Source organism: Leguminivora glycinivorella, chromosome 20, assembly GCF_023078275.1.
Source record: "Leguminivora glycinivorella isolate SPB_JAAS2020 chromosome 20, LegGlyc_1.1, whole genome shotgun sequence".
NCBI classification, from domain to species: domain Eukaryota; kingdom Metazoa; phylum Arthropoda; class Insecta; order Lepidoptera; family Tortricidae; genus Leguminivora; species Leguminivora glycinivorella.
This window is the reverse complement of record NC_062990.1, coordinates 7,055,287-7,199,465: the sequence shown is the minus strand read 5'-3', so window position 1 is coordinate 7,199,465 and position 144,179 is coordinate 7,055,287. Positions and strand designations below refer to the sequence as shown.

General features: G+C 38.5%; 1 protein-coding gene across 1 annotated transcript in view; it reads left to right on the top strand.

The window, feature by feature from the left end:
* Nucleotides 1-9,025, top strand: part of LOC125237222 — a 15,104-nt gene extending 6,079 nt beyond the window's left edge. The window contains exon 2 of the mRNA XM_048144223.1: nt 8,712-9,025. Coding sequence (XP_048000180.1) covers nt 8,712-8,725 — 14 coding nt within the window. The 3' untranslated portion in view covers nt 8,726-9,025. The remainder of the gene's footprint in view (nt 1-8,711) is intronic.
* The last annotated feature ends 135,154 nt before the right edge of the window (nt 9,026-144,179 follow it).

Here is a 144,179-nt window from a genome sequence, read left to right as displayed (position 1 = left end):
ATCTTAATTACTATGTTGGTAAAAATTCAGAAGTGACATAAGTTCTCAAACCCACAGAATTGTGTTTTGTAAGTAAAGGATCAAGGACAACTTGGTAAGTAAGAATTGTTTTTCTTTTCAAGCTGAGCCGGCTTGCTACTCATACGATTTCGTACTTAATTATCGATCGTAGTTATCAGGGTTACTGATATACTGAACAATTAACATAAATAACATGTTTTGTGCCCTGAAAGCAAACAGAAAATGTCGTAATATTTGAGGTTATTTGCAAGAAAATAGTTATGTTCTACTACTAGCTCGGACAAACTCGAGCCTCGATTCAACATAAGGTCGATCAAGTAACTTGTGTTATTGTTTACGGGTTAAGATATTCTCGTAGCATAGTAACTAAATTACGAAATCCGGTTATTCAACGGGCCAATTTTTGCTAATGAAATTTTGCTTGCAATTGCTACCTCAAGATGCTAGTGTACAATTTTTCAAATCCTAAATAGTATTTGAGATGAAGGAATATAATTTAATCGTCAACGCAAGACGATCCGTTACAAACAGTAGCATAGCGGGAAAGTGGTCTTACTCGTTGGTTATTGATTTGGTTTTGTTAATGGTGGCTTCACACAGTTTCAATTAAGTGATTCTGCCAAAAGCTTATGACATTATCATGTAATATATACGGATCAGTTTGACAGTCCAGCGAGGTAATGTAGCCAGCGCCTGCGACACCTTACCGCAGGGACTTTTAGTTTTTATTTATTTATTTATTTCTATATATAGGACTTTTTACATTTAACGTATATATAGAACTAAAATAAAAGTGACTAGTTATACTTACGAATTATTCATCAGAATATTTTAGTGGATTAAACTGATTAAGTACTTATTATACTAACTACATTCAATAACTAGTGCTTATTGGGTTTTATCATCCTCGTCAACTCAAAGCAATAACAAAAATAATATATTTTACATTCTGACATTAAGATTCTAATAAAAAAATGTATAATGATAAACAAACTATTGCATGCGGTACCTAAGGGGTAAATTGATTTAACATCAAGTAGTTTAAAATAAATCTATACCCGTCAAATAATATTTTAGTACAACCAAACAATCTGATACAAATTGTTAATCACACATATACAGGATGGGTCATAATGCGTTTATACATGGTGACCTATATAGTTCCCATGACTATAATAAATAAGGTTTTTTTTGATCACACAAACAGGGTGGGCCATAATTCATTTATACATGGTGACCCATATAGTTCCCATGACTATAATAAATAAGGTTTTTCTTTAATCACGTATATACAGGGTGGGCCATGATGCGTTTGCACATGGTGACCCACATAGTGCCATGTTTATACCTGATACGAATTTTTTTTTATCGCACGTATACAGGGTGGGCCATAATGCGTTCATACATGGTGACCTACACAGTGCAAATGGTTATACTGAATACAATTCTTTTTATCGCACGTATACAGGGTGGGCCATAATAATACGTGAAAACAAGTAGAGATCGTTCAAGTTCGTCTGAGCGCTATAGTCGAAGGAGAAGTAGTTCTCGAAAGCATTTATCTAGTAGTAGTGAGAGTAGTAGTGACTTTCATGATAAACGTCATAAATATCGACACCGTCATATAGTTCACAATGTGTTTTAATTTGAGGAAATTGATTGTTTTTTTTTATATTGTTATATTGTTTTGAATATCGAACTGCTTAAGTTTTGTGAAACTGTGAAGTTGTTATGTTTGTGTCTACTTATAATTGTTGAAATTTATCTCAGATAACACCACTACAATTGTACTGGACGAGGCCGAAGCCCTTTTGTGGCAAGCGGTAGCCAGTCATTTCATCATAACGCTGGACGAGGCCGGAGCCCTTGTGTGGCAAACGGTAGCCAGTCATTTCATCATAAAACTGGACGAGGCCGAAGCACCTGGTGTGTGCAAGCGGTAGCCAGATTATTTAGCTTATACTGGACGAGGCCGAAGCACCTGGTGTGTGCAAGCGGTAGCCAGATTATTTAGTTTATACTGGACGAGGCCGAAGCACCCGGTGTGTGCAAGCGGTAGCCAGATTATTTAGCTTATACTGGACGAGGCCGAAGCACCTGGTGTGTGCAAGCGGTAGCCAGATCATTTATCTTGTACTGGATGATGCTGAAGCATGCGCAAAACGGTAGCCAGTCATTTCATCATAACCCAGGACTGAGGCCACAGCACCGGTTGTGTAAGTGGTAGCCTGACATTCTATCGTTACGTTGAACGGCACCTAAAGGTTTATGTATGTGAGATGAGGGTAAGCGGTAAGCAGACTAATCAGTATTATATTCAAGAATGAAATTTCAGAATTTTATTCTATCGTTGAAGAACTTAACATCTTTATGGATAACTTGATGATGGTTCTTTTATTTTAGAGCTTGATCTGAATCAAGTGACATATTCGCGCTTAATTAGGTATTCATCTTGTTTGATTTTCGGACATTTTGACATTATATACCACGAATATGTTACTATTTTATTTATTATGTATTGAATAATTACTACATTGATTAAATGTGTGTATGAAATTCTATTTTGCAACATTTGTTATTCGATCTTTAAATGGACACGCAAGACTACCCATACAGGATACAAGATATTTCTTTAAACAAGCGGATACGATGGGCTTTCAGCGTTCAGTTGTATAAATTGCTGGCTGAAGGGGGTGAAAAAAAAAAAAAAACATTTGGTCGTAAACGCTGACACTGTATGTTGGCTTAGCGCAGGACCTTTTCGTACAATTTTATGTATGATAATCTACAATTTCAGTTTCGCGTCCATAACAAGATTAAATTGACACATTGACATTGAAATATCGACTAATAATACAATATTTAGGAATATCGACTGAGTTGCAGCTCTAGTAATTCTAAGTCTTTCCCTTATAATTCAAATGCTGCATATTGTATGGTCATTTTTTCACTGTAAGTTAGCAAATGAAACAAACTACTTTCAGAGTTATTTGGAGGTACACCTCCTAAAGTAAATTTAATTCTGTGTCAAATTGAGATACTCAATTTGCTGTTTTTTTTTGTCTGATATTTTATTAGGTTAATTTTAAATTCTGGTTTTCGTATTTGGGATTCCCTTTAAAAACCTCGTATTACTAGTAAATTTAAAGAACGAAGATAAAACACTTTTACGTAGTCATGAAGTAGTGACGATTATTAAATGATATTTGAAATGATAATATTTTATATGAGATGCGAAATGCAAAGACTTATAATGTTATTTAGCTTTAGGATATTCGATTGCAAAAAAAAAAAAATCTACAACGGAAATAAAGTTTCGCGCATTATAACGAGGCGAGTTAGATTTATATTTATATACTATCGGAAATGTGAATTTTGGTTGCAATTTACAGGACATTTGTTATTCACTTTATCTTTATTCTTGACGAACATTACAAAACCATTACTTAGAATAGCTTCTGTCTCCTTGTAATTAAGTGATTGAAGAAAAGTATATGTGAGCTTTTTGGGCTCGTTGATTGATTCGCCTTTCGACAATTCTTTAGCATTGCATTGTAGATTGTAGGTTGATGCTTTAAGTTGTTCTTCAAAGCGTTTTGCAATTCACAGCGTGATTCACATAGAAGTAAGCATAAAACTGCTCTAGTATCAGCCAGCTCGTATTTTTATACAAATTACCTATGATTAAGCGATAATGTGGTACCTTTTGCTTGAGAGTGGCACATAAGCAAAATTTGAACCACACTTGAAGAACCACATCTACGGGACATACTGGTGTTACCGCATTAACCTTACATAAATATATTAAATTAATACTAGTATTACCTATGACCATTTTAATTAACTCCATAGTTATTATAATTTACAATGATTTTGCGTATCTGCACGTAATTTTATGGCACTGATGTAGTTTTAGCTTCTCTATAGTGTTTTCATAAAATACAAGTGACTTGAGTCATATATAATATAACATCTTAAACAATTACTATTTTATATTGATTATTGATACGATTCTGGCTGCCACGTGACAGGGTTAGCCAAGTGTGGAGCCGTAGGATATTGATATCATGGTTTTTCAAAATATTTCCTATTAATAAACTATTCTTATTTTTACAATAATATTTCACAAAAAAAAGTCCCTAATTCACCCATCTATAAAGATCTTGAACTAGAATCTATTTTGTATAAAGGGCTAAACTGTTTGAGAATACTCTGAGGTTCCCGTGCAATATTTTAGTTGTTGCATTATTTATTACCTGAAACTAATCAAAATTTAGCAGTTGATTCAGATGAGCTGTAGCCTGTTATAGAATTAAAATGTATTTATTTACTTACAATTATGATTTTGTTTACACTAGTACTCTTTCTCCACACTTGCATAGCGTTTGATAAAACTTGCTATTTATTAAAGAAAAAAAGGGTACAAGCTACGTAGATTCTAATGAAAAAACGGGTCTTAAGGTCAATCTATGTTGTGTTTATGCTACGAATGGCTGTACTAGGTACGGTTCTAACTCGTGACAACCTCGTTGAAACAAGTGGAATCTGTTTTAGTTATAGGTTAAGCGTAAAGACTTCATTCCCATTATAGTCATTAAAATTAGGAACAACATCTTATAGACTGATTCCGTATGTTGTAATATTCTAATTTTCAATAATAATATCTACACAATTTTACATCCTACTAGGATCACTGAATCGGAATGAAGACAGGCTATGATACTTGAGCTATGGCAGATATTAACGACCCATGTCTGTAATTATTCACTATGGATGTAAATACACACAGCTTGTTCTGTATAAATAATACTCTAGCACGTTGGAAGACGTCAAGAAAGATACCGATTTTAATATGCTTATTGCACATGTGAAAACCATTTATGGAGCGGTAATCCCCATCGGCATCGCGGCACATTTGACGTACAGCGATCGTACTTTATCATCATATTTATTCAAAACTGTAGACAGACGCCTATCCGTTAGACTACTTCTCTTATTGTATTTTTTTTGTAATCGAGGTGACAGCAAAATGTAAATTGGATGCATATTTCACGATATTGTAGTACATTTATGAGACTAAATGCACATTTCTTTAACTGCGAAGCGCAAGATTAATTAGAAATTATATTAAATAGGCTATAATGAAACTAAAATGAGATCACATACTTAAATGAGTATGTGATAGATTTAAATGCACGGCTTCTAAATTTATTACAACTTAAATAAGAGTGTCCACATCATTACAAAACTTATTGTGAAAAAAAAAGTAAATACTTACGCGAGTTAGCTGGGCTGTAAAACACACTCGAAGTAGCAGGAACCTAGGAACTAAAAGGTTACGACATGGTTTAGGACACGCTAGAAATCGTTAGTAAAGAGATCTTCTATAATTAATACGAGATGTATGATCGATATTTAACATACGTCAAAAGTGAAGACAGATGAGGTTCTAGATTGGGTTCCCGTGGCACACCAGAAGTGGCCGGGGATGGATGGGAATAGTAGCCGTTGCCGGGACGTTAACGAGTTTTAAAGTAGCATTTTAGCTGTCAAAGTAATGGTCCGTGCAATATAATTCGTTTGCTTATTATGATTATTATATATTTTGTTGAGTGTTCTTTGTAAATTGAGTCTATTTAGTTTTAGTAATAATTATAGAAGAAACATTGTTTTTGGCACAAAATTATATAGGAATATAACGTCTGGAAATGAACAGTTGCGACTAGAATTTATTTTAAAGTTATAATAGGTTTATATTATATGCACAATGAGGAATTCCAATGAGTGATTAATTTAATATTATGCAATAACCTACTTAAAGATTTGGATATGTAAATCTGATGTTATATATGCAATATAAATATCTGTGGTTGTAAAACAAGATGTAGACTATAAGAAATTTAAAATAAGTTAGCTGTTACCATGGCGGGCGTAAGAAACTATGAGATTCATTTAGCAAGAAATTGTGTATCGTCAAAATGATTTCATATTCAATTTAATGTTGTTCCATTGTTTCAATGTATGTTATTAAATGTAGTTCCAACTCTATCTAGCAAGAGAGAAAAAGTGAAATAGTCGTGTATTCATGATCTGCTAAATTAGATGGAATACTGAGTGCTCTTTCTCGTTTTAGAATAAATTTACCTAATATGTCCCAAATAAGTTTATAAGATATGTCTGCGGATTCACTGCAGCTCAGCAAAAGAAGGTCGTTATACTGCTATCGCGCAGGTATAATACGCTATAGGCTACGAAACGTCCATCGAATGAGGGCATTCTAGCAAAGCAGGATGGCCGAGAGGGCCAGAGGTATTTACAGTTGAGTGGCACTGGATGTACAGATATATACATATATATACAAATATTTTTTTTTTCTCTTTCTATTCACTGTATTGTCGTTTATTTATTTATTTAAACTTTATTGCACAAATTATCAATAAAAAGTACAAATGGCGGACTTAACGCCTTAAGGCATTCTTTACCAGTCAACCATTGGGCAAAACAGAGATAGTTTGGTGCACAAGATTATAAAGCCAGTATGAGATTGTGATGATTAAATACAAATCGATACCTACTATTATAAAATAAACATACACAAATATAATAAATAAACCTACATATATATTAGTATAATACACATATATAAACATAATACACATATACATAAATAAATACATGTACCTAGTGCGAGACATCAAGTAGACTTCAATTTCGAATGTTTGCAAATAAGTGCTTACGCAACTCGCTTTTAAAAGAGAGCTTGCCTGATAGGCAGAGGAGGGCATTCCATAGACGAATTGCCTGACAGCTAAACGAGTTGGACAATTAGGTAGTGGTTCGTCGCTACCTACTAACATCATCCTGATTGAATTACTATGACACCTGACAAAATGGCTTGATTTGTGAATAACTGATACTAGACTGATTGTAGAACATTTTAATCCAGCTGGGTTCGAGTGATGTAAACTAGTTTTTTTTAAATATCAGTATGGTTCAAGGGTACGTTCATTCCAAGTTTTTGGGTAGATTACTTACAAGCTAATTTTAAAACCAATTGTTAAAGCTTGTTTGATTCCCTTTATCTATGTTTTGTGCCTGGGACAGGCACTGGGTCAGGATGGTCGACTGTTAAGAATCTCGTAACTTCACAAATTATTTATATAATATTTGCAAGACAATGTTAAATATCTCATAATTTTACCCAAACATTGATATAATTTTTGTATGTTGGCAACCCCAAGGGCGTTGTCAGTCAGTTCGCGCGCGAAGGCGAGCTGTCAGTTAGTTATTTTCGGCGTAAAGAAGTGAACTTTGTTTTCTGTGACGATTCGTAAAATAATAATAAATAGCACGAAGGACCCTTTTTGGAATCTTAATTACTATGTTGGTAAAAATAGTAACCGCTAAGATTAAGATTGTAAAGATAATTTTTATTTTTTTGGCATTACAAGAAGCTTCTTGTTAATAGAATTATCGTAACCTTTATTCTATTAGTTGTAAATAAAACTAGAGTTCTCGTATATGTAATTCAAACAGAACTGTTTAGTGCATATTAATGTTTGCTTAGTTCTATTGAATTCAAGATATAGTAAACGTAACAATACAGTTGTTTTTATTACGAGATTGTAGTATCAGTAACGATAAATCTATTTTACTAAACGTTCTGGTAGTATTGTTAAAATATTTTTTTTCCGTGTGATAAGGCCGCGTATGTTTGTTTCCTTGCGGACGCGGACGGGGCCAAACCGTTAACTTTATCTGAGTTACAGGCATGTACTAAAACAGATGTTATATTAAATATCGTAAGTAGGTATATCCTCAACGGTTGGCCGAATAAAATAAACGATGTGCGTCTAAAGCCTTACCATTTATGTAGAACTCAGTTAGCCGTAGAAAATGGTATTATTATGAGAGGGCACAAAGCGGTTATTCCACAATCCTTACGTGCTAAAATTTTAGCAGAATTACATACGTCACATCTGGGGATAGTTAAAACCAAAGCAGAGGCCCGGGCTCGGTTCTGGTTTCCTGGGATTGACAAGGCTCTGGAGACGTATTTGGGTTCCTGTGAAGTGTGCCTACAGCTGCGGCCGTCCCCGCCCCGCGCGCCGCCCGCGCCGTGGCCGCAGACTGCGCGTTGTTTTGAAAGATTACACTTAGATTTTCTCGGCCCGCTATATGGCCATACGTATCTAGTAATAGTGGATACCTACAGTAAATGGCTCGAGGTATATCCCATGACTAGTATCAGTTCTACGGCTGTAGTAGACAAATTATGTGATTTTATTTCCAGATTCGGATTACCTAAAACAATTGTAAGTGACAATGGTACTGCCTTCTGCTCGGTAGAATTTACTAGATTTTGTGACCTGAACGACATAAAACATGTCACGTCACCGGTATACCATCCGGCCAGCAACGGCCAGGCAGAATCGTTCATTAAGATCTCCAAGAAGGGTATTAAGTCGAGCATGCTAACGGGTAAGAATGATAGACAAAGGCGGTTACTGTTATTAAGATATTTAATGGATTATCGTAATTCTATACATTCAGCCACAGGTTGCGCTCCATCGCAGTTAGTGTTCGGTCATAAAATAAGATGTAGACTAGACGTGTCGAATCCCTCCTCGGAGTTGTCGCCCTTGCCATCCGCCGAGCCCGTGAGTAATAAACCTGTAAAAACTCAACAGTGTTCACCATGTAAAGAATATGAGTCACGTAATTTTAAAAAGGAGATATAATATTGTATAAAAACTACGTAAACAAGTCCCAATTTAAATGGCATAAAGGGACAATCGATAAAAGAATAGGAAAAGTATTGTATTTAATCAAAGACTATTACACCGGCAGTATTGTTAAAAGACATAAAAATCAAATAATTAAATATAACGGTACCATAACGGTTGACAGCCCGGGAGACCTAAGCTTAACAGATGTGGACGAGTACTTACCACTTGTAGACTCTTCCCCGCCGTCGTCGCCGCCACCGTCGCCGCCGCCACCGCCGCCGCCGCCGCCGCCGCCGCCGCCGCCTCCGCCATACAATCCGTCTGTGCCGCCGCCGCAGTCGCCTCCGTCTCCTTCGCCGCCGCCGCCGCAGTCGCCTCCGTCTCCACCGCCGCCGACGACCTATGGAGGCAACGTCCTGCCTCCGGTTCCGTCGTCTCCGTCTGATGACACTCCAGAGCTCTCGCAAGAGGGGAAAGGGTCAGTGACGAGTGACGCCGAGTTTCAAGAAGCGGAATCTTTTACGGATAGCTCTGAAGACACAGACACAGGAATGGTCCCCACTGAGGCTGAACAACCGAGTAACCAAGAGGTCCGCTCAGATATGAGAGACAGGTTACGACGTCGGTCAAAATTAAATATAGACTTTAAGAAATATTTTTAGGATGTTATGTAGTTACTAAGTAGTACGTAATATAGCGGGAGGAGTGTTGCGTTTGTACGCAACGAGTTATGCATGTGTGCGTGGCTGCGCCCACGGTTCATATACGTAATACCATACTTGAATAAACCAGTGTGCTACAAACCAGCGTTCGTGTTACTTGTCCCCTCGGCCCTATACTTACCAACAACTAGCATAGTGGGGACTCATCTTTCTAAAGAAAGAGGTTTTCAAGCATATTGAAATACCGAATAGAAATTATGAAATACTTATCCATATTTCCATACGGGAAAGTGTGTGTCTGTTTGTTTGTCCGTCTTTCACGGCAAAACGGAGCTACGAATTGACGTGATTTTTTAACTGGAGATAGTTGAAGGGATAGAGAGTGATGTAGGCTATTTTGTGTCTCTTTTTAACGCCAGCGAAGACGCGGGAAAAATCTAGTAAAATAATACAACTACAATTTAACCCACCTAAAAAATGCGTATTTTCTATGTAAACCGCTGGCCGGGTAAGCTTCTATAGCTGTTAAGATTATGTGTAATAAACTCTCGAGGATATCAGCTGCCGCTCCATTGTGGGCTGAGAAATCGCAGCTACTCTAACAACAAACTAACCAACAGAACGCCAGCTGGCGTCCATGAGGTTTCATTACATTATCACTCATTCAAAAATTAATACTTTAATTCATTACAATTATCTACCAGTCCTTCTTAAAAAAATATAATACGCCTCGAAGTTCGACGACCGGTCTGGCCTAGACGGCAGTAACTGCCTGCTAAGCCGCGGTCCTGGGTTCAAATCCCGGTAAGTGCATTAACTTGTGCGATGAGCTATTTTTTTTCATGGATGTTTTCTATGTATATAAGCAGCATGTATTTATCTATATAGGTATGTATATCGTCGCCTGGCACGTGTAATCTTTGCTTAGTTTGGGGCTAGGTTGATCTGTAAGGTGTCCCCTATATATAGGTATTTATTCATTTATTTCAAAAAAGGCATTTTAACCAAGCTATCACGGCGACTGTGGGATATGGGTTAAATTGTGGCGTAGGCGAGGCTGGCAACCTGTCACTGCAATGTCACAGTTTCGTTTCCTTTCAACCCCTTATTTGCCAAGAGTGGCACTGAAACGTGAGTAGTTTCATGTGCTCGGCTTACCCCTTCATGGGATACAGGCGTGATTATATGTATGTATGTATCACGCCGACCTCGCTCGCGCCTCGCATCTCAACGATAAGAATATCGCTCCTGCTACGGACATACGAGTATCTAATAGGACTTAATACTTTGACTTCTGTCAAAGACATATGTAACTCCGTATAGACGGATAAAGTCTAAAAAAACGCACCTCAAAGTTCTAGAGAAAAAGGTACGTTGGCCTAGACGGCGTTACACCTGTGGGGAACGCTCGGATAGATGGCGCTAATATTAATATTGACATTTTAACACAAATATCAAGCTAACAATATGGGCCAAATTGTCGAAACTGGGGTTCAAAAGTTTTAAGCTTGTGTCGAGAGATGGCAGCCTTATGCACTGTGATTACACATTTTACTTTGACAGTAACTCTCTATAATACTCGATCCTCTTTTCTTCTGCTTAGCTGTCTTTTGAAGTCGAGTCTTGTCTGTGATCACATAAGGGTCTATTATGAAGGTAGTAAGTAGTAATTGATCGTTGGCCTCTTTGAGACACTTCTGGTTAAACCGGAGGCTGTCAATTTCATGGTAACATGGAGCCATACGCCGTGTCTTGCGTGGGCGACGGTCGCGCGACCGTTGCGCGACCGTCGCCGTCGCGTCCCATACTTCCATATCGATAAGGTTTGATTTCGTAAGCGTCGCATCGCCGTCGCGCGACCATCGCGCGACCGTCGTCCAGGCAAGCCACGGCGATAGTGTTACAAGACATATCATATTTCGTTTTATATAATCATGTCAAGTTATATTTTTTTTATAAAAACTTGGCAATTAATGCGTTTAAAAACGAATAAAAAAACATTTTGTATGAGGAATTAAACTTTTTCTACTCGTCGACGGTAATTTGTCAATTAGGACACCACAGACTAAACTATAAGTGCTAACTTTTCAGTGTTGGATACGTACTCTATGGCAGTTCCGACTCAACTATAATAATATATGTAATTTCATTATAGTTGACTTTAAGTTAACTGTAATAATTTCAAAAATAGAACATCATTCAATTTCTATACTAATTTGCGATACCTGGCAAATTTGTCGGCATCTGAAACACATTTTTTTTTATCTGTCGCGTTATCGGCCAATCAGAGACGGTTATTATAAACAATTGGTTGCTAGGAATGCTAGGTAATTCGATGTTGATACAACGGTGAACGACGCTATTAACATTAATTTTAACTTGCATGAAAGATGATATTTCCGTCCATTGATGATGAAGATGATGACTCGTAGAAAAAGTATTGTATACAATAGTGATATAATTAAGCTTTTCACTCTCGTACCGTACTATTAGGCCACTCAGCAAAGCTTCGTGGCCTAAACATGGTACTCGACTGAAAAGCTTTGTATTATAATCACGATTGTATAAAATACTATTTCAGCGTCTGCTAGCGCCCATAAAAAGTAATATCATGCTCCTTGCGTTATCCCGGCATTTGCCACGGCTCATGGGAGCCTGGGGTCCGCTTTGACAACTAATCCCAAGATTTGGCGTAGGCACTAGTTTTTACGAAAGCGATTGCCATCTGACCTTCCAACCCGAAGGGTAAACTAGACCTTATTGGAATTAGTCCGGTTTCCTCACGATGTTTTCCTTCACCGGAAAGCGACTGGCAAATATTAAATGACATTTCGCACATAAATTCCGAAAAACTCATTGGTGCAAGCCGAGGTTCAAACCCGCGACCTCCGGAACGAAAGTCGCACGTACTTACCGCTAGGCTACCTGTGCCCATAAAAGTAACGATAAATAAAAAAAATACAGACGTTTTAAAGTGGCAGAGAACAATTTAAGACGATACGGTAGGGGTCAATTCTCCATACAAACGCTCTCGACTATTTCCTCCCTGGTTTTTGAAGATAGAGCAATGATTTTTTCAACACAGATTGTTATTATTTTTATCTGTGTCGGACCGTTTTGATTTTTTTGATATTCTGCTTTTTAAAGACTCTAGAGCCAATCAAAAATTTCCAAAAACGGCCTTTTTCATTGTGACGCAAAAAAAGGCGTCAGACACTCAAGATTGGTAACAATTAACCAAAAAAGCTAAACGGTCCGACATATATTATTTCATTGTTATTCAGATTCTCAAATTTCGTTCCGATTGATTAAGTTTTGAAGGAGGAAGAGATTTTAAAGATTTTTTTGAAATACCTTTTGACTGAGTTGTTCTTAATGGACAATTTTTTTTTGATAAATCTAGTTAATAACACTTGTGTATATTTAACTAAAATTCCCAAGTTGAAAGGGGGGCTCCTTTCCATTTTAGCATTTTCGCTACCGTATCCTCTTAAGGGGATAAAAATAGAACATTTTAAATTTGATGAAATACGAACACCCTAAAATATGTATAAGGTACAGCGGGGCAAATCTCGAGCTTCACTGGGGGTCAATTGTAACTATAATTTTTTTTTCCATTATTACACTATGATGTAGAGTTCTACATGTATCCACTGAACACGCCTACCACATATAACCGGTGGACACTCCATTTAATAATGCAAACATTGTAAAACCTAGAAAAAATGGACCAGTTACATTTTCCCCCAGTCGAGATTTGCCCCGCTGTACCTTACCTACTAAATATACATGGAGGCAATTGAGAATTCATATTCGAATAGATCACTCAACAGCCTGAAAGGCTACAGACATACCTCATTATTACAACAGACATACCTCATTATTACTACGCAATACAATATATATCCCAAATTATCATACTCCACTGATTAGTGAGCAACCCGATTCGCTAATTATGTAATGCCACAATTTTCTAATTGGCTTTGTTTTGCTAACGCTACACGGCGCATGTGTGCCACGGATTTTGCTGACGGTACGTTATTCGATAATTGAGTTTGCAATGTTGTTCGTATTGTTGGTTTGTATGGTGGAAATTGCAAGATTCATGCATCATTTGGCGACCGGTCTGGCGTAGTTCCGGGTTGTAAGGGCATTTATTTGTGTGATGAACACAGATATTTGTCCCTGAGTCATTGATGTTTTCTATATGTAAGTATGTATTTATCTATTTAAGTAAGCACATCGTCGCCTAGCACCCATAGTACAAGCTTTGCTTAGTTTGGGGCTAGGTAGATCTGTGTAAGGTGTCCCCCAATATTTATTTATTTAATATTTATTTATCACTTATATGGCTGGCAGTTGGCAGTCCACTGCTGTGCGTTTCTCCAGAAACTTCCAGGCAGGGCAGGAGCCCCGCATAGCTAAACTGTGGAATCATGACATATAAATGCAATACAGGTCTCCCGCGGTACAGGCCTAGCCTAGTGCGGGGACCCCTGGAAACTTGTGTTAACAATAATTAGGATATGCACAAATGGATGTAAATTTTACCTATCTTTTGCAACAAATGACTTTATGTTTATGTGCAACAATAAACGATTTTTTACTTTTTTTTTACTTTTAATTGTCGCCTGCGGTACTTCCGGACCGATACGACCTTCAAACCTTCAAGAAAAGAGCGTAAGGTGCATTAAGGTAGTTCCGAAAGTCGCATAAAAATCACCATTATTTCCATGACATCAAGATTCCCCTTTCGGAATTACCAGAGCATTTCTGACATTCGGAACAACCTAATGCAACTTACATCTATCTGAAAGGCCGGCAACGCACCCCCAACACTTCTGGTGTTTCGGGTGTGCAATAATCGCTTACCATCAGGCGACCTGTCTGCTTGTGTGTCACCTAATTCATAAAAAAAAAACATTCAAATGACATAGAAACGAGCGGTTTGGCCTAGTACCTATAGAATGTATGTAAATAGTATGGACACGACGCACTATGTAAGATTTGATAGAGTAACCGTACTGGCGCGAGAAAAGTTCTTCGTTCAGCGGAAAATACGGGAAGCTATAGAAATTAGTCGTCATCCCAATTTCAATCGTGACAGTGGTTGGTCGGTGCCACCTAGTTGGAAAACAGTTCTAGGCACTACGTCGGTCCCCAGTGTAAACGCACCCTTAACAAGTGACGTAATAAGTGTTGTGTGCAATCCTGCTTTTGACAAAAGTAACATAGTGGGTAGCTCCGATCTCGCCACGGTGACGTCGCCCGCGCCGTCGACCCCCCCTGCGCCCGTCCTCAGCAGCCGCGCGCACCGAGCAAGCGCCCGCAGTATGCGTCGCGCTCTCGACATGTAAAGGCGGGGTCGCTACTCTTGAGAAAGGTTCTCGAAATTGAACCGAAACATGTCGAACGCTATATCGACTTAATACGTGAGTAACCCGCTTAAAATATTTTTAAATATGTATGAGTCTCACGGGAGTTTTATAGTTAAATTTTTTTTAAATATGTATGTAAATAGGTTAAGATATACAATTTAAGATTGTTTAAAAAACTGAGCGCATCATCAGTTTGGCAAGTTTTTTAATGTACAAAATTAGTTTACGTCGTTTTTTTTCAAAATAAATACTTAAATAAAAAGAAAGTGCTTATCGAGTTTATTTTTCATTATAGCCAACCCTTTTTAGACGCAACTTCTTCAAAGCGACATTTTAATTAAAACAAATTCCTGAACAGCCACTGTGCCATCAATCTTCAAAGCAGGTGAATTGTTATTCCACAGATTACATCCAATAGACGGCCCATGGATAAATTCATGTTTTTTTTTTCTTTCAAGGAGAAAAGTAAGTACCTACCTACCTATACTTAATATATGTCAACATGGCACGACTGTACATGAAATCACAATTCTCAAAAAAACCTCTAACTTGGAAAGTTCTGAATTATGTATAGTAAGCTGCAGAGTTAAGGGACCTCCTCTATAGTCATTTGTTCACAGAAGAGTACAATGCTGAAGTTTACTTAGAATACTGACAGATAAGCTACTTTTCCATGTTGTTTTAACCCCTTATTTATAAACGTATACGAAAGTTAGTCCCTTGTCGAGGTACTGTAATGATGGAAAAGGACAAACGATTTTATCGGCTTGTCTACTTTTTTAAAACGCTTATGAATCCATATTAAAAAAAAAAAAAATCTGCATAGTGTTGCCCCATGGCAACACTATACAGATTATTCTCTAACATTTTTATAATACAAGCTTTTTAGTTTTACGCCATGACTTGCCGTCGCGTCGCATCGCAGCGCCTTAGAAGTTTCTCACAGACAAGGCAACCTTATATGCAGTATATTATGCACTTGCTGACTCGATACTTTCTTATGGTCTTAGCACATATGGCAGAACATTTAAAACATACCTTGATAAAATCAAACTACTGCAGATTAGGTTTATGAAAGCTTTAGTGGATAAGAAAACAAAACTACTTTGTAGAGGAAGGAGATTATAATAAATTATTTATTAAATGTAATATGTTGCCGGTCCTTGAGAGAGTGTCTTTTCAGATCGCAGTGGAACAATATGAACCCTGTGAGTTTAAAGTCCCTGTTACTAAACCACTATTGCGTAGAAAATTGGCTAAGGAAGCATTGATTGTACCCAGGAAAGTTAATTATTATGGACAAAGGACTAGATCTTATCTTGTACCTAAGATTTATAACAATATACCATTAAGCATTAGAAAAAGCACCAGCAAAAATGTATTTAAATCAAAATTAAAAAAGTTTATGTTGAAACAATTTGAAACTGATAGCAACTTTAGTTAATGAAATTACGTAATTAAAATAAAATAAAATAATTTAGTAATTAGTATTAAGTAACTAACTATGTTTGTAACTTGTACTAACACTTTAGCACCTAAGGTTAAGAAACAACAGTAAATGTGATGAAAGGGAGCCTATTCCTGCCAACAAACTGTTCTACAGTTTGGCGGGAAGTTTAATGTAAACTGTTCACTTTATTGAATAAATAATTTAAAATTTAAAAGATCAGCGCGACCGTCGTCCACGCAAACCACGGCGTAATATAGCGCTCACCGATTCAGTAGTAGCTTTAGAATGCTGAATCTAGACGAGGTATTCAAGCCAGACACAGGCATCCAGGAAATCCCAGGGCGCGACATCTATTAGCCTAGACGCCTAAATAATTGGGCTGAGTTGGCGAAGTAATTGAAATCCCGCTTTTGAAGTATCGAAACGTTTTGCCGATTCAAAGAAAATCAACTCTTGGAGTGTTTAACCTTCGCTAGTTTATTATACGTACAGTCAACCAAACTGAATCCTAGGTATGTTGCAAGATGTAGTTTGTATACCTATGTATAAGACTAGCAACATTAATATTCATGGTTTCCATGGTTACATTTGTAATATTTCTTCTTGGACAATACATGATTTAGTAACATCCCTAGTGCGCAAACAGTTCAAGTTGATAATCAAAACCAAGTTCGGGTAGTTCGAAAAACTCGCGCGGCTGTCAGAAGGTGTTGATGTCATTTCAAGCCAGTCTTCTCCGAGACCACGGGGACAACGCCGTCCTTGAAACGTTGGAGGTCAGTTTAATATGTAAAAATAATTATGTGTAATAATCGTGAAAGTTTAAATCAGGATATTATTAGGTTCCAAAATATTATTACGCCCAAAAAAAGTACATACCTATATAAAAAACGTCTTAGCACAGAAAAGTGTAATTTGTTTCCTGCTAGCGGGGGAAAAAGTTCCCTTTCTCTGGGCCGATTTTTCAATCTCGGCCATTCGATTTCGGGAAATTCGTTAAATAATATCTCCACTACCAGCGATTTAAATTCTACTAACAGCATCGAAAACGAGTGGTCACCACTAGTTTTAAATTTAGAATAGAATAGAATTCATTTATTTAACGTCACAACATAGTACACAGAAAAAGAAGGCATGCAAACACACTCCCCCTTACGACACACTTATCAGTATTGACCTTAATACATTATCTAGCAGAAAACAAAAACCGTCATAAAAATACCTATCACAACTTCACACTCTTCCAAAATGGCGATATCATTTGGATGTTTAGATTACTGCAATCCGATAAGAAATCTGAATTCAAAGGTTTATTATTTTTTGTTTTTAAGTGTCTCCGTGTTTTGTAATGCGCTTATTTTTAAGGCGGTTTTATGTTTTTTTTTAAAGTTTTTTTCTGAGAAAATATTTCCTATCACCGAACGTTATTGCTATTAGGAAAATTAGTAATACTAGTAAATGCGATCGTTTTACTAATCACGAAGCCCCCTAACCCTCTTCTCCGAAATAAGTTATTTCATAAGGGTCTTGAGTATGTTTGCTTATAGACCGAGAGTTAAAGGAATGTTGTTTGAGTTGTCGACTATGAATTCGGCCTGTTGAAAGTAATACTTATGTTACTTAAATGACGTTTTTTGATTTTTTTTTATGTAATTATTCCTTTTTTTTCAGGTAAGCAAAGACTCGTCAACATCAAGCAATGTTATGTTTAGAGTAAGTTAAACTTCCTATTTATGTAATTATAAATTGAAATAGATATCATACACGAAAGAAAAAACGGCAAGGCCCAATGGCTCCGATGGCATACATATCAAAAACGGGAAAACTGGGACCTGTGGAGGCATTACACGTTTCATATGAAAAACTTTATTAAAGGCTGACTTTGTTCGGACATCGGTTTTGTAGACTAGACTAGACTTTGTAGACTCCGCAAGTAAGATTATTTATACATATACATACATACAATCACGCCTGTATCCCATAAAGGGCCAGGCAGAGCACATTAAACTACTCAAGTTTCAGTGCCACTCTTGGCAAATAAGGGGTTGAAAGAAAACGAAACTGTGACATTGCAGTGACAGGTTGCCAGCCTCTCGCCTACGCCACAATTTAACCCATATGCCACAGTCAACTTCTACGACTTCCAAGTTATTTATAATAATAAGTAATAACCTTCACGATTTTGCTTACAGGGGATGGTGGTTATCAATATTACCATGTACGATTACTACGACTGATCTGTTTGAGTACAAAAAGCAAAATATTTAGCTTTGCGCAATTTTCACTGTCAAAAAATGTTTGACAGAAAACCGTATTTACTCGTCCTAATATACAAGTTTATTTTTTTATATATATTTTTCTATACTACGTCGGTGGAAAACAATCATACGGCCCGCCTGATGTAAAGCGGTCACCGTAACCTATGGACGCCTGCAACTCAAACAGTGTCACATGCGCGTTGCCACCCTATTAGAAACTTGTACATTCCCTTTTGCTGTGTTAAGTACGCAGCAAAAAGGAGTGCACAAGTTCTAAGGAGGGTTCGGGTTGCCGACGACTCAAAAGACAATAGACGGAAAAAGTTAGTTCCGTAAGTCCTCCCGTCATCAGCACACCGCACCCTCGTTGAGCTCTGGCAGCCTTACTCACCGGCAGGAACACAACACTATGAGTAGGGTCTAGTGCTATTTGGCTGCGGTCTTCTGTAAGGTGGAGGTACTACCCCAGTTGGGCTCTGCTCTAGATTCGAGCGAGACGATATCCGCTGTGCTGTGCCCTACCACACGAAGCCGAAACCTGATACACCTTTTTTTTTTTTTAGTTTATTCAGAAACCAAACAGTCACATAAACACATTACATATTGGCAATACAAAAATGTACTGCAAAAAAAAGAAAAACAATAACAAAAGACCTGGAGGTTCATAATTGTAAACCAAATAAAGTTCACTAAATGAATATAAGAAAACAACATAACGCAACGTAATACAAGAAAATTAAACTGCATACAACATAAACATAAACCTAAAGTAATTATGTTATTAAAACAACTTACGTTTAACAATAGTTTTTAGAATAGCCAACGAATTTTGGAAACAATCAACATCAGAAAGGTGTTTATTATAGTAGCTAGGAGCTCGTCTGAAAAAGGTATGTCTAGAATAGTTCTTGACACAAAAACTGATGTGAAACAGCGATCGAGGGCGCAAGGGCTGACGCGGACAACTAAAAGTAACTCGATTCGATTATTACGTACATATATTCAAATACAAAGTAGTAAGAGTACTAGTAGGCATACTGATTGAATAACCAGTAGCCACTCGGACGTAGCACCCGGTAGCTTGGCAAAAAATTAAAAAAAAAAAAAAAAAAAAAAATTAAATATGATTAATTCGAGTGACAGAGCGAAAATTGTGGACGTAAAAAGCGGTTTTAGTTCCAGCTGAATTTGTTCCAGAATTTGGCGGTCGTTCGAACGCATGACCCCGTAAATAATCTGAGATTCAATTATTTCATACGAGCTGTGCTGGTACTATGCCATTTAGATTTAGGTCACATATGAACAGAAAGCAAGTTTGACCTGAATGCTGAGGCTGTTCTTATGCCTGGTTTAATTTAGAGGTCGCAAATCGGTTTCTGAATGAAATGTATGTCAATAAACGGTTTTCAACCGGTATTTTCAAAAAAACCCCTCCCCGTGACCGTGTGGTGACGGGTTAAGAATTTCACCACCCCCTTTCTTCCCGTGGGTGTCGTAAAAGGCGACTGTGGGATATGGGTTAAATTGTGGCGTAGGCGAGAGGCTGGCAACCTGTCACTGCAATGTCACAGTTTCGTTTTCTGTCAACCCCTTATTTGCCAAGAGTGGCACTGATACTTTAGTAGTTTCATGTGCTCTGCCTAGCCCTTCATGGGATACAGGCGTGATTGTATGTATGTTTGTATATGTATATATTTTCAAAAAAATTAAAACCGTTTGAATCTCGTATTTCTTCCTGCAAGGGATCAGATAAACGTTGGTATTATGCTTTTATTTGCTGAGAATTCGATCACGAAGCTGGAAGAACTTCTTAAAAGAAGAAGCAAATAACTTCGTCCGAATTTTCGTTCAAATAGCTTCGTTCTTCTTCGTTCTTCGTTCATTTGAGAGAATGCAAACAGTTTATAAAAAGTAGTTTTTATATTGCATAGTTAATTTCCTAAGTGATCGGTGATACAAAATCATTAGATTTTAACTACGTTAGTACTGCGCCGTTCAGACAGTCTTATGCATAGTTCATGTTAACGAATGTAAACCGGTTTTTCGTAAGAAATTTTGGTTCGTTACCAGTTTTACTTTATAAAAACCGGTTATTATATATTATCTCGTAAGTAATCAGAGATCCAAATTCCTTTGATTGCACTAGTACTATGCCATTCAAAATTAGGTCACGTTTGACCGGAAAGCAAGTTGAAATTGAACTCGGCCACGGAATATGGCATCCTGGACATTGACATGCAAATATGGACACACAGTGACAATATAGAGCTTGACCTGTGTTGACTTTGGCGTTATTAATAAAGTTTGTAGGTTGCTGCACCGGCTCGTACTTTCGAAAGTTACCTAATACGTGTTTTGTATGTTTTTTTTTTATTTATTTAACAAATAAGTTACATCATATTATTACACACTTATGTTTCTCACTGTATTGCAGTTTGTTGGCAAGATAGCGCTCATGTCATGTTGGTAAAAATTATAAGTATGCAGGAGCAATACAGTTCAACAAATATAGGTTATCAAAAAGAAGAATACTTGATACAGTCTGTGTCACAAGTATGGGATGAGAGTACTAGTTCTTATGAATATAACATAAAAAAGTATTGTACATGTACAAACTATGGGGTAGCTTTTCAATGATCCAAGGTTAGTTTCACAAAAACTATGATTATTAAAGACTGGCGTATATGAATATGTCATCTTTGTTTTTTGTCAAGCTAGAAGACGCTGACAGCACCCAATGACCTTGACGCTAGCGTACACTGTCTATTCGGATGGGAGTAAGTGAGAGCGCGATGTCACTAAAACAGGGCGGCTAGGTAGGAAAAGTACGGAAAAATATTAAGATAAAATAGAAAGATGCATTATTTGTGCAATACGTTTCGTTAGTGTTTTGGATATGTATATTTTTGCTATTGTAATTTTAATTATGGACAACTAAGTGAACAATTGAACGACATAGAACCGTTATATGGCGAACTCGAGACCAATCTTTGCAATTTTTTTCTATCGAGCCGATTTCGTTAAATCGTGTATCGAGTACGGCTATGTCCGTTGAAATATAATAAATAATAACATAAAATTTACTTGCTTTACTAAAACTGTTAGTTTGTCTAAAAAAAAATAAAAAAAAAAACTGCGCAAGTAACATCAATTTTGCTCAGTTGGGTGTTTTAGCCCCGTTTTTAGGCACTGGTACCACCAGAAGCGAGTAAGCTATGAGCTGTCGGCTATAGAAATGAACAAAAGATAATCACTCCCGTGTAAATAAAAGAGAGATCGAGCGTTTTATATTTATAGTTCATAGTCATAGCTCGAATACGAACTACGAGTATAACTCGCTCGCGCTATCATTCGCGTCTCTTTTATTTACACGGGAGCGACTATATGGGACCAGTGCCTTATACTGGAAAAAAGTCGTGATAGGATTTAAAAACATAATTGTTTTGCGCGTCAACATAATAAATCATTTTTTCCCCTCACTAGCTCGGAAACACGTGTTTTGTCCTTTAATACCAGCGGGTAAAAACGCATTTTATCCACTAGTGGGTAAAGTAATTTGACCTTGAATAAAGTCAAATTAACTGCTTTAAAATTGATAAAAGTAGGTGAATCTAGTAATAAAGATTATTTACTACCCGTGGAACTACTGGAAGCAGTGATAAACGCATTTTTTGCGTTGTAGTTTCCTCGCTATAGTGAGGGGAAAAGTTTTGTGTTACACTCGGGTGCAAATACTTCTCGTGTGTTAAAAAACTCGCAAGTTCAGGATTCTATTCTCGAACCACTCGCTTCGCGTGTGGTTCAACTATAGAATCCTTTCACTTGCTCGTTTTTCAATTCCACACTCGGCGTTAAAATACAACTTTGCCCCCTTGTATAACAAATAACTATGTTTTTCTGTTTTCATAGAAACTTAAAATGCCCAGTCCATATGCTAGACGTCAATGTCAGCAAATATTAATTAAACGAAAGCCTTTCCCGATACCGATTGCAGGCCCAATTTACCGGCCGGGAAATAAGGCTCTGTAATTTTGCCGGACTATTATTTTATCTTTAACCTGAGAAAAATTGGGACAAAGAGAAATTACAGCCCAGGGGTTGATTGGTGATTGGTGATTTGAAAGTATTTTCATTTGTTATTGTAGTATTTTTGTAACAGCATGTAAAACTATGGAAACGGATTAAATCCCACGAATCGGACGAAGACTGTGATTTGTGTTGTATGGTGTTGGACATTTGCAGTTTGTTTTTGTCAATTTTGTGTAGATTGATTAATTAATTGTTTTTTTAACATAGTAATATAATAATTGACGACCGGTCTGGCGCAGTCGATAGTGACCCTGCCTGCTACGCCGCGGTCCCGGGTTCGAATCCCGGTAAGGGCATTTATTTGTGTGATGAGCACAGATATTTGTTCCTGAGTCATGGATGTTTCCTATGTATATAAGTATGTATATATTATATATATCGTTGTCTGAGTACCCACAACACAAGCCTTCTTGAGCTTACCGTGGGCCTCAGTCAATCTGTGTAAGAATGTCCTATAAAAAAAAAAAAAAAAGAAAAAAAAAGTAATGGTATTTTTTTCAATATTGAATAGCTAGCCTTATTTGTAGTGTTTGAACCTGCTTTAAAAATCTATATTTTTTATGGTCATGGTTCGTTAATATTTCTTGTATGTGGGTAGCTTTTGCACATTGTAATTTTTCCTCAGTTACCCGTTGACCACGAACGCTGTAAAGTGTGTGGATGAATTGTAAATTCATTATACGCGATTTAATCCGTTTCCATAGTTTTATTTCATTAACTTAAGAATTACACCCTGTAATTTTGATAACCGTAATATTTGAGGAGCTGATCAATTGATCGCATAACGGATACAAAACCGAAAAAAAATACATTTTACATAAAATTATCCTAAATTTCCAAGCGCGGAATTCTTTTTATAGAAAACGAAATATCGGATGCCCCGGCCCGGTCTTCCATCTTACATGCCTTTAAGGTACAAATGTCCGTTTTATTTTCCTGATCATGTTCTGGTATATACTTGTAAAGCGCTGGTGGCCTATCGGTAAGAGCGTGCAACTTTCGACCCGGAGGTCGCGGGTTTGAACCCCGGCTCGTATCAATTATAGTTTTTCGGAACTCATGTGTGAAATGTCATTTGATATTTGCCAGTCGCTTTTCGGTGAAGGAAAACATCGTGAGGAAACCAGACTAATTCCAATAAGGCCGAGCCGGGGTTCGACCTCTGGATTAAAAGTCGCACGCTCTTACCGCTAGGCCACCAGTGCTTCAACCCCACTTCATGCTCTCTATACGAAGTAGGTATACACCCTGTTTTTATTGAATGCCGTAAACTATTCTTTAGTTCAAAAACAAGCTATTTATCCAAGAAACTAGCTTCTTAACTGTTACGGTTATAGAATTATAAAAAAAAAATACTGAACACGTGGGTGGCATCCCTTATTACTTCCTAATGTTATTTGTTTTGACATGTACCGTCAAACACTTGACAATGGCTTTAATGTAATGATTAAGGTCCTATCACACTAATTAATCCATTTATTATGTATGGAAACAAAAAAAATCGAATTTTACAAAAAGCGAAATACAGGATGGTTCCTGGTGATGAACTTAACTGCGTGTCGAATTTAACGGAAAAAAAAACACAGTGTTTATGCCAAAAATGTGTATAGCAATTAATGCTTACACGTAAAGGTTGTGGATACATATTTTTGCCACTTTGTCTGCATCCATATTTTTGAATTGGTCACTCATCGTTAATTCGCTTCTACTCATTTCCTCAAAGGTTGACTGGAAGAGATCCCATTAAGGGATAAGTCCGCCTACATTGTATATTACTGACTCTGTAACTGTGTCTCTTTTGTTTCCTTTATGTACAATAAAGCTTATACATACATACATAATACCTTGAAATGAAATGAAATATTTTTTTATTTTGCTTGAAATATGGTACAATATTATAAATAGGTAACACATATTTCACCATCATTGGGCATGCAAAAATATCTTAACCTACAATTAAAACTAAGTCCATACAATTATAGTCAAGGCCAACTTCAGTCAAAAGATGACATGTATTCCTCTATGAAATAAAAAGCTTGTTGTACAAGCCAAGCTTTTAGTTTGCTTTAAACATTTTCAAAGACTTGACTGTCCAACTCTAAAACTGTTCCTGTAACCAGTTTTCTCTATTACGACTGTCAGCTGAAATTTAGCTACACTTATAATATAGTCGCAACTCCTGGTGTATTCCCTAGTTTAGGCTGATCTAGATTAGTCTATACTGGCAACTCATTAATTATTAGTGTCTCAAGCTAAAGCTTATTATAGTCTAGCGAGCTTATTTTGGCACTAGCAATATTAGTATATTATTATATTGCTAGTGGCAATTCTTAAGTATCCTTTTATAGTATATTATATAACGGTAACGTTATGAAGGCTATAAAAGGTGAGTACCGCGGTTAGGCCGCGAAGGCTTGCCGAGTGGCCTAAGTAAGGTACGAGACTTTTATAGCCTTCATAATGTTACGATTGTATACTATACTTTTTCTACGACAGCCACATACATACCTATTCGAGAATAATAAAATGGGTTAGTTACTTACTTCATGTAATGAATGGGAATATTAATGTGTGGATCGTCGTAGCATTGAGTATTCTGTCCACAATGTTGATGGCGAGAACTTGTTGCACAATTCTTCAAAATATGCCAACAACGCCGTTTCAGAGAAAGTTGAAACATTTTTTTGCAATTTCCATGTCAAAACAATCATAACATTTTTGGTACGCTTTATCTGACTTTTCATGTAACAAATTGTCAGTCACTTTGAGCGCCCATAGCCTTGATTTCTTCGGAAGTGCATTTTTCACCAGAATCACTCATAATTACTTATGTTTTTGCACAATAACGTCGAATTAAAACAAACTACACACCACCGAAATAGTTCAAATAGTTTCGTGATAAGTTTACAAATGTCAAACATACCATAGACAAGAGAAATAGAAAATAAGCCGGTTTTCAATTACGAAAAATGTGGTTGCGTTCAAGAATATTTAAATGTCGAATGTAAAATTATTGGATAAACTTATGATTTTTACCTTTGTTTTGCAATATCTAATATGTAAAACGCATTTAAGTTTATTTTTTCATCTTGATTTAAATTATGAACCTAAATATTATATTATTTATTAAAAGTTACTTATTACTGTAAATGAAAACATACCTGATAAATGGAAGTTGTGCTTTTAAAAAAAAATTAACAGAACTCCTATATTCATATGATTACTGCTAGCAGTAATCCTATGAACCTATAGACAAATAGACTTTCTCATCGTTACTCAAATGAACTTAATTTGGATACCGCTGACAATAATCTAATTGACAGATTTAAGTGCTGGAGTAGAAAAAATCCTTTTGTAAGTAATATAAAGGCATGATCCTATCATAATTGTATTTAAAAACATAACACACAACTCAGTGTTCGGTTCCTGCCGGTGAGTAAGGCTGCCAGAGCTCAACGAGGGTGCAGTGTGCTGGTGACGGAAGGACCTACGGAACTAATTTGTTCCGTCTATCAAATATACATGTACATGTACATTCCTAACGCCGTGGCTTGCGTGGGCGACGGTCGCGCGAAGGTCGCGCGACGGCGATGCGACGCATACGAAATCAAACCTTATCGATATGGAAGTATGAGACGCGACGGCGACGGTCGCGCGACGGTCGCGCGACCGTCGCCCACGCAAGACACGGCGTTATGCACAATAATACCTACTCTACTCCTTAAAATTTTCTACAAGTATGCCTGAGAAATGATAATATGCTTGGCATTTACCATGTCTATTTCATGGCCTTCTACTGAGAAGCTACTATTGGGACATTTTTACATACTGTACGAGGTCTTCCGCGTCCCCGTTTTTTTCGGGAGGGACTGGCAATTCTAGCCGCGAGTTTTATAGTTGATGTTTTTTGGAATTTCAGATGAAAAGGTTTTGCATATTGTACCATAAGGTACCAGCTATGGAAAATCATAAATGGTTTACCTATCTAAATCAGGATTATGTACACAATATTTGTATAATAATATTATGTACATTTCAGAACGTTTACACTTGCAGGTATGTTAACGAACACTCGCACTGTTGAAGCATTATTACAGCTGGAATAGTACAGCAGTGCTCAGATTTAGTTCAGTACGTATACGTACGAAGTTTTATATAGTTTAGGTTTGGAGATGATCAGATAGAGAGTTGCCAGTTGTTTTGTAGCAAACTCAAAAAGTCAAAGAGACTGTTTCTTTAAGACTCGGTCTTTTAGAGTTATTTTATTCTTTTAGAACAGTTCTTGTGCGATTAACCGGTTCAATACGTTAAAAAACTGGTTGGTCTTCTGGCTGGCTGGTCTTCTTATGTCAGTACTGTTGGTTTACAAGGCACACCACCGTGCCGGTTGGCCATCTTGCCACGAATCGAATAAACCCGTTTACAATACAGTTCTTACTTTCTTGAGATTTTTGATTTGAGAAACTAAAAATTCACCCGAGCCTAGAAATCCATTAAGTTTTTCATCTGAGGATTCAGCAACACTACTATAAGAAAATAACGCCTTTTCTAGACGTTTTTGTTTCCCTTTTGACAGAGAGGCCATGCCATCCGTCAGAAACTCGCTTTACAACACATGACCATTCTGATAAATGATAGATAAAAGATAAATAACTTTATTCGTATGCTTAGTCCTACTGTTTTTACTCAGTCTACTGCAGTACGGCACATCTGACTGCATCTTCAGCCGCTGTAATTGCTCGCTGCATCTGGGATGTTCCGGATGCATTGTCAAGGCACACCTGCTACGGAAGCTTGTTGGAGCTACCAATTCGAACCTACATCTTCTTCTCTTTCTTCCGTTTACAAAAGGTGTTCGTTTTTAAGGTCAGCAACTAAAATGTTATAGCACTGTAATGTCTGGATTATTTTTTGGGTGCGGTGTCTACTTCACTTCATTATCATCATCATGTCATTAATTTATCGCTCACTTCTGAACATAGAACTCTTACCCAACGAGCCAAAGGACGCCAGGCACGGCCTTCGTCTGATATCGGCGAGTTTCGTTAAAATTTTGGCTACCTCATTTGACACACTTATTTACACGTATTTATGTAAGTATCTACAAAGTTCTTTAATTTATTCTTAAATGGGATTCTTAATTGCGACGTGTAGAGAACAATATTCCGACACAGAAAATCCTCAGTCAAATCGAGGACCTATCCTAACGCTCCAACCAATCAAGATCAAGTCATTGACCAAGTGACCAATAGGGTCAGGGATGTTTGGTAATAACCCAGCTTTCGTCAAACTCCTTCCAGCACTCCCTACTTAATTTCATGACTTACTTAATGAGACGGAGGACAGAGCAAAGTTCACGCTTCCTTGATTTACTACCCCACTTTAAGAGACAGAAATGCGCAACGATACTCTAGTTAATAGAAATGTTGTGGTGCAAGTTAAAGTCGTCGTGCGAGATTTTACTATTGTATTTTTAAACAAAAGACAAAGAGTTCAGGTTGCCAGTTAGTACAATATCAGCCAGTGAGTTAATCGCAAAAAGTAATACAAAAGAGCTGATATGAAAAATGAAAATGAAAATGAAAATGAAATATTTATTTTTCAAGTAGGCATATTACAATGCGCATATGAACGTCAAATAAAGCTACGCCGGCTCTAACCCTACGCCTCAGCCTCGAGAAGATTTCAGTCCCCCCTCAGTTGGGAGGGGGGTATCCACTATGGGACCGGCAAGAAACTCGGCGGGCAACTTCTTTTCAAAACATTACATCTTATAATTAACATGCAATAAATAACAAGATACAATTTAACATTCAAAAGTATTCATCAAAGAATATGAACAGACTAGGTACTCTATGGAAATTAATTTCAATAAATTATATTATTGCTTAATAATACGTCGTTCTTCTTCAGAGAAAACATATCAAATTGTCACAGAAGAAAAAGATAATATGAATCTCAATATCATTAAATATGTAAATTACCTACACAACATAAAATATAAAATATTTGATGTGCTTTCTTATCTGAACTGTGTCCTCTATACATAATACAATTATTTTAATTGCTATTCGTTTTTTGTAGTTTCTGGTTCGGGCCATGCATGTTTGTCTGTCAAATAGTCCTCGACTCTGTAATAAGCCTTTAACATCAATGATTTTTTTAAGTAGTTCTTAAGAGCTGGGAGGGGTAATCTCAAAGCAGTGTCAGGTAACTTGTTATAAAAATGATAGCTTGATATCATCCAGCGAACTGGTAAGCAGTTACTAAATCTCGAAGGATATTTCTTGTAACGTATTCGTGTTTATTTCTGACACTTCTGACCGTGATACGAGAATCGGCGCTAAAACGTCTCTTTAATTTCTTTCAGCCTGCGTTGAGTCCAGTATAGGTCCAAAAGGCGTCAAAAATATCAACGAGAGGAATTAAAAACCTTAAGACATATCTTCCGCCTATTATCATCAATAACACTTGAAGTAGTAACAGTATTTTCTTACTCATCGTCACACTCTTAGCAGAGAAGGCGTGGTCGTCTCATCAGGTGTGGTAGCAAGCTTAACAATCCATCGCCAACCCTCCCGTAATGTAGCTATTACATTCTAATAATATTTTGAATTTGGAATTCGTACCGGGTGCGACTTCAAAATGAGGTTTTCCATCTCTCCGTCATTCTACAACTTGTACCACAAATATAAGTTGGTCAACGCTCCATTTTAGCCGTCCAGTCCCAACTCCGTTTTATTGAATATGCGATAGCATATCTCTTTCACCATCTAGCTCTTTCTCCATTGAAATGAGCGAGACAGACCTATATCGATTAGAGGGATAGCTACTTTCGCAAGCTTCGGTCACGCTTGTATCAAATGGTTTGGAAAAAACAGTCTGTTCACTTTTAGTTGATATTTTTGGATGTTTGGCAGTTTACGTATCTGGAAGTTTTAATGGCATTCTGCTGTCGTTTTTGTATAATGTGATGTTGATGACAGATGTACCAAGAATCTTAAAATGGAGTAAGTTTTTGAAGTTAGAATTTATTTATCAACTTTTATCTATGTTAAAAGTTGATAAGTAAAAAACGACTCATGTAATGAAACGTTGATTATGACAGATGTACTTTCATAAGTAGATATGCTTAATAAATAATAATAGAATAGAATAGAATAGAAGAATAGAAGAAATTTATTCAGAAAACGCTTAAATTAGTGTTGTGTTCCTGCCGGTGAGTAAGGCTGCCAGAGCTCAACGAGGGTGCGGTGTGCTGATGACGGGAGGACTTACGGAACTAACTTGTTCCGTCTATTGTCCTTTGAGTCGTCGGCAACCCGAACCCTCCTTAGAACTTGTACATTCCTTTTTGCTGTGTACTTAAAATGCACAGCAAAAGGGAGTGTACAAGTTTCTAATAGGGTGGTAACGCGCTTGTGACACTGTTTGAGTTGCAGGCGTCCATAGGTTACGGTGACCGCTTTACATCAGGCGGGCCGTATGCTTGTTTGCCACCGACGTAGTATAAAACAAAAAATTTAGGAATTACATAGACAGTACTAATTTATTATTAAGCGTCACTGAAAGGGTCTCCACTCAGCTTAATTTTAAGATACCACTTAAGAATCTCGACGCTCGATAATAATAAGCAAGTTGGCGAGTCACCGCCTGTTATTTACAATCCTAAGACTAGTATTCATGTCAGGTGTTCGATAGTCTCCCCCCATAGAGCATTACCCAGTCCATCCAATATGCACAACAATAGCCTATGACCTTAGTTCCTGACCTATCGCAGCACAAAAGTGCTGCACTGAAATAGTCTTTACACCTGACGGGGACCATCTCTGGATGTATCATATTGTGCGCTCGGGGATTGTACCCGCCACGTGTATCCCTTGCCTTTAGATTAAAGTCTCTAAAAGGTCCTCTGTGCTGTTGGCTTCGGCCCCACATATGCCTCTCAAAAAGTCCGGGACCCCATGGTCCCGAGAACTGGAAAAGACAAACAAATAATAGTGGGGGACGTCTTTCACAGATCAACCTCGCCCCAAACTAAGCAAAGCTTGCACTATGGGTGCTAGGTGACGATATACCTATATATACGTATAGATAAATACATACTTATATACACAGAAAACATCCATGACTCAGGAGCAAATAAATTTGTTCATCACAAAAATAAATGCCCTTACCGGGATTCGAACCCGAGACTAGAGCGTCTTTTGCTGCAGGTTTGAAAAAACAGTAGACTGAGCAAAGACCACTTATGCGATGGAGTAACCAGATAAAAACTGACACAAAAACCTACTGGGAGACATCTTGCTCAGATCGACCTCTCAAACTAACTAAAGCTTGCAATATGAGTACTAGAACTAGACGTCGATGTACACACTTATACGTAGAAAACACCCCATAAACCCATACGGGGATTCAAACCCAGGAACATTGGATTCTCATCTTCGGCAGGGTCACTACCTACATTACACTGTGGTCCTTTCCCACTAGTCCACAGCTGTCATAAGCGATAGTAAAATGATTGCAGTTATAGAACAAAGACCGGCAGCTATGATGAAAAGTTTGATTATGACATTCATACCCTTAAACAAATTTGGCAATTTCTAAAGATATACCTGACCAGACCAAATAGAACCAACCTTTGTCCCATCTCCTCGATGCCAACAATTTATTACTAATTCTTTCAAACTGATTCAGTCGTTCTCTCTGGCTGTAATCGAATCACATTTTTTTCGCTGCCTCTGTTTTTCTCCTTGATATTTCCGTTATTCCTACTTTCTGCTCCAATTTACGTTTTTTTTTTTTCATGTTACATACGTTAATCTTATGACGAAGTTGATCTGAAAATGGAGGATAGAGGTACCTGTGGTACATGTGGATATAAACTATGTGCTGACTGATGAAACAACAAAAATGTTGTGTTTGATGTTATTCAAATTGTCTTGATCAGAAATTTCTACTCCATAGAAAGAAGGGTACACAAGTCAGTGACAAAAGCTGGTACCAAGAATATTTTTGCCAAACACATTTTGATTGAAAAAAACGTTTTTCTTTCCTCAACCATTTATCGAAAACACCTCACAATTCAATAAGGCACACTCAATCCAATTTTCTTAATAAATCGCCTTGTTTCCTCATTCTACGATGATATTTAACGCTCTCCGAGGACCCATTGAAGTTTTATGTTGACGACATAAATCACATTTTTCCTTGTCAAGCTCAGGGTCTCAGCTTACAAAGGTTTAGGATTGTGATGTTTGGAACACGAATTCCAAATATCAAGAAAATATTGTGACTAGAAGTGGTAGACCCACTTTTTAGTAGTAGTTGTTTGTGTGTAAGGACGACGCCTGTTGCTGATTTATGGCTGTAACCTCATGACGAAGCCTGCGTTGCGGATACTCGGTTGTAAAATATTTAGTGTTATTTTTGTCCAATAAATGCATGTAGGAGTAGTAGTTCGTCTGTGTCTAGCAGTGGCGGAGCGTCGATACAACTCGATTCCCAACGGGTTCCCTAAAATTCTCTAGAATCTGTAGAAGCCCATACAAAACAGATTCCAAAAACCCCTCCGGCTTTACCAACGAAAATTTTCACGCCCCGCCACTGGTGTCTAGCTAAAATATCTGTATCTGTATATGTGTCAGATATTATTTGAGCATTTCTTTTTTTCTGCCATTAAAAAAATGTTGATTGTTTTAATGTTTTAGGGAATTTTAGGTCAATTGTACTCAGAATCACGAGTACTTTCAATCTCACTGGGAGACAAAAAGTGTCCCAGAATTTCCATACATTTTTGTTATTTTCCTCTTTTGTTACCCCATACAACATGTACGGAAAATGGTAACAAAATAAGAAAAAATCGTATGGGACATTTTTTTTAACTACTAGGATTGAAAAAGCTAGTAATTCTGAGTAGAAATAGCATCTATTTTTCAAAAATATGACATTTCATAAAAGTGGCAAAAAAAAGAAATGCTAATTTGCTGAATTTTCCCTCAAAATACATTTGATTGCTTTTGATATTCTTCCTCGATTATCTTATAATGACCTATTGTTAAATTGGAAATTTTATCTTATACACCCATGACATTGTTTAATTTATTTTTAGTTTAAGTTAAGTCAATAATTGACTCTCGATTATTATATTTTAATAATTATTTTGACATGACTTTGTAAATATTAATTAGGTAACTGTTTTCTAAATATTTGCACACCTTCATGCAAATTGAATGCACGGATTTATTTATTTTGTAACACTTTATAACTCTGTTCTGATGCAAAAAAAATATTTTCGAACTGAATTGGAGATCCCCTGTGGTGACGGGTTAAGAATTTCACCACCCCCTTTCTTCCCGTGAGTGTCGTAGAAGTCGACTGTGGGATATGGGTTTAATTGTGGCATAGGCGAGAGGCTGGCAACCTGTCACTGCAATGTCACAATTTCGTTTTCTTTCAACCCCTTTTTGCCATGAGTGGCTCTGAAACTTGAGTAGTTCATGTGCTCTGCCTACCCCTTTATGGGATACAGGCGTGATTGTATGTATGTATGTATTGTATGTAAATTGGAGTACTGTAGTTCTTCTATTCATTACATTTCAGGCTTAATATCCTTACTGTTTATTTGCAAATAACCCATTTCAATAGCTCCATCTATACCATACGTGGAAAGTTTCTAAACAACTACAACTGTACGGCTCTCAGACGAAGGATACTATAGACTTGACGCAAGCGTACACCCGTAAGGGACAGATATAGAATAATGGAGCGAATTTAAGAATCACTTTAAAAATGGCTGACAGTTTACCATAAACAACCTACGTAATTTGGGCGGATAATAAGCTTGACAAGTCACGTCCTTATTGTTTGCCACAAACTCGTTTGTGGCAGCGGCGGAAAAGTGAAACTATGACAAAGACAAAAAATAACATTTTGCTCTCTGTCACTCTTATTATAATTTGTATGTGACCATCTCGTTCGGTAGTGGTATTATTATTAGGCTGTCTAGTCTATAGTATACTTTGTTTAAGGTACGGCTGAATGAATAATTAATTTCAAAAGGGATAATATCAGCATTGAAAACTCACTAACATAGAAACTAAAACTATCGGAAGTTTGTTTCGTATTTTAGTTCAGAATGCTGTATAGATTTAAATAGTAGACTTTTATACATAACTAGCTTTTGCCCGCGGCTTCGCTCGCGTAAGAAAGAGACAATTGAAATTTTGAAAAAAAACGCGACATAGTAGACGAATTTTTATGAAACATGGCTAAGAACACTCCCGACTAACTCAGCTTTCAGACAAAAAAAACTGAATCCAAATCGGCAGCTACGATGCCACAGACAGACACACATACAGACAGACAGACAAACAGACAGACTTGTCTAACTTATAACACCCCGTCGTTTCACTTGTCATGTCACTTTCCATCCCTTCAACTATATCCACTTAAACAATCACGTCAATTCGTCGCTCCGTTTTGCCGTGAAAGACGGACAAACAAACAGACACACACACTTTCCCATTTATAATGTTAGTATGGATTAGTATGGACTAGCGACCATCCACGGCTTTGTACGGGCAGTAAAACATGAAAATGATCATACACGGTGTAATATGAGGAACCCGAAAGATTTTAACTACGCACTTCTGAGGGTAAAATAAAAATAAAAATGTTATATGACGTCAAGCTAATTTCGGCAAAAAAAATTCTTTTGTGAATTTTTTTGGATGTATTGTCACATAAAAAGTAAATGTTATTCGTAAAACTGGCACTTAAAATAATAATTTACGATTTTTTTCTAAAAAAATACTTTTTGCAACGAGTCACTAGTTATTTTTTGATATCTATTAACGAGGATAGTTAAATTATGTCCGATAACGGTATCATCGCCATCAAAAAAGCGTTTTGTTCTGAGAAATAATAAGTAATTGTTTTTTTTTTCAGACTTCGCTGGTTCGGTCACTTACTAAGAATGGGAAACGATCGGGCTGTCAAGAAAGCGTTCTTGGGTCTGGTGGCTGGTGGCCGTCCGGCGGGTCGACCCAGGTATCTCTGGGAGGACAGTGTGGTGGCGGATCTGCGTCGGCTTCAACTCTGTGACTGGCAAGAGGCTAGTAACGTCATATTTTAGGAATCAGGAATTATTCTATTCAGAGGTTCAGTTGTTTTAAAGTTTATCGCGAGCATACAAACAGACAGAGAGACGAGCCGAGGGTGAGATAAAGTAGCACAAACTATCAGTTTGCGTCATGGCATGGCCTGTCTGCTAGAAAAAATTGAAAAAACCGCCGACCGCGACATATTGGATCGATTTTCATGAAACATGGCTAAGAACACTCTCGATTAATTCAGCTTTTAAACAAAAAAAAACTAGATCTAAATCGGTTCATCCGTTCGGGAGCTACTACAGACACACAAACAGACAGACAGACACGTCAAAATTATAACACTCCGTCTTTTTTGCGTCGGGGGTTAAAAATAAAAAGTAACAGGGCCGTATAACCCACATTCCGGTACCATCCGGCAAACCGACAGTGGGCCCTTTTAAAGATTCCTTCAGTAGCGTATATTCTCTTTGCGGTACACTTCAGGACGAAAAACACGTGTATACCAGTATTGCAAGTTCTAAAAGCGAACTGTAAAGCTAAATTAACCGGCCGCGTAGCCACTATGCCTTTCATTTATGCTTAGTAGCGAACAAAATGCAAGTTACTGTCGAGTCGAAGTAATTCTGAAAACAGGATTGAGAAACAGCAATGCTTTAGGTATTATATAGTAGACCAAGCGATCGTCAGCTTGACTATGCCGACAGGTAGGAATGCTGCAAATCTTAATTGAGATCTACAGAGCAACAGTTGTCAGTTGCTTTTGACAATTGATTAATATTATGGAATAGAATAGAATAGAAACAGTTTTATTCGTAAGCACAGAAATAATAAGAATAAATAATAGCATAGAAGGTAAATTGGTTGAGGAAAGGTGAGGAGTTAAGAGTGAATATTATTAGTACATAATACGTTAATAAAATTGACATGTTGGTTTAAAGTTAATGGGTTTTTAATTAATCTTACTAAGACATATATTATGCATTTCTGGCTAAGGGGACTTTACCCGACGCCTCTTGACATTACAATAAATGATATTAGACTTGCACAGGTTCATGACATTCGTTTTCTCGGTTTTATTTTTGACTGTGGATTGAAGTGGGATAAGCAAATCGATACACTGACCGGTCGGCTTTCCAAAGCGTCATTTGCATTGCCCCGACTTGCTCCGGACTTTCATGTGAAAACCTTCGTGCGGCATATTACGCGTACGTAAATTCAATCCTTGCTTATGGCATTGACCTGTGGGGGCTAGCGGCCGATATGGACAGGGTCTTCTTACTGCAGAAAAGGTGTTTACTCCGATTAAAGGGCTTTTTCGTGAATTAAAAATTTTGACGGTACCATGTTCATACATATTTGAGTTAGCGCGCGCGATAAGGGCGTTTTGAGAGCGCGATGAGGGCGTGTTGAGAGTGCGAGGCCGGCGTGATCCGCGCGCGCCCTGTTCGAACAGACATCGCGTCGGTCACGCGGCCCGGACGGCACGCTGCGTCGCGCCATGTGTTTGGCGAAGCCTTAAGTCCGATGGTAGAATGAGGACGGTGGAATAAGCGCGTGTAGCTTTTGAGCAAAAATATGTCAACCGTTTTTAAGAAACATGCCAATATTACAATACAATACAATACAAATATTCTTTATTGTTCACCAATATAACAAGATTACATCACATAACTTTAATTAACTATGGTAGACAACAGGCGGTCTTATCGCTAAAGAGCGATCTCTTCCAGACAACCTTTGGGTAGTGGAGACAAGACACAAAAAACAACTGATTTGAGTAGGTGATGCAGTGAGTGATAGAAAACGTCAAATAATCTTAATACTAATAAACATACATAAATAGGAATTAAAATAAACCTAAATATACCGTACATATATAAATACTATAACAACACAGCTACGAATGTACATAGATCAAAAACAATGCGGCCAATAGCGATAAAGGAAAATGAAACAGGACCATCAATAAATATTGTATTATGGAATAGATAAATAATGCTCTTTTACTTGACTTTTAAAAATGTGAAGAGACTTAGCATGCCTTATGTCAATAGGTAATGAGTTCCACAACCGAACTGCCTGGAAAGTAAAGGAATCGTATATTAATTAATTGAATAAAGTTTATTTGCCACTATTTCTACGTCTGAAATTATTTATGCAGTATTTAAATTCACTTTGTAATGACATAAAAACAATAGGCTAGTTTCCTACTAGTCAAATCAGCTTCTTTTTAAGAACTGTCAAATGATTTGCTAGTATGGAATTAATATGAAATACTGAGGAGTGACGTCACGGTCAATTCATTTACTTTCCATATATTTCTTAAAATTTTGTGGAGCTTTATTTCGTGCAGTGCATAAAATATTTTATTTTAAGTATAGGAAACTAGCCTATAATACTAATCTTAAACTAAACCTTAATCTAAAAATAAATACCTAAAGTAAACAAAAAATATTAAAAACTAAGTAACCTCCTTAGGCACGGTGCCGTAGACACTGGCAGCATTTCCTCGTTGTATCGCAAGGCTTATTCTTTGGGCGAGGAATCTGCCAGCCCTATGGTCAGTAGTAATAGTAGTCGAATGTCCAAAGCCTCTATTGAAATTCCTAGAACCGTGTTACCAGAGTAGTTCTGTTAGCATTCTCTTTCACTTTGCAATACCATGTCCTAAAAGCAAGTTGCTAAAAGCAATGTATGTATTCCTCGCAATCCTAAAATACGTATTGAATTCAACGATGACCATTTGGGTGTCCGTTCTACATACGATGAATGACATTCTCTTTGGCGTTTACTGTTGGAATTAACAAAACTAAATCTATCTTATTCTAACAAGTATATTGTTATACTTTCTCTCTCATACATGTAAACTATTGAATAAAAAAACAACAGGCCACAGTTCCTAATCTTAAGGACTTCGTTTGTACTTTAGTCCCTTGGTAGCTATTCATAGGAGCACACCTTGCCTTACTATATTGCGATAATATATTTCAACTCTTATAAATCGCCATGTGTCTTTTAATTAATTGCCCTAAATCTAATATTTACGCCATCGAGTAGGTACTGTGTTAAAAACTCATATTTAGGAGCCAAAAGTATGTACAGTGGGTTGTAAAAGTGCATGGCGATTTCATCAATGAATTAATTCATAATTTCGCCATGCGATTTTGCAGCTCACTGTACGTAGGTGCACAATTTTGTTGCTCAAACTAAATATTACAAACATAGTGTAACACCATACTTTCTGAACTTAATTTTTATCATGCTGAAAAGCTGCCTATAGTTTCCCGAGGGTCTAAAGTAGAGATGGGCCGAATATTCGGTAAATATTCGGTATCCGGCATATTCGGCAAGGTTTTCAATGTTCGTATTCGGCCGAATAATTCGGTTGCATTGCCGAATACTTACCGAATAAAAAAAGTAAATAACTAACGAAGATCTTACGTATTCCATTGGATAATAAGCTCCTATTATAGTAGCTTTCTAAGGAACTACTAAAAAGAGATAATTACCTATGCTATACGACCTAATACAAATACAGTTGTTTTGTAAAAAAAATAAAAACAGTAGTTTAAGAGTTGAGAAGAGTTGTTCAGAGTTGTTTTCTCTTATTACATGCATCGTCAATAAACTAAACCTAAAAGTACATACTAAAAAAAAAAAAAAAAACACACACACACACACACACACACACACACACCTACAACTCAAAAACACCCTGCAAGTCGCCACCAACAGGCAGCGTGCCCAAAAGGCTGGCCGCATTGCCTCGCTGAATGGCGATGCTTATTCTCTGAGCAAAATACTGGCCAGCCCTTTTGTCACCCGTCACATCTACCAAACGAGACGCCAAATCTTTATAGAGGCGCCGAGCCCCGGGCCCCCAAGGTCCCATCGTTTCGACCGCAAACGCCTCAAAAATATACCCACTGCCCAGCGTATTGTACTTGCGACGTTTACGGTCTTCGGCAGTAGACGCCGCATGACCAGCAAGAGCGCCAGTGCCCGGCAAATGGGAAACGGCGAAAGTGTCCACGCACGTCGCATCCCAAACCAGAGGCCTCCCCATGGACCACGGCACCAACGTCATGCCGTCGGGCCTCTTGCCATCATCTCTTGCCAGACCAACAGGTTCCAGAATGGCCGGTACCTTCACACTGACAAGAGCCCTTCGGATGATGTCATTTTAACTAAGATATAGTAGTTATCCAATAAGAACATAGTTGTATTATTAGTATGCATAACCATTATCGATCTTTTCATAGTTTTAATCTTAACATCCGCTTTAAAAATATGGCTTAACCGAATATTCGGCCGAATGTTCGGTTCGGGAAGAGCTGAGCTGAATGTTCGGCCGAATATTCGTATTCGGCAAAGTCCATATTCGGCCCATCTCTAGTCTAAAGTATGGATTTGTTCAATATAGGAATTTACAGGTTTCTAAACAGTAGGCAACGCTCATGTGCAGTGAGCTGCAAAATGCATGGAGAAATTATGAATGAATTCATTGATAAATTCGCCATGCATTTTTGCAGCTGATAGTACCATATCAGCACCTCTGGAGTTGCAGCCAATAGCCATCCATAGACTACAGTGATTACTTAAGATCATTTTTTTTTCACCATAAAGTAACTGACTTCTAACGGCCCAGCCACGACATTGGTCTAAGCGCGACAGCGGTGAGCGGCAGCCATACGTGTGAATGAAAAGTCCCATCGCTGTGTCTCGCTCCAATGTATGGCCACCGCTCACCGCTGCCGCGCTTAGCCCAATGTCGTGGCTGAGCCGTAAAAGATATCCGAAGTTTTGAAGTAGATCCATTTCTAAGTAATGATTGATTTAATCAATACAATTAGGTTTTGAATTAAAACAAAAAACGAATGAAATATTATCAAGTAACCTGCACTTGATAATATTATGACGGCCGGTTTGGCTCAGTCGGTAGTGACCCTGCCTGCTCGGCTGCCCTAAGCAGAAATCAAGTATCTGGGTTTTGTCAAATTTTACAGTAGAGCGAAAAAACGATTTTTTTTTATTTTTCCTGATTACATGCTTATTAATTAATTGATAGCCTTTAAAACAGACGAACTTTATTATACTAGACATCATTAATAGTGTACTATAATTATTTTTTCAAAATTATTAGCACAATCATTTTAAAATACAAAAACAGCTTTCTGCGTAGAATGCGATAAGAAAATTTAAAAGCTTTTCTACAAGAAAGCAAGTATCTTGAACTGTTTTCATTTAGCTTTGGTAGGCTTGTTATTTTTAACTGTACCTAAAACAAAAACTACAGAACGGATTTTCATGCGGTTTTCACTAGTGAATAGAATGATTCTTAGGAAAGGTTTTGGTATATAATTTGTTGAGATTTTGTTTGAATTGGTTGAAATATGTCAATTTTTGCTAATCAAGTCGGACTAAATTCTGCTGGCTGAGAGCTTTAATCGAAAACGCTGCCCAAACTGTTTGAGCTACTTATATCAAAACAATGTGTGGCAAAATTGTGTATCTTTCATAGACATACAAAAAAGTCCGTAATAGCAGATGTCTATCTTTTAAGGATTTTAAATTACTATATAACCATAATAACCATTTTTATGATAGCCCCGTGCGCAGCCGGGGCGGGCCGCTAGTATATGTATACAATGTATACATTTTAGATAGATGCCTTTAATGTAGTGTATGTCATGCTTGTGTAAATTAGGTTTTAATATAGATGCAAAATTGGGGTAATCCACGGAAAAGAAGCTCTGGTTGTGTTTGAATGCAAGTTGTCTTAAGATTATAGGTTTAAGAGGTTTTTCTATCACGAAGAGTTCAAAAATACTCATTAAACTTGATTAATTGATTAATTGATTACTTGACTTGAGTAATTGATTAATTACTTACGTTGTAGGAGACTATTTAAATAACGAAAAAAAAACCTCGAAAGCGATTTCCCGTGGAACGCACAGTATTAATTAAGTAGGTAGGTGCCTAAATACTCGAAGACCGAAAAAATAACGTAAGTTATAGTCTCCTTAATAATAATAATAGGGAACTGTAGTTAAAATAAAATATTTTATACCATGCACGAAATAAAGCATCAGACAATTATGAGAAAACATGGACAGCAGTTATTTTTAAATCCAATTTCTACTTAATAAGTCAGGTAGAAATATATAAAGTAACTGAGTTGACCGTGACGTCACTCAATTAAATTTCATATAAATTCCATATTAGCAAGTCGTTCAAATTCGTTTTAACAGTTCTTAAATAGAAGCTGATTTGACTAGGAGGCAAGTAGCCTAATGATCAACTAACCAACATGCAATAATTATTAAGTGTGTTCGTTATATGTATTTTCGTATTTTGTATAAAAGAAGTTACATATTAAATAAGACAAGTTCCTCGTGCTTTTACTGTTTACATCTGGTTGTTTTTAATACTAAGAATTAATACATGTATAAGTAATTACAAGCTTTTGACATCATCACAAAATGATAGACGCCGAAGTCAAGTAACTTCGCAATCAATATCAATAGTTCTACGCTGAAGTCAAGTAACTTATCAATAAATATCAATATTTCTACGCTGAAGTCAAGTAACTTCGCAATCAATATCAATATTTCAACTCTGAAGTCAAGTAACTTAGCCATCTAATATGAATAGCAAGTATCTTTCGCAAGATACTCGATTTCAAGATAGAAATAGGGTAGATACTTGACTTTAGCGTAGAATACCCCGTTAAAAAAAGATACTTGAATTTTTTAAAGTTCTGTATTTTGAAAAATATACTTTATAAAAATTTCAAAAAAATACTGAAAGATGTATTTTGAAAAAATGAATCGAATGATGTAAAAAAACATTTTTTGGAAAAAATTGAGATACTTGATTTCTGCGTAGGGCAGCCGTGCTGAGCCGCGGTCCTGGGTTCAAATCCCGGTAAGGGCATTTATTTGTGTGATGAACACAGATATTTGTTCCTGAGTCATGGATCTATTTAAGTATGTATATCGTCGCTTAGCACCCATAGTACAAACTTTGCTTAGTTTGGGGCTAAGTTGATCTGTGTAAGGTGTCCCCAATATTTATTTTATTTTATTATTATTTACTTACTCGCAGAAACAAAAATGTCACGTATGTAACTTACAACCTGGCTCCCGCCACATTTAATTTTTCTGTATGCATATTTTTACTATATTTTCGTTTTTAACTATATTTTTGATTTTACTATATTTTCGTTTTTACTATTAACAAGAATGCAGCCGTAAGCTTTTACGGACTTAAAAGTATTTTCATTTCGTAAATCCGTTCTGTCTGGTTTTGAGAAATGTTTTAATTTTTTTTAGACAACGAAAAATGCATATTAAATTTTTTACGTTTATTTATGAATATTTTTTATTAATAAAAAAAAAACATTAAATTTAATTTTACTATAACTAGTAAACCACATACAAAGAAAACGAAATTGATATTGCAGTGACAGATCAGTACGTAGAATATTATCGCCTACATCATAATATTCACCATACAATTAATTTATCTAAGAAACTAGCGTCTTAACTCTTACGGTTATCGAGTTATAAAAAAAAATAAAAACAATTACTGAACACGTGTGTGACAACCTTTAACACTTCCCAATGTTATTTGTTTTGACATGTGCCGTCAAACAAGTTTCCAGAAACAAGTCCTTGATACTTTGGCACAGACATCTTGATACTTTATTTGTACAATTTAATTAGTATTAGTAGTATTTATCACTTTATTGTGTTTAAATACAAGCTGTAGGAATAGAAATACCTCATTAGTTCCATCATTACCAGACATCGGATTTTTGTGCGTCATCTCATACTAAAAGTCATTAAAATGACGTAAGTCACTAAGAATGTCGCAAATCCGTCCGATCTCTGATCATTACTTAGCCGTTAAGTGCGTTAAGCTTAATTTACTGTAGTAATATAAGTGTCTTATGTATATTTTGAATAGTTCTCAGTGAGAGCGTCTTAGGAAGTAGGTGCACATCTCTTGAACTCACACATACACAATGTGTATGTGTGAGTTCAAGAGATGTGCACCTACTAGATACGATACGATATATGTGTATTACACATATATCGTATCTAATGTAATTTTGTTTGTGCTTACTTCTGTTGTTTCTCCAATAAAGAAAATAAATAAATAAATAAATCACTTGACACTAACTTGAATGTTATTCTTAAAGGTCTCTCACACTAGTTAATTCATTTATAATGTATGAAAATGATAAAAAAAAAATATTTGGCGAATTTAACTAAAAGTGATATACAGGTTGGTTTCTGATAACGAACTTAGCGACATGTTAATTTTATCGAAAAAAAAAACACGGTGTAGAAAAATCCACCACAGTCGACTTCTGGGGGAAACGGGGTATTGAAATTCGTAACTGTAAGTGCACGCTTATATTGGTCCGGACGCGCACGGGGCGTAGCGTGTGGCATGTGAAACAATTGAAGCTCAAACAAGTGTCCTGAGTCGACGCGGCAGTGGACGGACGCTCACCCGCCCCGCCGAACGCTCCGCTCAATAGGCCGTACGCTTAAGACGATACAGGAGGGGTCAATTCTCCATACAAACGCTCCCTGCTATTTCCTCCCTGGTTTTTGAAGATAGAGCAATGACTTTTTCAACACAGATAATTATTATTTTTATCTGTGTCGGACCGCTTTGATTTTCTTGATATTCTTATATTTAAAGACGCTAGAGCCTATCAAAAATTTCCAAAAACGGCCTTATTGATTATGGTGTAAAAAAGGGTGTGGTGTGCAAAATTGGTGACAATTAGCCAAAAAAACTAAACGGTCCGACACAGATTATTTGATTGTTATTCAGATTCTCAAATTTCGTTATCATTGATTAACTTTTGAAGGAGGAAGCACTCGATTTTATAGATTTTTTCGCAATATCTTTTAACTGAGTTTTTCTTAATGGACAATTTTTTTTCGATAAATCTAGTATATTAAACCAGAATTCCCAAATTGTAATTGGGGCTTCTTTCCATTTTAGCATTTTCGCTTCTGTAGCGTCTTAACTCGTCGCCAAACGGGTCTCTTCTAGAGACTGATATCCTTGTATCGCGTCTGCACCTGGTCTTTTATCGACCCGCGTAAGTTTGAGAACCACTTGTTCTGAATCGCCTTGTTGACCTCTAACCCTGAGTTTTACACGTTTTACGAGTAATATTACGTTACTCGATAGCGTATTCGTCACAAATAATAAGAATTTGAATGATTCGCGGATGTTCCGTCGAGGAACAGAGATTTTTAGTTTTAATTTCTTTTCTTGATATAGTTAAATAGTTATTTCATTTTCATACATACAAGGCAACACAATTTTGAAAGAATACTTTTTTTCATGTATATGTAGCACAGTTTTTTGGAGCTGGCAATTACAGAAGTCCCAAAGCGACTTTCCGGTGCGTCAACCACGCCACCTGGCGGATATATAGAAAAAACTCTCTCTTCGACCGTGCGAGCGCCATGATCTGCGCTCCCGTTATTACGAATTAAAAATAGTTATCGGTGCACCGGCGCGACACAAACGTGAAAATTGACATTTTAAGTGATATTCCGACCAGTGACCTAAGCTTCCGTTTATATGTGACAATCGTTTTAGTGTGAGGATTTTCCCAAAGTGTTTCCACGTGGCCCCACAAGCGCCTCTGGACAAATGTAAGTAGCCTCACCAATTAAACGCCGCTACATATAGTTTTTTGATCCGTTCGATCCGGATTTTTCTTTCTCACGTTGTGTTGCCCGTGTATTTTGCGGTATTACGTACCCATCATTCCAATTACATACGTTTGTAGTTCAATTTTTCATTGTAATTTCCGCCATCTTTGCTCACGGCAAAATGGTACCGAATCCTACAGACGGTGTCGAAACCGACACATCGTGTATGACACAAGATTTATTCGAGCGAGATCTAATTCTCGACGAATTAAAACGAACATTACAGTTCGCAGCAACGAATATAGAACAATTTCGTTCAAGAACTTCCGATTTAACAGCGTACCAGCGAAAGTTTACCAAAATTCAAACTAAGATCGAAAAGGCATTAATTAAGTCTAATAGCTTCAACAAAGAAGCCAACATTAAGATTCGAAATGATTTCAACGATTTATATTACGCGATAGTTACGCATTTAAATAACCTAAAGGAGGTAGATGTAGAAAAGCGGCGAGCGAGCCGCATTCCTGTGCCTAGCCAACACGACACGTTTATGAACGACCGTCGAAACTTGCCTAAATTGTCGCTTCCTGAATTTCACGGTGAACCTACTGGCTGGCCCGCCTTTTTCGACTTATTTCAATCGTTGGTCCACAACAACAATGCCTACACTGACGCGGAAAAGTTTAGGTATTTACTACTTTCGGTTAAAAACGAACCATTTAATTTAATTAAATCAATTCCCATAACGGAAAGTAATTATTCAATTGCGATCGATGTTCTAAAATCCCGTTATGACAACAAACGCATTATTGCGTCACAACATCTAGATAAATTATTCGATATCGATTCTTGTTCCGCGCGCTCATCTGCTGTTGCTATGCGAAATTTGCTTAATGTTTACCACGAAAATATTAAAGCACTTGAAGTTTTGGAGTTTCCGGTTAAAGAATGGGACTTCGTTCTGTTAAATTTATTATTACGTAAAATTCCCGTTAATACGCGAAAAGAATATGAACGTTCTTTAACCAACCCAAGTGAAATACCTAAAGTCCAAACCTTAATTACATTCTTAGAGCGCGAACTTACGGCGGAACAGATGATTACAGTTTCCCACATACAGTCCACAAAAAATAATTCCTTAATTACAACAAATAAAAATAATTTAAATTCAAATCAAATTACACCTAAACGGGTTTTAATTACGAATACGTCAGACCAAACTCGACCGTATGTCGATACGAATAAGGTTCGATCTTGCGTGAAGTGCAAAGGCTTCCATTCACTTCACAAATGTTTAGAATTTTTAAATTTGTCTACTAAAGATAGATTCACATTTGTTCAAACAAATAACATTTGTTATAATTGTTTATGTTCCGGACATGACTTACGTAATTGTAAATCAAGTTTTAAGTGTCGTAAGTGCAATAAGAAGCACCACACCTTAATTCATTTAGATTCGGACCTTACGCGTACGCGACCCTTCCCGGCGAACAATGAAGCCGCGGAACTAGTTGCCGTCTCGCTCGCTCTAACGGAGCAGTCGCAGCCCGGCGCGGGCGCTGTCCCGAGCCCATCAGCTGTTCACGGCGTGAATCAAAATAATCTAGGTTTAGGTATTGAGCCTCATACGGTGTTACTGTCAACTGCGTTGGTTGACCTTTATTACGAAGGTAATAAAATTGCTACAATTCGTTGTATGTTAGACGGGGGCTCACAAGCAGCTCTTATTACTGAATCGTGTATGCAACGATTAAATTTACCGCGACGAAATGTCAGCGAGCCGTTGGTAGGTGTCGGTGATTTACCGCTCAACCCTAGGGGTACCTTCGTGTGCTCAATTTCGCCCAAGGGCAAACAAAGTCCAAGTATTCCTTTGGAGGCTACTATTTTGTCAAAATTAACCCGTCAAATGCCTAGTGTACCACTAGCACCGTACGGGGAATGGCCTCATTTGCAAGGGCTCGCTCTAGCCGACCCTGAATTTCATAAACCTCAGCCGGTTGACATGATACTTGGCGAGGACATTTTCATGGATGTCATTCGCGAGGGTATAGTCAGGGGTAAACCTGGCACACCCACAGCAATCAATAGTGTATTTGGTTATTTACTAGGGGGTAAAGTCAACTTTACTTCTAATATTTCGACTCCACGCCATACTTGTTTTACGTCGTTCGACAACGACAATCTCGAGAAGTTTTGGGAGCTGGAGTCAGTTCCAGAGATGCGGAGTTACACTCCCGAAGAAAAGCTATGCGAATCCTTTTTCCAAAAGACGCATACGCGCGATGAGACAGGGCGATACATAGTTGCTCTGCCATTCAAGCCCGATGCACCGCCCCTCGGCGAGTCTCGGCAAATTGCTCTAGCACGTTTCCACAAACTGGAATACCGTCTAGAACGAAACCCCCAGCTGAAGGCGGAGTATCACGCGTGCCTCCAGGAGTATGTGGATCTTAACCACATGGAGCTCGCGGACGATAACCCCCCCGCTGGCGCGAGTTATTACATCCCGCACCACTCGGTGTCGAAGATTTCCGACACTACCCGAACTCGTGTTGTCTATGATGCTGGTTGTCGCACAACAAGTGGCTACGCGCTCAATGATGCGTTGCTAAAAGGGCCTAAGTTACACTTAGACATAGTAGATGTACTTCTAAAATTTCGAGTACATAAAGTTGCATTTTGTTCTGATATTAAACAAATGTATCGGAATATTCTTGTACGTGAGAGTGATAGGGACTTTCAGCGCATCCTGTGGCGCCAGTCGCCAGAGGAACCTCTGCGCGATTATAGGCTGCGTACCGTTACTTTTGGTATCAGTAGTTCCCCTTATCTCGCCTTGCGCACAATTAAACAGCTCGCGCATGACGAAGCCGAGCGTTTCCCGCTCGCCTCGCCAGTCCTCCTAAATGACGTGTTCGTCGACGATGTGGTGACCGGCGCAGATACCTTAGCCGAAGCCCTCAATCTGCAGCAGGAGCTGATAGGTATTTGTGCCACGGCCGGGTTCGAATTGCGAAAGTGGCAAAGTAACTCGCCAGCCATTCTCGCTGCCACGCGACCGACAGAGTTTCATGGTGAGCGGCGCGAAAATGTTCATTTTGCCGAAATGGAAAATGACAAAGGGGTCAAGGTCCTTGGACTTCAATGGAATCCAAGATCTGACGCATTTAGTTTCAAAGTTCAAAGTTCTTCGCAGGCCTGTACAAAGCGGGCGATTCTTTCCGAAATTGCAAAAATTTACGACCCCCTCGGGTTATTATCTCCGGTGACATTGTTTGCTAAACATTTAATTCAATTGCTATGGTTAGCCAAAATTTCCTGGGACTCAGAACCCCCTATCGATATTATTAACTCATGGACGAGTTTTATTAACGAGCTACCGCTCCTATCGCAAATTTCTTTTCCTCGTCATATTTTCAATACTGACGACTTCGATTCAATCGAAATTCACGGATTTGCCGACGCAAGCAAAATTGCATACGCAGCATGTGTTTATATACGTCTGACGGACAACACCGGGCGAGTTCAAACCTATTTAGTCATGGCTAAAAGTCGCGTTGCACCTCTTCGGGTATGCCTTACTATACCTAGAATGGAATTGATGGGTTGTGTAATCCTATCAAAATTAATTGAAAGAGTTATGCATCTTTACGGTGGTCACATTCACCCCGATCAAGTGTACGCATGGTCTGACAGTTCCGTCGTGCTCGCGTGGCTTCAGTCACCCCCGCACGAATGGAAAACGTTTGTCTCGAACCGCACTAGTGAGATTTTGTCCCGTGTCCCGGCGCGCTGTTGGCGTCACGTCCCGTCAGCTGATAACAGCGCTGACCCGGCGTCTCGCGGTCTGCTCCCCGCCGCGCTCGTACAAAATGACTTGTGGTTCCATGGTCCTACATGGCTCCAACAAAGTCGCGACTCCTGGCCTATACCAAAACCGGTGGTAAACACGAACGAGGAAAAACGCAATACACATGACTCGGCAAGTCTTAGTTATGCATGTGTGTCCACATTGCCTCCTTCCCCGGACGACGACACTCTTATAACGCGATTTTCGTCGCTAGGTAAATTAGTTCGCGTCACGGCAGTCATATTTCGTTTCTACAATAAATGCAGGAAACATAAACAAACATTCCCAAAGTACGTCACCGTACCAGAGTACAATTTTGCATTAAATCGACTAATATTGATTACACAACAAAAAGTGTTCGAAGACGACATTAAAAGGATTTCGTCAAATAAACTTCCGTCAATTCGTTTGCGGCGTCTCACGCCCATGTTAGATAGGGATGGTTTGTTACGCGTCGGCGGACGTATTCACAAATCACTTTTACCTTTTGAATCAAAACATCAATTGATTTTACCTAAAAGACATCCTCTTACAAATCTTATTATTGACGATGCGCATATAAAGGAACTACATGCCGGTTCGCAGTGCGTGCAAAACTCGCTCTTACAGCGATACTGGATTATCTCTGGTCGTGATATTGTTCGCCTCCGCGTACATCGTTGTATCAAATGCTTCCGCGCTCGACCGACTCGCTGCCAGCCGCGCATGGGAATGTTACCCTCGGTTCGGCTGCGCCCCGCGCGTGTGTTTAGTAAAACGTCTTGTGACTTTTGTGGGCCATTCTACGTACGCGCTAATAAGGTTCGTAATGCAAAAATAATAAAATGTTACGTTGCAGTTTTCGTATGTATGAGCGTTAAAGCTGTACATCTTGAGTTAGTTTCCGAACTTTCCACGGAAGGTTTTTTAGCCGCGTTGCGACGTTTCACGTCCCGTCGAGGATATTGTACGGATATATATACCGATTGCGGACGTAACTTTGTTGGTTGTAATAATTACCTTCAAGAGTTATATACTTTTTTACGTAATGATTCGGTCATGAGTGCCCTTAATCAACAAACTTTAAAACAAGGATTAACTTGGCATTTTCAACCACCTTATGCTAGTCATTTCGGTGGATTATTTGAAGCGGCTGTTAAGAGTTTCAAAACTCATTTACATCGCGTAATAGGTACACAAACGCAAACATATGATTGTATGCACACTTTGACGTGTCAAATCGAAGCTGTATTAAACAGTCGTCCGCTCTGCGTTCTAAGTTCGGACTCCGCGGATCCTTTACCTCTTACGCCGGCCCATTTCTTAATCGGTGAGCCCTTAACGGCCCTACCGGACGTTTCTCTTATAGACGAGAACCCTAATCGTCTTACACGTTGGCGCTGGATACAGCAAGCTGTCCAGCATTTCTGGCGTCGATGGAGTCGTGAATATCTCCATCAACTGCAACAAAGTACAAAGTGGCTTCAAGACCGCGGTCCCGCCGTTCGTGAAGGTACTGTTGTTGTGGTATGCGACGACCACCTGCCGCCGCTGCAGTGGAAACTCGCGCGCGTTCATGCTGTCCATCCGGGCAGCGATCAAGTTATTCGCGTCGTAACATTGAAAAGCGGGAACACGTTGTTCAGACGACCTGTTGTGAAGGTCTGTCCCTTACCTTTAGAATAAACTTATACAATCGTTACGACTCTTAATGTTAAGTTAAATATAAGTTTCATAAAATATTTTGGTATACTTTCGTATGGTTTCTTTTTTTATTTCTTTTAAAAGTCACTCCGTGTCTTTTAAGGTGAGCGGCATGTTCCGTCGAGGAACAGAGATTTTTAGTTTTAATTTCTTTTCTTGATATAGTTAAATAGTTATTTCATTTTCATACATACAAGGCAACACAATTTTGAAAGAATACTTTTTTTCATGTATATGTAGCACAGTTTTTTGGAGCTGGCAATTACAGAAGTCCCAAAGCGACTTTCCGGTGCGTCAACCACGCCACCTGGCGGATATATAGAAAAAACTCTCTCTTCGACCGTGCGAGCGCCATGATCTGCGCTCCCGTTATTACGAATTAAAAATAGTTATCGGTGCACCGGCGCGACATAAACGTGAAAATTGACATTTTAAGTGATATTCCGACCAGTGACCTAAGCTTCCGTTTATATGTGACAATCGTTTTAGTGTGAGGATTTTCCCAAAGTGTTTCCACGTGGCCCCACAAGCGCCTCTGGACAAATGTAAGTAGCCTCACCAATTAAACGCCGCTACAGCGGATATTATAGAGACCAGGCAGGCAAGCGTGGTCGCGTGATAAATGATATAACGTCAGGTCCTCAGGTCGTCCTTTCCGCACTATTAGTAAGTGCGGTAGGGACACACCGATGCGATGAGTAGGTATCACATGTGGTAAAGGACATTTTGTATTGCGATAAGTATATTGCAATTACTAAATAACATACAGTTACGGCCCATTTGATACGAGAACTCGCATACGAGTTTTATTACATTGCGGTATTTGATGACTGTGCAACGTTGTATGTAACCTCAACAGCCCGCAATGTAACTAAAATCGCATGCGAGTTCGCACGTCTAAATCAGGCCTTATTCTTGCGTTCGAATCGCCCTGCAACTCTTATAAAGTTATAAAAAAACTCGATCTCTTTACAAAATCGTTTCGACACTTTCAAAGAACGTTCCAGAAGACCATTAGTCAAACATGTTCGTGCATGAAAATATGAAAGTTTTCAGTGAAAATTCCGGCGAACGTTTTCAGAACAAGTGTTCGAGAGCACGTGGCAACTGATTCACGTTTTGTACACAGTTGTTATAGATTTACAGTAGGTCATCTACTAGGCAGTGATTCAAACTTAGTTTAAGACGCTGACAACACCCAATGACCTTGACGCTAGCGTACACTGTCTATTCGCATGGGAGTAAGTGACAGCGCGATGTCACTAAAACAGGGCGGCTAGGTACGAATAGTACGGAAAAATATTAAAATAAAATAGAAAGAGGCATTATTTGTGCAATATGTTTCGTTAGTGTTTTAGATATGTATATTTTTGTTATTGTATTTTGAGTTAAAGAAAACTAAGTGAATAATTGAACGACATAGAACCGTTTAATGACGAACTCGAGACCAATCTTTGCATTTTTTTTCTATCGAGCCGATTTCGTTAAATCGTGTATCGAGTACGGCTATGTTCGTTGAAATATGATGAATAATAACATATAATTTACTTGCCTTACTAAAACTAATAGTTTGTCTTAAAAAACTGCGCAAGTAACATCAATTTTGCGCAATTGGGTGTTGTCAGCCCCTTAAGGCCCTGTGTCAGCCCCTGCACGCTCATATCATAGATTAAATATAAGATCATACCATCCCATACATTAAAATGCGACCGCCTAAGAACGCGCATACACTACACCACACATAGATGACGCAGTGGAATTTACTGAGTTCATATGACACGCTACGTATATACTTTTGCTTGATCTATGGTAAATATGACGTCTGTGGTCGTTATGTATTAATTATTATTTTTTAATTTAATTTGGATTTTTAATGTGTATTTCAACCATTTTCTTGCTTTTTTTTTTGTTTTTTTTTAATGTTTGCAAGTTAATATAAAAATTTAATGTAATTGGTATGTGTAATTGTTTATACCCAATTTCAAAATTGTACTTTGTATGCCTATCGGCGAAGCATAGCGCTCTGACAGAATTTTATACCAACATTGTTACCTATATTTACAAACAAATAAATCATTTGAAATCGTTTATTTATTATTATTATATGATTATGAGCGTAAATAGAAATAGGGCCTATTCATCATTTCTAACTCATCTGACTTTTCGGGACAGCTTAGTCCGTTTCGGCAGCAACCTTTCCGTAGTTTTCCCTACATTCCTATGATTGCAATTCATTGCTGCGCTAATTACCGACGGTCGCTCAAAACACAATAAGTTTTATGATCTTCTCCATTATAAAAAGCGGCTAATATTAATAATGTCGCGGTACATAACATTTTTCAGAAAACACTTTGATCCGGCCTAGCATTTGATTCAGTTTCGGAATTGAAACTCGCTGTTACGCCGTGTCTTGCGTGGGCGACGGTCGCGCGACCGTCGCCGTCGCGTCTCATACTTCCATATCGATAAGGTTTGATTTCGTATGCGTCGCATCGCCGTCGCGCGACCATCGCGCGACCGTCACCCACGCAAGCCACGGCATTACCGGAAAGGCTACCAGCGCTCTCATTAGGAAAACCATGAAATATAATTGCCATAAGTCCTTCTAGAGTTTCACCTGAAGATAAATGTTACTGATGGCCTACTGTATTTAATTCCCTATGTCTAATGATGTGTTATTACTCGAATTTTAGTCGTGAATTTCGATGCTTTCGTTCAAAATACATTTAATATAAATTATGTTCACTGATTCGACAATCATTGGAACATGTTCTTAAACAATTGCGTTTAGATGCGACAATTGTGACATGTTTACGCTTGGTTTAAAGGAACGAGATTGGGCGAGTAAATGTCGTCTTTGTCGGGTTAACTTAGACTGATTTATTATTACGAACTGTGTGCTTATACACCGTGTTTTTTTTTGTTTTCCGTTAAATTCGACACGTAGCTGGGTTCATTATCAATTTATCAGGAACCACCCTGTATATCACTTTTATGCGAATAATGACTTTACATATTACCTTTCGATCTGAACCACTAACGAAAATGGGTTTTATGAGCATTCGGACATCTTAGAAAATTTCTACTATACCCTCCGGGTTGGAAGGTCAGATGGCAGTCGCTTTCGTAAAACTAGTGCCTACGCCAAATCTTGGGATTAGTTGTCAAAGCGGACCCCAGGCTCCCATGAGCCGCGGCAAATGCCGGGATAACGCAAGGAGGATGATGATGTGGTCAATAACATGTTAATCGATAGCGAACCTAAACGTCACGGAGAATTGTGTACTTACTTTCTTTGTATGGAGAAAGTTAACAGCGCCCCCAAACGGTTACTAAAGCCAAAAATTATGTATACTCGTACATTTTTCGTCATATTTACCCTCTTAAATAACGTATGAAAAATTAAAATTACTATGGAAAAGGGGCAATGTAACGTGTTTTACAAAGTAAAAGATTTCACTTTTAAGTTTCGACAGGGGCGGCTCACTCCGCGATCCTATCGCCGCGCTACAAGTATATCCTGGCGGCCGCGGGTTCGCGGCCTACTCAGGGGTGGCGCGCATTCTCACGGAATGCACGTTCGCACTTTCTGTTAAGTATTACGTCGCGAGGTTTTTTTAAGCGATGTCCGCGGGTGGAATGGCTAATAATACTTAGTTAAATAGACATATTGAATAAAATAAATACCAAAAGACATTCTTATACAGATCTACTACTGATTAAGTCCCACGGAAATGTTCAATAAGGCTTGTGATGTTGGAACCTTGAACAAAAATATATAAATACAGCGTATATACCTAGAAAGTACTCAAGACTTGAATATAATAGTATAACATTTAATGTGAGTATTAATTCGATCCATTGGTAACCCTATCACCGGACGCCGCGCACGTGCGGCTCGTTTCTTTGTAAGAATGTTGTAGGTATTTAAAAAGGCGGCATTTCGGAAACATCAAAGCAGTGGGCCTTCTGTACTTGTACTATTATATATTCTGTGGTTTCGATTACAATTAGAATTATATTTTTTTTTATTATTGTCCATGAAATTAATAATTTTACAACTGTGACATTGGTCTGACTTCAACAGATAATAAATCAGACACTCTAGTATATTAAAAAATATTATTAACTAGCTTTTGCCTGCGGCTTCGCTCGCGTAAATTCGAAAATTGTGGACTACTCCATACAAACGTCCACCCTCTAATTTAGGGAAATGGGGGGTTAGACAGAAACAAAAAATATCCTACGTCACTCTCCATCCCTTCAACTATATTCTCTGAAAAAATCACGTCATTTCGTCGCTCTGTTTTACCGTGAAATACGGACAAACAAATAGACACACACACTTTCCCATTTATAATATTAGTATGGATAACATGATTATACCGAAGTCAGAGTACTCGAATATCTTAAAATTATAATAACAACGTACTCATATTTTTAAGTGCGTCGTTGTGTAAATTCAAAAATATTTTTATACTTACTCAAGAGACTTAAGAACTACAACTAAATGAGAAACTTGACATTGACATTTTTTTGAATAAGTACCCGTCTTGGCTTACTTTAAAATCAAATAAATGTCTCAAGCACTTTTTTAAAGTAAAAGCTTATGCTTGAGACTTTGACTGTCATATGACACTATTTAAATTTGATTTATATACTGGCGCCTAAGTACAGTTTGGCAAAAAAAAAATATAGGTAAAAAAAGTGTCCGCCGTGTGACCTCAGTGCATATATACTTACTAGAGAGCGAAGCGGTTAGCTCATTGAGCATCCAGTTGTCGTTGTGTGCGTGCGTGATGACACGATTCGCTGTTCGTTCGCAATGTTCGCATGTACACAAACATGGAAATGATGCGCGTGTATTGCGCCATAGTAGCTGATAGCAGCGTGCATCTACAAGTGTGTGTGGGTTGAAGAGCTTGCGATAGGCGTAACTATTCAATACAAATCAGCTAGCATGTCCGATCTTCCTTCATCTCCCTCTCCTTTCATGGATGTTTTCTATGTATATAAGTATGTATTTATCTATAAGTATATATATCGTCGCTTAGCACCCATAGTACAAGCTTTGCTTAGTTTGGGGCTAAGTTGATCTGTGTAAGGTGTCCCCCAATATTATTATTATTATCTGTCATTGAGTCAGTAGTCAGTATACACCGTAGGACTGAATAACCCGAAAGATTTTAACAGTGTATTCCTGACCACATTTAGAGACTATAATGTCCAGTAGGCCTAGCACATGATGGCCGCGGGAGTATGTCGCCGCGAGATAGACTACCCGTCCTTATGTCATTAATACAGTTAGAAGAAGACGTGGCATCTATCTCGCGGCGACATACTCCCGCGGCCATCATGTGCTAGGCCTACAGGGCCCGTAACTTTCATGCCGCTGGCATAAATTTGACGTCACGCTGCATATAGGATGATTCAAAAGTTTTATTCAATAATTAATCATTACTCATCAATCATTTTAAACATGACTTCAAAACGAATCTATTCATACGTGAAATAATTAATACCTACTTGATACATGAAAATTAAATTAAATTATTTGTTTACTTTTTAAAATTCATTTTATTAAATATGTTTGTTACCATATTTCAAGAAATTATTAAAATAAAACAAATTGTTTCCTTTTCGTTTTTTTTTTAAATTATAAATAGGCTTACTCTTGACCACAGACTAGCCAAAGGCAAAGACGTGGCCTACGATGGAGTGAGCTCGTCCAGAAGATGCGAGCTCACTCCATCGTAGGCCACGTCTATCACGAATATCAAGTAGGTATTAATTATTCCACGTATGAATAGCTTAATTTTGAAGTGATTGTACATGATAAAAATTGATTAATGAATAATGATTAATTTTTTTTTTTTTTTTTATAGCCTATAGTGTGTCCCACTGCTGGGCAAAGGCCTCCCCTGTTTTCCGCCACTCGTCACGGCTCTGTGCATGCTCTCGCCAGCCGCCACAAAATGAGTCCAGGTCTTTCCGCCATCTCATCTTTGGTCTACCTCGGCCTCTGGTAATTTGTGGCACCCATTCGGTCGCTACCTTGGCCCATCTCTCCGGATGCATCCGACAGACGTGTCCCGCCCAATCCCACTTCAGCTTGGCTGCCTTCACACCAACATCTGCGATACCTGTTTTGGAGCGCAGCTCCGTGTTCCTTATCCGATCGATTCTACGGACTCCAAGTATGCTGCGCTCCATTGCTCGCTGGCAAATCTTGAGTCGGGACTTTTGGGCTTCTGTCAATGACCAAGTTTGGGCGCCATAGGTTAGGATAGGCAGGATACACATGTCGACAAGTCTGCGTTTTAGCGCAATTGGAAGGTTACCCTTCATTAACGCCTTCATGGACCAGAAGCTCTTCCAGGCATTCTTGATGCGTTGATCAATTTCCTTGGATTGCCTGTCCTCGAAGGATGCTATCTGGCCCAGGTATGTGTATTGGTCGACATATTGTAGATCCTGCCCATCTACCGTGACCCTATGTTTCATGCCATTGGTCATTAACTGGGTTTTTGCCCTGTTCATTTTGAGTCCGACTTCAAGACTTGCCGCGCTAAGGTCTTGTAGCATTTTCTCTAGATGAGGTGCAGTATGTGAGAACAATACAATGTCGTCGGCGAAACGTAGGTTTGCCAACGTCCTTTCGCCGACGTCGATGCCCATTGTTTCCCACTTGACAGCCAGCTTCTTAAAGATTTCTTGTAAGCAGGAGGTGAACAACTTCGGAGAGAGCGGGTCACCCTGTTTGACTCCTTTTTGGATGCGGAATTTAGAGCCGGGAACATGCAATCTGATGCTTGCGGTACTGTTGCGGTAGATGGTCTCAATGAGTTGAACATATGTGTTATTAACTTGTTGTTCACGCATAGCAGAAAATACAGCAGAGTGTTTAACACTGTCAAACGCCTTGCTGTAATCCACAAATGCAACGTAAAGTGGTATTTTGAATTCATTGGCCTTCTCTATTGTTTGATTTAAGGTGTGCATGTGGTCTGTTGTCGAAAAGCTGGGTCGGAAGCCAACCTGTTCTGGGGGTTGGTGTTTGTCCAGCTGTGAGGCAATGCGGTTTTCAATGACTTTGATAAATAATTTATAGACATGGGAAATCAAGCTAATTGGTCTATAGTTTCCGATCTCAGATTTGTCGCCTTTTTTATGTAAAAGGATAATATTTGAGTGACAGAAATCTGGAGGGAAATAGCCGGTGTGCAAAATGGAGTTAAAAAGATTGGTCAAGTGAGGTACTAAGGTGTTTTTCCCCGTTTTCAAAGCTTCAGTCGTTATACCATCTTCTCCTGGGCTTTTCTGGAATCTCAAGCTCTTGAGGGCAGCCTTGACCTCGTAATCTGTTATTGGAGGGATGGTGTCAGGACATGAGTATTTACCACCAGTCGACGAAGCAGATGGATCTGAATACAGCGATGAATAAAATTTGGTGCAGATTTCAGTCACTTTGTCTCTGCTGCTGTATTTGGTTCCATCCACATCTCGTAAGCTGGTGATCCATGATTTCTCATTTTTAAATCCATCTTTTGCAGACCTGAGGGAAGTATGGGATTCTATGGCTATTTTTACTAATTTTGTATTGAAATCTCTTATATCTTTTCGTATGGTACGTTTTACTTGTCTGTCTAGCACTGAATACAGATGGCGATTATTTTTGTTCTTTTCTCTGTTCTCTATTAATTTTATAGTGGTCTGTCTTAGTTTATTGTTGTGTCTTTTGGGTTGTCTTATTTTTGTACTGGCTATTTTAATACTGTCTTTAATTTTGTTATATTGTGTATCTATGTCTGCGTCTCTGTCGAGAAGGCTAAACTGATTACTTAGTTCTAAGTTAAATTGCTCTATGTTTGAAATAAGAGTATTTTTGTCGAGACGTCTTATTTGTTTTTTGAAAAGCTGTTGTCTGTAAAATTTCACATTGAATTTTAGTTTTACCCTTAAAGGTCTGTGGTCGGAACTGAATTGTATTTGATTGAGAACAGATACGTTTTTGACTATGTGGTTATTGGATGATAAAATGTAGTCTATTTCATTATGAATATTTCCGGCAGGTGAAACCCAAGTCCATCGTCTCTGTGGTTTTTTGTGAAAGAATGTGTTGCAAATTTTGAAGGATTGCCCAAAGGCAAACTGAATAAGGCGAGTACCGCGTTCGTTCCGACTACCAAGTCCGTACGGACCAAGTACCTCATCATTATCCATTTCTCCTTTTATGCCGATCTTTGCATTGAAGTCGCCAAGGACCATGTTCCACGTCCCTCGGTTTTCTTCACAAGCTGTGTTAAGCAGATCGTAGAAATTTTCTACATCTTCGTTACTATGGGATGATGTGGGAGCGTAAACTTGAACAAAAGTTATGGTGTGATTTCTGGTTATACGGAGTTTTAGTACCGCGACTCTCTCTGAATAGCCCCTAAATTCTATAATGTTGTTTACCCACTTCTTGTTCACCAGAAAACCTACTCCGTACAGCCCGCCTGCTGTTCCGAAGTGGTAAAACACATTATTTTCCCTCTCCACTGTCTGTTCTTCCTCCCTTCGCACCTCCGACAAGCCAACAATATCCCACCTGATGTCTTTCAGAGCGTGCTCCAGCTCTACGAGACGTTCTTCTCTCATCAGTGTGCGGACATTGTATGTCAAAACAGAAAGCAAATCGGTGTCCATTTTCTTAGCCTTAGTCTTAGAAACGTTATGGGAATTCGCCGCCCGGGGATTCTTAGCACCCCTTAAGCCGGGCACTCGGGGCCGTGACGGGGATTTGTGCATGCATGAGGGGGTTTGGACCGTAAGCCCACCACGCTGGTCCAGTGCGGGTTGGTGGGTCGTCAGAGCCTCGTTCGTTGTTCAGCAGGGTATACCACGAGCAGGAGAGGTTGACTTGGGGCCCGAGTGGTGTTATTTGGACCCCTGTTATACCCCTGTGAATGATTAATTATTACAATAAAAATACTTGAATCACCTATATGCAGCGTGACGTCAAATTGATGTCATCGGCATGAAAGTTACGGGCCCTGATAATCCATACTTATTAATATTATAAATGCGAAAGTAACTCTGTCTGTCTGTCTGTCTGTCTGTCTGTCTGTCTGTTACGCTTTCCCGCTTAAACCACGCAACCGATTTTGATGAAATTTGGAACAGACAATCTTTAGACCCTGAGACAGAACATAGGCTACTTTTTATTTCGAAAAAAAGGGATGAAGGGGTTGAAAAAGAGGTTGAAAGTTTGTATGGGATTTCTTAATTTTAAATGATAAAACCATGAAACTTTATATTTTAGCACTTGATAAGAAATCATTAAACATATATTTAAAGTCACATACAGGTAGAACGCGATTAATTAACATTATTTTTACCTTTAAAATAAACATGGTGGGAAATAAACATTAACTAAAAGCGGGTAGATTATATTTATTTGTCTACCCCGAACATTTATATAAATTAATATCGGGTAGTTTTGTGTTGTTTACATCTCCGGTGACATTTTGCTGGGACGTCAGTCTTCCGCGACCACGGCCAGTGCAACCTGGCCGAAACGTTGGGAAAAAAGGTAAAAATAATGTTAATTAATCGCGTTCGACCTGTATGTGACTTTAAATATGTGTACAAAGCGCGAGAACTTAAAGTGTTATATCATTGTGACGTTCTGCCTGCGCAGGACTCACATATCCTCCGTGCCTGATGGGCCTGGGAGGTTTTACCGAGCTAGTCTCAGATGTGGGAGAAAGGGGGTGCAAGGCGAATAGAGAGAAACACCGGTTTCACTTAACTAATCGGGCTTTTATGCCGTTTATTCACACACACAAAATAACCTTAATACTATCGCGGTAACGCGGCTTATCCTATGCTGTATCTAACCTTCCCCGGCCGGCCGGGGTTAAACGGAATCAATCTAGGGTGCGCCGGAAGGGCCTACAACTACAGGGACCTATCGAGGGTCAGGAGGTAAATGAAAATGAAAAATGAAAATGAAATAATGAAAATGAAATATTTATTTTTCAAGTAGGCATATTACAATGCGCATATGAACGTCAAATAAAGCTACGCCGGCTCTAACCCTACGCCTCAGCCTCGAGAAGATTTCAGTCCCCCCTCAGTTGGGAGGGGGGTATCCACTATGGGACCGGCAAGAAACTCGGCGGGCAACTTCTTTTCAAAACATTACATCTTATAATTAACATGCATTAAATAACAACATACAATTTAACATGCAAAAGTATTCATCAAAGAATATGAACAGACTAGGTACTCTATGGAAATCAATTTCAATAAATTATATTATTGCTTAATAATACTCGTACGTCGTTCTTCTTCAGAGAAAACATATCAAATTGTCATAGAAGAGAAAGATAATATGAATCTCAATATCATTAAATATGTAATTTACCTACACAACATAAAATATAAAATATTTGATGTGCTTTCTTATCTGAACTGTGTCCTCTATACATAATACAATTATTTTAATTGCTATTCGTTTTTTGTAGTTTCTGGTTCGGGCCATGCATGTTTGTCTGTCAAATAGTCCTCGACTCTGTAATAAGCCTTTAACATCAATGATTTTTTTAAGTAGTTCTTAAGAGCTGGGAGGGTAATCTCAAAGCAGTGTCAGGTAACTTATTATAAAAATGAATGCATTGCCCAACAAATGACTTCTGTACTTTACGGACACGAAACTTCTTTATGGCAAGCTTATTTTTGTTTCTAGTGTTATAATTATGGATATCAGAATTCTTAGTGAAACAGTCTAAATTCTTAACAACATAAATTATACTATCATAAATGTATTGGGAAGCTACAGTTAAGATATTAATTTCTTTGAAGAGTTCTCTTACTGATTCACGTGTTCCTAAGTTGTAAATAGAACGAATGGCTCTCTTTTGTAATACAAAGATAGTCTGTATGTCAGCTGCTTTGCCCCAAACCAGAATACCGTATGACATTACACTGTGAAAATAACTATGATACACTAGGCGAGCTGTCTCAACATTAGTCAGTTGCCTGATTCTCCTAACGGCGTATGCGGCTGAACTTAATTTGCTTGCTAGTTTCTTTATATGAGGACTCCATTGTAGATTTTTGTCCAATGTTAAACCAAGAAACAGTGTTGTATCTACCATCTCTAAGCATTCATCATTCAAAAGTATTTTTGTATCGATTGGTTTAACATTCGGCAGAGAAAATCGAATACATTTGGTTTTCTTAGAATTAAGAAGTAAATTGTTGACAGTAAACCACTGCAGTACATCAGCTAACGTGCTATTAATTACATTGTAATCCGTAGATTTTCGGTCAACATTAAAAAGCAGTGATGTATCATCAGCAAAAAGTACTATTTCACAAAAGTTTTTCACTATACATGGCAAATCATTTATATAAACCAAAAACAGGAATGGACCTAAAATTGAGCCTTGTGGCACTCCTAATTGGACTACAGTCCCGCTAGAGCGAGTTTTGTTAACAACTACTGTTTGTGTTCTATTGCTAAGGTAAGAAGACATAAAGTTTAGGGCATTTATAGACAAACCATAGTGTTCTAATTTCAAAATGAGCGTTCCATGATCCACACAATCAAAGGCTTTTGAAAGATCACAAAATATGCCAATTGCATCACAAGAATTTTCCCAAAAATTATATATATGTTTAATGAGTACCGAAGCAGCATCGGTCGTGGAACGGCCCCTTGTGAAACCGAACTGTTTGCTTGTAAGTAATCTATGTCTGTTGAAGTGTCCCAGTAGATCATTTAACATTAGCTTCTCAAAGACTTTACTTAGTACAGGAAGTATTGATATGGGACGGAAATTGGTTATATCACTCGAATCACCCGATTTAAAAAGCGGTATGACTTTGCTACATTTCATAAGATCTGGAAAGGTGCCTTGTGAAATTGAAATATTATATATTACGGCCAAGTAAGGTGCTATTATATCTATGACATGACTAATTACTTTAACTGATGTTCCCCATAAGTCTTCCGTTTTCTTTAAATTGAGTGACTTGAATGTTTTAACAATATTTACAGAGTCTACTTGACTAAATTCAAATGAATTATTACATTTCTTAACATTAGCACAAAGTAATGAATGGGCTTGAGCCGCAGAAGAATGTAAACATTTTGTGGTGTTAACGGCTATATTTGAGAAATAATCTTCGAATGCCGAGGCAACATCGCTGTTCGACACTATTTGTTGATTATCTGATACAATGTTGACTTGACAATCGCGTGATTTACATTTACCAGCTTCTTTATTTATAATACTCCAAGTTGTTTTCACTTTGTTGTCCGACACTTTCAATTTAGAACTAATAAAGTTTTTCTTGGCAGTTAAACACACTTTCTTGAAGATTCTTGAGTAGTTTCTTACATAGTCCAGGAATTCTGAATTCTTGTTCAGCTCTCTCTCACCATAAAGTTCATAAAGTCTTTTTCTACTTTTGTGAATACCTACAGTAGCCCATTCACTAAACTTTGTTTTAACTTTTGACCCACTAATAGATTTCACTTTGAAATTGTTATTAAATTGATTAAGAATTACATTGAAAACATCTTGATACAAATGATTACAATCATAATGCGAAAATGGTATTATAGACAAACTATGTAGAATTTCATTTTTGAATGATTCCAAGCGAGATCCAGTAATGGGTCTATATGTTATTGTTTGTGGAGTATCATGAATAACGTTTAAGAAAGCTGCCCTTTGGCCGCTGTGATCGGAATGAAAACAGTTAAATAATTTCTTATCTATACATTCACAGTTACAAAAAATATTATCTAGGCATGTTGCACTATTCACACCTACCCGGGTAGGTTCAAGAAATAAATTAAATAAATTAAATGATTTAAACAAACAGAACATTTTAACAGTATTACTAGATGACTCGAGCAAGTTAACATTAAAATCTCCACATACAATAACATGTTTTTGGCCCTTGCATACTAAATTCAGAACATTTTCCATTGTAGATTCAAATATGCTGAAGTCAGCTGATGGTGGTCTATAAACACATACAATAATATATCTGTCTAATTCAACACATGAAATTTCTATAGTTCTTTCTATGGAATATTTTACAACATCTTTGCGCTCTTTACACTTCATACAATTTTTAACAATAATAAGGGAGCCACCATGAGCAGCAGATTTTCTGGCAAAAAAACTAGCTAATTTAAAATTAACATAATCAAATATCAACTGTTCTTGTTTCAACCAATGTTCAGTAATACACATAACTTCAACATTATTACTATCTAAAAATAATCCTACTTCTAATTCTTTGCTGGAAAAACCCTGAATATTCTGGTGAACAACGTTCATATTCAGGTGTTTTTCCGCTGTCTTACAATCTAGTTTAAATGAGGCATGGGGTCCTTGGCTTTGTCAGCTGACTGAGACTTATATATAACACTATTACATCTATTTGGCTCAATATTGAAGGCCAATAACTCCACTAAATATACAAATAATTTCTTTGGCAAAAATACCTTCCGTGGAGCTAGCATGAAGCGCTCAATGAATTTATTTAAGTCAAAGAAATGGTACTTTTTATTAACAGCTATGGCATGGTACATTAAAGAATTATAGTAAGCTATCTTACAATTATAGTCATATGATACATTTTCTGCATAAGGTAGTGCACTTAATATAATTTTCCCCACACCAGATTTTTCAATAACATTTAGTGTGGACATCAATTTATCTATGCTAAGCTTATCTACATTAAGACTATTTCCTAATAAAATTACTAATGTAGTACTGCTATCATAACATCCCTTTGAAATAAGGTCACATAAATGAGACAAAGTAATGTTTTGATAACAGTAATTTGTCACTTGTTGCTCTAACTGGTAGCTTAATAATGGGCCCATTCCTAACCCAATCTGATCTGAAAAAACAACAGTCTTACTGACTGCTCTAGGGGGCTGTTTAACTACTGCCGCATGCCTAGTTGTGTCGTGGGCCACATCGGCTTGAATAATCTTTGCTGGTGGCATTTGGCCACAATTACAATGTTTTCCATTTAATAATGCCTTACACCGCTCCTCCAAATCTCTATTTTCTAGCAGCAATTTATTAAAAGCCTGTATGTGCTCCTCAACTTGTTTTTTAGTAGTCTCATACGTGGTGGATACTGCCAAAAGCTCATCTTTCAGCCTGTTAATGTCGGCATTTAATTTCAGAAAATTTGATTCCTTGACTTCCAGCTCTGAATGACAGTCTTGAACCCTATTTTTCATAACTGTTAATGTATGTTTTAATTTACTATATTTTTTAATACATGCCTGGCCTTTGATCAGCTTTTGGGTTCTCCTAATATACCTATTAATCTTAATGTACTTTTTTAACTTATTACTACTATTAAAGAATACTATGTGTTTGGAGTCCCTACTCAATTGTGTTTCACCGCTTACCAACTCTTGGTACACATTCTGTAACTGCGAAGCATCATAGTGCTCCCGCTCTTTCCTAAACAAATTAAGTTCCTCATTAGCCGCACCCAGTTCTTCTTCTAACTGTGTGATGCGGGCCAAGGCCACTTCATGTGTCGAAGCGCACTGGTTGAAGGTGTCTATTGTGCCTTGCAAACGGTCCACTTCTCCGCGGGCATCAGTCAGCTGCACATCATTGTCCGCCAGCTCCCTTTTCAATTCTGAGTTTTTGTTGATTACTTTCTGGAGCTCCACTTCGCTTTCCTCCCTTTCCTCCAACAACTGCTTCGACAAGGCCCTCGACTCTTGTAGGTCCTGTGCTGTTGTTTTTAGCTGCATCTCTAGTTGTCGTGCCGTTGCCTTGCGAGTTTCGGTCGCAATATTGGTGTCCATTGTCACTCGTCTGGCTTTCTGAAAGATGTAATAAAAAAGGATGAGTACTTATCTCAACAGAGATTGAAAGATTTGCCAAGATGACGACAGAGATGAGAGCTGTAGGAATGAATAGTGTGCAGTGTGTCAGTAGTCGGCAGTGTCTGTGGCGAATGTGTCTTGTCTCGTCTTGTGCTTCCACTAGTTCGTCAAGCAAAGGGAAACTGCACGGTGCCAATGTTGTTTGTTTGACGTTGCTCACGGCCGCAGCAATGAGCTTTGTTTGAGTGTAGAAATAAATGATAAATAAAACGGAATACTCTCCCCGTTTCAAACGCAGATTCCAACGGCTGCGATCACTCGTTGACAGTTGGGTAGTCCTGCCTCAAAGTCCAATAAATACTCGGTGTAACGTTGTCAATTTCACCAAAACTGTATCACTGATAATACTTTACTACTTAAATTAACTAACAATGAGTAGAAGTCCTCTTTAAAGCTAAAAATATAATTAAATTTCAATATTTGAAATCAGCTGGTCACAGAGTCAACTTGACAGCTCGGCGACCGTTCGGAAACCACCGGTAGGAAACCGTAACCCGGCCTAGGCGCGAAATGGTCACCCCGGCCCTGATCACGGGGGAGATAAAATAAGGTAGGAGGGTTTCAGAGGGTAGGAATCGTAACCCGGCCTAGGCGCGAAATGGTCACCCCGGCCCTGATCACGGGAGAGGTAGGATATATAGGTAACCCGGCCTAGGCGCGAAATGGTCACCCCGGCCCTGGTTTGGGAATTCGCTGGTAATCGGATATCAACCCGGCCTAGGCGCGAAATGGTCGGCCGGCGATCCCCTCCACTGCGCCGTGCGCTGCCGGTGGGCTCGATTCCGCGCGGGGCGCGCCGCTGTGATGACATGGCGCGCTGGTGACATAGCTATGTCACATACCCCCTCTTCGTCCGGAGATTTTTACCTGGGGAAAAATCACCGTTAATCTAGATTTGAAATATGTGGGGCCCTATTAGTCCCATTTATATGTTGATATGCAGGTAACTATGTAGGTAAGTTATGTTTCTGAAAATTATGACTTCTCATATAAATTTGCGTTGCTAGTAAACGACGCATGTATACGTTTACTTATAATAATAGGTATACTTATAATTAAGAATAGACATTAAGTCGGTGACGGTAGTTAAAACAAAACTATTTACTTTTTAAATAAGGATAGGTACATTTCGGTTGAACCACTCGTGATGCGATATCGATTCGTTTCTAAACTTTAGTTATTTGTTTACTGTGATAACTTTTATTTAGGTAAATATCCAAATATTTTCCTTGACCTAACTGCAAAAATCTGATTTCGAGGTTTTGTGTTATTTGCTGGTTGCATCGGTGGTGTAACTTCTCCATGTGTTGCACTGTCCTGGAGACGCTTCGGTTTCTGTTTTAGGTATTTTGAACCTTTTCGTAAGTTGCGTCTTATTTGTAACTCGTTACGGTCCGTTTTAGCTTGTCGCTGGTTATGATATTATTGCCGCCGGTTGGTTGTTGGTACCTATGAAATGGGATGTATATTTGCGTTTAGCTTTAATTTTCGTAGGTATCTTGGCCAATGCTGGAGTGTATTTGGTCGACTCATGAATTGGCGTGTTTAGGGCGAAGTTAAATTCCGATAGGTATTTACGAGTATCCCGTTGTGGTTTTGTCATATACCTATTGCTATCAAGGTTTCGAGTGTTTTGTTGCATTGCTTTACGTTTCTGGCAGGCGTTGCATTTTTTTACGTATTTGTATATTTCACGTTGCATTCCGGGCCAGTAATATCGTTGCATAACTTTTCTAGTGGTTTTAGCTATGCCTAGGTGTCCGGCACTCGGCGTGTCATGGTATTGCCCCATTATCTGTGACCTCCTGGCCTCCGGTACACATAATTTCCATTCCGTGTCTGGATCCGTATGTGTGTTGTTTTTTCGGTTGATTATTTTTCTGTATAGTTTTCCCCTTCGACGCGGTATTCTTGTGTTGTATCTGGATAATTTTGTGTTTGTAGTAATTTTCTTCCGTACCAGCCTTGACTGGCTGTTGCGCTGTGCAGCAGCGCTGGCTGGCTGGCGTATACTGGGCTCCATGATGATTCGTCCGCTACCTGGTTCTGCTTTTCGTTTCTATGTCTTATGTCGAATTGGTACTGTTGTTGCCTGGGCTTCCTGGGGTAATATTTCTGCTTGACGGTCTCGTTATGCTTCATCCTTATCTTATGTTGGACGCATGTATTTCCCTTCGGGCTGGCGTCGCATTTCCTGAATTCGGTTTTTAGTATTTCTTCCAATTCTGCTTTTTCCGGTTCCGTCAACTTTTGTTGTTGTGGGTCAATTACTAGTTTTGTTACTGTTCGCGGCTTTGGATTCTCTGTTTCTGGATGTGCCGTTGTCTGGCATGGTGCTGATCCTTGTGCTTCATCATGGTGGCTGTTTGTTTCATCCTGTGTACTAGGCCACGTGATTTTCACACCTAGTCTTGTTAGCAAATCCATCCCTATGATTATGGCTGATGCCATGGGCATCACACGCACCCAGTGTTGGAGCCTTATCTTTTTTATCTCTATTTCTACTCGTATGCTTGTCCGTACTTGAGCTCTCGTGCCGTTTGCGAGGATGATCCTTCGTTTTGTTTCTTGCTCTTGGCTTTTCTTTTCTTTGCACGCTTTATATACCGTTTCATTTATGTACGTGTGAGTTGATCCTGTATCTATTAGGCAACTGTACGTTGTTCCGTTTATGGACATGTCGATGAACTGCCTATTGTCGCCGTTATCCTCGTCGACGGCGGCTCCTATTGGCTGTGGTTTTCCCCACTCGCTCTTCTTTTTACAGTAATTCGTGCTGAGTACCCCCAATGTGCCGCAGCTACTGCAAAATATGCGTTTCTTTGCCCGACACTCTCTAGTGTCGTGGCCCGGTTTTCCACACGACCAGCAGCATGTCTTTGGGTCGTATTTTGGGTGTATCTTCGTCCCTTCGTGGTTATCGCGCTCAGTATTGGCGTTCCGGTACCGGAGTTGACTGTACCTCGGTGTGTGTATGTCCTCATAATCTGCTGCTAGTTTTACCAGATCGGTGAGGTTCTCGAAGTCATTTTTCTTTATGTAGAGCTTGTAATTTTTTCCCATGTTTTCATGTATCCTATGTAGTCTTTCTTTCTCGGTGAGTTTCCCGTATCTTCGCATTAATGTCTGCAGGTCAGTCAAGTAATCGATGAAACTTTCTCCGAACTCTTGTTTTCTTGCTGCTATCTTGACTATTAGGTTCTCCTCGTAATTACTAGGGTAGTAGTACAGTTTGAAGAGTTTTAGGAACTGGTCCCAGCTCTGGAATGAATCGGTGTGGTTTCTATACCACGCTAATGCTTTCCCTTGCATTATACGCGGGAGCGCGGGTAGTATTTCCTCCTTGTCTATACTGCTCGCTGTCATAAACTCCTCCAGTCTTTCTACGAATTCCTCGGCGTCGTCGTATCCTTTGAACGACAGGTTCCACTCCCGGATTAGTTTGGTCAACTTGTTCGCATTCATTTTTCCTTCGTCCTCTGTCATCTTTAAGGGTTTTCCTTTTTCTGGTGTTTTGAACTCGTCTGAGGTCTTTATGGATTCTACTAGCAGTTTTCGTATCTGCTCGACTGTAAGGTCAGTCGTTGAGATATTCCTATTCTCGGCTTCTTGTATTAGCTCTGGTTTCTTTAAGTTGTAGATCCAGGATGTCGACATCTATGTACTTTATTTCGTAAACGGTTTCTTGTGGTGTTCTCCTGTAGCGACGCGTTGGGATTTAGTTTGTCGCGGTATGGATTTTGTATTTGACGGTATTACTGGTGACCGGATCGCGACGGTATTTTACTTTTATGCGGGCGGGCGGGATGCGTCGCGGGAACTAAATGAGCTATTGTTACTGGCTATCCTTTCTCCCGAGTCTCCTAATAAGACTCCTAAATTGTGAGTTTTTCGGTTGGGCGCCAAATGTGACGTTCTGCCTGCGCAGGACTCACATATCCTCCGTGCCTGATGGGCCTGGGAGGTTTTACCGAGCTAGTCTCAGATGTGGGAGAAAGGGGGTGCAAGGCGAATAGAGAGAAACACCGGTTTCACTTAACTAATCGGGCTTTTATGCCGTTTATTCACACACACAAAATAACCTTAATACTATCGCGGTAACGCGGCTTATCCTATGCTGTATCTAACCTTCCCCGGCCGGCCGGGGTTAAACGGAATCAATCTAGGGTGCGCCGGAAGGGCCTACAACTACAGGGACCTATCGAGGGTCAGGAGGTAGGAAACCGTAACCCGGCCTAGGCGCGAAATGGTCACCCCGGCCCTGATCACGGGGGAGATAAAATAAGGTAGGAGGGTTTCAGAGGGTAGGAATCGTAACCCGGCCTAGGCGCGAAATGGTCACCCCGGCCCTGATCACGGGAGAGGTAGGATATATAGGTAACCCGGCCTAGGCGCGAAATGGTCACCCCGGCCCTGGTTTGGGAATTCGCTGGTAATCGGATATCAACCCGGCCTAGGCGCGAAATGGTCGGCCGGCGATCCCCTCCACTGCGCCGTGCGCTGCCGGTGGGCTCGATTCCGCGCGGGGCGCGCCGCTGTGATGACATGGCGCGCTGGTGACATAGCTATGTCACATCATTAAACATCTTGATAAGGGATAGGGATAGGGATAGCGATAGGGATAGCGATAGGGAAAGCGATAGGGATAGCGATAGGGATAGCGATAGCGATAGCGTTAGCGATAGCGATAGCGATACGGATACGGATACGGATAATATGGGTATCGTTAGCAGGATACGGATAATCGGTCGGCGGTCTCTTACAATCAAGAGGTGGATGGACTGTGTGAGACATGATATGGAACTAAAACAAGTTAATGATGAGATGACGAGTGACAGAGATGTATGGAAGAGAAAGACATGCTGCGCCGACCCCAAGTGACTGGGATAAGGGCAAGAGAATGATGATGGTCTCTTACAATCAATGTGCTCTAAGACGATCGTTGTTTGCTTGCTTGAAGATTACGTTTGCGATAAGTATAAGCAAAATGTAAAAAATTGTAAGGGATAATAGAAAAAAGTACTTTTTACCCACCGATCATAGTGTCGAAATACGGGCTATGTGGGATGTTTATAAAGGTTTCCCCAGCGTATATAGAATTACCTACGCTGTGGTCGATGTGTAATATTTCTACAATCATTGCAAGCAAAAGTATTATGTGCAATCGAAATAATCGCAGATAAATATACCTACAGAGAAACCTACGGTCCCTACGGATCCAAATGAAAATCTTAATGAATACTTTTATTACGCGGGCGAAGCCGCGGGTAAAAGCTAGTATCATATAAACTTTTTTTGATTTCGCCTAGTTTCAGAGTTATAACCAATTGAAGAAAAAAAATGTTTCATTTAAACTGAAAAGTGCGGTAGTGTCGTCCCGTTATCAGACTTATTGATTTAATAGACGACGACGCTACAGTACTGCTATTTTTGGATTTCAACGGGCCAAATGAAATTCAGTGTTGAAGTGACTTCAAAAACGCTCCTTTTGACCTTAGAATTCGGTGAATTCTCTAGAAATACTAATCTAAGACTTCTTCATTAAATGAGTTTCCAAATATTCCAAGAAATCACGCAAAATCTCATTTACTTATGCGTAGGAAGTTACTCAAGGTAATAACGGTTTTCGCTAATGTCAAGATTTCTACACCTCCAATAATGACTAGATCCATACTAATATTATAAATGGAAAAGTGTGTGTGTCTGTTTGTTTGTCCGTCTTTCACGGCAAAACGGAGCGACGAATTGACGTGATTTTTTAAGTGGAGATAGTTGAAGGGATGGAGAGTGACATGGCTACTTTTTCTCTTTCTAACGCGAGCGAAGCCGCGGGCAAAAGCTAGTTTTATATAAATATTATTTTTGGTATGGTTTTGGAACGAAACATTCTTTTTGTAAATTTCTTCTTTATCTGTTTTCGTCATCTATTTAATTATTCATTCGTCAGTGGTCTTTCATAATTACAATACACTTTATTGCACACTCCAATAAAATACAACAATACAAAATTAGGATGAAACACAGACGGGTCTTATCGCTAAAGAGCAATTTCTTTCAGGCAACCTTAAGGCAATTTATGTGTTGCTTGCCTTTTTCTCATTCCGACTCATTTGGTATTCATCATCAATGTCATCATTTTCGGTGGGCATATTCGCTGTCTATCTATTTCGTTGATTCACACGAACTTATAAGACCATAGACTATACCACAGAACTATATTTAGATAGAAGAAACAAGTTCATCTATTTGTATAGGGGCCGAGCGTGTCAAATTTTGTACTGAAGTTGTTTCTTGCCTGTAATTTTAAATATGTCTCAGGCTCTTGATTGTTCATAATTTTTGTGTTGTTGCAATTGAATATCACGTAACGAGGCATTTTTTATGTTTTGATTGACTTCAACTTACAAAAATTGACGCCCGAAAGCTGCAAGCTGCGATTAAAGACGGACAACTCAGTGGATTTCACTGAGTTCATTTGACACGCTAAGTAGATACGTTTGCTTGATCTATGGTATATATGACATCTGTGGACTATATTATACAGGGTGTCCCGTAAATGACACGTCTCAGTGACACTGGAGGTAAAAAACAATGGCTTGATTAAAATTTTACATAAAATAAATCATTTCGAGGACTTCCTAAGTGCACACTGGGTCTAGCAATGTTGAAATTTAAAAAAAAACTAATTGCCAATAACTTGAAAACGGTGCAACTTTTACTGGGGTTAGGTTTGTTAGCGACTCTCCACTATTTGCACCCAACGTGTGCTGGGTTTCTTCGGCCATCTGAGCAGGACTGCACCAGATAGTCTAGAGAAGCTCACAATCACGGGACGCATGGCAAGGAAGCGAAGAAGTGGAAGCATGGGCACGCGTTGGGCAGACAGAATAACGTCTGTGACAAAGACCACTTTGCAGGCTAGCATGCACCGGGCCCATGATCAAGTGGCGTGGAGTCCGTGGAGACAACTGGTGAAGAGCATCCACATTCGTCATGTCCCTCAGCTATGAAGATACGACAAAGAAGAAGAAGAAGAAGGTTTGTTAGGTTGGTTGGAACCCTACTGATCCCCCGTTGCTCTACCTCCAGTATCACTGTGACTGTGACGTTTCATTTATGGGACACCCTGCAGAACTTGATAAGAAACGAATGGATACCATTTTTAACCCCCAACGCAAAAAACGACGGGGTGTCATATTTAGTTAGTCTGTCTGTCGGTGGCTTTCGAACGGATAAACCGATTTAGATTTCGTTTTTTTTTTGTTTGTTTGAAAGATGAATTTGTCAGGAGTATTTTAGCCATGTTTGATGGGAATCGGTCCACTATCTTCTTCTTCAACCTAGCGAAAATCAACATGAATTAAATGCAAACACCTCCTAAAATATACTTCAACACACATTTACATAAAGGAAAACCTTTAAATGCTTTCGCGACATTAGGAAAGCCAATGAGATGGAAACCGTGTTCTTTTCTTAAGCCAAGAAAGCGTGTAAAGTCGTCGAATGCAAATATAAAAACCTTCTTTAACACAATTGAATAAGACGGAAAATTGAATCACAAACACGGACCGTAAGAGTAAATAAACCTAATAAGACAAACAAAATTCAACGTTGTGACAAGGCGAATAAAATTTTATTTTATTTGTATTTCTTGCCGTTCCATTTGGATGAGGTCATCCAATATTTGCAAACGAAAAAGATGTTTTATGTATAATTTGACGCTTTCTTGAATATTTTTTAGTTATGCAAATACACGTTATCAGTAGGTGTCTAAGTTATTCAATGAAATGTTGACATGTTACGTGTCCTCCAAATTCAACTGTTAGTGGTTAGTTTTGTATTAACTGATGGTGCATGTTAATGAATAGTTATAAGTATTTAATATAAGAGTGCATAACCTCGCCGTTAAACTTTGGTTTGGCGAAATTGTAGCAGTAAGCATCTTTATAGTGTTATTAGAAATAAATTAAAAAAAAAAAAAAAAAAAAATAGCAATTTTTATTTGGGTTATGATTTTTCATTTCATTTAATAATTTTATTCGATTTTAACCTGAAAAATGAGGTTCCTGTAACAACCGTCAGACCTGCCATGGATAATATTTCAAGATATTTTTTGCGGACTTTTGAGTTAAGAAAAAAAATCTCACCTTAATCATAATATATAACTTACATAAGTAATACCTTATTAGACGCTTTTAAGGCAACGCGGTACTAATATTAATAATACCTAGTAAGATTTAATCCCTTGAATGTATGGAATCACGTCAAGCCTCGACGATACTGACCTCATAATGTTATCAATCATTAATTATATAATGATTCATTGTTAATTACTTATCTCAAATCTTTTCATTACGCAATTTAGTAAATATTAATATTAGTTTCGAATCTGGCCTAGCGTTCCAATACCTTCATTTACGCAATATAGCATAAATTCGACAAATCAACATTATTAAACGATATGCACACTTAATAAACAAAATCGATGTACAGAATAGGCGATCTAACTCAAAACATCGCTCGATTAATTAAATCCAAACAGAACAGGTCACTTATTTCAAACAATCGCTCACAAATCCGCAATTCCGGCTCGCGTTAAACGAAACGAGCGTAGTGAGGGGCAGAGTCGATATTTTTTATATGCTATCGATAAACTGAAATAAACGTCATAAACAAAGAAAAAAATTACCAACGCCTCCAGCATCCTCCGTTTAAGCGGCGGATGCTTCAACCGCAATGTATTATAATATTTATAATTATTCTATATGGCCAGTTAGATAAGGCTTTTAAGCGACGTGAGGTTTAAAGCCATAAAAGAGTTCAACGACCCACGTTAACATTGTAATGGATGGGTTGGCAAACGAATTAGCTGCTAACAAAAAGTAATAGGCTACTTACCTCCTAATATTCAAATCAGCTTCTTTTTAAGAACTGTCAAAACGAATTTGAACGACTTGCTAATATGGAATTTATATGAAATCGAATTGAGTGACGTCACGGTCAACTCAGTTACTATATATATTTCTACCTGACTTATTAAATAGAAATTGGATTAAAAAATAACTTCTGCCCATGGTTTTGTTATAATTATCTGATGTTTTATTTCGTGCATGGTATAAAACATTTTATTTACTACAGTCAAGTTCCCTATTGAGACACTTTTACGAGACATGAACGCTCGAGGGATCGAAATGTAGGGATGCAGCATAAATATTATTTACGCGATATCGATACCATATCATGCATTTAAAATGACCCCATCACGAACCAGTATTCGCGGATGAATACCGTGACCTGGAAATAGCCACATCTTTTTTTTTTTAAACATGAAAAAACGTTCCATTTCTGAATGGCGCTCGCATGAATTCTAAAGGAGCTGTAACGGCTATTTTGCTTTTATTTTTAAATATCAATTTGCACGGTTTCAATGTGTTATGTTGGTATTCATGAACAGGAAAACTTATTAACAATTTACTGTCTCTTGTTCAGACTTTTGTTAGAAAAATACATTGATTGTTGTACCATAAACTGGTGTTATTTGATTCATGGGGTAACATTAGTTACCTATAGAATTAAAAAAAATTAGGAGATGAACCCTCCTTGGAACTTGTACACTCTTTTTTGCTGTGTACTCAACACAGCAAAAGGGAGTGTACAAGCTCCTAATGGGTTGGCAACGCGCATGTGACACTCCTTGAGTTGCAGGCGTCTATAGGTTACAGTGACCGCTTTCCATCAGGCGGACCGTATGCCTGTTTGCCACCGAAGTAGTTAAAAAAAATTAAAAAAAAGATGAGCTTTGTACGCGAATTTGAACTTTCGAAAGAGATTTTTTTTATAGTTTAAAAAATTATAAGTATTTTTACCTTGATTATTGTACGTGTTTAGTAATGCACATTGTATTTTTTCCTCAGTTACCCGCTGACCGCAAACGTATTATACATTTTTATTATTGCACTTTATGTAACATTTCTTTTATTGCACTTTAAAATACAGTGTTTTTTAATTGTTGATTTTGCTGTAACATTTACAAAAAAAATACGTGAAAAGTCCGTTATAAATAATAAAATGACTCAAGCCACTCTTCCAAAAAAATACCAACGGATTTCTACAAAAAGAATTTATGATTACAATGGAAAAATAAACAACAATGAACCTGTACAAATACGGCATTGTTTCTGTTTTTTGTAAATATAGCAGTTAATTTATGTAAATCAATATTTAAAACCCTTTGTGTTTTGCTGAAAAATAATTACTACATACATTTATAATTATCACAGATTTTAAAAGCAGAAAACTCAACTGAGGTAAACTGGGGTAATTCAGTGTAAGTAAGTAAATATTCTTTATTGCACCATTTTACATGTTATATATATACAGAATGTTGAGTGAGAGTATAACTAGGTAACAACAGGCGGTCTTATCGCTAAAAAGCGATCTCTTCCAGACAACCTTAGGGTAGCTGAAAAAACGGAACAGAAACAAAAGTTAACAGGCAGTGCAAGAACAATAAAAATATAGAGAAAACCAACACAAACACACATACATATATACCGAATACATAAATAAATATACCTTACATACATATAATACATACATACATAAATACATACATAAATACAATAAATTAATGCGTGTAATGCGTTTTATGAAGATATCTTTGAAACAGCTTAAGTTCGATGACCATACTGGATTTCAATAGTTCTAATAAAAGACAAATTAAAATATAGTAACTTATCTCATAGGTAAGCGTGCTCCAACGTAGACCGCAACATCACTTATCATCGTGTGATCGTGGTCAAACGTCTACCTATTCATAACTAGCTTTTGCCCGGCTTTGCTCGCGTTATAGAAAGGGACAAAAAGCATCCTATGTCACTGTCCATCCCTTCAACTATCTCCACTTAAAAATTCACTTCAATTCGTCTCGCTCCGTTTTGCCGTGAAAGACGGACAAACAAACAGACACACACACTTTCCCATGTTAATATTAGTATTGATAAAAACAAAACTCTGTAGGTACTCGAAACTGCAACTTACTTTTAAATTTTTGAGGTAAAATGTTTTTTTTTTTCTATTATATTGGAGTAAACATGCACTTTGTACAAAGGAACAAGACTTACAAAATGATAAAAAGCGTACTCTCATTTTAAAAACCAGCAAAGCACGTACTTTTTTTTTTTTTTTTTTTTTTTTTTTTTTTTTTTTTTTTTTTAAACGTTGGGGAAATGCATTTACGCATGCCACCTTGTCCGGGGGACCAGTGGCGATGACGCACTAACCAGTGTAGGACTACCGTCTAAAACCACCAACGAATTCCGTCTCCGCCTTGGGAGGAGTGTCGCAGGGTCACTACAAGCATTCCACCACGTACACCCCGGCGGGCGGCCTACTGGCCGCATGCAGTTTGGGCGCCAGTTGGGCAAGCAAAGCACGTACTGGCATTTTGAGTGTCCATGAGCGACGGTTATTACTTACTATCATTCGATTCGGTTATTATTTGTAATGGTCAGTAGCTTAGGTGCTTTCAATGCCGCGTTTTGGAATGTACTCACGAAGTCATGCGGACAAAAATTTGTAGTCGAAAAATGTATAGCTTGTGAACCAAAACTTGAGGGCTAAAACGCACTAAGCACGCACTAACGCACTTATCTACAAACATTAAAAAAACCGGCCAAGTGCGAGTCGGACTCGCGCACCGAGGGTTCCGTACAAACCTTATGAGGAAATGGGTAGTAAGGTTAAAATTATTTAAAAAAAATATATTATGTGATGTAACTGGGTAAACGGGTGCTCGGCACGTCCAAGGGAGGCCGCGTCATCGACAAGGAGACGTGGTGGTGGAATGACTCAGTGCAGAAGGCGGTTCGGGATAAGAAGACACTTTTTAAAAAGTGGCAAGAGACTGAGTCTCCTGAAGACCTCGAATCATATAAAGCAGCTAAATCTGCCGCAAAGCGAGCCGTTGCCAAAGCCCGGCAAGACCAATTGTCACCATTGTATGACACATTGGAGACCAAAGAGGGCCAAAGGTCCATCTTTCGCCTGGCAAAGGCTCGGGAGAAGTCTACACAAGACATAACCAAATGTTTGTGTATCACTGACACCCACGGTACTTTGGTTTGCGACGCATTCCGGGTTAAGGAGAGGTGGCGTAGCTACTTTAACGAATTGCTGAATACGCAACACGCAAATGTGTCTCCTCCAGAACTGCCCCCCAATCTTGGACTTGTTGCCCCTATTACACCAGACGAGGTGCGAAATTGCCTTCGCAACATGAAGAACAGAAAAGCCGTGGGTCCTGACGACATACCGATTGAAGCGTGGAAATCGATGGGTCCTCGTGGTGTGATCATACTTACTGACCTTTTTAACCGCATCCTCACCAGCCGCAAAATGCCCAACTCATGGAGATTGAGCATTATAACACCAATTTATAAAGGCAAAGGTAGTGTACCGGACTGTGGAAGCTACCGAGGTATTAAGGTCATGAGTCACACCATGAAACTCTTCGAACGCGTCATCGATTCTAGGCTCCGGCAAGAGTGCACAGTCTCGGAGTGTCAGTATGGGTTTCGTCCTGGCTGTGGTACTATAGATCCCATCTTTGCCCTGAGAATGCTAGTCGAGGCCTACAGGGAAAAGAAAACGCCATTGCATATGGCTTTTCTGGACCTACAGAAGGCTTTTGACTGCGTACCTCGACAGGTAATCTGGTGGGCTTTGAAGGAGAAGAATGTGCCACAAACCTATATTGACATTATCCGAGACATGTACCACAACTCGGAATCCATAGTGAGGACCGCCGTTGGCGACACTCACCCATTCCCGATCACAGTTGGTGTTCACCAAGGCTCAGCCCTGAGTCCTTTTCTGTTCAGTGTAGTGCTAGACGTAGTTTCAGCAAAAGTCCATGAACCATCTCCATGGCTTATGATGTACGCTGACGACATTGCACTGACAGATGAGGACAAACAGAAACTGGAGCACAAAGTGAACCAATGGAAGGGTGCGCTAGAGGACGGCGGTCTGAAACTAAATGTTGCGAAGACCGAGTACATGGCATATGGCGGCACAGACCCCGACCCCATAACGGTAGGAGGCGAATCTGTTCTGAAAACAGATAAATTCAAATACCTTGGGTCTGTGCTGCACGAATCAGGCGAAATCGATCACGACGTCCAGGCCCGAATTAGCGCTGCTTGGGCAAAATGGCGAGAAGTAACCGGTGTCCTCTGCGACCCCAGGATACCGGTGAAGCTTAAGGGTCTTGTGTACAAGAGCATCATCCGACCAGTCTTACTGTATGGTAGCGAGACCTGGCCTGCTCTCGGAAGGCATGTCCAGCAGCTTCACGTCACAGAGATGAAGATGTTGCGGTGGATGTGTGGCGTTACGCGACTAGATCGCATACGTAACGAACACATCCGTGGCAGCCTCGGAATCCGTGACGTGGCGGATAAGCTGCAGGAAAGTCGCCTCCGATGGTATGGCCACATACGCCGCAGACCGGTAGACTACGTCGGAAACCGATGCCTCAACCTCATCGTCCAAGGCCCTAGGTCACGCGGCCGCGGTAGGCCTAAGAAGCGCTGGCTGGACGTCGTGACAGCGGACATGGAAGAGAACAATCTTTCACCTCAGGATGCCGAAGACCGGGCAAAGTGGAGAAGGCTGAGCAGGAAAGCGGACCCTGGCGCTAGGCCGGGAAAACGCTAGGTTGAAGAAGAAGAAGATATTATGTGATGTAACTAAAAATTTATGGTTTTCGTAATTTTTCCTTTATCTATGCTATAAGACGTTGCTTCGTACCAAATTTCAAGATTCTGAGTTCACGGGAAGCACCCTGTAGGTTTTGATTCCCTTGCAAGTGTCGAAAATTTGCGGCATAAACGGCTGTATCTTTTGATTGCGTTGGCTTAGAAGTTTGATTTTTTCACAGCTTCAAGTGACAGTAGACCTGAGTAATTGATATAAATTTCAGCTTCATACCTCCACGCGTTCCTGAGAAAAAGGGTCTTGACAGACGGACGGACGGACGGACAGACGGACAACAAAGTGATCCTATAAGGGTTCCGTTTTTTCCTTTTGAGGTACGGAACCCTAAAAAAGAAAAACAGGCAAAAAACAAAACCAACTCAAGAATTTAATTGCTCCACGAAAAACAACTTGAGCGGAACTTGTGGAATTCCACAAGCGACGTGTGGAATTCCGGCTTCCGGTGGTTCATTTGAAAAAGGAAATGCGTGCTGTAAAAGTATTAAGTGACTGGGATTAGATCTCGGGAACTTTTTGGCTCTTTTTGATGTTTAAAAAATGCCAGGTCATATGAATATTTTAGTAATAAGTGTGAAGTGAAACTTGGTATAAATCGATGTCGATAAAATTATGACATTGTTACAGCACTATTATGTATTATTATTTTTTTTTTTTTAATTTATTAAAGTACTAAATCTTAAGTTATGCGCAGAGTTTCGTGTTACTTAACTGCTAAGCCAGAATATATAAATATTGGGGACACCTTACACAGATCAACTTAGCCCCAAACTAAGCAAAGCTTGTACTATAGGTGCTAAGCGACGATATACGTACATAAATAGATAAATACATACATAGAAAACATCCATGACTCAGGAACAAATATCCCTTACCGGGATTCGAACCCAGGACCGCGGCTTAGCAGGCAGGGTCACTACCGACTGAGCCAGACCGGTCGTCAATTATTAATACAGCCGGCGACTTCCTCGCACAACGTATCAGCATTGCGATTGCGATATAATGCCTCAAGGGCCTAATTTAGATATTAGCTAGCTTTAAATTAATACAATAGATAAGGTGCATCAGGGTAAAACCGAAAGTCGCCTAATTTCGAAAGTCGCACAAAAATCACCATTATTTCCATCATATCAAGATTCCCCTTTCGGAATTAACAGAGCATTTCTGTCATTCGGAATTACCCTAATGCACCATACATAACTAATGCTTTTACTTTTTAGTCAAAAATCTTTACACCCTAAAATATCAACTCGTGCTCATTTAAAAATACGATCAATCTGACTAATAACTAAATCCCAGCGCTTTCACGCCATCTACTGGGACTAGAAGCAATCAGCGGATTGCTTCAAGTGAATGATTGCCGGCTCTGCCTAGTGCAGTGCCGATCTGCCGAGCGAACATTCTCAGTTCTCGTTTCTGAGAATAACGAAATTTTAAACTTTCTCGAGAACGGTTTCTTTCTTCTCTGTCTAGCAAAAACTTGTGCACTATCTTTTTAACCCCCGACGCAAAAACGACGGGGTGTTATAAGTTTGACGTGTCTGTCTGTGTGTGTTGTGTCTGTCTGTCTGTTTGTCTGTGTGTGTGTGTGTCTGTCTGTGGCATCGTAGCTCCCGAACGGCTGAACCGATTTCGATTTAGTTTTTTTTGTTTGAAAGCTGAGTTAGTCGGGAGTGTTCCTAGCCAGCCAGTTTTATGAAAATCGGTCAACTATTTCGCGGTCGGGGGTTTTTCAAAATTTTAATTTTTAATGTAAATTTTCTTTTTGTGAAGTGAAACTTCAAATGCGTTTTCCAACTGACAGCGCGTAACACTCAGTCATTGTTACTTTGCGTGGAATGCTGCTCACTCAGCGCGTAACATTTTGTCTCAACGCGACTCACTCATTCCATTCATTCACTTATTCACTCAGTCAGTAACAGTAGCCTTACCATGACTTTTTTAAGTGAAAAAATACGTTACGTTTTCAGTGAGAGTTACGGAAAATGTATGGAAAAACTGAACAGCGCTCCAAGCGGAAACGCTCACGTACTAAAATTTTCATCGGTACCATAAGTTATTAACGTGTTTACTCCGAGTTTTTAATACGTTCCTAACTTTACAGCTAAGGCGCTCTCTTTCTGATTGTATGAAGTCAATAGAACCAGAACTATTTGACAGTCTCTAGTGAAAACTCAATACTTTACGTGAGTAATCATGACAGTCACTAACGTAAAAGTAAACCACCAATTCACTCTGATGTGTCATTACTGTCAAATTATATAACAATCCCACAACATTTTCACGATTATATTTGCAATTTTAAATGCAATTATGACTGATATGTATTAATGTATAATATAACGTGAAATTAAAGAATAGCTTAAATGTAGCAGTTAGTCAGTAGTTCGATAAAAAGATAAACCAGTGATGAAACCAGTGCTTGATACTTTTACAAAGGTAATGAGTTAGGTATATTTATTCATCATTTTGTACTGTTTAGCTACAGTTGAGATGATTATATTGGTTGCTTTCAGAAAAAGAAGATATTATTGAAAACAATATTTCCATGCCAGCCGTATGGTATTCAGCAAACCCAACGTAGAAGATTGTTCAAATTGATAATGAATGAGGCAGTTAAGAATCAACTGATTACCTACAGCAGCAGGCAGTACCAATTCATGGGCATGTTAGTTCCTCAATGCACAATACATACTTGTACCTATAGTCACCATAACACCATATCTCGTGGGTATATATTAGAAGTGAACCAAAGGAAAAAACTTCAAAAAAATATCCTATTACTGAAATAAAGTATCTCATTCTGTGACTTTGTTTATTTTGTAATATTCTTGAGTAACAGGCTAAGTATTTAATAAATTGACGTGAAACGAAAACTAAAAACCTAAAATTCAGCGTTTACGCACATATCAAACATCAATTACAACGACATCGACATAGGTAACGACAAAGTCTAAGGTAAGTTATAGAACTTTTGAAGGCGATTAGGCCATTATGGGGTGTATATGAAGATTATAATTTGATACAAAAGTGAGTAGAAAAAGCATTTTGAAACAAGTAAAAATTGTATCTAATTTTTTGGCAGGGCACGTATAGCCAAATGCACAAACGATTATGATAACATCGTTAATCGTAACTTAGCTATCTCTATCACTTTTCCGTATTGACGTGACAGAGCTAGACTGAATTTCGATCGGCGTTTAGCGCATAGATTTAAAGTCCATGGTTTAGCGTCAACGATTGACATTTCAGCTAAGTCCTTGTGTCAAAATTGACAAAGCTAATTTTTTTTTAAATTTATTGGGAGTATTGGCATCAGCGCAAACATACAATATTTAATACAACATACAGCAGAAGAATCAATTACAGGAATAACAATTACTTTGTTAATCATAAAAGTAATATTGCACATATTGAAATGCTAAACTTATGACTATTTAGTAACTACACAATACAATGTTTTATGAATGAAAAGAAGTATTTTTGAACAATTACAAATTATTGTAAATCCCTTCATCCCTTGTAAAATTCTTAGTCTTTAAGAAAAACCAATGTACACTTATGTTATTCATAATAAATTATTTCTATTTCTATTTCTATTTACAAAGCGCCAATAGTGTGCATAATAAATTCATAAATTATAGGGTTTAAAACAACCTTCAAATTTATTTCCCGGTTCTTTGCTTGGCTGAAAATCCCGGGAATTCCCGGTACTTTCGGTACCGGTATTTCCCGGGAGCAAACCCTAATAGGGATAGGGATAGGGGTAGGGTTAGGGATAGGGATAGGGGTAATCGGTCGGCAATCGGTAATTGTAAACGATAATACGAGAGAGTACTTTTTATTTCTTTTTTAAAAACAATAGTAATATGAGTAATCGAAAAAAACGCAGACAAACGTCTGCATAGAAACCTACGGACCCAAATGAAAATTTTATTATTTGTATATGAATAAGAATTCTTTTAGTACGCGAGCGAAACCGCGGGCAAAAGCTAAGTCTATATAAGATGCTATGTACCCTTTTTCTGTAAAAAATATTTCTATTTCTTTAGTACTCGAGAACATCACAAATAAACAGTCAATTAATGAAATACTTTATTTTAGTAACAGGATTATTTTTTGGAGTTGAGGTTATTTCGTTTATTGGAGCATTTCTATACATATACCTGTGATGATCATGGCCAATAATACCATTAAGTGCATTGCGGAACAAAACACCTATAAATTGGTACTGCTCCCCTCTGCTGCCCTAAGTTTTGAGTAGCGTAACTGCCACTGTGCCACAGTATTAATATCAATTGAACCATCTTCCATGTTGACTGAATACCATACGGGTTTGTTCGGAAATATTGATTTCAATCATAATAGCTTCCGTCATCTTTCTGAAACCAAAAACTGCTTTGAGCAATATAATCATCTCAATTGTAAATAGTACAAAATGATGGCCAAAAATAACTCATTACCTTATTTGATTTGTTCACAGGTTTATCTTTTTATTCAATTTTAGCTAATCTTGAATTTCACGTAATATTATAAATTAATGCAATATGTTAGTCATAATTTTATTTAAAACTGCAAATATAATCGTGAAAATTCCGTGTGATTTTTGTATAACTTGACAGAAATGTCACGTCAGAATGACTTGGCCTATGGTTTGAGGCCTACTACCGAATACCGAAGTTATCGAAATGTGGACATGCGTCTCTTTTACTCTTATCAGTATAAAGTGAAAGAGGAAGAATCCCTCAGTGCGTATGTTTCGAAATTTGCAGTAGACCCTATATTGACAGATTTCGATAGGTAAATTACATTTACTTATGATTTTAGTTCCATCGCGTAAACACCAGAGGCGTAGCATTCGCCTATAGTTCTTTCTCCGTTTATTGATAAACTTAGAAAGGGATAGAAGCAGCTTCTTTGGCGTGAAGTTAGGCACAATATATTGTAAACAAACGTAAACTCACTAACTTTCTGAGTAAAGTAATACGGCTCTCACTTGGGCAGCCATGGTAACGGTACAGAACAAAATGCCCAGAATGATTTTAAATGGTGGAATGGTTGGTTGGAATGTGTGTGTTTAGGTATATATTTAGATCGAGTGAGTTTATGTTCGTTTTTTCAATAATTTGAGCAAATAGCAATGTAAAATATTTAATAGTAGTTTATAATCAAAGGATGATAATTTTGTAAAACTCGCTTTCAGCTCGTTTTATAAGCACACGGTGTTTTAATGCCTAATTTTTTTTATACCACGTCGGTGGCAAACAGGTATACGGCCTGATGGAATGCGGTCACCGTAACCTATGGACGCCTGCAACTCAAGGAGTGTCACATGCGAGTTGCCGACCCATTAGAAACTTTTACACTCCTTTTTTGAAGAACCCCATACTGTAGTTCATCGGGAATACCTCGGCAGGGAGGGGGGAGGGATTTTTTTTAAAACTCGCTTGATGTTTCATAAATACACGGTGTTTTAATGCCTAATTATATAGTGTAGCGGGCGAACAAAAGGAACTAAGCCAATTATCTTAATTTTTTATGTTTGCGACTGAATCTACTTCCCGTGCGATTCAAATGTTTTTTTTCTACTCGTCGACTGTAATCTGTCAATTAGGACACCACAGACTAAACTATAAGTGCTAACTTTTCAGTGTTGGATACTCTATGGCAGTTCCGACTCAACTATAATAATCTCATTATAGTTGACTTTAGTTAACTATAATAATTTTAAAAATAGAACTTCATACAATTTCTATACTAATTTGCGATGCCTGGAAAATTTTTCTGCATCTGAAACACATTTTTTTTATACGTCGCGTTATCGGCCAATCAGAGACGGTTATTACAAACAATTGGTTGCTAGGTAATTCGATGTTGATACAACGGTGAACGACGCTATTAACATTAATTTTAACTTGCATGAATGATGATATTTCTGTTCATTGATGATGAAGATGATGACTCATAGAAAAAGTATTGTATACAATAGTGATATAATTAAGCTTTTCACTCTCGTACCTTACTATTAGGCCACTCAGCAAGCTTTTGTATTATATCACGATTGTATAAAATACTATTATAAACCTGATATCTACTACGCTGCCCACAAGTAGGTATATGTGACACTCGCGCCCCGTTTGAAAACGGTCCATACACTGTGTTTTTTTTGTTTTACATCTGACTCACACTTTTTCGTAGCAATTTTTCGTGTGAAACCAATTCTTTGCAAGCGTCAGGAACGTTTTACTAGATTGGACCCTTGAACTCTAATGAATGAAGGATCCGTCCATTGTGCTTTTGATGATTTCGGCCAGAAACGCTCAATGGAAGTGGAGTATATTAAAGTAACGGACTAAAACGACTTCTGTTCCAGATGTAATTTAGGTAACTGTTTCATAATGATAGGCATTATAATGCGAGCGTGCGAGTTGAAAGCGAGTTTTATGTACCAACATAGGTACATGATTTTTTTTTTTACGCATATAAGTACTTGTTTCTTTCATAAACGTTTATAAAGCCTGAATTGGGTGTAAATATAAGTTATGTATTTGTAAGAAAATGATTAAACATAATCCATACTAATATTATAAATGGGAAAGTGTGTATGTCTGTTTGTTTGTCCTTCCTTCACGGCAAAACAGAGCGATGTGTTGGCGTGATATTTTAAATGGAGGTAGTTGAAGGGATGGAGAGGGATATAGGCTACCTTTTGTCTCTGTCTGACCCCCTACTTCCCTAAAATGGGGTGTGGAAGTTTGTATGGAAATCCCGCAATTTTCGAATTTAATGCGAGCGAAGCCGCGGGACAAAGCTGGTTTATAATAACTAACCATAATTCAGGCCCTTTGAGTGTTAATCATCATTTTCTTCGAGTCTTTTCTGTTTTTGTCGCTGGTTTCAGCCATATGGCTGATATATATTATTTTAAATCCAGTATATTTACATAGGCCAAGCAAATATTACATAAAATGTAACTTTTTTCCTATTTTCTTAATCCACCTGGGGCCCAATTATTAATAAGCACCTACTTATCCGAACTCCTAAAACAATTGACCCTCCCTTGATAACTATTTCTTATCTTTATGTCTTTCTGTCCCTCTTCAAATACCTTTCTCGCTCTACTTAATACAGACAGAAAAGGATGGGAAGTATATCTTAGATACTTTCGCACCCATTTTGTCTTTCACTTCAGTATATTTAATCAAAACATGAGATATAGGTCACGGCGTTATCAGAGGATAAGCCGCGGAAAAAAGGGACCGAGATACGTAACAAAATGCACAAAGATTTACGATAATATCGTTATCTCTCGTTCTATCTCTGTCACTACGGTATTGGCGCAACAGAGCCAGAATGCGTTCCGATCGGCGACTAGCGTCAACGATTGTTATTTGAGCATTTCTTATTTTTTTTGCCATTTTTTTATTTTGATTTTTTTAGGGAATTTTAGGTCTATTGTACTCAGAATCACGAGTACTTTCAATCTCACTGGGAGACAAAAAGTGTCCCAGAATATCCATACATTCTTGTTACTTTCCTCTTTTGTTACCCCACAGTACATGTACGGAAAATGGTGACGAAATAAAAAAAAATCGTATGGGACAATTTTTTTAACTACTAGGATTGAAAAAAGCTAGTGATTCTGAGTAGAAATAGCATTTTTTTTTTCAAAAATATCACATTTCATAAATGGGGGAAAAAAAGAGAAATGCTCATTTCTGCAAGACCGGCAGCACATCGCACACTTACTACTTTGTGTCGGTCGACACATTTCAATCAAGTTCCCAAAAATACTACGATTCTTCATATTTTTGTATCAGATTAATAATATAAACAAAAGATGAACAATTTGGAGATCATACGCATACAATACATACATAATTTCACAACTATGATTCCAAAAGGGGTTGGCAAAACACATAACGATTTGACGACCGTTCTGGCGCAGTCGGTAGTGACCCTGCCTGCTACGGCGCGGTCCTGGGTTCGAATCCCGGTAAGGGCATTTATCGCCGTGTCTGTGATTATCTTTTGTTCGTTTTTATAACTCATAGTTTACTAGCTCGCGGTGGGACAAGTGCCTTACATTGCGGGCCGGATTATTTTTAACCGACTTCAAAAAAAGGAGGAGGTTCTCAATTCGACTGAATGTTTTTTTTTTGTATGTATGTTACTCGTGTATGGATAAAAAATTGTTTCAATTTTTAACCCCGACGCAAAAACGACGGGGTGTTATAAGTTTTTCGTGTCTGTCTGTCTGTGGCATCGTAGCTCCCGGATTTAGATTTAGTTTTTTTTTGTTTGACAGCAGAGTTACTCGAGAGTGTTAGCCATGTTTCATAAGAATCGGTCAACTATGTCGAGGGTTTTTTCAAAATTTTAATTCTGTGGTTATAAGTAAAAGTTATCTAATTACATTTCTTATGTCCTAAATTCGCCACCGTTGAGAGATTCGCCAGTATTAGCTTTACACCCGTGCGACTTTCAATCCAGAGGTCGTGGGTTCGAACCCCGGAACTTATGTGCGAAATGTCATTTGATATTTACCAGTCGCTTTTCGGTAAGGACAACATCGTGAGGAAACCGGTCTAATCCCAATAAAGCCTAGTTACCCTTTGGGTTGGAAGGTCAGATGGCAGTCGCTTTCGTAAAACTAGTGTCTACGTCAACGCTTGGGATTAGTTGTCACAGCGAACCCTAGGCTCTCATGAGCCGCGGCAAAATCTGGGATAACGCAAGATGATGATGAGTAGCTAAATGATGTAAATAGTTGATAAATCTTCAAAAGCTTTGGTCCTGATTGGATAGAATTTACAAGCTCTAAAAGGACCGGGTAAGCACCACTTTATTAGGAAAGCGAAAAAGCTTTCATTGAAAGCTGGGTTACTGGACACTACACAGAAAACTTGTAATACAGACGTTGGAAATGATCAGTTACAAATTAGGTATGTCTTTTGTGCAGGAGTACTTAGTTTACAGAGACCAAGATAGGTAATAAGGAGCAAAACCTGGCACCGTTAATGATGGTCCCTATTATAGTTTATTTTGTATGAAGTAGTTAGTCTAATCAAAAACCGGCTAAGACCGTGTCGGGACAGGATCAGTGTCCGCAAATGACCTATGTATCTTGATTCAGCAACGTCTTCTGAAGGTATTCACAAAGTGAGATCGTAAGGATCCGATCCCAAGTATTTTTTTCGGCCTTCGACATAGGACCATAAGTTGAGTTTTTAAAAATTTCAAGTTTTATTATTTTATGGTGAATCTTCTGCGAGTGCCCGCAAATGACCTATGTATCTTGATTCAGCAACGTCTTCTGAAGGTATTCACAAAGTGGGATCGTAAGGATCCGATCCCAAGTATTTTTTTCGGCCTTCGACATAGGACCATAATTTGAGTTTTTAAAATTTTCAAGTTGTATTTTTTTATGGCGAATCTACTACGAGTGCCCGCAAATGACCTGAGTATCTTGATTGAGCAACGTTTTCTGAAGGTATTCGCAAAGTGGCATCGTAAGGATCCGATCCCAAGTATTTTTTTCGGCCTTCGACATAGGACCATAAGTTGAGTTTTTAAAAATTTCAAGTTTTATTATTTTATGGTGAATCTTCTGCGAGTGCCCGCAAATGACCTATGTATCTTGATTCACCAACGTCTTCTGAAGGTATTCACAAAGTAGGATCGTAAGGACCCGATCCCAAGTATTTTTTTCGGCCTTCGACATAGGACCATAAGTTGAGTTTTTAAAATTTCAAGTTTTATTATTTTATGGTGAATCTTCTGCGAGTGCCCGCAAATGACCTATGTATCTTGATTCAGCAACGTCTTTTGAAAGTATTCAAAAAGTGGGATCGTAAGGATCCGATCCCAAGTATTTTTTGCGGCCTTCGACATAGGACCATAAGTTGAGTTTTTAAAATTTTCAAGTTGTATTTTTTTATAGCGAATCTACTACGAGTGCCCGCAAATGACCTGAGTATCTTGATTGAGCAACGTCTTCTGAAGGTATTCACAAAGTGGCATCGTAAGGATCCGATCCCAAGTATTTTTTTCGGCCTTCGACATAGGACCATAAGTTGAGTTCTTAAATTTTTTAAGTTTTATTTTTCTATGGTGAATCTTCTACGAGTGCCCGCCAATGACCTATGTATTATGATTGAGCAATGTCTTTTGAACGTATTCACGAAGTGGCATCGTAAGGATCCGATCCCAAGTATTTTTTTCGGCCTTCGACATAGGACCATAACTTGAGTTTTCAAAATTTTCAAGTTTTATGCTTTTATGGCGAATCTTCTACGAGTGCCCGCAAGTGACCTGTGTATCTTGATTGAGCAACGTCTTTTGAACGTATTCACAAAGTGGCATCGTAAGGATCCGATCCCAAGTAGTTTTTTCGGCCTTCGACATAGGACCATAAGTTGAGTTTTTAAAATTTTTAAGTTTTATTTTTTTATGGCGAATCTTCTATGAGTGAAAAATTTATGTTTTTATTGTATCGTAATGATTTCACATACTAAAGGTCGTGAACTAACGATGAACTAACGAATCCATATCGATTTTGCACGATAGAAGCCATAAAAACAGTTTTCTGCTGCAACCTATGTTTTGGGTTTAAAATGAATAATATTAAAATGAATAATGCGTAGTGGTGTTGCACTTAGGATCCTAACGATTTTATATACTGAACTAACGTCAACTAACGATCATCTTTCGATTCTAATTGACAGAAATAGTAAAATCGAGTTTGGGGCGGTGTAGCCTGAAGTGGGCCGCCCCACTTCATAAAAAAAAAAAAAACTTCTAATCGGATCCTAACGATTTTATATACTGAACTAACGTCTACTAACGATTATCTTAAAATCGAGTTTGGGGCGGTAGCGTGAAGTTGGCCGCCCCACTTCATTTAAAAAAAAAAAAAAATACTTCTAATCGGATCCTAACGATTTTATATACTGAACTAACGTCTACTAACGATTATCTTTCGAATTCAATTGAAAGAAATCGTAAAATCGAGTTTGGGGCGGTAGCGTGAAGTTGGCCGCCCCACTTCATTTAAAAAAAAAAAATACTTCTAATCGGATCCTAACGATTTTATATACTGAACTAACGTCTATTAACGATTATCTTTCGATTCCAATTGACAAAAACCGTAAAATCAGTTTTGGGGCGGTAGCGTGAAGTTGGCCCCCTCCATTTTGTTTTTTAAAAAAAGTGATGTTGTTATCGGATCCTAACGATTTCACATACTGAACTAACGTGAACTAACGATGAACTAACGATATAGATATGTAATTTGCGGGCACTCGATATGGGGCGGTCAACTTCACGGAGGTTAGGGTTCCGTAATTTCCCGTATTGTTATCAAAAACTGTTCAACCTATCGAGTTCAAAATATTTTTCCTAGAAAGCCTTAATAAAGTTTTACTTCAGTGATTTTTTTATATTTTTTAAACATATGGTTCGAATGTTAGAGGGGACGCACGTGGGGGGGGGGGGGGTACCCCAATAAAACATTTTTTCCACTTTGTCGGCGTAATTGATATACATATTAGCACCAAATTTCAGCTTTCTAGTGCTAACGGTCACTGAGATCATCCGCGGACGGACGGACGGACAGACAGACATGGCTAAACTATAAGGGTTCCTAGTTGACTACGGAACCCTAAAAACGGCTGGGAGGGTTAGGTACCAACAATCGACGGGTAACGCAAAATCCAACGAATTAGAATACATTTCATATAGAGTTAGACAACTGTGGTAAGATTTCTCTGTATTACTAACATCAAACTGCATACAAGAAGGTACCAGTATTTTCCGGATCTACATGCGGATACAAAACGGAAAGGAATATATGCAAAGAATCTCAGGGTAACTAGCCAACGACACAAGCGCTAAAGGTACTTACTACTTACGGTACGTACTTTTACAAAGTAAATCTGAGTAACGCAGTGTCTTGCGTGGGCGACGGTCGCGCGATGGTCGCACGACGGCGATGCGACGCCTACGAAATCAAACCTTATCGATATGGAAGTATGAGACGCGACGGCGACGGTCGCGCGACCGTCGCCCACGCAAGACACGGCGGCGTAACAATGTATTTCTGATCCTATTTTAAGACTAAAATTTCATATAAACTTCTCTGGATTTCAGAGTTATTACGCTCACTATAATATCTCTTTCGTAGCTATCGCTCTTGCGTATTGGCGCGACAGAGCCAGACTACATTTCTGCGGAGTTTCAGTGGCGTTTCGCGTCGCAGAATTGCGCGGCTACGGAGCTTGTTATATTGGCGCTACAGAGCCAGACTGCTGTTTCGATTGCATAATAGCGTTAACGATTACTTCGGTTAGGCCGACTTTATTGGGACAACAGAGCCAGATTACATTTCTGCGGAGTTTCAGTGGCGTTTCGCGTCGCAGAAATGCGCGGCTACGGGGCTTGTATTGGCGCTACAGAGTCGATCGCGTAGCGTCAACGATTGCACTGCGGCTAAACCATCTGATCCAATTGTTTCAAACGGTTTGCAAAAATGTCTTTGTGGGAGCTGGGGATGTAGTCACGTGAAATATTGGATTTAAAGGATTTAAAGTCTCACCGCTGCGATTCGATAATCGATTTATACCAACTACTCGCATCAAAGTTTGACTATCGACTCGATTTGAACTTTATGTTAATGTTAATATACACCATATTTTTTTTTGTTTTCGTTAAATTCGACACAAAGTTGGGTTCATCATCAGGAACCACCCTGTATTTTACGTTTTGTTAAATTCGAAAAAAAATTTTTTTTTTCGATTTTTTTTTTAATTAATTAGTGTGAGAGGACCTTAATCACAACATTAAGGTCATTGTCAAGTGTTTGACGGCACATGTCAAAACAAATAAAATTAGGAAGTGGTAAGTGATGCCTCACACGTGTTCAGTAAGTTTTTTTTTTTTAATAATTCGACAACCGTAAAAGTTGAGAGGCTAGTTTCTTAGAGAAATTGATTGTGTTTGAACTAAAGAATCGTCCATTAAAGTTAACGGAATTCAATAAAAACAGGGTGTATAATGTCCGATGCGATATGGATTGGATATACACCGTGGGCCTGAATAACCCAGAAGATTTTAACAGTGTATTCCCGACCATATTTAGAGATAACTAATAATGTGATTTTAAGATAAGAATCTGGATTTGGCTTAGATACAGAGATAATGACATCTTACTCTGAAACTGTTTTTCGTCATAACTAGTGCAAAAATGCATGCCATGTATCGTTCATCCGAATACTCGTAACTAGAGATGGGCCGAATATTCGGTAAATATTCGGTATTCGGCATATTCGGCAAGTTTTTCAATGTTCGTATTCGGCCCAATAATTCGGTTGCTTTGCCGAATATTTACCGAATAAACAAAGTAAAAAAATTATGAAGATCTTACGTATTCCTTTGGATAATAAGCTCCTATTTTAGTAGCTTTCTAAGGAGTTCCTTTCATCATCTTCGCTACCTTAAACACCACTTCCATACTTAAGACGATACTGTAGGGGTCAATTCTCCATACAAACGCTCTCGACTATTTCCTTCCTGGTTTTTGAAGATAGAGCAATGATTTTTTCAACACAGATTGTTATTATTTTTATCTGTGTCGGACCGTTTTGATTTTTTTGATATTCTGCTTTTTAAAGATTCTAGAGCCAATCAAAAATTTCCAAAAACGGCCTTTTTCATTGTGGCGCAAAAAAAGGTGTGATACTCAAGATTGGTAACAATTAACCAAAAAAGCTAAACGGTCCGACATAGATTATTTCATTGTTATTCAGATTCTCAAATTTCGTTCCAATTGATTAAGTTTTGAAGGAGGAAAGAGTCGAGAGCGGAACCTCGATTTTAAAGATTTTTTTGAAATATCTTTTGACTGAGTTGTTCTTAATGTACAATTTTTTTTCGATAAATCTAGTTAATAACACTTGTATATTTAACTAAAATTCCCAAGTTGAAAGGGGGGCTCCTTTCCATTTTAGCATTTTCGCTACCGTATCCTCTTAACCGTTTAGTCAAATCACCCTTGTAAACCAGCACCTATTTGGAATATAATATTGTCTACTTATATTGAAGTTTTTATGAGTCGTTGGCTCCTGATCCTGCACGGCGGCTAAATATGGTGTCTAGTAGTTAGTAGAAAGAGATAATTACCTATGCGTCAAAATACAAATACAAAGTTGGAAAAACTGTAGTTTAAGAGTTGAGAAGAGTTTAGAGTTGTTTTAACTAAGTTTTAGTTAAATTCACTAAATCGTAATAACATATGTAGTTCTAGTAACATATGTAACCATTATCAATCATTTAATAGTTTTTTCTTAACATCCGCTTTCTAAATATGGCGTAACCGAATATTCGGCCGAATGTTCGGTTCGGTAAGAGCTGAACCGAATGTTCGGCCGAATATTCGTATTCGGCAAAGTCCATATTCGGCCCATCTCTGCTCGTAAGTCTCGTAACTCATAATTTGGCTTAATAACTTCCCCGGTATTTATTAATTTTCTTTTTAACCCCCCAACGCAAAAACGACGGGGGGGGTGTTATAAATTTGACGTGTCTAAAAAAAAAAACATTTATTCAGAAAAAATAACCTGGCTACATTTATTAAAGTGCCCGCCAAACTGTAAAAACAGTTTGTTGGCGGAGACCTATTTGACGACCGGTCTGGCTCAGTCGGTAGTGACCCTGCCTGCTAAGCTGCGGTCCTGGGTTCGAATCCCGGTAAGGGCATTTATTTGTGTGATGAACACAGATATTTGTTCCTGAGTCATGGATGTTTTCTATGTATTTAAGTATGTATTTATCTATTTAAGTATGTATATCGTCGCTTAGCACCCATAGTACAAGCTTTGCTTAGTTTGGGGCTAAGTTGATCCGTGTAAGGTGTCCCCAATATTTATTTATTTATATTTATTACGTAAAGTAAAATGTCTGTCTCTCTGTGTGTGTGTGTGTGTGTGTGTGTGTGTGTGTCTGTCTGTCTGTCTGTCTGTCTGTCTGTCTATCTGTCTATCTGTCTGTCTGTTTGTCTGTTTGTCTGTCTGTCTGTGTGTGTGTCTGTCTGTGTCATCGTAGCTCCCGAACGGATGAATCGATTTAGATTTAGTTATTTTTGTCTGAAAGCTGAGTTAATCGGGAGTGTTCTTAGCCATGTTTCATGATAATCGGTCTACTATGTCGCGGTAGGGGGTTTTTCAAAATTTTAATTTTGTAGTTAGGTTAGGTTAGGTTATTAAACCAATAGGTCCCGCCATCGAGTCGACGCGACCTGTCAACGCCGTGGCAAGCGAAAAAGTGGAACAGCGTATCCATAAGGGATACGCTTGGGTTTCCATCAGAACAGGATCCTTTTCTTGAACATGAAGCATAAGAATAGGCTTGTGTCGTTCACGAACTATGAACTGTTAGGAATAAAATCCCATCAATGACCGAAATGAACTGAATCTTTCCGTGCTCTGAGAATCGGTCTTTGCTCATTTAGTTCAGTATAGGATCAGCGAGCGCGAGCGGTTTGGATCGAGAACGAATGTGTGATTGCGCCGACCGAGAGCGAGAGCTACTTAGCAGAGCAACAAAAAAAGTCAAGTTTTCATATTAAACTTCGGTTACTTACAACCTTTCGGCCCGGAATGTTACTATCTGTGGACTATTCGTATAATTTTGACACTATTCGGTCCCATTCGTTCTGATCTTTCCGACCGCAGTGGTCGCTGGTCTGGCTGAACTAAATGAGCGAAAGACCTAAAAGAGCGAACTAGTTCATGGGAGCGATTGAACGAGATCGGAGCGCTCCGATCAACGAACGAAACGGCACAAGCCTACATAAAAACCTTTAGCAAAAGGGTCCTTTTCCGATATAAAGCCACATTTCCAAAACAAATGCACCATCATCCATATTGTCCCCATATATCAGCCAGCCAAGTCTTTCTCTTTATCATATTGACTCACAGTATGTTAATGAAAGGGACAAGGCCCGGAATAACATTATTCCTGTACAGTGATATATTGTGGCTTGGTAAATATTGGTTTTGTGAGGGACGGTGTTTTTAGAGATGTTATGTGAGATGTAATTCATCTTCATTTAATAATCTCAACAGGGTACCTAACCAACAACAGCGCTTATGCTGCGTATTGCGTATCAATACCACAGTATAAAACCAGTAATAATTAGAGATGCATCGAATATTCGGTTACTATTCGGTATCCGGCCTATTCGGCCCTTATTTTAATATTCGGCCGGATACCGGAGAGTGACGTACTATCCGGCCGGATACCGGATATGCAATTTTTTATTGAATGATTTTGGGGTAAACAAATTAAATGTAAAAAAAAACAGTTACGGTTATAATACTTATAATCATAGCCCTTCATTATTAAAAAAATAAACATTTACTTCCTTAAATTTAAATGCTTTGTATTGTATTGTATTGAATTTACTTAAAACAAAAACGGACTCTGCGCGAAGTTCACTACGAAACAATTCAAAACTTGCACGACGCGCCCGCTCCCTGCTTAAATTGTAGGTAAAATCACAGAATATATTATAATAGTACAAGTAAAATTCTGCTGTCTGAATATTCGGTATCCGGTATCCGGCCAAACAACTATTCGTTGCATCTCTAGTAATAATTCTTCTAACAAATTTTGCGCCGCGCGGTTTGTCCTTGAGTAGCGCTCGCACGCAGCGAGGTGCAGAGAGTACATGCAAAACCCTCCGGTTTAGTTACCTTGATTGATAACTTTTTCCTTGTTAATTCCTGTTTGAAATGAAATATTTATTTTCCAAGTAGGCATATCACATTGCGCATATGAACGTCAAATAAAGCTAAGCCGGCTCTAACCCTACGCCTCAGCCTCGAGAAGATTTCAGTCCCCCCTCAGTTGGAGGGGGGTATCCACTATGGGACCGGCAAGAAACTCGGCGGGCAACTTCTTTTCAAAGCGTTCCGAGTCGTTAAATAGTCGCCATTGCTTCGTGCCGCACTCGCAAGCGAGTAACAACAACAATAGATGAGGAAACGAACGCGCGTGGCAGTGACTGAGATCTTGATCTGATTGTGACAGCAAGGGCAACTTAAAGGACGGGAATCCAGTGTCCTCCGATGCCGGTCGCGTCAGTTCGCAGAAGTGCGTGCGAGAGAACCAAATACCGATCGCGTAGCCGCCGAGATTGACTACTGAGTCGTCCTTATACTGTGTCAATACACTCGCATCAGTCGCATCATACATCAACAATATCAGCATCATTTCCATGATTGAATACATGACACAAGTCGTGTCATCACACACGCACAAAACTACAGCTGTATGCTCAATGAGCTAATAACAACTGCGATACTTACGCGGCGGCTTGTCAGCTCTCTATAGTATTATATGCTCTGAACCTCGAACCTTAGACTCTCACTTCATTCCTGCTCTCAGGATCGAAACTCCTATTCATATTATGCTATTGTTTTCACATATACCTGAAACAAAGGAGATAAGTAGATTAGAATTATGTAGGTACATTTAATTAGTAAGCTTGGGCGTGATGTCATTTTTACACACTTATGTTGTTTTCATATAAAATAGAAAAAAGTATATAAACCACTTACAATAACAAGAGTAAACTTATATAACTGCCTAACATTCTTACATTTTGTCAGCTTCGTCGCATTTAAACAGTTCTAGTTTTGTATTAATAGGAATAAAAAAAATACGTAAAATAAAGTAATGTGTTTTTTTTATCTGAAGCGTTATTTGATCCGTTACTTTTGATGCTGACTGTAACTAAAATGTTAATTTTAAAAGTAACTCAAACAATAGAAAAATAAAATAAATTTTAGCTTTTATGATAAACGCTAACTTACAAATCTCAAGTGTAAAAAGTTATTCTTTTCAAATACTACTTAAAAACACATTAAAACAGCTACTAGAAACTTTAAAAACTTCGTCCGAAATATGTTTAGAACTTCATGTTATTATTTATTCTAATATTCGCAAAGTGAGATCACTGACTTGGGTAGAAACTTTAAAAAATTGCCAAGATATTATTGCCACAGCTTACAAAACCCCGAAATGTATCAAAAATTTGAAAACTTGTATAAAAACTTGATATTCAGAAATGTCAACTCGCTTTGTGTAGTACGGCGACATATTGTAGCGCCAATCATGTGCTAGCTCTGCAAAACTTAAAAATGGACGGACAGAATACATATTGGTACAATTAGTTAGTGACAGCGACGCGCATGTAATTCCCCTAGAGGCAGTCCAAGACCATATGCTACGTCAACTGCTTTTACCAAGCGGGTCTGCTATTTAGTTCGCCGTCGTGGTATAAAACAACGTCATTTCCTATTAGTTTTCAAGCATTGAGGACACGGAATGGAAATTGGAGTCTCCGGACGCAATTTACTAACTTTAAATTGCAGTCTGTCCAGTATTTGAGATGAGACTTTTTTGTCTCTTTGGTTTCGATTGGAATTGTTCTACTTGTGGAGACAAAGTAGATGGTTTGAAGACAGAGTTACACTAGAATTAACTTTAAATTAGATCTTATACTTTTAAACATATTCAATCTCACCAATAAATAAATATCATATAGGGGCACTTTCAGAAAATGGGTCCCCCCAATTAGCGTAGGTCGTTAACAAAAATTAACTCGCTGTCAGTTTTGTGACGACAATAAAATTATCTTATGTACTTACATTTAGACAAAACAACTAAAAAGTGACTGGGCCGGCCACGTCTATCGCATGCATCCGGATAGCTGGGATAATATAGCCACCAAGTGGATGCCGACGAAGAAGCGTGGGCCGGGCAGGCCCAGGTAAAGATGTCGAAAGAATCTTGACACCTTTCTGAAGAAATGGCCGGAGGAAACGGAGAATCGGGAGTCATGGAGAGCTAGGGGAGAGGCCCAGCAGTGGGACACTCAAATAAGCTAACAAATAAAACTATAAAATAAAACTATGGAAACGGATTAAATCGCGTATAATGAATTTAAAATACATCCCATTTAAATTCATTATACGCGATTTAATCCGTTTCCATAGTTTTATTCATTATACGCGATTTAATCCGTTTCCATAGTTTTATTTCATGAGTAACTATCGCGGTAACCGAAGACAATCTAAATATATAAAAGAAGAAGCTGACTGACTGACTGACTGACTGACTGACTGACTGACTGACTGACTGACTGACTGACATATCAACGCACAGCCGAAACCGCTGGTCCTACAGATTTCAAATTTGGCACGTAGGTTCCTTATATAGTGTAGAGGAGCACTAAGAAAGGATTTTTCAAAATTCACCTCCTAAGGGGGTCAAATGGGGGCTCAAAGTTTGTATGGGGAAAAAAGATTAGTTTTAATATTTTATTCGAAACTTCACAGGAAGATTCCTTAAGACATATGACTGAATACGTGTTTCAGGTTTTTTGAAAATTTAACCCCTAAAAGGGTGAAAAGGGGGTGATAAAGTCAAAAAATCAATATGGGTATCGTTTTTATGGTTTATCGGGTCGCTGATCACGATAAATACAACGATTTTAAAATCTAATGAGGTGGAAAATAAATTTTCTCCCCTGTTGTTGTGCAATGGGGTTAAAATATCCAGAATAGCCAGAAGTTTTAATCTTTACTTCTGGTTCAAGAGATTTCAAATTGACACGGAAGTTCCTTAGAGGAGCACTAAGAAAGGATTTTTCAAAGTTCACCTCCTAGCATGATAATTTGACAGGGGCAAGGACAGGGACAGGCCGGGCCAGGGACAGGGACAGGGACAGGGACAGGGACAGGGACAGGGACAGGGACAGGGACAGGGACAGGGACAGGGTCAGGGACAGGGACAGGAACGGGATAGGGATAGGGATAGGGATAGGGATAGGGATTGGGATTGGGATTGGGATTGGGATTGGGATTGGGATAGGGATAGGGATAGGGATAGGGATAGGGATAGGGATAGGGATAGGGATAGGGATAGGGATAGGGATAGGGATAGGGATAGGGATAGGGATAGGGATAGGGATAGGGATAGGATAGGGATAGGGATAGGGATAGGGATAGGGATAGGGATAGGGATAGGGATAGGATAGGGATAGGGATAGGGATAGGGATAGGGATAGGGATAGGGATAGGGATAGGGATAGGGATAGGGATAGGGATAGGGATAGGGATAGGGATAGGGATAGGGATAGGGATAGGGATAGGGATAGGGATAGGGATAGGGATAGGGATAGGGATAGGGATAGGGATAGGGATAGGGATAGGATAGGGATAGGGATAGGGATAGGGATAGGGATAGGGATAGGGATAGGGATAGGGATAGGGATAGGGATAGGGATAGGGATAGGGATAGGGATAGGGATAGGGATAGGGATAGGGATAGGGATAGGGATAGGGATAGGGATAGGGATAGGGATAGGGATAGGGATAGGATAGGGATAGGATAGGGATATAGGATAGGGATAGGGATAGGGATAGGGATAGGATAGGATAGGGATAGGGATAGGGATAGGGATAGGGATAGGGATAGGATAGGGATAGGGATAGGGATAGGGATAGGGATAGGGATAGGGATAGGGATAGGGATAGGGATAGGGATAGGGATAGGGATAGGGATAGGGATAGGGATAGGGATAGGGATAGGGATAGGGATAGGGATAGGGATAGGGATAGGGATAGGGATAGGGATAGGGATAGGGATAGGGATAGGGATAGGGATAGGGATAGGGATAGGGATAGGGATAGGGATAGGGATAGGGATAGGGATAGGGATAGGGATAGGGATAGGGATAGGGATAGGTAAAATACATACATATTCGTACCTACTACCTACGCTGTGGTCGCTGTGTAACAATTCTACAATCATTGCAAGAATTTCTTTAAAAAAAATAGGTGTAAGGTACAATCAGCCAAAACCGGACCGTACAGCAAATAGATCAGTTACAATGGCCCTCCAGTCGAGAATTGCCCCGCTTTACCTTAATCGAAATAATCGCAGACAGATGTACCTACTACCTACAAAGAAACCTACGGATCCAAATGAAAATCTTATTTTTTGTAAACGTTTCAATAAGAATACTTTTATTACGCGGGCGAAGCCGCGGGTAAAAGCTAGTATTAAATAAAACTATAATCTAAAGTAACCGCTCATTCTCTGGCAACTATATTTTCCAGTGAAGCATAAATTCATATTCAAAACGTATTCTTACATTTGAATAGTCATAAAACTAGCTTAATCTCCGTGCACAAAGACGAATGGCCGCACAATAAAAAACGGGCCAAGTTAAAATTACATTCCGTAATAGAATACTCGAGTAGCCGAAGTCGCGAGTTTATAGTGGTGTGCCAAGTATGGGAAATATGGCCAGAAATTAGAGTTTCGAAATAGATTGTATCACAAGGGAGCAAATGACTGGAAGAGGGTTACAATACAATACAATACAATACTCTTTATTGCACACCTCACATAGTTTACAAGTAATGCACAAGAAACAAAACAAATCAAACAGTTTAGCAATTAAAAAGGTAACAACTGGGCGGCGGCCTAATCGCTTTAGAGTTTATTGCATTCAAGTGTTAATGTTAAAGGTAAAATAATTTTGCTACCATTTGACACTCACTGCTCTTTGAAATATATTATTATTAAAATAAAAAAGTTTGTAATAAAATTTACGTTAAAATAGACCTGCAACAGATAAACTAATACTTGGATCTTTATAACTACTAAAATCCCATCTAAACAAAAATAGATTAGGCTATAGTCCATTTCAAATACGAAGGCCCGATGGCACTCGAAACTTAACAATAGGGCTCATAATGTTTGCCTTTTGTTATCGAATTAGGCCCACTTCAAATTGGCACGCGTCGGTGCAATCTTTTTGTCGGTGCATCTTTTGTTATCACTAATCCTATTGTTAACGCTAATTGACCGTCTCAAGTGCCATCGGGCCTTCGTATTTGAAATGGACTATACCTACCGAAATATCGAAATCAATAAACTATTTTTAAACCCTCTACGGTGGCTTAATGCATTTTTTCTTGTAAAAATCAAATTTAAAATTCGCATTAAAAACATTTTGACAATAATGACATACGCTTTAGTCCATTTGCCAACTTCAACGTGGTAAAAAGAAAAATGGCAAATTGTCAATTTTGCCAGTTCAGGCAATATTTCCAGCACCTCAACAACATTAGTCAGAACTTATTCCGCAGTTTGCATTTTCGAATTCATGAGGCCAGTGTCTTGTTGTTAAATATACAGAAGAAAGAACTTGGCTTGTGTTTTTTGCATTTTTGTCTTTTTTCACTTTAGTCTTTTTTACTTTTGATACAGTTACTTTTGCGTTTCCTTATGGTTGTAGAAAAGTTGCTCTTACCTATTTGACTTGGTTGCTCACTTTTTGTCAGTTGGCTTGATATTTTTGAGTTCTGTATTTTACTTTTGTAAATGTTACAATTTTCAAACGTCATTTTAATATACACCGTGTTTTTTTGTTTACCCTTAAATTCAACAGGTCGTTAGGTTCATTATCAGAAACCACCTGATATACCTCGTTTTGTTAATTTCGAAGGAAAAAAATTCTTCATTTACATCAATTAAATTATTGACATATTGATATGACCCCAATGGGCTATTGATATAACCCTAAGTGCGTTTTCACATTATCCGATCCGATATCGGATGTCGCCATCTTGGACATACATTACAGGTGCCATCTTGGATTTTTTCCATTGAAATCCTTCCGACATTCGATACCGGATCAGATAATGTGAAAACGGACCAACGGCTTTCAGTACATTCCATATCTGCACATCAGAGCCTCTACCTTTGACGGCGCTATTCACTTTCTCCATACAGTGAAAGTCATTTTCTGGCACATTTTCTAATCTTGAAGATCGGATATTTTTGTGAGTGGTGTATTATGACTGATTTGTTAATGCCTCCTTAGGTAATTTTAATAACAAAACTACCGTGAGACTGACATATTAAACAAAAAAATGCTCCTCGTTACGGAGCGAAACGTGTCGAGCGATCTTCGACAATTTAACGTCAGTTACCCGATTTTGCATGATTAATATTCCAAATTAGGTATGTACTTTTATAACTGGGTGTAGACACATAAAATAAAAAAAACCCAAGACATTGGAATCAGAATCGGGCTTCGGGAACATTTGTAATTTTATGAGACATTCTGTGATTGCTCCCGTACGGGGAACTACTGAGTTCGCTGTTAAAGTTTGTAATAATATAACTTTGCAGTTTAAATTTAAACTATTTAATTAAAAGTCTTATTATTTTGCTTTGTAGTAGTTATTAATAAAGAGTGTCAGCGCTGCAGTATGCGTTGCAAACTATTTAGATCAATTTATTTTAGGTTGGGTACTTATATTTCTTTAGACCTCTTATTGTAATTTGTACTACAAGCGATAACATATAACATAAAGAGGTATCTCTTTTTCGTAACCATTTTATTAGAACATGTAGCACAGCAAAAAAATGTAAATGAGATTAGGTAATACTACATCTTAATCCTGAACAAAACAAATTGTATCTTGATAAAGCACGAAACAATAATAAAAAAAAAAAATGCTAAAAGCACACAAAGAAGCTAAATTCGTACGAAATTGTAAACGATTCAAATGGTCACGTCTCCTAGCATTACGTTAGGTATCTGATATAAACACCGACAGACAGACAGTCATACAAAAAGAACGAATGTAACAAGAAATGTTCTAAATGAATGCATCTTTTAAAAATGCCCTTGTTTTCTAAAAACGTAGCATAACAGCCGAATGGCTTATCCCGACGGAGATAATAATGTGAACTGGCAGACTGAGAAAAATCTTTAAAAAACCGGCCAAGAGCGTGTCGGTCCACGCTCAGTGTAGGGTTCCGTAGTTTTCCGTATTTTTCTCAAAAACTACTGAACCAATCAAGTTCAAAACAATTTTCCTAGAAAGTCTTTATAAACTTCTACTTTTGTGATTTTTTTCATATTTTTTAAACATATGGTTTAAAAGTTAGAGGGGGGGGGGCGCACTTTTTTTTCGTTTAGGAGCGATTATTTCCGAAAATATTAATATTATCAAAAAACGATCTAAGTAAACCCTTATTCATTTTTAAATACCTATCCAACAATATATCATATGTTGGGGTTGGAATGAAAAAAAAATATCAGCCCCCACTTTACATGTAGGGGGGGGTACCCTAATAAAACATTTTTTTCCATGTTTTATTTTTGCACTTTGTTGGCGTGATTGATATACATATTGGTACCAAATTTCAGCTTTCTAGTGCTAACGGTTACTGAGATTATCCGCGGACGGACGGACGGACAGACAGACATGGCGAAACTATAAGGGTTCCTAGTTGACTACGGAACCCTAAAAAATCGAAAAAAAAAATTATGTAAAAATCCCACAACAGTATGAACACCAAGATGGCTGCTCCCGTCTGCCAGCATTAGCCCCTCGATATAATAACGCGGACAGACAGACAGACGTGCGGGCCATCCTTCACTATTGATGACGTCATTTGTCTAACTGACCCCTTGGGCCCGCTACGTGAACTGGAATTGGCTTGGCGCAAGTCAAAGGACATGAAGACTTTCTGGTTTTCAATGATAACTTCCTACGATGTTGAATAACGCCGTGGCTTGCGTGGGCGACGGTCGCGCGATGGTCGCGCGACGGCGATGCGACGCATACGAAATCAAACCTTATCGATATGGAAGTATGAGACGCGTCGGCGACCGTCGCCCACGCAAGACACGGCGTAAGAGAAAAATAATGCTTGGAGTCTATTTAATATTTTATAAGCAAAAATTTAAAATTTTAAGCAATAGGTATAATGTAGGTATAGTAGTAGGGTGGCCTACGTTTGTATGGGAAAAAATCAAAGTCATTTTTTTTAATTGGGGCACCCCCAGTTTCACATATTATGTGTATTTAATACACCAACTTTCGTTAGTCTATCTTAAAAGCACAAGACGGTGCTCATCGCTTTTGAAATTTTAAATTTTGTATGAAATCTAAAAAAAAACATTTAATATTTTTAAATGTTTTGTTTAAGAAAGATTTTCTACTCTATTGGAATATGTGATTTTTAAGTAACAAAATAGAAAAATAGACTCATTTCAATTTTTTTATAACTTATTAAATATTTTTCTCTTAGATGAATATTTAAAAAAATATAAAAAATAGAAATAAAAATCTTTCTCTACTTCGTGACTTAAAAATCCCACGTACAGACAATGTAAAACAAATCGCTTAAATAAAAATTGGAAAAACAAGAGTTTTTTTTTACTTCATAATAAATTAAAAATTTAAAGGTGGTTGAGCACCAGCTTAAAGTTCAAATAAAATCACTAAATTTGGCGTGTTATTTTTTCATAATAGGTGAAACAAAAAAAGATGGTGCCTCATTGCAAAAAATAAAAAAAGTGTTTTTGGGCCACCTTAGTTAAAAATATCATGATAATACGTGACATTTTAAAGAACAACTTTTAGTCGTATTCAAATAGGTATATGTATTTAACCGAATAATACATTTTAACTTTCGCTTTCACTTATGACTTGCGTCGGAATAAAAGATAAGAGTCACGTCTAAGTATTTTATTGAGACAGAAATACCGAATCACGCCATCCCTTTCCCCGTTTTTCTGAATAATTTGTTTCCAACATACATATGTATGTAACTACGGAAACACGACAAATGGTCGTGTCGTATGTTGTTTACTTAGTGGAGTCAAGCTGCGAGATCACATTTAGTTTATTTGTTTGTCGTGCTGTGAATTTAGCTGCCTGCCAAAAATGGTGTTAAAGACATTATTTTTAACTAGTTTTTGCCCGCGGCTTCGCTCGCGTTAGAAAGAGACAAAAAGTAGCCTATGTCACTCTCCATTCCTTCAAATATCTCCACTTATAAAATCATGTCAATTAGTCGCTCCGTTTTGCCGTGAAAGACGGACAAACCAACAGACACACACACTTTCCCATTTATAATATTAGTATTAAGTATACTCTTTATTTATTTTCTTTCTTAGCCTAGGCTGTTTATAATATGAATATAAAAGTAAAATACAAAAACACATACAAAACAATATAAAACACATATAAACACATTATAAAAAACCTAACCTAGGGTGCCGCCAGCAGCGGGGCAGGGCCCAAGCTGCCGGTGGTTAGGGCTGCAGAGAGAGGAACCGTCGAACTATCCGTGCTGTGTCCAAGATCACCGCCTTCTGCATCTGGCCCTTGATCCAGCCACCTAGCGAGAGTCTCTTAAGATGTTGGTCGAGACTCTTCGCTATGAGACCGTTCGCTGAAACGACTATCGGAACAATGATCGTTGATTCAACATCCCACATGGCGGTTATCTCGTGAGCCAAGTCTAGGTACTTACTGGACTTGTCCTTCTCGGCTTTCACGAGATTCTCATCATGGGGGATGGTGATGTCAACGAGCACTGCCCGGCGTTGCAGTCGATCTATTATCACAATGTCAGGTTTATTGGCTACAATAGTCCTGTCAGTGATAATAGATCGATCCCAATAGAGCGTGGCACGACCATTTTCGAGAACTGGCGCAGGTAAGTACTTGTAGTACGGTACTTCGCGGTCCACAAGGCCGTATTGAAGAGCAAGTTGCTGGTGAATAATCCTGGCTACGAGATTATGTCTGTGCAAGTACTCGCCGTTAGCAAGATGAGAACAACCGGAAATAATATGCCTGAGTGACTCTCCGGGACGGCGGCATGCCCGACAAATGTCGACCGTACCGTCCTTCAGGATATATTTCCGGTAGTTGTTCGTCATCATAACTTCGTCCGCAATTGCACAGGCAAAACCCTCGGTTTCTCCGAAGAGGTCCCCGAATCGTAACCAGTTCACCGATGCGAGCAGATCTACATCGGGTCCCGTGAGGGCCTTGTAGAACCGCCCGTGTAGCTGCTTGCTCTCCCATACCGCCTTGCGGTCCGCAGTACTTAGTACCACAGGTTTGCGCCAGTTCTGTTTCGCCAAGGAGAGCGGCGTGAGGTTTCCGTCCACTGCCACCACATCACGATGCATCCCGCACTCGTTGTTAAGGAAGTAATTCCTGAGATTGTACACCTCACGGTTGTGGAGATCTTTGGCGTTTAGGAAGCCTCGACCTCCGCACTTCCGTGGGATGTACAATCTCATAACAGACGAGCGCGGGTGTAACATACGGTGTGTGGTAAGCAGTGAGCGGACCCTCCGATCCAGGGCGTCCAGCTCAGTCTGGGTCCACCGTAGTATGCCAAAGGAGTATATGAGTAGAGGCATTACCCAGGCGTTAAAGGCGCGCACTTTGTTGCCTCCTGACAAAAGACTGTTAAGGACTTTTGTCAGCCGACTGAAAAAGCGCTCCTTCACCGACCGTCTAATGCCAACATCCTCAATACCCAACGACTGTGACATACCAAGGTACTTATAGGTTTCTGATTCAGAGATAGATCTGAACGACATCGTCTCAGAAAGTTGTAAATTTTCTGAATTTACAACCTCCCCCGCTGCACATGCATGACCGCACACTTATCGACACCAAACTCCATTCTGATGGCGGTACTGAAAACTTCTGTGGTTTTCAATAGCACCATCAGGTCTTGGGTGTTCGGTGCAAATAGTTTGAGATCGTCCATGTACAGAAGGTGAGAGATGACTTCACCCTCTCTCCGAAGCCGGCAACCTAGCCCAGAATCCTTCAGCAGCGTGCTGAGGGGATTCAGAGCTAGGCAGAACCATAATGGACTCAAACTGTCACCCTGGAATATTCCTCGCTCAATCCTTATGAAGTCCTGCGGGCCAGGGGGGCCATCCCTGCCTCCTGGTTGACGAAGGACTGTGGTCCACTGCCTCATACATGCAGCCAGGAAGGATATTAAAGCTGCATCAAGTTTATACAGCTCCAATACCCTTCTCAGCCATGAATGAGGCACCGAATCATAGGCCTTCTTATAGTCAATCCAAGCGGCCGAAATGGCCCCCTTGTTCCGCCGAACTTGTTGGCAGATGGTCATGTCTATGAGGAGGAGCTCTTTAGTACCACGGGACCCAACCCTACATCCATTTTGAGCGGGAGCCAGAATGTTGTTAGCGACAATATGCGCGTTAATTTTTGCTCTCAAAATGGATGTAAGGAGCTTGTAAAGTGTAGGCAAGCACGTGATGGGTCTGTAGTTTTTTGCTTCCGTGGTACTACCGGACTTATAGAGCAGGAAAGTAACACCAGTTGTTAGGGAAGGTGGGAGAGAACCAAGATCGAGGGCTTGTTGAAATTGCGTTGCCAAATGCGAGTGCGAGCATCGAAACCATTTTAGCCAGAAGTTGTGCAATCCGTCCGGTCCAGGACTTTTCCAGTTCTGGGCCGTACGGGTAGCACAACTTACGTCGTCGGGGCTGATGGTGATAGCCCCCATAGGCTCGATGCTCTCGCACTCGCGTTCGACAACGGTCATCCACTCACCCTCCGTGTGTTCGACGGGCACCGACCAGATGCTACGCCAGAAATCAGACATGGCAGTAGCATCCGGCAGCCGCACGTCAGACACACGAGGGTCGGTTTCCTCCCACCTTCGGTATACTTTCCTTTGGTCGCTTTGAAAAAGACGATTCTGCTGGAATCGGTCCACACGCTTTCTGTAGCGGCGAATACGGCTTGCCCATGCATAGACTTTCTGCTTCAGGAAGTCGATGCGCTCTGTGACATTGGCCAAATAGTCGCGGGGCCTGATGTCCGTCCCCGCGAACGCCTGGTTCACAAAGCGCATTACTCGGGGGCGATTATTACCCCCTCTGAAGCAGATCAGCTTTGCAATGAGAGTCCTAAACGAGTTGATACGACGCTCGATCCGTACTTGCCATGCAGGGACACCTTCGGCGGTCCTAGTTGCACGGTCAGCGTCCGGAAACTTGACTCGAGCAACACGGCACGCCGCGATGGCCCCGCAGTACATGATCGAGTGTGTATCATCTAGATCTTTACTAGTCCGCATATATGGATCTAGTATTATTTTTAATACATACATAAAATCACGCCTGTATCCCATAAAGGGGTAGGCAGAGCACATGAAACTACTCGTTTCTGTGCCACTCTTGGCAAATAAGGGGTTGAAAGAAAACGAAACTGTGACATTGTAGCAGGTTGCTAGCCTACGCCACAATTTAACTCATATCCCATAGTCGACTTCTACGACACCCACGGGAAGAAAAAGGGTGGTGACATTCTTAGCACATCATCTGCAACACTCTATGGTATAATATCAAGTTAATAATATGGGTCAAATTGTGAAAACTGAGGTTCAAAAGTTCAAATCCTGTTTGGAGAGATGGTCTATGCACCGTGGCTACACATTTTACAGGAATTCTCTACACCCTGTTTTTATTGAATTCCGTTAACTTTAAGGGAAGATTCTTTAGTTCAAATACAATTAATTTCTCTAAAAAACTAGCCTCTTAACTCGTAAGGTTATCGAATTATTAAAAAATATATATAGTTTGAACACTTGTGTGGCATCCCTTACCACATCCTAATGTTATTTGTTTTGACATTTGTGCCGTCAAACACTTGACAATAAAATAATAAATATAAATAAATAAATATTATAGGACATTCTTACACAGATTGACTGAGGCCCACGGTAAGCTCAAGAAGGCTTGTCTTGTGGGTACTCAGACAACGATATATATAATATATAAATACTTATATACATAGAAAACATCCATGACTCAGGAACAAATAACTTTAATGACAATGACTTTAATGTTATGATTAAGGTCCTCTCACACTAATTAATCCATTTATTATGTATGGAAACGAAAATAAATGTTTTTTAGAATTTAACAAAAAGCGATATACAGGTTGATTCCTGATGATGAACCTAACTGCGTGTCGGATTTAACGGAAAACAAACAAAACCCGGTGTATATTTAAGTCGGTCCTTTTTGGTAAAACTGACATAGACCAATGATTTTGATTGAAAGGCCGAGCGAACCCCGGAAGTTTTATTCATGTATAAAACTGGTTTTGATATAGGTAACGTCAAAATATGACGTTCTGACAATAAGCCCTTGAGCCTTCGTTTACCCCTTTAATGTTGTTATTATGATGCATGTAACTAACAATCTTTACAGTTTAGTAAATAAACACAACTCCCGAATTCCGTGAGGCACTGACATATAAAACTACTTTTTGCCACGGATTTTATTGCCACCCAAAATGTTAGGAAAACGCCAATGAAAAAGGTTTACCCACAAAAATAGTCTAAAAAAAGATCGCAGAAACAACCCACGAAAGGGCTAAATATCGGAATTTAATTACGCTATTATTAGGGTTTCTGCTCGAGAGTCTCGAACTCGAGACTTCTCGAGACTTTCGGCTTCATTCGAGACAAGAAAAAAATGACAGGTACTCGAGACGTCTCGAGGCCCGAATGTAAAGTACGACCTGAAGTGAAATGCAACTTTTTACCTTCTGCCCGGTCTCATCGCGAGGCGGTGGGGACGGTGTCGAACGGCGGTCATAAATTATAACGAGATAAAGCGATCTAACCTCTCATTCCAACGTAAGCTGGCAGCGACTTTGGCTAGTTTTGACAGCCTCATGTTATTTAAAAGCAATTCGTCATTACAAAAAAGTCAGCGCGTTTATGTATCTTGGGTCATTGATAACCTGCGAAGAGTGCTATGGCTAACTTCGACAAGATTTGGAAGAACAGAGGAATCCGACGTCAAAATAAAGTGCGATTATTTCAATAATCTCGATATTTACGATTAGATTCACATAGTAGTCCCAACTGCTACAAAATAAGGGAGCCTTCAGACTACTCATCATTTGGTAAGTCAGATAATTTCACAATACTAACAGTTAACATACGTAGTTTAAATTGTAATCTAGATAAATTTCTGCTATTCGTCTCTTGTTTTGATATCGCTATTGACGTACTAGTACTCACTGAATGCTGGACTTCTGATTCACGTGCTCCACCCAACATTACTGACTACAACCTCTTTTATTCAAAAATTCAACTTAACAAAAATGATGGAGTCGTTGTTTATGTTCACAACAAACATAGTTCCCATTCACAGGAACCAGCAGTTAAAGATGGCAACTGTTTGATTATAGAGGTCAATAAAGTCAACACACTAGTTTGTTCCTATCGGCCACCTTGCTACTGCAATACTGATGCGTACCTCGACTCTCTAGATTCAATCTTGCGTGATATACACACACCTAACGTGATATTTGTGGGAGATATTAACATTAATATTTTACCAGGTCAGATTACAAGTCAGGGATCGAACTACTTGACACTAATGTTGTATTACGGTCTCTTACAGGGGGTTGATAGGCCAACAGCAGGTCCTAATTCTTGTATTGACCATTTCATGGTGAAGTGCAATAAAACATGGTCTACACACATATTTGATCATCTAACCGATCACTGCCCTGTTTTGCTAACTATTTCTGAAGGAGCATCTACGAATGCTTCGAATTCATACCGCAAAATTAAATATAATTATAAAGCCATTAGTGAATCACTTTCTCTTGAAGACTGGACACAGTACTACAACATGTCTAATGCTAACCTTGCCGCTGAATTGCTAGTAAATAAAATAAAAACAGCTGTAGACGGAAACTCTACTACACAAATGACACCAAAAAGAAGGAAACCATTGAAACCGTGGATTACTGAAAGTGTTGTTAGGTCTATACGTAAAAGAAATAAATTGCAACGTAAGTCTACTCGAGCACCTGACGATGGTTCGTTAAGAACCGAATATTACAAGTACAGAAATATATGTAACAAATTAATAAAATCATTAAAAAAAGAATACTACGAGTCACAACTAATAAAATATGATGGAGATATAAAAAATACATGGAAAGTCATCAAAGATATATGTAATTTAAACACTAATAAAAACCACGCCGAACAATTATTAGGAATTGAACGAAATGAAACGGAATCTTTAAATATTGTTAATAGATACTTCACCTCAATCGGTAAAACACTCGCTGACGCCACGCTAAATAATCTCAACGCTACCGACACGCAACTGGCATCTAAAAGTTCTGACTCGAGCTCCACAAATTCTTGTTCCTTCTTCCTCTGTCCCACAGATTGTCAAGAAATTTCTGCAACTATATTATCACTTAAGTCTGGTAGTGCTCCAGGCGAGGACGGCATTACCTCCGAAACCCTGAAACTATGTAGACTGTCTATACTAGAGCCACTAACCTATCTATGTAACCTCTGCTTTTCTACAGGCGTGTTCCCAGATTTATTTAAGCTAGCCAAGGTTACACCAGTATTTAAAAATGGGGACAAAAACCTTCCCAATAACTATAGGCCCATTGCGTTGATATCAACAATTTCTAAAATAATTGAGAAACTGGTGAATAAGCGCCTCAAGAGCTTTCTGGAGAGAAATTCCCTTCTAGGCAGCAACCAGTATGGATTTAGAGCAAAAACCTCTACTGAAGATGCTGTACTTCATCTTACAACCACTATCATGGAACATTTAGATAACGGCAAGAAATGCCTGGGGGTCTTTCTCGACTTACAGAAGGCCTTTGATACCGTTTCAGTCCCAATTCTGCTAGCCCGATTGGAGAATGTTGGTATAAGGGGTCTTGCACTTGAATTCTTCAGAGACTATCTGACAGGGAGAATGCAATGTACATGCATCAATGGGGTCTCTAGTGAATGGATTCCTATTGAATATGGTGTCCCACAGGGCAGTACCTTGGCTCCTACTCTTTTTCTTATATATGTAAACGGACTATGCAAAAATAATATAGTAGGCTGCGAAACACTCATGTTTGCAGACGACACTGTGCTGCTATTCCATGATAAGAGTTGGGACAGAGTACGTGCGCTTGCAGAAAATGGCCTTAGACTTGTCACTTCCGGGCTGGAAGATTCCTTGCTCTCACTCAATATCTCCAAAACGAATTACATTTGCTTTAGCAAGACAGGAGCCTCCAAACCGGGAATAGATCTTGATCTTAGAATACACACCTTCCCATGTAATAGGAATAACGTCACGGATTGTACATGTACACTTCTAAAACGTACAGATCATCTTAAATATTTAGGTGTACAGATCGATGAACACCTAAAATGGAATAATCACATACATGTTGTCGCATCCAGGGTTCGGAAACTCATATACGCTTTTAGAAATCTACGAACTGTGGCAAGTAAGGAAATGCTGATCAATACATACAAAGCACTAGTTCAATGCATTGTGAATTACTGTATTTGTTCTTGGGGTGGTGCTGCTAAGACCCACATGATAGAGGTAGAAAGAGCGCAGCGTGCACTTTTAAAAGTCATGCTATACCTACCCTTTCGATATCCCACTACTGAATTATATAACATAGCTATGGTTCCCTCCGTCCGTAAATTATATATCATGCAATGCCTAAAAAGATACCACCATAAAATAGTCCCGTTGTTACCAACATCAAACAAGCGCATTGAACGCGTTCCCATGCCGAAATGCAAAACTAAATTTGCAAGACGGAACATTAATTATAACGCACCGTTAATTTATAATAAACTAAAATTAAAACACAAGAGTATAAAAACATTAACTGGCTACGATTTTAAAAAGACGATCTGGACATGGATATGTAGTATGAACTACGATGAGACTGAAAAACTATTGAGTGAAGGTTTATTCGGGTGTTAGGATTAGTACGATTATAGGCACACAACTACTAGATATTAAGCAAAAACGTACTCACAACACACATACATACATACACACACAAACACACACACACACACACACACACACACACACACACACACACACACACACACACACACACACACACACACACACACACACACACACACACACACACACTCACACAATTATGCATGCTGTTGTACCAACCTAGTAATATATGTTAATTTCCGTTTCTGTGTTACAAATGAAGTCTAATTGTTCTTTTCAATACCTATCTAATCGAGCATGTAATTCGGGCATCCACTGGGACTGCAACACAGTGTAAACTAACGCAGTCTCCAGGGCGCCATTGTACCATGTACCTTTTGATCAATAAAATGATTTATTATTATTTATTATTATTATTATTATTATTTATGTATGGTGCCGAAACTTGGACCCTGAAAAGTTTTGATGTGGCTAAGATTGACGCTATTGAGATGTGGTGCTGGCGAAGACTGCTACGAGTATTACTTGAAAAGCTAGAAGAACTAACAAACATCTCTATTTTGCAAGAACTGAATATCACCACACGGCTCTCCAAAATATGCCAAGAGCGATCCTCAGATTTTTCGGACGCATTATGAGAGCACCAATGCATAATATGGCGAATTAATGGTAAACATTCTTGGGGTGGGGCTCGTAAGAGATGGTCTGACTGTGTGAAGAAATCGTGTGGCGACAGCGTATACTGTGCAGTCCACATGGCTTATGACCGCGTTCAATGAAGACACGCTACTTGTGGTCGCGAACCTCGGCAATGAGGAAACGAGGAAGAAGAAGAAGTTATTTTAAACGTTTAATTTCAATGACATTATGATTTAATACATGACATTTTAATTTACTTATCCCGTGCACAGGCGGGGAAGTTAAAGAATTAGGTATTATTTTCAAGACTATAATTGTAGTTTTCTTGTAAAAATTTGATTTATGTTTATTTCAAATAAGATTTTTATTGCTCTTACGCATTTTTTATGATAGTGTGGTGCAATAAAAACTACTAATCATATTGTTGTTTATTGTTTTATCAAAATTTTACCATTTATAAAAAAAGACTCGAGACTCGAGAAGACTCGAGACTTTGGGCTCGAGATTTCTCGAAACTCGAGACTTCTAATAGGTCGAGAAATCAGAAACCCTAGCCATTATAATTAGCATTGTAGGTCACCTAGTTTATGAATATTGATTCAAGGCTATGTAGCCTAGACATAATAAATTATTCATAACTTTTATTCCCCTAGACGAGGTGAAACTTCGCTGATAATAAACTTAATTTCGTTGTTTTGAATAATTAATTATATTTCGAACTGAACATGACTTTTACAGTGATAATAACCTAACCACAAAAATAAAATTTTGAAAAAACCCTCGACCGCGACATAGTAGACCGATTTTCATGAAACATGGCCAAGAACACTCCCGACTTACTCAGCTTTCAGACAAAAAAAACTAAATCCAAACCGATTCATCCGTTCGGGAGCTACGATGCCACAGACAGACACACACACACACAGACAGACAGACAGACAGACAGACAGACAGACAGACAGACAAACACACAGACAGACAAACACACAGACAGACACGTCAAACTTATAACACCCCTTCGTTTTTGCGTCGGGGGTTAAAAATACACGTACGGAATATAGCTTTACCCTCTGCACCTTATAGATTATAATCTGACAAAGAGTTCTGAGTCAGTAAAAACCAGGAAAAGACATCCAAAGTAAAACACATCTTTTACTTCTTGGGACTATCCACACACAGGCGACGCAATAGTTTGTAGCTAACAGCCAGTCTGTTATTGCCAATTTGCATTGCCTTTTAGTCATAGGGTACACATTTAATTCTTTACTTACTTTATTATAGACATATGGACTATAGAATGTGAAGAATTTTCGACTGAAAGAAGTTCGAAACTTTGTGTGTTTCTTTCTGTTAACTTAACTAAGTACACAACACAACAGAGGTTTTAGTACTAATCACCACTCCTTGCTTTCTAAACTTTAACACATAGCATGAAGGTTTAAAATCAGCCAACTGTGAACGATACAACTTTAAACAGTCTGTCTAGAAATTCCTCTGTGCCCTTTACATTAAGGCAGTGCCCTTATGGCTCCCAAAGTAGATTTCAACGTGGTTAACCAATGCCTACAGGCTAGCTTTTTGAGCTGAACACACAGATTTACCCCTCAGATAGCGCATTTAAGTCAACTGATGTTCTCACAGTAGTGTTGATATTTTTGGGATGAAAATTGAACTGTTGATTTTTAACATAGTTTAGTTTAGTTTATTTATTTCATAATGGTAAATTACAGTATAAATTAGTGTAAGTTAACTTATATGAATTTACATTATGATCGTCAATTATAGTAATTTAGCATGCAAAAGATACAATAGTATAATGACAATAATACTCAAAAATAATAGAAATTATTAAATTAACAATTTGTAAATGTGGTTTTCAAAAGCACCGTCATTAAAAACTAAATCCATACTAATATTATAATCGGGAAAGTGTGTGTGTGTCTGTTTATTTGTCCGTCCTTCATGGCAAAACGGAGCGACGAATTAACGTGATTATTTAAGTGGAGATAGTTGAAGGGATGGATAATGACATAGGCTATTTTTTGTCTCTTTCTAACGCGAACGAAGCCACGGGCAAAGCTAGTAAATAATAAAGCACAGATAGTTACTCAGAACATAAATGTGAGATTGCAATGGGTGCCGTCGCATATTGGCATATGGGGTAACGAGGAGGCTGACAAATTGGCGAATGCTGCTTGTTCAGATGGCGTAGAGTGCGATACCAGACCATGCTACTCTGAAGTTATACCCGAGTTTAAACATAAGTGTCAAATGTTTTGGAGGGAATACTTCGATGAGCGTAGTAAAAATAAAGGCATTTGGTACAGAACGATACAATGTGAGCCTCCTCGTATACCGTGGTTTGTTAACTGTAAGTTAGGACGAAAAACGATTAAATGTATATTTAGAGTCAGATCCGGCCACATTCCATCAGGGAAGTTTGCATTTCTTATGAAAAAAGCTAATTCACCAAATTGCGACGTGTGTACACAAATTGATGATTTACTCCACATTCTGATGGAATGTGATCGAAATCGGCAGCAAAGAGAAGCATTTTTGCAAAAATTTTGTTTAAATAGACTGGATGTAGGGTATGTTCAGAGTATTCTGAACAACCCTACATCTGACGCAACCTTGTACTTGTGTAATTTAGTGGAGTGCCGCCAGTAGATACACAAGTATAGGGGCTTCTAAATATAAAATATGTGTATGTCTAAAATCTGATGATTAACAACTGTTTTTGAAACGATGGAGCTGCCATGTCAAAAAGACAAAAGCTCCTAAATAAATAAAGATTAAAAAAAAAAAAAAAAGTCTAATTAAAAGTCTAATAGTTAGGTATCTCATAATGATCGTCATGTTAAAATGAAATTAAGAGCAATTGGTGACAATAATAGTTATTCATAATTCAGAGGACTGATTTTAATAAAGAACAATATTAATAAAGTTAGAGAACATTATTCGTAGGAGATGGCCAACTCTCGCTTTTGAATTCTGATTGTAACACTAAACTTGCAACGGGTAGGTTCCTATAATTTTATGAGTCTATTTATATATGACGCTCGCATATATTCAGGAGTAATAATGCCATAATTTAGCGATTTAAGCAAATTGTAAGTAAAAAGGTATCAAATACTATTGTGTTTTTATAACTGAATAATAGCGCCCTCTATATAGTTATGGAAACTCTTTAGTTGAATGAAACGCCTATGCTTCAGCTATAGGAATATCCGGAGGGTTTTCTTGATGATTTAAACTATATGTCACAATCACAAGATTTATTATATCAGAAATTACAGGATTTATTTAATTTATCCAACACAGAGTAAACACAAGCTCACTCGACCAAAGTTAACCAAGAAGTCCTCGCTTCGAGCTGGATCACCACCTTTTATAGCCTCTGGTAGTCAGGTAGCAACCCGGACTAGTTTCACCTGGTTACTAACTCACCCCTCATTAAGTAATGACTCGGTAACTAAATAATAACCACGATGGTGGAGGGTAGGCGGTTTGTTACAGTCGGTCATCCTGCTCGAAACGAGTCCCCTCGTTTAATACATATAAGGCAAGCTTAAGTATAAACATCTATCATATTATTCGGGATACACATACTGATAGGCATTGGGGAGCTAAAAGACTATACAGAAAATTATAAATTCAACAAATTTTTTTTTTTTTTTTTTTTTTTTTTTACTTAACCTTGAGAAAAGGACATTCATATTTAATATATATTACAAAAAATAAGTATCCTGAAACTTTAAATTAGATCACTCACTAAATAAATGAATTCACTTATTATTAATTAATTATTAACTAATGAAATCGCTTGCATCACTTTTTTTTTTTTTTCGGTTCATCTCTAATGACCGCTGTTCACTTTGTCATCTCAAATGACGTCATGATTATTATATTTAGTCACTATTAGTGTATGACGGGGCATCAACAAATTAACAATTACACAAAGAACTTAATGAAAACCATGCAGCGAACGTGAAGTTTTTGGACCAATCATCAGTGTAATTATATTCCTAATCGCTTTCACCGCTAGAAGAAAAGCTCGCGCCGTAACTTAGCCATGGGAATATTTTATCTACTGCTACCACTCCTTCATATCGTCTACCTTTTCTAGTAAGAGGCGTGTCCTCTACAATAAAGCGGTCATGAGTTAGTACCTTTTTAATCTTATAGGGACCTTGACATTTAGGCTCTAGCTTTTTGGATTGACCTGACCCAGAAGGTATTGCCCTAATTATCCTTACAAGGTCACCTTCTTTATATGCGGTGGCTGGCTTCCTTGAATGATCAAACCTCTTTTTGTTAATCTCTTGGTGTTTCCTAATGGCCTTGCTAGCTTCATCCCTAGCATCACTTAATGACCTGTTAATCACCCCACTTCCTAACTCATCTGAAATTTGATTTAATGTACCTTGTGACGGGCCTGTCGTCCTCCTCCCAAAAAGAAGCTCAGTTGGGGTCATTTTAGTGACTTCGTGCACCGTTGTATTTATGCCAAGCTGTACATCATGTACACACTCGTCCCATGACTCAGGATTTTTATCGTGCACCATGGCTCCCAGTGCCGATAAAATGGTTCTGTTATATCTTTCAACCTGACCATTTGCGCGAGGTGTTGAGACTGAGTTTAACACATGTTTTATCCCCTTCGATTTAATAAATTTTTGGAATTTCCTACTCGTAAAGCTCGTTCCCCGATCAGTAATGAGACGGGTTGGAACGCCAAATAAATTAAAAAATGTTTCAAACACTTTAATACTGGCTTTTGTTTTGGTTGAACGCACTGGTGTCAGATTCACATATTTTGTAAATGAATCAATGATCACTAAAATATACGAGTTTTTCTTTTTACTTCGCACAAATGGTCCTAAATGATCAGCGTGAATTGTATGAAAGGGTATTTCTACTTTAGGGATTGGGTGCAAAAGGCCTTCTTTTGCCCCTGACGGTAGTTTGTGATGAGCACAAGCTAAACACGATGAAACGTATTTTTTAACGAATCTACGCATTTTAGGGAACCAAAAAAATGACCGAATCCTTTCAAGGGTCTTATCAAAACCAAAATGACCCACGTCATCGTGATTTGATTTTAGTAATTGCCAGCGTACCCCTCTAGGGACTACCCAGCGTTCGGTCTTGTCATCGAGGATTCTGAACACTTTCCCGTTTTTAATTTTGTATTCTTTATAAATTGAAGCAACTCTAGCGGTTTCAGGATCCTCGAGAACATCTTTAATTCGTCTAATATCTGGGTCACCTAGTTGGACTGTGGTAATCCAATCTTCGGTATTGACGGGGAGGACATCAAGGATATGAGCCTCAGTATAAGTTTCTGCAATCGGGTCCCTACTTAGACAATCCACATGAGACATTTTTGCCCCAGCGCGGTATTCAATAGTGCAATCGTACTCCAAAAACTGAATCCACCACCTAGCTATACGCGGTACGAGATCTCTTTTCGTAAAAGTTGATCGCAAAGCATGACAATCCGTTATTATAGTAAATTTTATGCCCAAGAGATAAACTCTAAATTTGTTTAGGGAATTGATCACTGCTAGAGTCTCCAATTCAAACGAGTGATATTTTTGCTCATCAGCGGTGGTCTGACGACTGAAATAAGCCACGGGTCTAAACGGCATTGAGCCCTTCCGCTGCAATAAAATTCCAGCTAGACCCATCTTGCTGGCATCAGTATGAAGCTGCGTTTCTGCAGTGTGATCATATAATGCCAACACCGGGCGCTGAATAAGATTGCTCTTTAGGGTTTCGAATGCCTTTGCTTCATCATCAGACCACCTCCAAGTAGCTTGTTTCTTGAGAAGATTCGTCAATGGCTTCGCCTTAGTAGCGAAGTCCTTGACGAATCGTCTGAAGAAACTGGCGAGTCCAAGAAATCGTCTCACCTCATGTTGATTAGTTGGGGTTTTAAAACCTGCAACAGCTAGTGTTTTTTGAGAACCTGGTCTAATTTCACCGTTGCTAATTTCAAAACCCAAAAAGTCTATGGTTTCTTTAAAGAAATTACATTTTTCTAGTTTTAATGTGAGACCGGCTTTACCTAATGCGATTAGAACCTCCTCCAAACGACTCATACCCTCGGCTATAGTTCTCGAAGGAATAAGTATATCATCCATATATACAATAGAATGTTTAATCTGAGCATTGCTAAGGACCTTGTGTATGAGTCGTTGGAAGACCGCGGGTGCATTCGCTAATCCAAACGGCATACGATTATACTCGTATTGGCCGTCGGGGGTAACGAAAGCAGTCTTTTCCCTAGATTCTTCAGCTATCGGTATTTGGTGATATCCAGATGCTAAGTCGAGGGTTGTGAAAATAGATTGGCCTGATAATTGATCAAGGAGGTCGTCTATTCTTGGCAAAGGGTAATGATCCCTTTTGGTTTTGCTATTAAGGGCGCGATAGTCGACGCACAAGCGTTTGTCGCCAGACTTTTTCTGTACTAATACAATGGGACTGGCATATGGCGAAGATGATTCACGCACTATTTTGTTGTCTAACATTTCTTGAACCATTCCCTTAACTAGCTCTCGCTCATGAAATGACAGCCTGTAAGGCCTATACACAACAGGTTCGCTATCTTTTAATTGTATAACCATTTCAGTTTCCGTAGTGTAACCCAAGTCATGCATACCCCACGAGAAACACGTTTTATATTTATCAAGTAGATTTTCTAGATCTTTCCGTTCCTCTACAGAAAGGTTCTTTTCACAATTAATCGTGAATGTTGGATTCGAATCATCTTTTGCCGTTAAATTTACTTTTACTTCTGAGGAAAGATGTCTGGCTCGAGTGATTAGTGAGTCTTTCTGTAGAGTAACAGGTTTTTCACCCAAGCCGTGTACTAATACGTGACACATACCCTGATTTAACTCATATTCTCCTGGCAGTAAGTAATACTCGCATTTTGGGAGGCCTCGAACTGTACCAGGTATATAGATCTTGCCACTTTCTAATGCTGGAGACTTGACAGGAATTGATGTAAATGTGCCTATTGGTATTATCGAATCACAAGAAGTAATTAGAGGGACCTTCACAACATCTTCTTTTTGAATAGATTCAATTAATACTTCTGTCGCGGTTTTTGTAATGCGCAAATTAGGTCTTTCACTGAAGGAATGTCCCAATAGAACTGGGCAATTTATAAGGTGGTCATCTACTACGAAGGTCTCTACCTCAGTCTCTATTACTTCTTGTGCTCCGATAGTAATGTACGTGACACCTATTGGCAGATAGGGCACGTTACCCAACCCGCGTAAGTATGGACTGTTTACAGTGGACCATTTCAAGTTTATTTTTTCAGCGTCGGATCTTCGAATTAGTGTCGCTTCGCTACCGAGGTCTAAATAACTCAATATAAAATTATTATTTACTCGTATTGGTAGCTTGTACTTTTCACTGGTGTTAACAGTTTTTACAATTTCGCGGATATTTTTATCAATGCTATTCGTTAACCCTAACCCAAGATTGTCGTTTGAGTCCATCAAAACCTTTAGTACAGATTTATCATTCTTATCAGAAGAAGAATCCTTTTTCTTTCGACAGTCGGTCTCAATATGACCCATCAGGTTACAATATGAACATTTTATTAGTGGTTTAGGACATTTAAAGCTGGGGTGCCCTTTTTGTTTACAGTTGAAACAAGTTAGATGGGAATGTTGGGATGTATTTTGAGAAGGTTTTGATGAACTCGCTTGATCATTACTTTTTGTATTTACACTTTGACTGACTGCCGGATTGCGTTTGTCCCTTTTTTCATTATTGTAACGCAGGTTTCTAAAGAATTCTAACACATTTTCCGTTTTTTCAAATTTGGCAGCTTGTGCACCGACCCTAACATTCCTGTCGTCTACCCCGTGAACAATGCAATCGACAGCATTCTTGCCGAAAATTTTGCAGCGATTTAGTAAATTTATTTTAGCGTAATAATACATTTCTAACGAGTCCCCAAAACGAGCTCGTTTACTTAGCATTTCACTTAAAAGCTCTGCATAATTTTCATTCGACGGGAAGGATTCCTTCAACAATGTTTTCCATTCTACCCATGTACGCTTAAGAGATGGCAAACCCTGATACCAGAGTTTTGCCTGCCCTACTAGTTTAGGTAACGCGTAGTGTACTATTTGCCTATCGGTCCAACCATAAATTTCAGCGCATTCGTCTACCTTGTCTACCCATACACTAACAGTTTGCTCTTTAGATAGGGGATCGAACTCAGGGATAACGTTATTAATGGTGGCAAAACTTTCACGTTCACTGGGCCTATTTTTCATCATTTTAACTAGTTCATCGAAAAAGTTGATGCCGAGTCATACCTTAATCGCTCTTGGGGTGTGTCAAGCCTCGTCGTTGGTGACTCACGTCGCTGGCTTTCACGTCGTCTGTTCTCGCGTCGTTCGTACTCGCGTCGTTTCGCGCTTTCATTTTCCAGCTGGCTAAGTAAAACTGCAACTCTCTGTCGCTGCGACTCAAGTTCTTCTTCCCGTTCGTGCAATCTCCGAAGCGAGCTGCGGCTCCGAGTGCGTGAGCGTCTCTGGCGGCTGCGCACCTCTTGATCCAAACGGCTAGGTCTAGCGGTATTTCTGTCTGGAGTTTTCAGTCGTCGCTCCCTGCGAGGCATCAATATCGCGCTTCTAGCATGGCTTCGACTTCGACGATCACCATCGGCTTCACTGTCGGAATCCATCCCTGAAACTCATACATTAGGTATTATTGTTTTGAAGTGGAGGATTAATCATAGTGCTCTTTTTTTTGTAAATAATTATAGTTGAAACGTCAAACATGTTTAACTCAGGGAGTGCCCTGGTAAACATGTTTGATTAACCATATAAACCTCCGGACTTACTCCGTTACGGGATATATAGTTTGTTTCTTTACAAAAACAACAAAAGAGAATCTGAACTCACCCTAGACATTACTATTTTAAAGCGGAGAATTAATTGCAATCGAAACGTCAAACATGTTTAACTCAGGGAGTGCCCTGGTAAACATGTTTGATTAACCATACAAACCTCCGGACTTGCTCCGTTACGGAATGTACAGTTTGTTTCTGTGATAAAATTGAATGGTCTTTTTTTTAAATTTAGATGCTCATGCTATTTAATATATAAAAAAAATAAAATAGGGCAAAACGAAATAAAAGAGAAAAAAAAAGGACGTACCTTTCTTTGTGTGGACGTGTGCGTCGCACTTCTGAAGATGAAACGCCTATGCTTCAGCTATAGGAATATCCGGAGGGTTTTCTTGATGATTTAAACTATATGTCACAATCACAAGATTTATTATATCAGAAATTACAGGATTTATTTAATTTATCCAACACAGAGTAAACACAAGCTCACTCGACCAAAGTTAACCAAGAAGTCCTCGCTTCGAGCTGGATCACCACCTTTTATAGCCTCTGGTAGTCAGGTAGCAACCCGGACTAGTTTCACCTGGTTACTAACTCACCCCTCATTAAGTAATGACTCGGTAACTAAATAATAACCACGATGGTGGAGGGTAGGCGGTTTGTTACAGGGTGGACAACTTTGAAAAAAAAAATGGCCCATTTACTAGATGTGATCGGCAGAGTTCACATTCATACTGAGCGGGGCACGTCGCGAGGCAATGTGCTCACGCGGCAAACACGCCCAACGTAGACGTACCTGCTCACGACGTGACCTGTAGGGGCATTTTCCTCGCGAGGCAAACGTTTTATGTAGACGTGCTTCGCCGAGGCATAGCGCGCGTTTTGCACGGCCGTGCTGCCTCTACCGAGGTACTATGGGCATTTTCAGCATTTATCGTAAGTTGTTAACAAAAATTAACTCGCTGGCAGTTTTGTGACTACAATTAAGCATAAAATCTGTCTAAAAATGTACTTTTTTCACATTCTGAATGTAGCTTATCGCTTAAAGTTTATGTAATTAACACAAAAACAATATTTTAATTGAAATTTCTTCCTCCATTATCATCACAAAACTGACATTGATTTAATTTTTGGTAAAAACTTAAGTAAATGGGGGGGGGGGGTCCCAAATTCTGAAATTGCCCGTAGTACCTAGGTAGAGGCAGGTAGCACGGCCGTGCAAAACGCGCGCTATGCCTCGCCGAAGAACGTCTACCATAAAACGTTTGCCTCGCGAGGAAATTGCCTCGCGACGACGTACTTCTCTGTGTGGACCCGGCTTACAGCTATGAATTTAACCGTAGAATTCGACAAATGAAAATGTAGAATTATATTTGCATAAAAATCCGCGTGATAACCATAATACATATTTTAAGGTTTTGCGCGGCGATCTTTTCTTGTACGGTACATCGGGGCAAATGTCGACTGGGGGACAAAATGTAACTGGTCCATTTTTTCCTTGTTTTGGAATATTTGCATTATTAAATAGAGTGTCCACCGGCTATACATTGGTAGGCGTGTTCAGTGGATACATGTAGTGTAGAACTCAACATCATTTAAGTAATAATGGAAAAAAATGGATTAGTTACAATTGCCCCCTAGTCTAGATTTCCCCCATTGTTCCTTAAGTAAATTTACTTTGACCAGTTTTACAGTACATCTGCTAAACCCATATTACTTATCACTTTGAATTATACACACATACATACATACATACAATCACGCCTGTATCCCATAAAGGGGTAGGCAGAACACATGAAACTACTAAAGCTTCAGTGCCACTCTTGGCAAATAAGGGGTTGAAAGAAAACGAAACTGTAACATTGCAGTGACAGGTTGCCAGCCTCTCGCCTACGCCACAATTTAACCCATATCCCATAGTCGCCTTTGAATTATACAGTTCCATAAGTACAAATATAAGTGTGAATACATAATTCAAACTGTGTCGTAAATACCCATAACCCTGTCCTACTTAAAAAAATAAAGTTCCACAAATTAACACACATTTCTGACATAATAGCCATAAGATATGACAAAACCCACGTGTATAATTGAATTTTAATGAGTTAAATGCTAACATTTCTTGTTTGATTTTCAATTTGGTACAATTTCTAAGCAACAATGAGTAAAAGGTATCATTGATATTAACACAAAGGATTTCGGCAGATATCATTGTAATTTTATGCTAAACATTTGAAACAAAATCTGTTTTACATTCGCGATATTTTTGGCGGTTTAAAGAAATGTATACTCATTCAGTATACATATATGTGGGACGCCCGGGTGGAAAACGTCTGCGTGGGCGTCCCAGATATCGCTGGTGCGAGGAAGCCCTGAAAGACCTGTCTGCACTTGGTGTACCCAACTGGCGTGAAGTGACGCAGGATAGGGCAGAGTGGCGATCTCTTGTGTCGGAGGCCAAGATCCTTTTTGGGTCGCTGAGCCAGTGAAGTAAGTAAGTATACTCATTCAGAAAATGATAGTAGATTAATATGCTTGCTGACGTCATTTTGTGGCCTAACAGCCCATATTTTCTAACTTAATAATTAATAATAACTTCAGCTTTACACTATGAGTAAAATATGGCACCTTATTAGCCGCGTCACTTTTTCTAGGTACCTACAAAAAAACAATTACATTAATTTATGCACTCGACTTTATAATCTAAGGGACCGTCGACTTTCAAGAGACGCATGTCCACCGACGCGGAACGGACGTCAGCGCCACGCTGCCTGAATGTAATTTAAAAACCGGCCAAGAGCGTGTCGGGCCACGCTCAGTGTAGGGTTCCGTAGTTTTCCGTATTTTTCTCAAAAACTACTGAACCTATCAAGTTCAAAATAATTTTCCTAGAAAATCTTTATAAAGTTCTACTTTTGTGATTTTTTTCATATTTTTTAACCATATGGTTCAAAAGTTAGAGGGGGGGGCGCACTTTTTTTTCCTTTATAAGCGATTATTTCCGAAAATATCAATATTATCAAAACACGATCTTAGTAAACCCTTATTCATTTTTAAATACCTATCCAACATTATATCACACGTTGGGGTTGGAATGAAAAAAAATATCAGCCTCCACTTTACATGTAGGGGGGGTACCCTAATAAAACATTTTTTTCCATTTTTTATTTTTGCACTTTGTCGGCGTGATTGATATACATATTGGTACCAAATTTCAACTTTCTAGTGCTAACGGTTACTGAGATTATCCGCGGACGGACGGACGGACGGACGGACAGACAGACATGGCGAAACTATAAGGGTTCCTAGTTGACTACGGAACCCTAAAAACGTCTCCTCAGTACAGTTTGTATAGGAAGGGCGTGCAAGGGACGCGCAAGGGACGTCGCTTGGCGCGCGCCGCGCCGCCTGGGGGCGTGTCTTACGTCTTTCCTATACAAAATGTACTAAGGAGACTTTTTTAAATTACGTCCGTTCCGCGTCGGCGGACATGCGTCTCTTGAGTGTGGACGGTCCCTAACTCCCCCTATTGCAAAGTTCTATTTCAGAGTTCTATCTCTGTCTAATTAAAGCAGGTGCGATAAAGACGGACTTTCCGAACTTCGAAGTTGGTAATGGCTGCCGCAGCCAATTTTGCTTGTGAATGTGCAACCATGTAAGGTGCGTTGGGGTTATTGCGATAAATTAAATCTTCTTACTTCCACCTATGTAAGTGCTTTTTCAGATTATCCGATCCGATATCGGATGTCGGACCGATATCGCATACATTACAGGCTCCAAATTGGATGTCTTACATTGAAATCCTTCTGATATCCGATATCGGATCGGATAATGTGAAAACGAAATATGAAGTGATCACTATTTTTCATATTTTTCTGGAATTGATACAATAAATTTTGAAATAAAGGCAAAATCGAAAAATTCACACCGTAGGCCGGACTTAAACCGGCAGACCTTTACATACGGTATCACATTTTCTCCATCACAGTGAATTTTAGTCTTTCGCTTAACTTGAAGGTTTCCACCCTGTACTCACTAGTGCTTATATTGCACTAGCTTTTGCCCGCGGCTTCGCTCGCGTTAGAAAGAGACAAAAAGTAGCCTATGTCACACTCCATCCCTTCAACTATCTCCGCTTAAAAAATCACGTCAATTCGTCGCTCCGTTTCGCCGTGAAAGATGGACAAACAAACAGACACACACACTTTCCCATATAATAATAGTATGGATTTTGAAGACCGGTCTAGCGTATCTAGTTGCATGGTAGTGACCCTGCCTGCTAAGCCGCGGTCCTGGGTTCGAATCCCGGTAAGGGCATTTATTTGTGTGATGAGCAGAGATATTTGTTCCTGAGTCATGGATGTTTTCTGTGTATATAAGTATGTATTTACCTATATACTGTAATCATAATCGCTAATCACTTATTTATTTATTTATTGTGTACAATAAGAGTTCTTAGTTATAAGGAATTCTATCGGACTATCAAATTTTATCGGAATCGAATATGTTTAAAAGTTCGGCAGTAAAAATCGCCTATTTCGGAACTACCCCAAAGCACTAACCACATTTACAGATGCACCTACTGTACACGGAACTAGAACACGACTTGCAAATACAAATAGCTCTGTCGACATTGTCCTAATCAAAGCCTTTAATACCTATACCTACGCTTGGTGTTCGATTGTGCTGCCCTCATTTTGAAGGCTTCTCTGTGTTAAACGGTATAGAGTAACATTGCTCGACAGTTTACCTGTGGATGAAGATAAGTCTGACAATAAATGAGACAGAAGGTAGTCTATAGGACACTGGCGTAATTGGACGTAAGGTAGGGGGACAAATGCAACTGATCCATTTTTTTTTTCCATGTTTTACAATGTTCGCATTATTAATTAGAGTGTCCACTGGTTATATACATCACGCGTGTTCAGTGGATATATATGTGGAACTCAACTTATGTAATAACAGGGGCGGCTCACTCCGCGATCCTATCGCCGCGAGGTCGCGGCCCGTTCACTGGTGACGACCTTCGCGCGGCGCAATAGAATTCAATGTCGGCTGCTCGCGTGCGGTCCGTTTGTTAATGTAGTAGGTAACAATTTAGAATGGCGGCAATTTGTGAACGTCAAAGGAGTGAGCCTTCTGTACTTGTACTATTATATACTCTGTGGTAATAACGGAATAAATGGATCAGTTACAATTGCCCCCCAGTCGGAATGTGACCCGCTGTACCTTATAGCAATCTACTGCTTTTCGCGTAATCATTTATGAGGATAAGTACTTAATACGATTATTTAATTAATAAAAAGAATCGTCAAAACAAACGCCTGTAAAAAACATACAGTACAATTAAATACCTACCTCATATTCGGTCACGCGACATCACTATTTGTAAAATGAAAAATAGTGTAAATTAATTTTGTTTCGTGTAGTTTCAATGTCGCGAGCATTGTTTCATTAAAATGGCAATTAATCATCCGTTGGAGTAAAAAAAATTATATTACATTTGTAATTATATTACATTTGAGACACTGTGTGACATAGGCTCATCAGCTGAATAGCTGCTCGTCGCCTATAATTGAATAATAATAATAATAATAAATGCCACTGTCTACATAAGTACGGCATAAGTCGGATAGCCATCTGTACTGAAAAACGTCGTACGATACACGTGCGAAAACGAAATTCGTAACTCGTGTCGATTTAACACCTTCGCTGCGGCAATTAACGTAACTCGTAATTAACCATACTTAGTAAGAGGTCTAAAGACCCCCCCCTACCGCAGTGAACGTGTTCAAACACTCCCTTCGGTTGTGTTTTAATTTATCGCCACTCGTTTCGAACTTCCTTTCTTTCACACTAGTGTACTAAGTATTTTATTTCATTTTATTTTGGCGCCGTAAAAAGTTTGTTCGCGCCCGTACTACAAGAGGAAAAAAATGGCAACCTTGTATGAAGACTTTGTTGTCGTCCGTCCGTCTGTCTGTCCGCCATCCGGCTGTCAGTTTTTTCCGTCTGTCTGTCTGTCGGCCTCCATACCTGTCTGTTTGATCGAGAATTCATAAGAGAAGCAAAACACAAATGTTGTATGAAAATAAAACTTCCCATTTATAAAATATATTTTTTTAGTTGAAAGTATAAAATACACACACATATTAGAGTACATTGACATATAAAAAGGGAAAAGAAATAATAAGATACTCGTATAATAAATATACATACTTAAATAGATAAATACATACATATTTACATAGAAAACATCCATGACTCAAAAACAAATATCTGTGCTCATCACACAAATAAATGTCCTTACTGGGATTCGAACTCAGGACCGCGGCTTAGCAGGCAGGGTCACTACCGACTGAGCCAGACCGGTCGTCATAAAGAGGACAAACACGACCCACCACTAAAAATACGGGGAAGCAGCGCAAGTCGGAAGTCGGAACCCATAGTACACAAACTTCAATCAATACCTGCCAATTAGATCCATAAATTCCTGTCCCCTTAAGTCAGGAACAAGTTTGCTAAAGGTATTCGGTCCCTTTGCCTTGCAAGTGTCGGGAAGGCAATTGATTCTAGCAATTAATTATTGTAATGGTGGGGATTACCTCCTCTAGACACTGCGCTGCGTATAGATAACGTACTCGGCTGCAAAAAACTTAAAACAAGTAAGTCCGTTTTAGCAAATTTTACAGGAGAGCCGAAAAACGATTTTCAACTTTAAATCTCATTTTCTACAAAAGTATGCAATGTATCAAATTTTTGTTTTTTTGGAAAAGATTCCATAGTACAATATCTTTAACATGTTAAATTTTCAAGCCTGAAACTGAAGCCGTTGCGAGTAGCCAGCTGAAAATTGGTTTTAACTTTGTCATAAAATAAGATAAAATAGTCATATCAATCTTAAAAGCAAGCAACACAGGACTTGCTTGTTTCTATCGTTGGCTACACGTCCGTAAACCTATGTAGTTGACTATTATGTTTATGGAATTAGTGTAGATTGGATAATCGTTATCATAATTTTCACTATTAATGATTATAAATGATAGGTAAAAAATAAAATTATATTCAAAAAATATTTGACCTTGATCATATTATGGTATTACATGTTTATTGCATGTAATTACCCAGAATTATGCATGAAAATTGCATATATTATACCTACAATTACTTTTGTGATTGATTTTTAGTGAAACGAACATAATCGTGGTGCTAAAAAAAGGAAAGTCTATCTCTGGGACTACAAAGGTAAAGTAATTTGCAAAAAAAAACTACGTAAGTCAGTTTATACTTTAATCAAAATTTCAAACTATCAATTAATACATAAATTCGAATTCGACTTTTTCAAACGGATAGGTATCTAACAATATGTTTTGAGTTTCCTGATAAATACCGAGTAACGAATCGCTGACTGGCGGTAAATCTGACTGAAAATCTTCAATATTTGTAAGATCCTGCTCTGGTGGCAAGGGTGTCGACGCCGTAAACAACGATGAGTTTTTGATGGTATTTTCTCCATTTGCACACTGTAAATGAGTAATATATGACAGTTTAACGCAATAGTTTTAATAGTCTTTATATCTAATCTTTAGAGATTTAAAAGATCCCAAAAATAACAGGTTATGGACGTTTTCTATGTAAGTATGTATTTGTATAAGTATCTATTTAAGTATGTTTATCGTCGCCTAGTACCCATAGTACAAGCTTAGCTTAGTTTGGGGCTAGGTTGATCTGTGTGAAATTGTCCCCAAATATTTATTTTATTTTATTTAAGTTAACCAACCAAGTTGTATTTAATATGAGTAGTAGATACCTATTTTTAGTTTTAATTTGTTGGTATTCAAAATGTACGTGTTAGTACAATAAAGTAAATAATTACAAACAAACAATGTGTACAATGTAATACATACTTACTTTATAAGTACTTTCTTAAGGAATAAAAATATCCGGAAATAGAATCAAATAAAAAAGGTTTACTAAAAAAATTACGTAAGAAAGTATTTTACAAAGGATAGGTGACATGAAATAATACATTTTAGTACAGTAGATATAATTGCTTGTATACTTACACTTCTCGATTTAAACTCATCGCCACCAACTTTCTCCCTCTGCTGAATTTATTTTTATTATTTTCCATGACTTTGGACACTTAACTTTGCAACTATTATTCTGTTATAAAACGCTTATTGTTCTTAGTTTATCTTTACATGATATAACGATACAACTCACAAATCAACAAACTGACTGTGACAGTTCGTTATTAACAATATTAGCAGGGTATAAGTGCACTTTATACGTAATATTGTGGGTAAGTAATCAACATTATTTTAAGCCTAAGATCACAGTGACAAAGTTAAATCCAAGTGTGTCGCATTTATAACAAATTTAAAGTCAAGTGAGTCGAAGTTTTTCAACAATCGGACAACGATAAAAACAAGTATCTCGTTTGAATAAGTTAAAAACAATCAAGTCGAATTGACACGCTTGCTTTTAGGATTGTTTCGGCTGACTCACTTGCATTTAGCTAGGTTTAAGTCACTGAAACGACTTACTTGGATTCGTGTTTTTCAAATAACTGAAAAATTAAGCTATCTAAAATTTTGAAAAAAATCTGGGTTGTGCGTCTTTATGTCAGGAATTCAAAAAGTCAAAAATCAAAATTTCGCCAAAAACGGACTTACTTGATTATAGTTTGGTACAGCCGTACTGCTTGAGAGTAGGTACATGCATACTTGGATATCATTATTTAATCAACATTGATTACATTTAAAGAACAGTCAAGATAAATCTATACTAATATTATAAATGGGAGTGTGTGTGTCTGTTTGTTTGTCCGTCTTTCACGGCAAAACCGAGCGACGAATTGACGTGATTTTTGAAGTGAAGACAGTTGAAGGGATGGAGAGTGACATAGGCTACTTTTTGTCTCTTTCTAACGCGAGTGAAGCCGCGGGCAAAAGCTAGTATTAGTAATATAAGTGCGAAAATATGTATCGAAAAAATAATTCCATAAATATGTACTACGAACACCGAAACCAGATGCAATAGGACGTATTTTTGAGTAAGATATGTGCACCCATATTTTTAAACTGGACTGTGTAAACTTTTTTCACAATATATAAAATTATATACGAGAATATAATGTAGTGTATATACACCTAAATAAAAGTAACGTAATAGTCAATGCTGAAACTTGTAGTGACATCAAAAGATGATAGGATAAAAACAAAACCATGCTAAGCCCACTAGAGAAGTATTCTCTATTGACGACCGGTCTGGCTCAGTCGGTAGTGGCCCTGCCTGCTAAGCCGCGGTCCTGGGTTCGAATCCCGGTAAGGGCATTTATTTTTGTGATGAGCACAGATATTTGTTCCTGAGTCATGGATGTTTTCTATGTATATAAGTATGTATTTATATATTTAAGTATGTATATCGTCGCTTAGCACCCATAGTACAAGCTTTGCTTAGTTTGGGGCTAAGTTGATCTGTGTAAAGGACACCTTACTATATTTATTTATTTATTTTATTTATTCTACTTGTAATACAGGTTACAAAATATAACCTGATTTTTGACATTTTAACATTTGTAATATCTCAGTCATTTAAATACAAGATATGAGGTCGCCTAATTCGCGGTTCCTTTAAACTTGTATTCTCATAATATGTATGCTCCATCTAATTAGTGATCTGTGAACACCGAACCCTCTTAAATATCCTTAAGCTAGGTCACCTGCTTGACCTGTTTCAATTTATGGCCCTGGTTCCCTGTAAATCACCACGGGTTTAGTTGCTGACTTTTGCAAGTAAGATATTTGAGAAGTCTCGTCATCCTCCTTGCGTTATCCCGGCATTTGCCACGGCTCATGGGAGCCTGGGGTCCGCTTTGACAACTAATCCCGAGTATTGGCATAGGCCCTAGACGTTTTTTAAATTACATTGAGGAGACGAGACGTTTTTTGAATTACATTCAGGCGGCGTGGCGGAGACGTCCGTTGCGCGCCGCAGGACATGCGTCTTATGAGTGTGGATGGTAGCTAAGGGATCATCCCCACACAAGAGACGCATGTCTTGAGGTCGCTTGGCGCACGCCGCGCCGCCTGGAGCGCGCCAAGAGACGTCTCTTGCGCGTCCTTCCTATACAAAATGTACTGAGGAGAGGTTTTTTAAATTACATTCAGGCGGCGTGGCGCGGACGTCCGTGCCGTGCCTCAGGACATGCGTCTCTTGAGTGGGAACGGTCCCTAATAATTCCATTTCAACTTTGCCTCTTGATAAAACTACTACTACTCCGCAGAAAGCCTTTACCAATCATAAGATCTTCAGTTGAAAAGTAAAATCCACTCAGTGTCAAAGTGAAAAGAAGTAGGTCGGTCTAACTGGGCACTCGATCACAGTATAAGGACGACTCAGTACAGTTGAGCTTTACTTTTTTTTTTCGCCACTTTTATGAAATGTGATATTAATGAAAAAAATTACGCTATTTCTACTCAGAATCACTAGCTTTTTCTATCCCAGGAGTTAAAAAAAATTGTCCCATACGATTTTTTCTGCATGTTGTGTGGGGTAACAAAAGAGGAAAGTAACAAAAATGTATCGAAATTCTGCACTTTTTGTCTCCTCGTGAGATTGAAAGTACTCGTGATTCTGAATACAATTGACCTAAAATTCCCTAATAAAATCAAAATAAAAAATGGCAATAAAATAAAAAATCTAATATTTGGGTGAATTAAATTTTTCTTGCATGATATTGCCATGGTTACGGTCCCCTGGGTCACGCTGGTTTTTTTACGCAAAAGTATGCTACTGAAATTATACAGTGGACAGTCTGCCTGATGTCTGTTTGTCTATCTGTCTGTGTGTGTGTGTGTGTGTGTGTGTGTGTGTGTGTCTGTTTAAAGCTGAATTAGTCGGGAGTGTTCTTAGCCATGTTTCATGAAAATCTGTCCAGTATGTCGAGGCTTTTTTTTTCAAAATTTAAATTTTGTTATATCCACAATAATCCAACTGCCTTTGCAGGTGCTGTTTACCTGATGCGCAGCGTACGTTTGTTAACTTTGTTAGAAGAGTTGTTACTGATTTTTACTGTGACTCGATGTGGGTAAGACTTAGCTAAACCTAGATATGGCTGAGACCTAGTTTCTTTGACAAGTGTAAATTAAGTTAGTTTTTGCTTGGTTGGGTTATCTAGATGGCGAGAATATTTTCTTATTTATTGACTTGTACTATATGGGTGAATCAACTTGTTCTTGCCTGTTATTGCCATGGTTACGGTCCCCTGAGTCACGCTGGTTTTATGCAAAATTATGCTACTGAAGTTATGCAAGCATGCATGTAGTCCATGTTTGTAGGTGGAAAATTAAGGAAAGGGCTTATTAACACCAGAAAAATGCATGTTTGGAATAAGTCTGGTTTCCTCACGATGTTTTCCTTCACCGAAAAGCGACTGGCAAATATCAAATGACATTTCGCACATAAGATCAGAAAAACTGATTGGTGCGAGCCGGGTTCGAACCCGCGACCTCCGGATCCAAAGTCGCACGCTCTTACCGCTATGAGCGCGCTTCCATTTAGATGTACTATTATATATTCTGTGATTTAGATATACTCGTATGTATGTACGATGGTTTTATTCCTCCATGAACGCAGTCCTGTGCCAAACAGTAATTGTGTTTATCCTGTCATGCGGTTACGTGGGTTGTACGACACCCCTTAATGGCTGTCTGAAAGGGCCCTTACCTTGAGCTGTTTGCCAAATAGGTTTATTGTTGTACCACGAATATTTTTACATAGGTACACATGCATACATTCATGTCTGTCTTTGAATAGGGGCAGGGAGAGCATTTTTTTTTCTTTATTTAGTGCTTTTAAATTACGAAAATTTAAATTAGGTATCTTTTTTAGGGTTCCGTAGTCAACTAGGAACCCTTATAGTTTCGCCATGTCTGTCTGTCCGTCCGTCCGTCCGTCCGTCCGTCCGCGGATAATCTCAGTAACCGTTAGCACTAGAAAGCTGAAATTTGGTACCAATATGTATATCAATCACGCCAACAAAGTGCAGAAATAAAAAATGGAAAAAAAGGTTTTATTAGGATACCCCCCCTACATGTAAAGCGGGGGCTGATTTTTTTTTCATTCCAACCCCAACGTGTGATATATTGTTGGATAGGTATTAAAAAAATGAATAAGGGTTTACTAAGATCGTTTTTTGATAATATTAATATTTTCGGAAATAATCGCTCCTAAAGGAAAAAAAAGTGCGTCCCCCCCCTCTAACTTTTGAACCATATGTTTAAAAAATATGTCAAAAATCACAAAAGTAGAACTTTATAAATACTTTCTAGGAAAATTGTTTTGAACTTGATAGGTTTAGTAGTTTTTGAGAAAAATACGGAAAACTACGGAACCCTACACTGAGCGTGGCCCGACACGCTCTTGGCCGGTTTTTTTTTAAATAGGTTTTTCTTAAATAGGTACATACCGGGCGAGTGGCCTAGAGGCAACGACGTTTTAGCCGCGTAAGCTGAGGACGAGTTCGATTCCCGACTAAGCCACGAGAGTCGATTTTCTTTCGTATATGATATGATATCTATTTCAGTTTACGTGATTATAAGTTTATCATTTTCTGGTGAAAATAACCGTAAACATTACCGATTTTCAGGCATAACATTAACAGAAACCGCTTATAAGGGTTGGATTGCATTGTCTGCATTTTCAAATGGAAATACTGAAAAGGGTACCTAGTTAACCACATAATCACATACGTTTCATACCCATTCGTATCGTAGCTCTTCCTTAGGCGTAAATACACACGGGCGGCGAGGGACGAGGGGCGTTGAACGGACGCTTGCGTCGCGTCGCTTGAGAGTATTAAAAAAAAACGTCTCCTCAGTAAATTTTGTATACGAAAGACATAAGACGCGCCGCCTAGAGGCGCGGTGGCGGCGGATAATGTACTGAGGATACGTTTTTTAAATTACACTCGGGCGACGCGGCGCTGGCGTCCGTTCCGCGTCTTACGACGTGCGTCGCCTGTGTATAGATCGCCCCTATCGCTCTTCTCTCACGACAGAGCCTGACTGCGTTCTTTTCGCCACGTAGCATCAACGATTGTCACTGTGGCCACGGCCGGTTGACAAGATAACTGAAACACAGTTTAAGCCATACCCAGCGCAAATCTTTACTACATATTTCGTATATTTACGGTGACTTATTTACAGAGATGTCGTTAATGCATTCGCATGCCGTTCATATCAACAACCAGCCAATACGTTGCCAAGAAGTGCCTAAACTGCATTGCACTATATCGAACTAGGTACTCGTAGAATAATATATCTTTCTACGAAAGGGGCTGGTTCTGATTTTTTTTTCGTATGAAATAGGCAGCAAAACGAACAGATCAGCCACCTGATGGGAAGCAGTTATAGCCGCCCATGGACATAAGCAACATCGGGGGAGCTTACGCGGATGCATTTATTTATGTCTTATTTATTTATTTATTATACCTGGCCAGATCCTTTTTCGGCGAGGTATTTTAAACGCACTATTTTCGCTTTAGTTGTACGCAGTTTGTATCACTTTTGGTTTATGCAGTTTGCACCAACGCGAGCCAATTAGAAGTGCTCTTAATTAGAAAACAAAAGACAAAATTTAAGAGCCATTTTGGTTAACTTTCAAGTACATTCGTATTTGATTATGTTTACAAAATGCTGTCTCTTTAAAGAGCCTCAAAATGGAATGAAAACCATTTCTAAATATTAGTTTGAATCAGCTTACCGTTCATGAAATACTCCGCATGCGTATCTTGAATAATAAATAAAACGGAATTGCATTTTAAAATGTCTGCAAAACGTATCTTTCGCTTTGAAAGTTACGTTTTGACATTTAAATAACTTTCAAAGGAGATATAAGTAGGAAACTAGACTGCTTTATGTGTTTATATGGCAGTTTCAAACAAATATTTCTTTAAACCACCTACAGTTATTACTTTACCCCACGTAAACATAAACCCTCTTTAACGAATATGATCGGTTAAAATATCTAAACCTTCTTTTCAACGCCAGTACGATGGCCCCTAAAGTAGGTACCTAACAACCCACATGAGCATCAAATAAACGTAGTCTCAAACGCCCAAAAAGTTATTATGTTATTTACTTTCCCTCACAAATAGGCTCTAAATCTGCACATACTCGAAATACCCATACAATATATCTGAACAACCGATGAATCAATATATCTAAACGCCTTGACAATAAACGGCTGCTCAGGAGCTCCTCTCTTGACTCACGTTTCACCTGTGACAGATGTGGCAAAAGGTGTCGTGCTGCCATTGGACTTCTAAGCCACCAAAGACGATGTACCGGCACCACACAATACAACAATCATCTGCTAAGATGTCGTGGCCAATAATGAGGAAGATGATGACAATTAAATACAGGCGTGTTCAGACATTTGGGAGCACCTCGGCAGTTCCCATATAGAGGTATTTGATACTCGACATACAATATGTACGCCGTAACCCTACTCTTGAAAAGGCGTTTAAGATGGAACTGGAGGACTTGAGTAACATCGCCTTTTTATACAATATGGGCCCTTATTTTGCTTCCTGAATGTATGTATACCTACACAGATGTCATATATACCATAGATCAAGCAAACGTATCTACTTAGCGTGTCAAATGAACTCAGTGAAATCCACTGAGTTGTCCGTCTTTAATCGCAGCTTGCAGCTTTCGGGCGTCAATTTTTGTAAGTTGAAGTCAATCAAAACATAAAAAATGCCTCGTTACGTGATATTCAATTGCAACAACACAAAAATTATGAACAATCAAGAGCCTGAGACATATTTAAAATTACAGGCAAGAAACAACTTCAGTACAAAATTTGACACGCTCGGCCCCTATACAAATAGATGAACTTGTTTCTTCTATCTTAATATAGTTCTGTGTATACCTACTATTGTATTGTGATGAGATTTTATGCATTTTAACGGAGTGTGTATGCCTGTACATTTTTTAAATTTTTAAATGTTATAAATAACGGGATTAAGATATCTGACTTTTGTTCCAATTATTTAGTTTAGAATAATTAAAAACCGTAAAACTAACTCAAAAGCAGCAAGGTGCTAGGGTTGTAAATAGAAAAAAATCCAAATGTTTTTTTTCTTCAGAATTATGAAAAAAAAACCTTTTTTCAGGTGAAGAAATAACACGACAATGAAGGTTTTTCGTGATTTGTAACGTTTCAATAACAATAACGTGCATTTTAATTTGATAAACATTCAGTACAAACGTTTATAGGGGTTAAGTCCCGATGCGGCGTGGAGCGTGGAGAAGCGGTGGTGTTGCCGACAGTAAATTGCGATAACTACTAACTAAAAATTTTGTAAATGTTAGTTTAATAAAACAAGAAATTAAAGTGAGATTTCGTACCTACTTTAGAAAAAAAACTGATTTTTTTCATGTTTTTTTTTTTCGAGCCAGAAAAAAAAAACGTTTTTTTTTTGCAACCCTAGGAATAGATCTATAATTCAATAAATTATTTTTTTAACAAATAAGCATTCGGCTTGCCTGTTGTGTACCGTAGCCTATGGACGCGGACGCCTGTAGCTTTAGATATGTTACTTACCAAAATATCAAAATCCATGGAAAAATTTGGACTACATTTTTATGGAGTAGTCCCCTTCCCTCTTTAAGTCGATGGCGATATCGAGACCTCTCAAATTCGACAATGTTCTCAAGTACCGAGATCATAAAACCTTTTCTACAGGAGCAAGGCATGAGCGGTAGCGGCTTAGTTCATTGCTGCTAAGAAATAAAATAAATAAATAAATATTGGGGGACACCTTACACAGACCTAGCCCCAAACTAAGCAAAGTTTATTTATATAGATAAATACATACTTATATACATAGAAAACATCCACGACTCAGGAACAAATATTTGTGATCATCACACAAATAAATGCCCTTACCGGGATTCGAACCCGGGACCGCGGCTTAGCAGGCAGGGTCACTACGCGCTAGGCCAGACCGGTCGTCAAAAACTCGTCGTCAAATGCTACTTATATTTATGGGATAATCTGACAAATTGAAACTTAAGAGCGCTATGACAAAAAAAGGCGATATATTGTAAAATGCACAATATTTATCGACAAAATTGTACACTTTACTCATACTAAAAGACAGTGAAAGTACTTGTTTCAGTTAGAACATCTTATTAACTGTCGGTTAATTAAAAAACATATGGAAAAAAAAGCTTTTTCAATTAGTAATGATTGTTTTCCTGATGCTCGTTTAGGAAAAACCGCGTGAAGCACAGAATTCGGAGCTCTTATTATCAACAATTTGATAAGCTCACTCTCATAAATGAGGTAAATTTAAGTTCCAAATATCTTGTACTTAAGGCCCATTAAACAATATTTATCATTTAATCCTCTGAAATTGAGAAATTGAAAGTAAAACGAACTCAATTTTGTCTTGAAAATACATTGAAACAAGTGATCATTTCTCCGAAAATCTACATGTTATCGAAGTTATTTTAGTATATAAATAATCTGTACAATCTGCTTAAATTGCTGTTATCCATTTGTCGTTATAATATTATATAATGATTTTTTGCCAATTTTTTGAAAATTAGCCTTCCTGTCGCTATTTGACCGGCGACGGACGCCTGCGATTTCAGTGCCGCGCCGGAGCTCGTATAGGTGAGACGTATGTCACTTCGCTCTCAGAGTTCTGGGTGGCTAGCCGAATGGCACTAACGCTCACGAAACGAAGCGCTAGTAGATATCTATCTCTATCGCGCTTGCGTATTGGCGCGACAGAGCCAGCGGCGTATCGCTTTCGTTTGGCGTCGGAGAAATGCCATTCGGCTACGGGGCCTGATCGCAAACGTCGAGAATATTTATCGTTGTGTGGGTCGGACGCCTTGTTTATACACGGGCTATCCTCGCATTGTGTGTGTGTAAACAGCGACCAACGAATTTGATCCTAGATCCGTAAATATTTGCTTTTGTAATATTTTGTTATGTTTGAATGTTAAAGTATTACAACGTTATGATGATAAATATGTAAAAATTACAATACGGTCAAGATGATAAGACATATCAAGATGGTACTCGGGATCTGATGATGGAGCCAGAAGGTGGTCACCAGTACCAGTGAACCATGTAAGTAAACGACTTCGTGTTTAGGCTCGTTGGGTTCGTCTCAACAAGACCTTTGACAAGAGGTGGTACTCAGGGTCTGATGATGGAGCCAGATGGTGGTCACCAGTACCAATGAACCATATAACTAAACCCAGAGATGGGGAAATCGTAATCGATTCCGGATTACACGATTACTTGATTTTACTTTGTAATCCACTACTGGGTGTCAGATTACTTGTAATGTAATCAAGTGAAACGGTAAATTACCATTACATGTAAAGGAATCACTAATCATCTATACAATAATTACTATTACCAATAATTCGGAATCATAGTCGATTCAAAATAACTGAAATTATTGACTTGATTACTTTCAGATTACAAATATGTAGTACCTCAGATTGCTGACTGTCACTTTGACACAAAAGTCATCATGGGTGTCGTAAAATAGGTTTTAGGGGGTGCTGATTCCAAAATTAATGACCAATGTGGAATCTGACATTGCTGACTGTCACTTTGACACAAAAGTCGTCATGGGTGTCGTAAAATAGGTTTTAGGGGGTGCTGATTCCAAAATTAATGACCAATGTTCAATCTGACGTTGCTGACTGTCACTCTGACACAAAAGTCGTCATGGGTGTCGTAGAATAGGTTTTAGGGTGTGCTGATTCCAAAATTAATGACCAATTTGGAATCTGACATTGCTGACTGTCACTTTGACACAAAAGTCGTCATGGGTGTCGTAAAATAGGTTTTAGGGGGTGCTGATTCCAAAATTAATGACCAATGTGGAATCTGACATTGCTGACTGTCACTTTGACACAAAAGTCGTCATGGGTGTCGTAAAATAGGTTTTAGGGGGTGCTGATTCCAAAATTAATGACCAATGTGGAATCTGACATTGCTGACTGTCACTTTGACACAAAAGTCGTCATGGGTGTCGTAAAATAGGTTTTAGGGGGTGCTGATATCAAAATTAATGACCAATGTTCAATCTGACGTTGCTGACTGTCACTCTGACACAAAAGTCGTCATGGGTGTCGTAAAATAGGTTTTAGGGGGTGCTGATTCCAAAATTAATGACCAATTTGGAATCTGACATTGCTGACTGTCACTTTGACACAAAAGTCGTCATGGGTGTCGTAAAATAGGTTTTAGGGGTGCTGATTCCAAAATTAATGACCAATGTGGAATCTGACATTGCTGACTGTCACTTTGACACAAAAGTTGTCATGGGTGTCGTAAAATAGGTTTTCATGGGTACTGATCTCAATATTAATGATCAATTTGGAATCTGATATTGCTGACTGTCACTTTGACATAAAAGTCGTTATGGGTGTTGTCAAATAGGTTTCCAGGGGTACTGTGCAATGTCAGGTTCCAAATCGGTCATGACTTTTTAAATCATTTCATTAATTTTGGAATCAGTACCCCTAAAACTATTTGACTACACCCATGATTCCTTTTGTGTCAAAATGACAATTAGCACTGTGAGATTCCAAAATAGTTATTAATTTTGGAATCAGCACCCCGGAAACCTTTTGACGACACCTATGACGACTTTTGTGTCAAAGTGACAGTCAGCAATGTCAAGATTCCATATCGGTCATTAATTTTCAAATCAGCACCTCCGGAAACCTATTTGACGACACCCATGACGACTTTTGTGTCAAAGTGACAGTCAGCAATGTTAGATTCCACATTGGTCATTATTTTTGGAATCAGCACTCCCTAAAACCTATTTTACGACACCCATGATGACTTTTGTGTCAAAGTGGCAGTCGGCAATGTTAGATTCCATATTGGTCATTAATTTTGGAATCAGCACCCCTAAAACCAATTTTACGACACCCATGACGACTTTTGTGTCAAAGTGACAGTCAGCAATGTCAGATTCCACATTGTTCATTAATTTTGGAATCAGCACCCCTGCAAACCTATTTGACGACATCCATGACGACTTTTGTGTCAAAGTGACAGTCAGCAATGTCAGATTTCACATTGGTCATTAATTTTGGAATCAGCACCCCTAAAACCTATTTTACGACACCCATGACGACTTTTGTGTCAAAGTGACAGTCAGCAATGACAGATTCCAAATCGGTCATTAATTTTTAAATCAGCACACCCGAAAACCTATACTCGTGGTATATGCACTTGAAATGTGAAAGTGAAAATGCTAGAATGACATGTAAACCAAAAACAATTTGAGTGACATAAAGAAGTAAAGTAATAAGCCTGGAATCGAAGTAAAGTGGGATTCAAAATACTTAAGTACTTGATTACCGAGGAATCCATATTACAGGAATCTATATTATACCGATTCCAAAGGAATGGATTACAGAGGTAATCATAATACAGCATTACAGTAATTTTCATATAACAAAAGCAAATATTTGGGATGGGATCTACTTTTATAATTAATTTTTTAAATAAATTTTAACATAATTGATATTATTTTGCGCTACATTCTAGTATTTTCGTACAAAATAATGTTTATTAGAAATCAAAAGTTTATATCGAGATAGTAGATTGTGGTTGTTATCAAAATTCCATAGAAAGGATCAAGATTGTTTTGTCCATTATCGTAGTGCGAGCGAGTGATAAGACGTGCTAGAAAGGGTCGGCATATTGGGCTCGCGCGGCGGGTAAAATACCTAATTTCGCCCAACGCCGAAATGTTATAACGCTCTTAAACCCTAGTACGCACAGTTGCGGCCAAAATAAAGCACACCAATTATTGCCTCAGAGTACCTAATAAAATATCAAATACGTCGTTCTTTTGGATGAAGAAATACTTAAATTCGCATTCACATAGGAAATATAATAAACAAAGTTTTTCAACTTTTGTTGTGTGCAAAAACCTAAAACGGCAATTTTATACTTGGTCCGAAGTCACATCTCGGACACTGCCGATCAAATATATGAAAGAGGCGCGTTCCTATATAGCACACAGTCTAAGCTCGTGTAGGTGAACGAGTACCATTCTTGTATGAGTAAGACATGACAGGTCGACTGTTCGCGTTTTTGACAGGCGGTAACTGAGAGGTAACCGAGCGGGGGTGGTCAGCGCTTTCAGCAGGGAGCGGGAGTGGCCATACTGTATGATAGTACTCTTTATTATACTGTGCCGAAGTTAGCCAGGCGCTAGTCGAGCGAAGTGAAAATACACGCCGACAGCCGACACGGTCATAAGTATCAGTGGCACCGAAAAATTAAGCAGTTTTTGTGGCGAAACCGATCATTTTTATGCCAAATCCTGCCGAAACAAGCCTCTTGCCGAATCTGAAGTCGACTAGTCAGATTCTAGACAGAGTCAAACTTAATCAATCAATCAATCAAGAGCAAGATTGTTGAACATGAGTTACAAATCGTCATTACTTTAAAAAAAAACTTGTATCTTCGTCTGTCAATGAAAAGGAAATTGTAGTAAGTATGTATGGAATGCATATTATAGACTTACTGCGTTATAATATAACTTTGAGGAACAGCGTGAGATACGAGATTTTTTAAAAGTAGTGACGAAATATGTTAATCTAATGTACAATGGTCTTCATGTCCTGCCTCAGGGAGAAGTACAATATGTATACTTAGTTCTAAATGCGATCGCTTATTAGTTTTATTTATAACCCGTGAACGTCACTGAATAAAGTCGCCCGTTCTAAGCTCATCCCTTACGTCCAACTCATAATATCTCCCTTCTCATCTGTACTATCGAAGGGTGTGCATAAAAACCGAATTTCCAGCAGTCTGTAATTGATGAACAGTCTATGACTGTCCGAATCTTCTGTAACTTTCAAAACCTCATATCTCTTATAGAACATACCGAGAGATACGTCTTTTTCGAAGCGAATCTGATAGTCATCGGTAACTTACGAAAGGGCTGATCTTTAGTGGAATGCAATGTGAGATAAGATTTTTTGAAAGTAAGTGAACGAATAAGAAAAGTCTGCAGGTTATCGGGAAAGTTACATTCCCGAATGGAAATTCTGGCCTCATTTGTATGATGAATGGGAATCTAATTGACAGGGTGGCATAACTTTGACGGAATATATGAACAAGAGTTTCTGTATATATTTACATTGGTCATAACATAAAGGATGGAACAGAAATACATACATGCGTACAGACAGATACGCCTGTGGTGACATATTTCACAAGAGTGACAATAGGGATGACGACTACATAAAAAAATGGCATTCTGTTTAGTCCGTCAGTTAGATCGTTAAAAAATACTGAACACATATTTTTCGCTTTTTGTAATTAATGAAAAAATACAAAGATATAGAGCATCAAAATTCCGGAGTGGGGGCTTGTGACGTCACTTCTAAGTCAAAATTGTACCTAGGCGTGACGTCACGCGAAACTTCAACGCACAGTACCGTCGTCATTTTTCGTGTACGAGAAAAATGAAAAAATCATCATCCTCCTTGCGATATCCCGGCATTTTCCACAGCTCATGTGAACCCGGGGTCCGCTTTGACAACTAATCCCAGTATTTGGCGTAGGCACTATTTTTACAAAAGCGACTGCCATCTGACCTTCCAACCCGAACGGTACCTAGGCCTTATTGGAATTACTTCGGTTTCCTCACGATGTTTTCCTTCACCAAAAAGCGACTGGCAAATATCAAATGACATTTCGCGCATAAGTTCCGAAAAACTCATTGGTACGAGCCGGGGTTCGAACCCGCGACCTCCGGATTGAAAGTCGCACGTTCTTACCGCTAAGACACCAGCGCTTGAAAAATAAAAAAATACGAGTCTGAAATTCTTTGATAATCTAACTGAGGGACTAATTAATTAGTTTTTTTTCGTCGTCTCGCCTACTGTCGCCCGACACTACAATTTAAATAAATATAATATAAATAAATAAATATTGGGGGACACCTAACACAGATCAACTTAGCCCCAAACTAAGTAAAGCTTGTACTATGGGTGCTAAGCGACGATATACATACTTAAATAGATAAATACATACTTATATACATAGAAAACATCCATGACTCAGGAACAAATATCTGTGCTCATCACACAAATAAATGCCCTTACCGGGATTCGAACCCAGGACCGCGGCTCAGCAGGCAGGGTCACTACCGACTGAGCCAGACCGGTCGTCAAACTATAAATAAAATTTGTCAAACGAGCAACG